The 134,787-nt window shown below is 42.9% G+C and overlaps 6 protein-coding genes across 8 annotated transcripts; 2 read left to right on the top strand and 4 right to left on the bottom strand.

Moving 5' to 3' along the window:
• Window positions 1-8,092: 8,092 nt before the first annotated feature.
• LOC118090131 (olfactory receptor 4S2-like) lies at window positions 8,093-9,016 on the bottom strand. Its single transcript, XM_035125496.3, has one exon. It carries the CDS (start codon window positions 9,014-9,016, stop codon window positions 8,093-8,095), a length of 924 nt encoding a protein of 307 aa, XP_034981387.3.
• A 5,580-nt stretch (window positions 9,017-14,596) lies between these two features.
• Window positions 14,597-15,535, bottom strand: LOC118081850 (olfactory receptor 4S2-like). Its single transcript, XM_035108418.3, has one exon. It carries the CDS (start codon window positions 15,533-15,535, stop codon window positions 14,597-14,599), a length of 939 nt encoding a protein of 312 aa, XP_034964309.3.
• A 6,391-nt stretch (window positions 15,536-21,926) lies between these two features.
• Window positions 21,927-22,868, bottom strand: LOC118081918 (olfactory receptor 4S2-like). Its single transcript, XM_035108548.3, has one exon. It carries the CDS (start codon window positions 22,866-22,868, stop codon window positions 21,927-21,929), a length of 942 nt encoding a protein of 313 aa, XP_034964439.3.
• A 6,734-nt stretch (window positions 22,869-29,602) lies between these two features.
• Window positions 29,603-30,662, bottom strand: LOC118090979 (olfactory receptor 4S2-like). Its single transcript, XM_035127507.3, has one exon. The coding sequence runs from the start codon at window positions 30,557-30,559 to the stop codon at window positions 29,603-29,605; it is 957 nt and encodes a 318-aa protein (XP_034983398.3). The 5' UTR covers window positions 30,560-30,662.
• A 12,609-nt stretch (window positions 30,663-43,271) lies between these two features.
• Window positions 43,272-56,980, top strand: RHOD (ras homolog family member D). The gene is made up of 6 exons (XM_060277631.2): window positions 43,272-44,871; window positions 45,323-45,673; window positions 49,204-49,291; window positions 53,163-53,272; window positions 54,114-54,248; window positions 55,146-56,980. Exons 2-6 carry the CDS (start codon window positions 45,527-45,529, stop codon window positions 55,311-55,313), a joined length of 648 nt encoding a protein of 215 aa, XP_060133614.1. The 5' UTR covers window positions 43,272-44,871; window positions 45,323-45,526; the 3' UTR covers window positions 55,314-56,980.
• Window positions 56,981-64,568: 7,588 nt separating this feature from the next.
• KDM2A (lysine demethylase 2A) lies at window positions 64,569-121,697 on the top strand. 3 transcript variants are annotated; one of them, XM_088663841.1, is made up of 23 exons: window positions 64,589-64,634; window positions 65,503-65,530; window positions 67,310-67,414; window positions 86,594-86,732; window positions 88,780-88,858; window positions 91,555-91,601; window positions 91,929-92,107; window positions 95,173-95,279; window positions 95,800-95,893; window positions 98,456-98,609; window positions 99,086-99,201; window positions 99,951-100,077; window positions 100,564-100,961; window positions 106,505-106,588; window positions 107,095-107,361; window positions 107,645-107,776; window positions 107,868-107,957; window positions 108,271-108,468; window positions 112,927-113,642; window positions 115,879-116,042; window positions 117,081-117,239; window positions 117,434-117,649; window positions 118,784-121,244. In XM_088663841.1, the coding sequence occupies exons 1-23, from the start codon at window positions 64,606-64,608 to the stop codon at window positions 118,963-118,965; spliced, it is 3,810 nt and encodes a 1,269-aa protein (XP_088519967.1). In that variant the 5' UTR covers window positions 64,589-64,605; the 3' UTR covers window positions 118,966-121,244. The 3 variants fall into 3 exon arrangements, with proteins under 3 accessions (XP_034981412.1, XP_088519967.1, XP_088519956.1); XM_035125521.3 differs by lacking the exon at window positions 108,271-108,468 and having other exon boundaries at window positions 64,569-64,688; window positions 118,784-121,697; XM_088663830.1 differs by lacking the exon at window positions 108,271-108,468 and having other exon boundaries at window positions 118,784-121,697.
• Window positions 121,698-134,787: the final 13,090 nt, after the last annotated feature.

The raw sequence follows: 134,787 nt of genomic DNA, 5'->3' as shown, positions 1-134,787 counted from the left end.
CTCATACATCAGCAAAATATGTGTGCTGGTTCTATCTTTTTCAAACTTTCTTGGTGGCATGGTGTAATCCAGCTATTTCCCCAGATCCTGTCTGTCCCTACAGTTGAGTGGATTTGAATCACTTCATTTCAATGGGATAGTCAGGCAAATGCTAAACTGTGCCCTGTTGAAATGAATCACCGAGACTTAAAAGGTTCTTAACTTTGGCTGAATTGCACTCTATTATTATTATTATTATTTTTAAATATTTTTTATTAATTTTACAAACAAAACTAAACAAACTACACAAACATACAATATAACATACAATATAACCCTGTCCCTTCGTCTTCCCTCCACCCACTGGTTCACCTCTGCCACCAGTGAAACCAGTGTGCTTTGAGAATCAAAGGGGTCCATTGTAAGTTGGGTTTGGCCTCCCCCCTCCCTCCTCCCCCCTCTTCCCCCCCCCTGCCACTGAGAGGACAGGAATGGAGGAGCTCTGAGGATTGGTTTCCCCCAACTCATTCATAAGTATACTTAAACAAATACAAACATAACAACAGTAGGGGAGAATTTTAACTCCCCAATCAGGGGCGTAGCCAGGATGAAAATCAGGGGGGCAAGGGGCGGGGAGCAAGGGGCGGGGCCAAGGGCGGGGCCAAGGGGCGGGGGCGGGGCCACATCGGAGCAGCCCGAAATCGGGCTGCTCCGACTCCCTCCTCCCCCTCCGCGATAGGAAGGGACGAGGGGGAGCCAGGATCAGCCCGAAATCGGGCTGCTCCGACTCCCTCCTCCCCCTCCACGATCGGAAGGGACGAGGGGGAGCCAGGATCAGCCCGAAATCGGGCTGCTCCGACTCCCTCCTCCCCCTCCGCGATAGGAAGGGACGAGGGGGAGCCAGGATCAGCCCGAAATCGGGCTGCTCCGACTCCCTCCTCCCCCTCCACGATCGGAAGGGACGAGGGGGAGCCAGGATCAGCCCGAAATCGGGCTGCTCCAACTCCCTCCTCCCCCTCCGTGATAGGAAGGGACGAGGGGGAGCCAGGATCAGCCCGAAATCGGGCTGCTCCGACTCCCTCCTCCCCCTCCGCGATAGGAAGGGACGAGGGGGAGCCAGGATCAGCCCGAAATCGGGCTGCTCCGACTCCCTCCTCCCCCTCCACGATCGGAAGGGACGAGGGGGAGCCAGGATCAGCCCGAAATCGGGCTGCTCCGACTCCCTCCTCCCCCTCCGCGATAGGAAGGGACGAGGGGGAGCCAGGATCAGCCCGAAATCGGGCTGCTCCGACTCCCTCCTCCCCCTCCACGATCGGAAGGGACGAGGGGGAGCCAGGATCAGCCCGAAATCGGGCTGCTCCGATCCCCTCCTCCCCCTCTGCAATCGCTGGGGCAGGTGGAGGGAAAGCCCCAGAGCCGCGCAAAGCGGTTGCCTGGCTTTCCCTCCGCCCGCCCCACAGCCAGCCGGCTAGAAGGGACGTCTCCCTTCTCCCTTGCTGGCTGTGGGGCGGAGGGAGGGAAAGCCAGCCAAACGCTTCGCGCGGCTCTGGTGCTTTCCCGCCGCCCGCCCCACAGCCAGCCAGGGAGAAGGGAGACGGCACCGGGCGGGCAGTGGGGCAGGCTGGCCAGTGGCCCTGCTTCTAGGGGGGGCAATTGCCCCCTCCTGCCCCCCCTGCCTACGCCCATGTCCCCAATTCTTATTGCCTTGACCTTATACTTGTGACTTCCTCGGTGGTCTTCCTCCTGGTTTTCCTTAAACAAAATCTAAAGTTTATGGCGGGTTTCTATTTTAGTTTAGAATCCTTTTCTTATAATATTAACTCAACCCTCCTCCTTTTCCATGCTGCCCTCCCACAGGCCCCCTCCTGCCACAAGAGGAACCTGTGGGGCACAGCATTTCCAAGGTTCCATTATGTCCCCTCCTCACCCCTCTGAGCACTCCCTGCCACTGAGTATCTCAGAGTAAGGAAAGAAGAGTAGGCAGCTTTCTGCCTAGACCTAACTTAACTTACAAAAATTTACATTAACTTAAATTCTTTCCTAAGCCATTCTTAAAATTCCCTCCAGAAAGCACAACTTTTTCCATTCCTTTTTACACTCCATCTCCTCTCCCTAAGTCTTTTTCCCCCAATTGGATCAGCATTTCCGTTAACAGGCCAAAATTTCAAAAACCGTCTTTCAGAAACTAAAATAAAATCTTTTAACTAAAATATGCACCCCACACCCATTCTTTCCCATATCCGTCTCCAGACCCTTGTCCCCCCCCCTGCCCCTGTCTTTCCCATTCCTCCCTAACATCACCCCACATTTCAACCCCTCCAGGATCTTCAAGTCCATTAATCCTCAAATTTCTTTGCTTCTCATTTTCTTGTTCTACTTGATTTTCTTCCTTTTGAAGTCCATACTTTGCTTCATCCCCAACATATTTTTTATAGTCCAAGTCCTCTTTAGGGTTTTCAACTAGTTGTTTCTCCTGACATCCAGATTCCATCTCCACAGTGTCCAAAATCAAATTTTCTTCTAAATCCTGGACTTGGACTTCATCCTCGACTGCTGGTAAATTGGGATGTTGCCGTTCCTTGTAGATATCCTCCCATAATTGTAGGTAGTTTAGCACAGCCTCCTGGAAGGCTCGAGAGTACTTTGTTTTCATACTTCTCCTGACCGCAAACAAGCAGGAAGTGGAGAACAAAGAGGTACTGGAAAATTCCTTCCTCAGACGGTCGACTCCATTTTGGCAGTTCTTTTCCTTTGTCTTTTAACTCAATCACAACTCCATTCTTAGTTCCAATTTTAAATAATTCTACCACATTTTCAGACAATTTTTACTAATTGCAACAGTACAATAAGTCCACCCGGTCTTTTGACAGCTTGACAGCTTTTGACAGCTGTCAAAGCACTCTCCCCCTTAATAATGCTGTACCTCAAGGGGTGCCGGACTCGGGAGTTGAGAGGGTTCAAAAAAGTCTTTCTTTCTCTCGGGTCCACAGTCCCAGATGCCTTTTGTCATTCAGCTTAAGATTATTTAAAGCGCCTCCCAGTTTTCCATTAGGAAGAGACCGACTTCCGTTTCTTTGAAGCCTCTCCTATTTTTCCAATTAACGAATTTAAAGTCCGTGATCACGATTCCACTTACTTTTTGGAAGTTTAAATTTGTCGGAAGAATCTGCCGCTTGCCGGGTCAGGACTCGGAGCTTCACTTCTCGGAGGTAAGATATAGCCCAAAATGGCTCCCGCGGTTCCACCCCGCCGGCTCTCGATCGCTCTATTGAGCTCTCGGGCAGCGGGGGATCCGCAAAAAAAACGGAGCAACCGCTGGGCGCGTGAGTCACCGGGACTCTCTACCCGGTGTTTTTACGGGGAATCCGCTCGCTCTGCGGACTTCCCCCCCCCCTCTGCGAAGCCAGGGACATCGGTGCGCAAGGTCCCTGCGTCCTTCTCTCCGCCGCGACAGACCGGAAGTCTCTATTATTATTTTTAACATGCTTTTGCAGTTTGGTATATTTGATTTTTTTGCACAATATTTACCGTACATGCCATTTGATTGTAATAGAAGTTCAAAGCATTTTACAAAATATAGATCACTGCTGCTCCTTTGCTCTTTAATGGTGCCCCTAATCAGCCATCTCAAACTTGGGGTGGATTTTATACTTCAGGAGCCAAATGACTTCGGCTGACCATGTGACTCATTATATTCCAAGGGTTGCAAGAAGAACCCTGTACATACCGGTATTTGCTTTCTCACACCACCATGTTTCTGTGTACCTAAAACTAATCTATGCGAATGAACTGACAAAATAAAAGATGCCACTTTACTGAGTTTGTATTTATGGTGGGTTTGTGTAACTTTATCCTATATTCCAATAGCAAACTCATTCTTCAAGTGTGGGTCCTTATGAAGCCACCACCTACCATCAAGATGGAGGTACCAGCGGGCTTAGAGGAAACCCAAGATTTTCAGATGCCAAAAAGAGGAGGGAACAGCACAATGAAGACTGGGCATGGTCAGTAGTCATGGAATGCTGACTGATTGTTGTGCAGGGAAAATGAAATCTTGGGGGAAATGGAATGGAGTATCCTGGGAAAAGGAATGGCTGGCTGCACTGGCGGAGGAAAAGGAGTGCAGTGGGAGCGCACCACCTCCAGGACGCGCGCCAGCCCTGCCCCCACCTGCTCTCCGCCCCCTGGTGACGGATCATGAAGCTCCGCCACTGGTTGGCTGGCTGGCGGGCTGGTTGACTGGAATACTGAGCACTCCATACTATTCACTCCAGACTGCAACACTTTGTTGCAGCTCACACTTGTTCTTCACTATTTGATATCTGAGAGAGGCTAGCTAACTTTTGTATGATGTAGTTTGTCATTGTGTCCATTTGAAATACTTTACAGTGATGATGAATCCCACTGAGCTTCCTTGGGCACTTTCTTTTCTTTTTATTTCTTTTCCATTTCTTTCTCTTTTTCTTTTTCTTTTTTGTTAACCCTAAGACCCTGATGTAGGGAAAGATTGAGGGCACTAGGAGAAGCGGACGACAGAGGATGAGATGGTTGGACAGTGTTCTCGAAGCTACGAACATGAGTTTGACCAAACTGCGGGAGGCAGTGGAAGACAGGAGTGCCTGGCGTGCTATGGTCCATGGGGTCACAAAGAGTTGGACACGACTAAACGACTAAACAACAACAACAGGTCTTAGTTATAATATATTCACAGCTCATGATAGTTCATCAATGTAGTTATGAAACTATGAAGAGCTGTGAATATATAACCTATACCAGGACCTCAGGCATAAGATGGCAAAGAAATCTAATGGGAAACAATCCCACTTGCATGCTTTTCTTCCCTCTCAATTATTCTTGATCTTTAAAATATTTTCTGTGAAAAACAGTTCCCCTTTGAAACTGGTGTGGTACTATTATCATTATTGCATTTGCCCTATGGTCCTCTGCCCTGTTGTCTCAAACTCTTAGCAGACCTTGCGGCTTAGTGGACTGAATTGGAATCATCACTTACACTTTCTGGAATTTAAAGGCTTTATTCATGCAGGAACTATTTACAGGATGAGTGGAAATGAGAGGGAGAAAAAAGCAAACAAGTTGAGAGAGAATAATAAACAAAACAGCTCAGCTTTTAGGGGTGGATTTAACTTTGACAGAGAGCTACAAACAAGTGTTGGCTAGATTGCTGCACAAGCCATGCCCTCTGGTGGTTTAAAGTAACACATGCACTAAAGATGAACTCAAGAGAAGGAAATGTACTTGCTTTTCTCTAACACAATCTCTGGATTAGAGAAATTTACAAGGGGATACCAAGGGGAAAGAAACTGTTTTGAGCAGGATGACATGCACACAACACTACATAAATGGGAATGGAAACAGCTTCAAATAAATATTAAAGTCAAGTGTGGATGAAGCAGAGAAACAATTCAAGAGACTAAGGGATTTATTCAATGACTCCCTCTATCTGCTATGCGGACTTCAGATAGAGCGCGGGAGCCTATACACAAGCACCATGGGACCTGGATAGATCAAGTTCAGAGCAGCACATCAGAATTCAAGCACAAACAACAAAACATGGCGACTCAAACACTATTATTTTAAGCCAAGACTACAGCTATGGTAGAGAAGAGCTTCCCTACCCATTCACTTTGGTCGGTAGCTACTATGGTTTATGGGTGCATCAGAAAATTACAGATTCACTTACCCAGGAAATACTTTTGCTGCTTTCACATCTACTTAATTATTTTGCTGTTACAGCCCTGCACACTTCAAAATGAAGCTTATGGTATTTATTTAAACTGCCCGAAATGCCTGTAAGAAGCTTGGTTGTTGTGGGACACCTTAAACCAAGCATCCCCAAACTTCAGCCCTCCAGATGTTTTGGACTACAATTCCCATCTTCCCCAACCACTGGTCCTGTTAGCTAGGGATCATGGAGGTTGTAGGCCAAAACATCTGGAGGGCCGCAGTTTGGGGATGCCTGCCTTAAACAGTGATGCTTTCAAACCAAGGAAGACGAGCCACACTGCCTATGTGAGAACTTCATCTCCTTGCCAAGTCTACATCTCTCATCCTTCTCTTTCTGCTGTCTGTTCCCTTATTTTGGTGGCCATTCGTCTCCTTGCACCAAGTTGTGGCAGAAATATTTAAAATGAATGATGCATAGATGGTTCCAGCACCCTGGGGACCAAACACTCAATTCAGAAACAATATCATCCTGGGAAGCAATGTCCCACAGTTCCTCCAAAGGATATGTGATGATTTTGTGAACCTCTAGCCGAAAATGATGCAAAATCACATTGTTCTCTATATGATAACCGGCTTTTAATTACACCCAAAGGGTTTGCATCCTGAGCACTCTTAGGTTATATATTTTTGTTTCATACTGATAAAAAGTTAAGAAACCTGAACATGGCTGCACATGGAAAGCCATCTTCCAAAAAAGCAGAAATAGCATTGATCAGCCATTTAAGGGGAAGGGAAATCCAGCCTTTCTCTCCCCACCAGGCATTCTCCCAATTAGCTGGTTGTCACAACTACTACTCTTTGAAGAGTAATAGTCTTTGTTTTTATTATATATTCTGTGCTTCTAATATTGTAATTTAATGTTGTGAACCACCCTGAGATCTACAGGTATAAGGTGGTATACAAATTTAATAAATAATAATAATAAACTCAGCAGTTGGATAACTGGGGACCTGACTGAACAGGATGTGTCTGGTATTCAAGTGCAGAGGAGGCACAGGAGCAGATATGATAACTCTGCCCCCAATGTTACCCCCAACCTTCCCTGAGTGCAGGTAGAATATTCCCTGCAATTGGGAACTATGTGTAATAAGTGCTCTCAATTAAAAGCAGATTTAAGTGAGTCCAGCAGACGCTCCAAGTGTCCCTATTTTCCAGGGACAGTCCTGGATTTACAAAAACCATCCCAGTTTCTAATTTGATCCCAGAATGTCCTGTTTTTCCTTAGGATATCTCCATTTTCACCAGAGAAATGTTGAAGGTTATGGAATAGGACATCCCCATGAATTTCTTTTTGCAGCCAGAACTCGGTGGAACTCAGTTCCAGCACCGCTCAGATGGGTGCCATCGCCATTATAAGAGAAGAAGGGAGACATTCATGGTGAATTCAGGACCCTCTTTTTCAGGAAAAATAGCACTGGATATCTCTATTTTCATTGGATAAATGTTGGAGGGTATGAGTCCAGCCCACAGAAAGTTAGAGGAACACAACCTTAACCTGAATAAACCACTGCAGACACACAAATCAGGAATGACTTGAGACAGTGTATGGGACAGCTGGCCAACAAATTCTTAAAGTCATAATAATTCTGCAATGGGGTGGGGGGGACCTCTCTTTAAGTTTCAAGTTAACAAACCTTATGTGCAGGCCCCTGAATGTCAAGTGAAAGCTGGGAGAATCCATCTCCCACTGTTCTACCTCCAATAGGAGACATTAACCTGGCTCCGATAAGCAGGCAAGTCTGCTACTTGTCCGTTGTTTTTGCTCTGTCACTGTCCAATTGGTAGTATTTTTTATTTTGCATAGTTGATTCATAATCCTGCAATTTGATGAAAAGTTCCCAAGTGTTCCTTCAGGGATTGAAGAGCAGCAATTGGGTTTTGCACCATTATCAACATATCATCGGCAAACAAGCTAACTTTATGATCGGCGTTCCTTATTTTCACTCCCTCAACAGAGGCATCTGCACGCAATTATATAGCTACGATCTCTATCGCCAGTGCAAAGAGCAGCAGCGACAGAGGGCATCCTTGGTGGATGACCCTGTTGAGGTTTATTGGATTCTGACACCAGCTTTGCATGTCTTTTCAGATGAAACGGCCACTGTGTTCAATTCCACTTACCATCATATAAGCATGTATATGATTGCAGCCCAATTAGTGGTTCAGCTTTGCCTTGAGAGGTAATTTCTCTGTACCGATTGTTTAATGAGCAAACGCACAAGTAAAAATTACTAAAATAGAACCAACACAGTGGTAGCAGTGTCCAGATTTCAATGTAACCATTAGCCACTTCTGTAAATGCAAGCGGAATATCCCTGCCCCCAATGTTCATATGTAAGAGTCATAAACTTGCATCTCTTGTTATTTCTCACTCCATAAATACTTTTTTGCTCCATAATTTTCTCATAGCATTTTTCACCTCTTCGTTTCTCAGTGTATAAATTAAGGGATTGAGCATAGGGGTGATAATGGTGTAGAATAAGGCCACACTCTTGTCCTGCGAAAATGTGGTGGGAGGCCTCAGGTAGATGAAGATGCAGGGTCCAAAATATAAGATCACAACAGCGATGTGGGAAGCACAGGTGGAAAGGGCTTTGAGGCGCCCTTCGGAAGAATGATTTCTCAGCATAACTAGAATGCTGACGTATGAAACTGCCAAGACAAGAAAGCTGGTCAGAGATATCATGCCACTATTGGCAATGACCATGAGTCCGACAATGTAAGTATTGGTACAGGCCAATTTCAGTAAAGGATGAACATCACAGAAATAGTGGTCAATTTCATTGGGCCCACAGAAGGGCAGCTGTATGGTAAGGAGAGTCTGGACTATTGAATGAAGAAACCCTCCTAGGAATGAGCCTGCCACCATTAAACCACATACATTCTTGCTCATAATAGTTGTGTAGTGGAGGGGTTTGCAGATGGCTATGTACCGGTCATATGCCATTGATGTGAGAAGGAAGATCTCAGTGCCACCAAAGAAATGAATGAAGAATAGTTGTATTATGCAACCAACAAAGGAGATTGTCTTCTTCTCAACAAGGAAATCTGCAATCAGTTTGGGAGCAGTAACAGAGGAGTAGGAGATGTCCACAAAGGAGAGGTAGCTAAGGAAGAAATACATAGGAGAGTTCAGACGGGAGCTGCTTTTGATGGTGACAATGATAAGTAGATTCCCCAACACTATTGCTGTGTAGAAGACCAGGAAGAGCCCAAAACAGGCTTTCTGTATGTTTGGATCCGGGGTCAGTCCCAAGAGGATGAATTCAGACACATTGTTTCTGTTCTCCATGCAGTCGGCAGAGAAGATGATTACAATCCAGAACTAAAATAACCTGCCATCATACAAAATGAAGAATAGCGTTAACTAAAAGTGGTATTTTTATGTAAACCTGAGGAAACTATAGTTGTTTTCATGACAGTTCAGAAATCTTGTGGGATGAACCTTCTTCCATTAATTCTGAACAACTCTGAGAATCCATTGTTGACTGCAGCTTTGCCGCATACTGCAAAGAGCCACACTGTACATGACACTGCACACACCACTTTGAAGGACACCAAGGTTTTTTAAAATGTAAGAGCAGGGGCGGTGGGGCAGTTTTCACTGGGATCACAAAATCCCACTCCATGCAGTGCTATTAGTCTTCGTGAGAAAGTTCCCATTGGCGCCTATCAGAGCTTTTTTCCTAATACTGGTACGGTGGACCCTCTGGATACAAACTTAATTCATTCCGGGGGTCCGTCTGCAACCTGAAAAGTCCATATCCGGAGGTGCCGCTTCTGCACACACATGTGGAGTGATAGAGCGCTTCTGTGCATACACTTGCACAGTGCGTATACACTTCCGGGTTTGCCGCGTTCGCAACCCAAAGTTTACATATCCGGAGGGATACGTAAGTAGAGGTACAACTGTACCAGGATGGATCACAGCTGGGTAGAGAAGGATTAAATTTCAGCAGCCTATGCATTGTGGTCCCAGTGAAAATTGTGGATCGGGGGCAAACATATTATTAAAAAATGTAAATGTCTGATGTGCTTCTGAGTGGTGTTTTTCATCTCACATGCAGTTGGTCCCTAAAATCTCCAGTGTACAATGTGCACTGTACAGTGTACAGTGGAAGGGCTGACTATTTATGGGGAGAATGTGACCAGGGCAACAAACAATCTATCTCAGGTCAGCTCTTTGAATGCATTCCGAGGACTTTGCCTAGAATTAACTGGCATTGGAATCGTATTCTTATAGATAGAAGCTTTGTGCCTTTAATTAAAAGATCTTTCATGACTAGTGTCTGACAAACTTACGCCATCAGAAATGACACTCCACTTCTCAAGTTATGAAACCTGCATTACAAGATCAAATTAAAAGTTATTCTTTGTATCATGGTCTTGTAGTATATAGGAATTCGGGGACATACACATCAGTGAAATTTATCATAGGGACATGTTGTGCACATGGTACGACATCAATACACAATAGGCTGTATCCCACACTTGGTACATCATGTATGACTTTAACTCTCTGCCAGAAAATCCACACCAAACAGCTGGCATGCAGCTGTTTCAAAGACAGGAACCCTACAAAAGGGCGGAGGGGAAATGGATTTAGCATTAATCACATTTGAAGTTTTTGCCCACAACCATCCACAGGCAAAACCCTCCCACCTTTTCCCACAATAGCAAGAGGGCAACACAAAAAAAGCAACATGGCGGCATTCTCACCCCGATGGAATGTCACGGTTTTTCCTAATGGAAGTTCTGTTCCCAAAATCCAACAGGTTCATTGTATTGCAGTGACAAGGAAACTGCCCCTACTGTATCTTTGAAGAAAAGTAACTTTTAGGGTGCAAGCGGTGGGGGTACTCAAGGACATGCAATACCGACAGCTCCCCCAACCAACCAATGTTAAAAGTGTGGCACTTACTGTAACAACTTCATGGTGAGTACTGGTACCTTTTATTCTTTTCTTTTTTTTAAGCATTGGATACAAGCATGCCTAACAAACCTCCAACAGATATTCCTTTACTTTGTCCTATTTTTTTCACCATATTTTGATATCTTAACAGTTTAATTTGCCAATCCTCTATTTTCTGAATTATTTCACTTTTCCAATTTTTGGCAATAAGGAGCCTGGCAGATGCGGTTGCATACATTATTACACATCTATCATTTTCCTTAATGTCTTCACTTAGCGTTCCTAATAAGAAGATTTTGGGATTTTTCTTAAAAGAATATTTCAATATTTTCTTCATTTCTACATAGATTTTCTCCCAAAATTTCTCAATTATTTTACAATGCCACCAAATATGTATGTACGAGCCTACCTCCTCGTGGCACCTCCAACATGAATTGTCACTCCCTTTGTATATTTTCGCCAATTTCGCCGGGGTCAGATGCCACCCAAAATTTATATACTGCTTTTTAACTTGCTTTCTTCAAACCAATTAATGGATACAGTATTTATCTTACAGGGATTTTGTGAGAATACATGAGATGTGGAAATGCTGTCACCCTCCCTTGCCCTAGAATAATAGGGGGAACAAAACATTTTATTTTATTTTATTTTTTGCTTTAATCAGCAATCTACACACTTAAATCAATTATTGCAGCCCTTCATTACCTGGACAGCCTTTCTTGGATGCAATGCAACAGGAAACCAGCTGACGTTTGTACAGGGCCCTATCTTTCTCTGTCTGTCTTTGTCTCTCTGTCTCTCACACATGCACACATTCACACTGTTGTGCTCTAAGAACCTAGAAGCATGTGGCTTTGATCAAGCCCTCTTAGCAAATCACTAAGATGTTTAATAAGCTCCCAGGAGCATTGAGATGCCTTCCAGTGGAAAATGAGTCATTAGAGAAACAACTCTAATGCATAGGGTTTTATTCAACCAAGTTGTACTCAGAGTAGAGCCATTGAAATTAATGGCCCCAAGTTAGTTAGGCCCATTAACTTCAATAGGTCTACTCTGAGCCGCACTAGCACGGGGTACCATTGTTGTTGTTTAGTCGTTTAGTCATGTCCGACTCTTCGTGACCCCATGGACCAGAGCACGCCAGGCACTCCTGTCTTCCACTGCCTCCCGCAGTTTGGTCAAACTCATGTTCATAGCTTCGAGAACACTGTCCAACCATCTCGTCCTCTGTCGTCCCCTTCTCCTTGTGTCCTCCATCTTTCCCAACATCAGGGTCTTTTCCAGGGAGTCTTCTCTCCGCATGAGGTGGCCAAAGTATTGGAGCCTCAGCTTCACGATCTGTCCTTCCAGTGAGCACTCAGGGCTGATTTCCTTCAGAATGGATAGGTTTGATCTTCTCACAATCCATGGGACTCTCAGGAGTCAATTTGTATACCATAGGATACAAATTTCAAGGAGGCATTTCGAGTTCTATTAGCCACAATGGCCATGTGTCCTTCATTGCAGAGAACAGCCCTCCATTTGAAGGCATCTTGTCCTTCAAGGGATGACTGGGTCTTTACCTTCTTTGAACTATAAAGAACCATAAGATGAGAGTGAGGAAGGGGGGTGAAGTTACCTGTCAACAGTTAGTATTGAACATACTGAGCAAATGAAGGAGATCTGTAAAATAAAATAAAAAGTTGGAAGTATAAATGTCTGTATATTTCCAATGTCTTTGAATAAAATGCGGGGGAATAGCAATTTTGGGGGGGAGTCATTTATCAACACTCCTCTTGATTTACCAAGGCAGGATGTAGGTGTACTGCATTCAAGTTAATTGCTAGTAGACACTGTCCTGAAAGATTTTCCCACTATTGGGTGGCACCAGGTAATGCTTCTGTGTAGTGGATTAAATATGCCAAAAAGTGGACTTCAGGTGTTTCACCATTAACCTTGAAGACCTGTCACACACTTTTTTATTGCAAAAATAAATAAATTTAATTTAATGAATGGGGGGGAATATTTCTACAGCATTCAATATTTAAATTGAGGAACCAGATTGAAAACAAGACAACAAATAAAATAACAGCTTCTAAAAATTAAACATTCTTGGCACAACATTAATCAAATATTATATTTTAGTGCTATGCCTATTGTGGATGCGCAGGCAATAAGATTGTTAACAAAAGGAGAAATTATGATTCCTGAATTTAGGAACCAAGTTAAGGGTTTAGTATCAGAAATGCATTGGTTAATGCAAAATGCAAAGCAATATAATCTCAGTACAGTGGTACCTCTACTTACGAATTTAATGCGTTCCGAACGCACATTTGTAAGTCGAAAAAAATTGTAAGTCGAATCCCATAGGAATGCATTGGGAGGAAAAATTCGTAGGTCGAAGCAACCCTATCTAAAAATTCGTAAGTAGAAAAAAATCCTATCTAAACCGCATCCAAGATGGCAGATGGAGCTCCATTCGTAAATAGAAACATTCGTAAGTAGAGTTATTCGTAAGTAGAGGTACCACTGTACACTAAAGATAATATGGGGAGAGGAATCCAGGTCATACTCCAAGTATGAAAACTTTGTACAAAAATGGAAGAAGAAGAAAACTATAATATCAGTTTCAGCAAGAATTAGGGAAAGTCTACTTAATATTTTTTATTGAGGTACAATACACACCCCAAAATAAGCTGCATATATGCTGCTGTGATCCCTTACTTGAAAAGAATGTAAAGGCATAGGCTCTTCCCTGCATACATGGTGAAGTTGAGAGGCGATACACAAACATTAGGAAACATTTTTTTCTAGAATGTAGCAAAATGGCAGGCCACCATATTGAGACAGAACTTTCCCTGGAACCATCAAAGATGGTTAAGACATGGATCTCCCTCACAAAGTCACGATGTCATTTATTCTGGCAGCAGCCAGGCTAGTGGTAACACTAACTGGAAATCAGATGAGTGAGGATCAGTACAGAAATAGACAGATACAATTCGGCATATTGATTTGTTAAACTAAACAACATAAATTAAAGCGACTAGACAAGAAAACACTATAGATGGCTTTTAAGGTCAATGGCAGGAATTTGTTCTATGGACAAAAGATAATCCCAATAAATCCCAAACTCCTGCCACCCATAGAACGCTCTGAAGTCTCTTGTTAGAATAATGAAAATTATAAACTCTTAATTTTGATTAAAAGACTTAGAATATACAGGTATTGGAAAGACTTGTGATAATCATAGAAACTGCCGCTGATTTACAACATAAGCAAAAACGTGCTTCATCATCCTTTATTGTTGTTATTGATGCCATTTTTATGGAACAAAACTTCAGTAAACTGTAGTGAAAAGATTTTAACTTTCAAAACATATTCAGATCAATACAACCCTGTAGAAGTCATTCTCCAAAGCAGGGTGGACAAACTTAAGGGTGGGGAGATTTCCTTTGTTTTTCCTTTTTAAAAATTGATTACATTTCTATCCCACCTTTCCAAAGAGCTCAAAGTGCTATGTGTGATTCTTCCCTCCTCCTGATTCTATTCTCACAACCACCCACGATAGGCTGGCAGACAGTGACCTCCTTGATTCAGTGGGGATTTGAACCCTTGTCTCCCAGGTCCTAGTCCAACACTCTAGGCACTGCACTACAATGGAGCCCAATATCCACAAATGGCTGCTAGATTCAAAGCAGTAGCTCGGCAGGCAGAGCTAATTGGGACGATCTGCATATCTAAGTACAAATTGACATCTGAGTTATCAGCATCTTTAATATCATGATTTGGGAATAAGAGGGAGCCTTTTTGCTGTTGCTATTATTACAAATTTGGGGATCAGAAATTATTGCTGGTCAACTGCAAATCTATGACTCGATTCCAATCTACCTTCTACTTGGCCCTTCCCTAAAGCACAATATCCACTGCTTATTTTAATCATTGCAACTTGCATGGCTTAAATGAAAAAAATATATATAAATGTCACATTCTTCTTCTCCGTCTTGAAATCCCCTTTTGGCTCCACAATTTCTTCATGGCCTTCTTCATCTCCTCATTTCGTAGTGTGTAGATCAATGGGTTGAGCATTGGTGTGACCACAGTATAAAGCACAGCCACACTCTTGTCCTCTGAGAAGTTACTAGAAGGGCGTATGTACATAAAGGTGCAAGGCCCAAAAAATAAAATGACTACCGTGACGTGGGAAGCACAGGTAGATAGAGCCTTGAGACGCCCTTCAGAAGAGCGAGACCTCAAGGAGACCAAGATGGCAATGTATGATGAAACCAAGGTGATAAAGGAGCTCAGAGCAATGACTCCGCTATTAGTTACCACGATGACACCAATAATGTAGGTATCTGTGCAAGCCAATTTTAATAAAGGGTGGACATCACAAAAATAATGATCGATCTCATTGGGTCCACAAAATGGAAGTTGGTTGGTGGCAATTGTCTCCAGCAATGAATGCATGAGTCCTCCAACCCACGAGGCTGCCACCAGCTGCCCACAAATCTGCCTGGTCATAATGGTGGTATAGTGGAGAGGTTTGCAAATTGCAATGTACCGGTCGTACGCCATCACTGTGAGGATGAAGCTCTCAGTGCAGCCAAAGAAATGGACCCCAAAGAGCTGTGTCATGCAGCTAGTGAAGGAAATGGTTTTCTTTTCGTCAAGGAAGCCCACAATCATTTTGGGGGCCGTAACGGAAGAGTAACATATGTCTACGAAAGATAAGTAGCTGAGGAAAAAATACATGGGAGAATTCAAGCGGGAGCTGAGGAAGATAGTGACAATGATGAGAAGATTTCCCAACACAATGACCAAATATAAGAAGAGAAAGAGCACAAAACATATTTTCTCCAGCTGTTCATTTTGGGTGAGGCCAAAGAAGATGAACTCTGTCACATTGTTTATGTTCTGCATCACCTGCAATGAGAAGAGATGAGATTGCTCTGTAAAGTCTGGTGTTAATGAGTAGTTGAAATCCAGAAATATATTGCATGGCAAGCCTGACGTCAACTATAGTGAGAGAGAGAGAGAGAGTATCCCCACTTACACCCAAAACAGCTATTACTAACCCATTTTTTCTGCTGAGATAATCAGTGGCATTCTGTAGGTGATATTCAGAAAAACCTGTCAGTTTGCATTTCTTAGTGCAGAAAGTATGGATCTGTTGTGTAGAGATCTTTCCTATTCTAATTAATTCAAGAGGGTTCTGGAAGCTTCTCTGTGTGAAAGAAACAAGCAGAAGATTCATGGTGTTTGGATCGTTCCTTCAGAGAAGCTGAGTACAGCTGGCTTAAACTGGTTCTGTTACCTATTCTTGGAGGTCATGCTGACTATAAGAGGCCAGAAGGAGTCTGGGTTTCACTCTCTTTTTCTATCTCTTTTCCGTCTGGTGTGGTGTTCATAGTATGCGCTTAGTCTTGAGGTTCAGACTTAAGTTATTGTAAGTTTAAGTTAAGTCTGCTGCAACTGGAATTCTTATGGACAGCGCCAATCCTGAATGTATTGGATTTGTGACCATTATGTTGCCTTCAATAGCAGTAAAGCTAGATGAAATACAATTGCCTCTGGTCTATTTTTTGGGAATCCTGCAACGTGTTTAAGTTGTTACTCTGCTAACTATACATTGGAATCTACTCTGGATCAGTATTGAGTAGAATTCCATGGCAAAGCCTTCTATAAATTATGGTTCTCTTTGTCTTGTAATAGAGGAAATGCTTGAAAAGCTCTCAAATTTATATACAATTCTGCTTAATGGAGTGTCTTCTAACAAAGCTTTTCTTTGAGTAAGCTAAGAAACCTTTCCTGGAAAAAATCATTCTTTAGCACTAAATCAGAGCAAATGTCAATTTGGAGAAAACTCATTTTACGTTTTCTCTGATTCAGCAGTAAACAGCAGATTTTCCTGGGGGCAAACAGCAGAGCAAGCAGAAGTGTGGATGATGTTTTGTACAAGCAAATCAGGATGAGTGCTCAAAAATCCAGGTCTATGTTTAAATTGGATTTGTTGCACTATGGGGACAGAGCACTTTAATCCACTTTAATTATGAAACCTGAATTTCTGGGTATGCATTTGAATCTTTCCTGTAAAATACTGACAGTCTGGAGGCACCCTTAAGAGATTTTATGAAAACCATGGAACCTACTCTTGAGTAAGCACTCCGGCTTGCTGGGTGGGGTGCTTACTCACTTGATCATTTCCAGGGGAAAGTGACAAGGCAAAGGCAAAACCACTCAGTCCTGTAACTGGAAAGCATGGGACAAGCAGAAAACCACTCAGCCCCTTGCTTTCTAGGCATGGGGCAAGCAGAAGTGTGGGCAAGCCCTTAGATTATGGCAGGTCTTTACTGTGCATCCATCATGATTTGTTTTGACACATCATCCCTTTCGTCATTTGTTCATTCCACACTTTTCTCAATGCGTTTACCCATCACTTTCCATACCACAGAAAGCCTGTTGCTTTTTTAAAAGCAGGTTCATTGCACTAGGGCAACAGAAGGTTTAACCCACTTTAATTGCGCAAACCTAAATTTCCTATCTTGTTGTGGGATGCTTCCTGCAAGCTGATGTAAAAATGCATGAAAGGAGTAGAATGAATGACTTAATGGAAAGGCATATAAACACTCCAAAAGCAAATCAGGATGAATGCTCCCTACAAATAAATCAGTATATTTAGGGTTGCCATATTTTGAAGAGCAAAAAAGAGGTCGACGACTCTCATTTTTAATACCGCTACTGTATGGAGGCTACAGAAGCTGTAATATATTGCTGAAGGGGGCAGGAGAAAAGAACAGGAAAACAAGTCTTCAGCCACCAGTTATGTCTATGTCTCATCCAGAAAGTATAGCCAGAGACATTTGGGCAAAATTTTTTTAAAAAATCCACCTGGACAGAAATTTTACTCCTGAAAAAGAGGACATGTCCTGGAAAAAGAGGACACATGGCAACCCTATTAAACCAGTCATATGGAGGTACCCTAAGACATGTGAAACCTCACAGACTTCTCCACTTTCCTGCATTCAAACCCAGAAGTGGCTTCCTAAGCAGAAACGCTCCCCAATATTTTTTCTGTGTTACCTCCCTGAAAAATTTAAAGCAAAGATGTGCAAATTCAACACAACAGTACTCATTAGTTCTCAGATTGATAAGCCAGCAAACAAATATCAGAGGTGAGAAACAATTAAGTATGCTTACCCTGTTGATTTCAATATGAATTCGTTTTATTGCTGCGAGCCTGCACTAGAGCAATGGTGAAGTTCGTGGCATTTACATCATCTACAAGATTAGAGCTTCATTACCACACTTCAATACCACAGGATTCTTGAGTTTAAACATTTGTGTTTTCAACCCGAGAAAGAAAAGCTGTGCCACCTGGCCATGTATGATATTCAGCTTCTTCTTGCACCAAACAGGAAGTTGTAAGAAGGAATTATATTACTGCATCCTACAATCATCTCAAGGATACATACTTGGTTCCAAACACCTGGAGACCAACCACTCCTTTCAGCAACAATTAAGCCCCACCAGCAGTCTTGTCCTGAGAGGCCACCTTATTTCCTCCAAAGGATACATAACTATTAGCTTTGTGGACTTCTTGCCAAAGTTGATGTCATATCACAATTTAACTACTACTTTATCTGCAGCTTTTAATTGTGCCCAAGAGGGATACATCCACAACTTTTTCTGAATTGTTCCAGGATTGTCTATGATTCATAAATGAGGTTAAGAACAATGGCTGGCCCCACTCCAGTTTTGTAGCCACATAGTGGCCAGGGCTGCATCTATTCAGAGCCTTCTTCAAAAAGCAATGATTCTGCCAAACATCTGTTCAAAGAGGACAGAAGAGTGGGGAATATTTTAACCCAAGAGATGACTTTCTAAACATATGATTGGCCCAATCCAGCATCTGCATGCACAGCACTTCGGGGGAGGGGGGAAGAGAATGCTGAAAAAATGCATTCTGCTTTGGATACATACAGGGGCATCTGCTTCTCTTTGCATTTGGCCCCTGGCTAGATTGGAGCGACTATGGACTGCATATTTATAGAATGTCTCCCTCAGCTTCCTGATCTTCTGCTGGAGTAAACTGGAATTACTTTACTAAATACAAGTTTAGGTTACTTGTACTGTATATGTGATCATTAGCAAGGAGCATTCCTCTTCAGGCATCCCAGGTGCATTGTGGGAAGCCAGTCGGACCAACACAGTAGCAGAGCTGCTTTATAGCCAGTTCATCTATTGGTTCATGTAGCTCAGGCATCCCCAAACTTCGGCCTTCCAGATGTTTTGAACTACAATTCCCATCTTCCCCGACCACTGTTCCTGTTAGATAGGGATCATGGGAGTTGTAGGCCAAAACATCTGGAGGGCCACAGTTTGGGGATGCCTGATATAGCTCATTATTCTACACTTTTCTTGTTTTATAGTTGCAAATGTTTTGCTCATTTTTGTAAATGCATATTTTATTGTTATAAACCTGCTCTGGGACCATGGTAAATGCCAGATAAGAAATCTAACAAAATAAATAATATACAGTGGTACCTCAGGTTACGAACTTAATTTGTTCCGGAAGTCCGTTCTTAACCCGAAGTGTTCTTAACCTGAGGCATGCATTCCCTACACAGGCCTCCCGCGGCCCCAGAAGTGGATTGCGTTCGTATCCCAGGGCAAAGTTTGCAACCCGGCACACCTACTTCCAGGTTTGTGGAGTTCGTAAACCAAAGCGTTCATAAGCAGGACTGTTCGTAACCCGAGGTACCACTGTATAACTAATAAGAGGTGTTGAGATAATTCAGTGCACAGAAGCATATGGTTTTTGCTATATACTTTCTTAGATGTTGCTTTAGTTCATAGAAACTCCCCTACAAATTCTATTCTTCTCAGGGCCATCTTTACCCGGGGGCGCTAAATTCTGGGGGGCGCCAAATATATACCTACTGTATACCAGTCCCTCCCGATCGGTGGCAGTGAAAAGGAATGGAGCGAAAGTCCCCGGCTCCCTTCTCCATCACTCTTGTTAGCGTCAAATATTCCCAATGAGTCAGGAAACAAAAGCAGTTTTTTCCGCTGCATCATTGGTGCATGCAGGTGAGCAGCAATTCCTGCCCCCGCCCCTAAGAGAAGCTCAACAACTTTGAGTTCATTCCCCCTAAAAAAAAGGTCAACAACTTTGGCTTCCCCCCCTCCCCCCAAAAAGTTCAATAAAAGTTAATTTGGGGGCAGCTAAACTAAATTTGGGGGCGCTGGGCGGATCTTTGCACCCCGGCAGCACATATGCTAAAGGCGGCCCTGATCCTTCTAAATATACCTAAGCTAAATCCTCTCTCACCATTTATCGCAAAACCACGACCAAGAACAATGCTGACTTTGCTTTACCTAACCTACCTGCCAGAACCAAATACATCTGCTTCTGCTTCTAAACAGAGGTTTTCCAAGACTAAGCTGTTTTATTTATTTTGTAATTGCATGTTTTATTGTTGCAAGTTGCCCTGGGACTTTATGTTAAAGTGTTAAAGGACAGGTTAAAAAGCTCATAAAATAAAGAACGAATAAATATCACCTACACTGACTGGCAGCTGCTCTCCAGGGCAGATTTCGTGGTATGCTGCCTTGTGCAAAGCCATTTGCACCCTCATGGCACAGGGTAAAGCTGAGTTTTAGGAGGTTCCCGCAGTGTCCTAGAGCCCGGTACTTCCTTCCCAAGGCCGGGCAAGGGCTTACCAGGCTTTGAGAAGGCATCTTCCTTGGGTCCCACCTTTTTATAGTAATTTACAGGAATTGTGAGTAATGGGAGATATAGCAGAGGCGTATAACCATATTCACGGTGTGGAGAAAGTTGTTAAGGAAGCTTTTCTCCTTTCATAATACTGGACAGACAAAAGGAACTACTTCTTCATACAGCACATAGTTAAATTCTGGAAATCTCTCACAAGAAGTAATGATGGTCACCAACTTGGATGTCATTAAAAGAGGCTAGGACAGATTCATGGGTGATAAGGCTATTGATGGCTAGTAGCCATGGTGGTTATGTTCTAGCTCAGGCATCCCCAAACTGCGGCCCTCCAGATGTTTTGGCCTACAACTCCCATGATCCCTAGCTAACAGGACCAGTGGTCAGGGATGATGGGAATTGTAGTCCAAAACATCTGGAGGGCCGAAGTTTGGGGATGCCTATTCTAGCTCCTTTGTTTGTTGGAGGTAAAATGCCTCTGAGACATAGCTGCCAAGTTCTCCCTTTTTTAAAGGGAAATTCCATTATGCTGAATAGGCTTCCTTGCGAGAAAAGGGAAAACTTGGCAGCTATGCTCTGAGAGAGTACTGCGGCACTCAGGTTCATCTTACAGGCTTCTGGTTGGTCATGGGCCTCTGGTTGGCCCCTGAGAAATCAGGATGCCGGACTACATGGGCCTCTTCAGCAGGCTTCTTCTTACATTTTGTTCCTAGTTGACATCCCCAAGTTCACCCTGCATACTCTTCCCTGGTTCCTGGAGAAAAGGGCAATTTAGAACAAAACAGTGCCCTTGTTGCAGAGTCCTACCCTCCTTTACACCTTCCCCTCCCCACCACCAACCCAAGCAGCTCCTGAGCAAGCCTTTCCAAGGAAAAGTTCCTTTTATGTTTTTTTTTGGGGGGGGGTTAATTAAAAAAAATTAACTCTCTGCAGAAGACTGTAGTCTGCTAACATAAAAGTCACTTTCCCTCTGCAGATGATGCTTTGGAGGCAATAAAGCCTCTTGTCATTTGAATGCCACACCTCTTTCCATGAAATCATTTAGGTAGGGCTGCCATATGTCCCAGACATTACCGGGATTTCAAAGGTGGAAGTGATGTCTGGGGGGAATTCCCAGAAGGTGGTGGTCTGTCCTGGATCTTCAGTTTTCTTGGTGTTTTCCTTTTAAAAAAAAAAAGTTCAACAACTTTCATGTTTTCCTTTATAAAGCTCAACAATTTTGGTGGTTTCCTTTTTTAAAAAAAACAACTTTTGGGGTGTCCTGGTTTTTACTTTTTGAAATATGGCAGCCCTATTTTTAGGTACTAACGAATGTAATCTTTATTTGTTTATTTTGTTTCATAAAATTTATATACTGATTGATTGTTTTAAAAGACTCAAAGCGGTTCATAATATACTTTATCTTACAGCCTGCTCTGGCATCAGAACTGAGTATAATCATATTTATTTGCATAGAAAAGAAGACTCAGCAAGAACACAAATGTATGAGTCCTTCCTTTACTAAAATATTAAAAAAAATGAAACCATATCAGGAGGGAACCTCAAATCTAATGGCTGAGCCCTGTAAAAGGCATAATCTTACTTCGCACTTTTAAACCGATCACCCCAAAGTACATTTTTCTTGCTCCATAATTTTCTCATGGCATTTTTCACCTCTTCGTTTCTCAGTGTATAAATTAAGGGATTGAGCATAGGGGTGATAATGGTGTAGAACACAGCCACGCCCTTGTCCTCTGAGAATGTGGTGGAAGGCCTCAGGTAGGTGAAGATGCAGGGCACAAAGAATAGAATCACTACCGTGATGTGAGAGCCGCAGGTGGAGAGGGCTTTGAGGCGCCCTTCAGAAGAGCGAGTTCTCAGAGTGACTAGGATAACGATATATGAAACTGTCAGGAGAAGAAAACTCACCAGGGAAACCATGCCACTATTGACAATGACAACGTACGCAACAATATAAGTATCGGTACAGGCCAATTTCAATAGAGGGTGGACGTCGCAAAAATAATGGTCAATTTCGTTGGGCCCACAGAAAGGGAGGTGTAAGGTCAGGAGAGTCTGTACCATCGAATGTGCAAATGCTCCCAGCCATAATGCCCTCATCGTCCAATTGCATACGCTCTTGCTCATAATAGTTGTGTAATGGAGGGGTTTGCAGATAGCTATGTACCGGTCGTACGCCATCACTGTAAGGAGGAAGATTTCAGTGACACCAAAGAAGTGGAACACAAAGAGCTGTGTTATGCAGCCGGCAAAGGAGATGGTTTTCTTCTCAACAAGGAAGTCTGCAATCAGTTTGGGAGCAGTAGCAGATGAGTAGCCAATATCTACAAAGGAGAGGTAACTCAGGAAGAAATACATGGGAGAGTTCAGACGGGAGCTGCTCTTGACGGTGGCAATAATAAGTACATTCCCCACTAATATTGCTGCGTAGAGGACCAGAAAGAGCGCAAAACAGGCTTTTTGCAAGTCCTGATTTGCGGTGAGTCCCAAGAAGATGAATTCAGACACATTGTTCGCCATGCAGTCAGAGGAGACGGTCGATTACAATGCAGAATTAAAAACAACCTGCCATTGTACAAAAATAAGGAACAGTGTCAACAATAAGGGTTATTTTCAAATACCGCAATGAAAAAAACAACACACCCACAAACTAGATGTTAACATCTGAAGTTTCCTGAGGACTCGCATTCTAAAAATATAAAATAAGATACTTCACTCTGTAATTGGCACTCAGCAATTCAAGAAAGGAAATCTAGGAGGTGTGGTAAGTCAGCTGAAGAATGGTTCATTGGGGAAATAGTCCATAACTTGGGATGCAAGTTTTCTAGATTTAATAAAGTTTTACAGTCAGCACAAAACACATTTGTTTTCAGCATCTGTACAGAAATCTTGTGGGCTGATCCTTTATTCATTCACTTGCTTTTCTTATTCCAAGCAGCCCTGTCAACATCAGCATAGAATACTGTCACTCTGAAATCAGCCACTGAGACTGCCATAAACAATCTATTAATGCATGTATTTTTGAATGTCACTAGTGTTTCCTTGTTGCTGTGTGACCTCCCTTAATGCAACTATTGCCAGTGGTATACTAAGGGTAGCCCCTACAGTGATGATGGTTCTCTCTTTTTAAAAAGTTATTTATTCGAAGAAGAGCATACACTTCAACAACATATAAGAAGAAATAAGCAAAGAAAAGCAACAGAACAGAATGAAAACTAGAATCCAACATAGACATGCAGGCAAAGTACAATTTTGGGTCATTTTATTCATATTCCCTGGAAAATAATTATCATTACTGGTGATGGGGAGTTGTAACATTTTAAAAAATATATCTGTTTATTTATAAATATCAGGATATTTTCCTTGAGGCTTTATATTATTCTCACTTAAAGCTTAAAAACCACTAAGCATTTGAAATCCTAGCATATTATACTGTAGGCAGTTGCACATTGCTATCATCTTCAATATATAAAATAATTTTTTGCCATGTAGTTGAAAATGAATCTTGTTTTGTTGGTCCTCTAGTGTACCTTAATTTTTCAGCATTTCCGAAGGACCAGTTTATTTCATTTTTCAGCACTATCTATGGACCAGATTGGACTAGGTCACGAATCCTTATTTAATTCCTTTAAATATGTCCATTTTCTTGCAATAACCCACACGGGAGGTAGCAATAAGAGCAGATTCAATTCTTTGTCAAAAACCATCTTCATTTGACCCATCCCATATCCGCAACAATACTAATGAAGAGATTAGTATCAGTTATTGCTTTGTTATTAAATTAATTCCTATGAAAACACCATCTCCCAAAAAGCTCCCAAAAAGAGGAAATACATGACTTTGGGTTTTTTACACCACCAGCATTTTGCAGACGTACTGGGGTTAATGTATGATAAAATTGCCAGTGTATAGTTTCACCTAAAGAATTTGTTGAGTAGAGTCTTGAATCTTTACTGAGATTGATTTGATAGATACCTTGTTCCTTATTCTTTCCTATTTAATGAGGTCAATATCATAACCCAAATATGTTGCCCAACATTTTTGTGATCCGGTTAGATCACCTGTTAGATCAATAAAAGAACAAATGATCAATGCTTTCCATCCAGTCTAACAGCAATGATCACATGAGATGAGGGGCTTAGTGTTGGGCTGTGGAACATAGGAAGTTGCCTTATACCGAGTCAGATCACTGATCCATATAGCTCTACTGTGACAAATGATGGCTCTCCAAGGTTTCAGACAGGGACCTCTTCCAGCCCTACCTTTAGATGCCAAGGATTGAACCTGGGACCTTCAAAATAGATGCTCAACCATGGAGCTATGTTCCTTAGCGTGTCCATATGCCCTGTTGCCTTTTAGAGGGGATCAACAATGTCAAGTCTGAAATACTGGATCAGCTGTTAGGCAGCAAATGGGGCTCTATATGGACAGCTATTGTCCCAAAGCCTCTTGTTTAAGTCATCAGGGCCAAAGTGATTCCAGTTCAATGCACACTGAATTGGGAATAAGGCCTATTACTGACCCAGCAGAACTTAATTCTGAATAAGCATTGGATTGGGCTGGACAACTGGAGGCAACCAAGCCCAGTCTCATGACCACCTCAACCATGGATGAGGAACCTGTAGCTCTCCAGATATTGTTGGACTCCAACTCCCATCACCCACAGCCACTAGGGACAATAGTTAGGAGTGCTGGGAGTTGTAGTCCAACAACATCTGGAGAGCCACAGTTTCCCTGTCCTTGACCTAATCAAGCCATTCAGCATCTTTGTACAACCTTCTCACCATGGTCAGAAAGGAAAGGACACATTTTTAAATGTGGTTTTGATTATCCTCTTTTTGGCACATATCAAGAACCTGCAGTAGCGGAAACATTAGAGAACTGTGTGAAGTTTTTATCTGCCAATCAGTGACATTGCCAATATGGGCAGAGAGACTCAAAATATCTCTTTTCTTGCAGCTCCTCAGCACCTTAGTTGCCTCTTATTATTGAAAGACCTACACTGGTTTCCAGTACGTTTCCGAGCACAATTCAAAGTGTTAGTGCTGACCTTTAAAGCCCTAAACGGCCTCGGTCCAGTATACCTGAAGGAGCATCTCCACCCCCATCGTTCTGCCCTCGTTGCGAGAAGCCAAGTTGCAGGGAACCAGGCAGAGGGCCTTCTCGGTAGTGGCACCCTGCCTGTGGAACGCCCTCGCACCAGATGTCAAAAAGAAAAATAACTACCAGACTTTTAGAAGACATCTGAAGGCAACCCTGTTTAGGAAAGCTTTTAATGTTTAATAGGTTATTGTATTTTAATATTCTGTTGGAAGCCACCCAGAGCGGCTGGGGAAACCCAGCCAGATGGGTGGGGTATAAATAATAAATTATTATTATTAATCATGATTTGAACCTCTCTTTTTTAAACTTACCCTTGTTGCCCTCACAATTTGCATTTAGTTTACTACTGAACACTCATGCCTGAAATAAAAGACCTGGAATCTTACAAAATGTTAACCATGCGATCATTCCAGTTGCATTAGGATAAAGGAAAAGAACTCACAAACTTTTACCCCTTCCCATGTGTTCTGGACCCATCGTGACTTTGCCAGAGAGGGGGTGTAATGTCACATCAAAATAAAATAGAATTTTTAAAATGGCACTTTGGGGAGTGTTTTAAGAATAAATAAGGAAGTACTGTATGTACCTCGATGCAGCATCAAAGAAAGAAAGAAATGAACCAGCTGGAAATCCCAATCAACATTTTCTTTAGTGCAATAATAATCAGTGATCTGTACGCTTCATTACTGTATCTCGCCATTCTTACCTGGGTGGTCTTGACTGAGGAGTGTCCTTTAAGGGCGCTTCTGGGCTGTCGCTATCTTCAGGTGGGATTCAATCACATACCAGCAAATTCAGGTTATGCAATTAAAGTTCGTACACAACAAACCCAGTCCCCCCCAAATGCAGACTTCTGTGATAAAATGTGCTAGAAAGGATGTGATAATGTTTGCTTGATGCAATGTGATGCAATGTGCTTCATGCACCCCATGATGCAATGTGCTTCATGCACCCCATGAAGAAATCAGCATGATCGTTCCATAGAAGGCCGGTGTTGTGTAACTTTCCTGTAAAATTTGTGCAAACAATAAACTGGTCCTCTGGAAGAGATCCTATTTCACTATCTGCCACCACTGACAAAGTTTCTTTTATAGCTTCTGTTACCAAAGTCCCTGCATCTCTCTACCAAGTTTATCTATTCTTTGCTTCACTGAACTGCTCTGCAATTCCACCAACTGACATCTGTCCAAGTGCTGGTGACTTAGCCCAAATCCCCCTCTTGAGAGCAAAAGACCGGCTGAAGCTATTGACTCGATATATTTATCTCAAATCACTGCTGCTTCTACAAAATCTTTAGGAAGGTTGTCACTCCTCTCCTTTTTCCGAACTGAAATATTTGCATGTGATCATGCTCCGCAATAGCACATCATCGTCATCAATTTAGTTAATAAGCTCTCAAAAGAATATAGACATTTCCCAATAGAAAACAGTTCACAAAGAGGCAATGCAAAACTTTCTTTTAAGATACAGGACAGAAATGTCAATCAAGGTTTTGTTTTTTCTATCAATATCCCTTTTTCATTGAGAAGGGGCGTTTACAGGTTCTCCCTTTAGAAGTTAGAAGAGAAACTCCAGAGTTTGGTTCTCTGGTGCTGCTCTGGTGCTTAAAATCAAAGCAACATGTGACATGATGGAAATTTATAAAATGCTGCATGGCATGGAGAAAGTGGATGAAGAAAGCTTTTCCTCCCTCTCTTCTAACACTAGAACTCTTGCGCAACCAATGAAGCTGAATGTTCGAAAATTCAGCACAGATAAGAGAATGTGCCTGTTTAGACGGTGCAGAGTTAAACTTTGGAACCCACAGGATGCAATGATGGCCATCAGTCTGAATAGCTTCAAAAGAGGATTAGGTAAATTTATGGAGGACGTGACTATCAATGGCTACTAGCCACGATGGCTATGTTCCTGCTCCACAGTCAGAGGCAGTATGCCTTTGAATGCCAATAACTTGGTTTTACTATGTTTTTATATGTACTGTAAGCCACCCAGAGTGGCTGGGAAAATCCAGCCAGATGGGCGGGGTATAAAGAATAAAAGTATTATTATTATTATTAGTGAGCACAGTTCTGTTGCACTTGTGCCCTGCTTGCAGGCTTCCTATATGCATCTGCTTGACCAATGTGACTACTAATTTGGGCTTATAGAACCCACAGCAATACAGGAAGGACGTCATTTCTCTCCAAAACCTGGTAGAGGAGTTGAGTGAGAACACACATTGAATCCTATCTCAAATGTGTGTAGAAGTTTTCCTTCTGGTATTTCAGTACCTAATGGAGTTATCCCCTTACAAATGAACACATTTATAGACAGTACGCCAAAGTAGCAAGTGAAAACCAAGGTATTTATTTATTTATTGGTTCATTCATTCATTCATTCATTCATAGCATTTTTATCCTGCTCTTCAACCAGAAAAGGCTCCCAGAGCAGCTTACAAATGTCAGTGATAAGACAGTCTTGCCCTCAAGTTTACAATCTAAAACACATAACACAAAAGGGATTGGAAGTAGGGGACAAATTCAGGCACTGTTTCTTAATTACAGAGTTCTTGTAAACACCAGTTGGAATGAAAAGAGTTCAAGGAAAGGAACAGCCCAATTGTGTTGGTCTTTCCACAGAATGGCTGGAAAGCCTTGCAATTCTCTCTCTTTTTGTCTTGTAGCCTGATGCAGAGGCTGATTTAGGACACAACCAGTTCTACTGCACTGGGCATCAAGCCCAGGAGGCACCACAGGGCATCACAACTATGACGTAGTGAATTGAGCAGAGTGGATGGCAAGAGGCAGGGGGTACCAAATTTTGGGCTCACATAGGACACTACTGACATTTGAAAGACCAAAGTCCGCCCCTGCCTGGTGGAATTTGCTTAGACAAATAATCCTTTCGAACTTGTGCATATTGATTTTCTATTCCGGTGCCCAAGCAGACCTAGCTGGTGCTCCTGCTCTGATCAATGTAAATTTGCCACTGAGTGTGGCAATAACACTTTGCAGAATGCACCTGGTGCGGGGGAGGGACACCAGAGTTGGTGGAATGAACTGGCACACAGTATGGTGACATTTTGAATGGCTCGCCAAAGCAGATTTTGTTCCTTCCATCACTCCACTAATTTTCTTCTTCATTGTTTCATTGTACAGTGGTGAGAAACCATCAGGACCTCCTTCTTGCTCCCATCCTGCACCTCAATTAGGTTTGGAGAAAAACTGCTATTGGAGGAAATAGGATGCTTTTCCCCCAAACCTAAACGCAGCACAGGGAGACATTTTTATAGGGCTGCTGCTGAGGGAAGAGCTTTTTCAATGGACAGAGAAAGTCACTTGTGCACCATCTACAACCATTCCTGGACAGGGCTAGTCTTGCCAGGTTGGCTCATGAATTGGTAACCTCATGATTAGACTACCCGTGTGCCTGGTTCAGAAGCTGCAACTAGTTCAAAGTGCAGCTACCAAGGTACTGAGTCACATAGTTGTTCACACATTACACCATGTCAGGAGCATTCCTTCCCAAAGTGACAGCGAGGGCTCTGAGGACCAAGGGCAGGCAGAAAGAGACAGAGACTTGTTTTCTTCCCATGTGGAGAGTGAGGCGAGCCCCTCCCGTCCTGGCATGCATGTCATAAATTCCCAAGACAGCGTAAGGCAGGCAGAGGGGCCGGAGCTCTCAGACACATTCTCAGGGGAGGAGGGGCAAACTGGACAAGCTGCCCCTCTGTACTAGGAGGAGGAGGAATAGAGTCCAGGCTTGGTGTCAGGCCAACAGAAGGAGGGGAAACTGATGGAGGATATCCTGTTGGCGAAGAGCCTACCCTTCAGTAGGCTCAACTGACCCATCTAGTGAGGAAGATTGAGCTGTGTGCTCGGACCGAAACTACTGTGTAAATACCAATAAATCAGATTGTTCTAAAACTGCCAGCTTGCCGTCTCTTGGTGTGAGAGGGAGATCGTAAATCCTGACACACGAGAGCTAAAAAATCTGCACCAAACTACTACAAACTCATCCACGCATCCCCTTGCCCCATGCCTAGAAAGCATGGATCCAAGCAGTTTTTTCGCTTGCCCTGTGCTTTCGGGGCATGGGTCCAAGTGGTTTTGCCCCACTGGATTTCTATGCACCTTATTTAACTAAATTAATGACTTAAATAATGCTAAAATTCAAATTTTTCCTTTCTCGCTTGAAGTCACTTTCCTCCTCCATAGTTTTCTCATGGCATTCTTCATCTCCGCATTTCGTAATGTGTAGATCAATGGGTTGAGCATCGGGGTGATCAGGGTGTAAAACACAGCCACCGACTTGTCTTCTGCGAAGTCACTGGAAGGACGTATGTACATAAAAGTGCATGGCCCAAAAAATAAAATGACCACCAAGATGTGGGAAGCGCAGGTAGACAGAGCCTTCTGGCGCCCTTCGGAAGAGCGAGACCTCAAGGAGACCAGGATGACAATGTAGGAGACAAGCAGGATGATGAAGCAGCCCAGGGCAATCATCCCACTATTAGCCACCACGATGACGCCAATAATGTAGGTGTCTGTGCAAGCCAGTTTCAGTAAAGGGTGGACATCACAGAAATAGTGGTCAATTTCATTGGGTCCACAAAAGGTGACCTGAGTGACGGAAAGGGTCTGCACCAATGAATGCATGAGCCCTCCAACCCATGAGGCTGCTATCATCTGCCCACAAACCCGCTTGGTCATAATGGTGGTATAGTGGAGAGGTTTGCAGATTGCGATGTACCGGTCGTACGCCATCACTGTGAGGATGAAGATTTCTGTGCAGCCAAAGAAATGGACCCCAAAGAGCTGCGCTATGCAGCCAATGAAAGAAATGGTTTTCTTTTCATCAAGGAAGTCTATAATCATCTTGGGGGCCGTGACAGAGGAGTAGCAGATGTCTACAAAAGATAAGTAGCTGAGGAAAAAATACATGGGAGAATTCAAGCGGGAGCTGAAGAGGATGGTGACTGTGATCAGGGAGTTTCCCAGCACAATGGCTAAATAGAAGAACAGAAAAACCACAAAGCAAATTTTCTCCAGCTCCTCATTTTGGGTGAGGCCAAAAAAGATAAACTCTGTCACATTGTTTATGTTCTCAGCTGGAGAGTTGAGATCCATATCTAGATCACCTGCAGAAACAAGGAATGAAGATGCTCAGAAACTGGCATATCTTTTTCGGGATTCACCCCTGGTTTTATGACAATCAGAGCCAGGAAGGAAGCCTTGCCATGCAACTCCATATTAAAGGGATGGGGAATTTGTCACCCTCATAGCTGCCAAGTTTTCCCTTTTCTCGCGAGGAAGCCTATTCAGCATAAGGGAAAATCCCTTTAAAAAAGGGATAACTTGGCAGCTATGGTCACCCTCTGTTGGATTCCAACTCCCAACCAGCACGGACATCCCTCAATGGCAGTTTTGCATAAATTTGTTGACTAGGGTTGTTGTTTTTAAAGGAAAGAGGATTTAAATCAGCAGCTCCTTAACAGTTGCTGAGCTCAGGAAGGTATTTCAGCTGATTTTTCACTTTCTGAATAAGCAGCTGATTTAAATCCCCTCTTTTCTTCTCTCTTTTTAAAATTACCCATTAACTAATGTGTCTGTAATAGTCAATTCTGCTCTTTGTTTATTTGCAGATCATACAGTTAGAGCAGAAATCCTCAAATGCAGCCTGCTGCCTTACGTTTACAGTATTCTTTACTAAAGTGAAATAAAGAGGCAATGGGAAAGAAATGGGCTTGTCCACACTGTAGCAAAAAGTGGGTTTGCACCTGCCTGTCTTGCCATTAATACAGGAGGGCCCACATGCCCATCCCAGTGGTGCCCTGGAACTCCCCCCCCCAACCCTTTAAATAGGGGGGGATCAGTCTTAAATGTTTGGGACTTTCCAAGAATAGAAAAACCCTATGTTTAGAGAGAGAAAGGTCTGAGACAACACTGGTGTCTTGTGGATGCCCCTACATTAAGGGGAAGACAGGCAAGTGTAAATCCACATTATGTTCCAGGGTGGGCAAGCCTGAGGAGGAGGAGGGGAGAAAAGAACTGGGACAGAACCAGAGCAAGGCATCCACCACCCAATGACAGCACACATTACCTGGCTTTTTTGGGCTTTCCACAGATTAAAAAAAACCTCTGCATTTAAGGTGGGGAAGATCCAAGGCAACAAATGGGAGGAAGAGGGCATCATGTGCACATACAAAAATTAATGAGGAAACAAAGCAGACAAATAGACATTTTTCTCTAGTGTGAACAAGCCCCTAGAATGCGCTGGTTTTAACCTGGGAAATTTTGCTGTGCTTTTATGCAACTTGGTGGTGCAGCTGGAAAATTTTAGACACTGAACTTAATGGGCTTCATGGAAGGGAGGGGATCCTTTCGCTAGTGACATTTATTACTTCACTTTCAAAGCACACAATTAACATTTTTCTTTCCTCTACCTCCACTATTGTCGTTCCATGCTTTACAGCTGCTTCTACATTCCTGATATATGAGAGAGAGAGAGAGAGAGAGAGAGAGAGAGAGAGAGAGAGAGAGAGAGAGAGAGAGAGAGAGAGAAGCAAAATGTTTGCCCATCTGAAAACAGCAACAAAAAGACTCTGCACACACGTCATTTCACATTTTGAAAACTCAGTTAAATCATAGCACCATCATGACATTGTGCCATTAGGAATAAAGTGACGTTTACTTACTGCTGCAAATCATATAGGACTTCTCCAAACTGGAACAAAGCGTGGTCCCCATCCCAGAGTTCTTCATGACCTTCCCCACTTTAAAGGTTGGCTTTTTCTGATTCAAACTTTCCAAGGATTCAAAAGCCCCACATTAGGTAAAGCTAATCTTATAGCATGTTCCCTTATATTATTAAGACTTGTTTGAATAAATAATAAATCTGTTGTGCATTTGGGAATCTAAGAGATGTTGGAAAGAGAAACTGGGTTGAACAGAAAGATTACCAAACAAAGAGGTCCCTTTTTCTCCCTTTGAATGTCTTAAAACAACAGCCAAAGTTAAGCACTTTTAAGTATCATTGATTATTATGGGGTTATTTAGGAACTTGTCCACATATACATATATACACACACAGCATAAAAAGAGAACGCATACCTTCTGCAACAGGTATATACCTTGCTTGTATTTGCAGCTGTTGATAGCCTTGTGTGGTTCTTTCAAGGTTTCCTTTGGAGTTTCTCACTATCTTGACCTAATGAGTTGAAAGCAAAAAACATCTAGAGGATATGAAGCCTGCTGCAGAGCCATTCACTTTTATGGCACTGGATGGTGAATGGGCAAAAGAAAACAATAATCCTGATATGTAGAATTCTCTCATGCACCTTCATTCAAAAGAGTAGTTCACAGTAAGGAGGACCCTTCTAAACTGAATTCCTTGCCAATTGATAAATTAGCTATTCTGTACCAAAAGGGTGACTGAGCATCTTCGATGATTATATGCAGTCATGAAAAGGCATAATGGTATCTCAACTTCCCTCTTTTGGGTGCTGGGAGGGGTTGCGTGGAGACGTTCCTTAGCCTTCGTGTGACCCTATATCAAATCTACCCACTTTGAATCTTTGGGGAGGTGGAGTGATAGGGCAGAGTGATGCAACTATCCAATTTGCAGAGTATGACGTGAAACACTGAGTCTGAAGCTAACAAGATATCCTAAACCTGGATAATAAGATCCCAGGGGCCATGAGAAGCGCAAGAGGGACACCAGCCAAAAAAGGACTAAACTTTGTGCATCACTTTTCAAAACTATTTGTAGCCGCAGGCTCTGATGCTCTCTTTAACTCCAGGTGCCCAGCCTTGAATGTGCTTGTGCAAAGTTATTCTATCAGTGTCCTTCCCGAAGCCAGGCCACAAAAAAATTCATGCGGTATAGATTCTATGTGCCTAACAGTTGTAAGTCAACTCCACACCATCCAACATTTCTCTGAAGAAAATAGGGATGTCAATAATAATATTAACAATGATCTTATTATTTATACCTTGTTCATCTGACTGGGTTGCCCCAGCCACTGTAAGTGGTTTCCAACATCTATTTTTTTAAAAACCATAATAAAACATTAAACATTAAAAAGTTTTCCTATACAGGGCTGCCTTCAGATGTCTTCTAAAAGTTGTATAATTACTTATGTCCTTGGCTCGGGGGTCACCTAACATAGCCGCCAACATTTCTCTGATAAAAATAGGGACATCCTAAGGAAAAGCAAGACATTCCAGGATCAAATCAGAAACCAGGACAGCTTCTGCAAATCCAGGACTGTCCCTGGAAAACTTAGTAGGAAGAGAAACTGGGGAGATAATGGAGGAGAGGTCTAAGTAGCTATGAAAGCAGGATGGACAAGGTGGCAGGAGGGCTGAGATTCATTTTTTTATTAGAAATTAGAACAGATATGTGGCTTTAATACTAGAAAAGGAGGTGAGGTTTCTCAGGTCCTGCAATTGTCTTCAATACCACCTTGTTTGTGGCATGAGCTTTTGCCAAAGGATCAAAGGGATACAGTTTCCTCTATTGATTCTAATCAATCAGCCGTTGCCATAAGCAAAGCCTAAATTCTTCAGTCAAGGACTAGTAATCTGAAGTTACAACAACCAGGTAAACCTGAAGCTATAAGTGCCCACTCCAGTTTCTTGCCCCAAAACAGAAAGATGGAAATGGAGAGGCGTTAGCCGACGTTTGCCAGCTAACATACTGTAGACCAGGCATCCCCAAACTTGGCCCTCCAGATGTTTTGGGACTACAAGTCCCATCACCCCTGACCACTGGTCCTGTTAGTTAGGGATGGTGGGAATTGTAGTCCCAAAACATCTGGAGGGCCAAGTTTGGGGATGCCTGCTGTAGACCCTCCAAGTATCCTTATTTCCCAGGGACATCCCTGATTTAGAGAAGCTGTCCTGGTTTCTGATTTCATCCCAGAATGCGCCACTTTTTCTTAGGATGTCCCTGTTTTCATTGGAGAAATATTGGAGGGTATGGAGGGTATCTGACCCCGAGCCATCTGGAGGCAATCCTGTATAAGGGAATTTTTTAATGTTTAATGTTTGATCATGTTTTTATATATGTTGGAAGCTGCCCAGAGTGGCTGGGGCAACCCAGGAAGATGTGTAGGGTGTAATAGTAAAATTACCATTATGGAATGGGACATCCCTATTGGAGAAATGTTGGAGGGTATTTTGTTGTTGTTGTCGTTTAGTCGTTTAGTCGTTTAGTCGTTTAGTCGTGTCCGACTCTTCGTGACCCCATGGACCATAGCACGCCAGGCACTCCTGTCTTCCACTGCCTCCCGCAGTTTGGTCAAACTCATGTTCGTAGCTTCGAGAACACTGTCCAACCATCCATCTCATCCTCTGTCGTCCCCTTCTCCTTGTGCCCTCAATCTTTCCCAACATCAGGGTCTTTTCCAGGGATTCTTCTCTTCTCATGATGTGGCCAAAGTATTGGAGCCTCAGCTTCAGGATCTGTCCTTCCAGTGAGCACTCAGGGCTGATTTCCTTAAGAATGGATAGGTTTGATCTTCTTGCAGTCCATGGGACTCTCAAGAGTCTCCTCCAGCACCATAATTCAAAAGCATCAATTCTTCGGCGATCAGCCTTCTTTATGGTTTAGCTCTCACTTCCATACATCACTACTGGGAAAACCATAGCTTTAACTATACGGACCTTTGTAGGCAAGGTGATGTCTCTGCTTTTTAAGATGTTGTCTAGGTTTGTCATTGCTTTTCTCCCAAGAAGCAGGTGTCTTTTAATTTCATGACTGCTGTCACCATCTGCAGTGATCAAGGAGCCCAAGAAAGTAAAATCTCTCACTGCCTCCATTTCTTCCCCTTCTATTTGCCAGGAGGTGATGGGACCAGTGGCCATGATCTTGGGTTTTTTGATGTTGAGCTTCAGACCATATTTTGCACTCTCCTCTTTCACCCTCATTAAAAGGTTCTTTAATTCCTCCTCACTTTCTGCCATCAGGGTTGTGTCATCTGCATACCTGAGGTTGTTGATATTTCTTCCAGCAATCTTAATTCCGGTTTGGGATTCATCTAGTCCAGCCTTTCGCATGATGAATTCTGCATATAAATTAAATAAGCAGGGAGACAATATACAACCTTGTCGTACTCCTTTCCCAATTTTGAACCAATCAGTTGTTCCTTATCCAGTTCTAACTGCAGCTTCTTGTCCCGCATAGAGATTTCTCAGGAGACAGATGAGGTGTTCAGGCACTCCCATTTCTTTAAGAACTTGCCATAGTTTGCTGTGGTTGACACAGTCAAAGGCTTTTGCATAGTCAATGAAGCAGAAGTAGACGTTTTTCTGGAACTCTCTAGCTTTCTCCATAATCCAGCGCATGTTTGCTATTTGGTCTCTGGTTCCTCTGCCCTTTCGAAATCCAGCTTGCACTTCTGGGAGTTCTCGGTCCACATACTGCCTAAGCCTGCCTTGTAGAATTTCAAGCATAACCTTGCTAGCGTGTGAAATGAGCGCAATTGTGCGGTAGTTGGAGCATTCTTTGGCACTGCCCTTCTTTGGAATTGGGATGTAGACTGATCTTCTCCAATCCTCTGGCCATTGCTGAGTTTTCCAAACTTGCTGGCATATTGGGTGTAGCACCTTAACAGCATCATCTTTTAAAATTTTAAATAGTTCAGCTGGAATATCATCACTTCCACTGGCCTTGTTATTAGCAGTGCTTTCTAAGGCCCATTTGACTTCACTCTCCAAGATGTCTGGCTCAAGGTCAGCAACCACACTACCTGGGGTGTACGAGACCTCCATATCTTTCTGGTATAATTCCTCTGTGTATTCTTGCCACCTCTTCTTGATGTCTTCTGCTTCTGTTAGGTCCTTACCACTTTTGTCCTTTATTATGGTAATCTTTGTACGAAATGTTCCTTTCATATCTCCAATTTTCTTGAACAGATCTCTGGTTTTCCCCGTTCTATTGTTTTCCTCTATTTCTTTGCATTGCTCGTTTAAGAAGGCCCTCTTGTCACTCCTTGCTATTTTTTGGGAATCTGCATTCAGTTTCCTGTATCTTTCCCTATCTCCCTTGCATTTTGCTTGCCTCCTCTCCCCCACTATTTGTAAGGCCTCGTTGGACAGCCATTTTGCTTTCTTGCATTTCCTTTTCCTTGGGATGGTTTTCATTGCTGCCTCCTGTATAATGTTACGAGCCTCCATCCATAGTTCTTCAGGCACTCTGTCCACCAAATCTAAATCCTTAAACCTGTTCCTCACTTCCACTGTGTATTCATAAGGGATTTGATTTAGATCAGTGTTTCTCAACCAGTGTGCCTCCAGATGTTTTGGGACTACAACTCCCATCATCCCTAGCTAGCAAGACCAATGGTCAGGAATGATGGGAGTTGTAGTCCCAAAACATCTGGAGGCACACTGGTTGAGAAACACTGATTTAGATTGTATCTTACTGGCCCAGTGGTTTTTCCTACTTTCTTCAGTTTAAGCTGGAATTTTGCTATAAGAAGCTGATGATCTGAGTTACAATCAGCTCCAGGTCTTGTTTTTGCTGACTGTATAGAGCTTCTCCATCTTTGGCTGCAGAGAATATAATCAATCTGATTTCGATGCTGCCCATTTGGTGCTATCCATGTGTAGAGTCGTCTCTTGTGTTGTTGGAAAAGAGTGTTTGTGATGAACAGCTTGTTCTCTTGACAGAACTCTATTAGCCTTTGCCCTGCTTCATTTTGAACTCCAAGGCCAAACTTGCCAGTTGTTCCTTTTATCTCTTGATTCCCTACTTTAGCATTCCAATCCCCTGTAATGAGAAGAACATCCTTCTTTGGTGTCATTTCTAGAAGGTGTTGTAAGTCTTCATAGAATTGGTCAATTTCACTTTCTTCAGCACCGGTAGTTGGTGCATAAACTTGGATTACTGTGATGTTAAAAGGTCTGCCTTGGATTCGTATCGAGATCATTCTGTCATTTTTGAGATTGCATCCAATTACAGCTTTTGCCACTCTTTTGTTGACTATGAGGGCCACTCCATTTCTTCTATGGGATTCTTGCCCACAGTAGTAGATATGATAGTCATCCGAACTGAATTCGCCCATTCCCTTCCATTTTAGTTCACTGATGCCCAGGATGTCAATATTTATTCTTGCCATCTCATTTTTGACCACATCCAGCTTACCCTGGTTCATGGTTCTTACATTCCAGGTTCCTATGCAATATTTTTCTTTACAGCATCGGACTTTCCTTTCGTTTCCAGGCATATCCGCAACTGAGCGACCTTTCGGCTTTGGCCCAGCTGCTTCATCAGCTCTGAATCTACTTGTACTTGTCCTCTGCTCTTCCTCAGTAGCATGTTGGACGCCTTTCGACCTGAGGGGCTCATCTTCCAGCGTCATAACTTTTATATGCCTGTTGTCTTTGTCCATGGAGTTTTCTTGGCAGGGATACTGGAGTGGCTTGCCAGTTCCTTCTCCAGGTGGATCACGTTTAGTCAAAACTCTCCACTATGACCTGTCCATCTTGGGTGGCTCTGCATGGCATAGCTCATAGCTTCTCTGAGTTATTCAACCCTTTGCCACGACAAGGCATTGATCCATGAAGGGGGTTAGAGGGTATGCTAACAGCAATTTCACACTCACACACACACACACACACACTTTTCAGAATGTAATGTCTTGCATTACATTCAGTGTTGGTTTGGTACAGCAATAAGAATGCTGAGAAATGGGAGACTCAGGTTCAAATTCTTGCCAAGGCTGCAGTCCTAACCCCTCTTTTACTTAGGCTGTGTCCAAATTCTCATTTATTCTGTATCCAGTGTTGGTTTGGGAAGCAAACTCTCAACTCTCCACCCTGGCTTTTGTCCTTCTCACTCCCTGTGAGATGCAATTAGTTTTGAATCTTCTCATAAAGAACTTGATCTAAATCTTAACACAACAACCTGGTTGTTATATTCAGTTACATTATCAAAATATTTTGAAATCCACCTTGTTTTCACATTGTTAATAAGCAAGATGCCAGTTAACACTAGCATGACAAAAATAAATTATGAACTCAACTTCACACAAACCAAACCCCACACCTTCCTGTTTCTGCACGATGAAATTCTTCTTTTTCTTTTTAAATTGGGAGGAGGCATTAAAATTCCTCAGGCCCCTTATGAGATCATAGGAGGCATGTTACTTTCGAAGAACACATTCTAATTTTAAATTCAAATTCACACCAGGTTTCAAAATAGACAGTTCCATTTCAGATCAAGTCCATTTTAAAGACATTTCATACACGGATTGTGAGGAATTTTTAAAATCCAAAGGAAAATATTGATCACCAGTTTTCCAAGCGTTTTCTCTGAGTTTTGGGTTTTTTTAAGATGTGAGCAAGTCTTCTTAAATTCCCTATTCTGACAGCTTAATAAAATGAAGAACTCTTGTATATTTTATGAAAAATGTATGTGCATTCATTATTGGGTTGTTCTTGTATTTATTTTTATTATGTATTTTGTGATTTGTGCTCGCTTCGGCAGCAGATATACTAAAATGTATTGTTGTGATTTCATGTTGTGATTTTATAGCGTGAACTGCCCTGAGACCAGTGTGTATAGGGCACAATGCAAATTTTAATAATAATAATAATAATATCCAGGCAGGTACAAGCTGCGGTCTTGTGAGACTGGTGAAATAATTGACAGAGGACAAAGATGTTGGGACAAACCAGAAGAGGGATCCCATGAGTTCCTGAAACCAATCCTAGCATGAGAAGGAAACAGTCCCCTGGTGGCACATGACAAACCTTGTAGCTCTTCTTCCAAAATGTCTGCACTCAAACATGATCCTTGGGAATCACCAGAAGGCCCTCGGCACTGGACCTCAGTGTCTGGGCTGAATGATGGGGGCTGAAAAGTTCAGAGTTGAGAGAGGAAGGGTGAAGAGTGACGCCTTTCTCATTTCCTTCCATGTCTCTATATACTTTCTAAAGCTGTAAGGAGAGCACAGAGATTTCACAAGCACCTGGGGAGGTCATCACTGGCCCAGTTATCCCCACAGGCTTCACACTGGCTACACTAGTCTTAGGGGCTTCAACTTGACTGTTTGCTATGTCTCTATCAGCATAGCTGCCAAGTCTCCCGTTTTTCACGGAAAACCCCCGTATTTAAACCCGTTTCCCGCTGTTATCCCAAATAGAGAAAAATCCCGTAAATCCCCCGGATTTCCTACCTGCCAGGGAGGCTCCTTCTGTGCATGTCTGGACATGTGTAGAAACGACTTCCGGTGCCGCGCCGCTGCTGATCCCGGATTTTTCTTACCGGGATTTGGAGGGTATTTCTATCAGTACTGCAGCAGATAGTCCTTTCCTCCTCAGCCTCGTTCTCCTCAGTTAGAGACCTTTGAATGATGAACTGGAGAGGCTCCCTGAACCATCTCTCTCTACAGAAACCTACCAGGAAATAAATGGCAGAGTTGATGCTGCTGTTGATGCAGGCAAGCATGTAAAAAACACTGGAGAGTTCATAATAAGAGGCTATGTGGTGCACACTGAGGGAAACACTGAAAACAACAAACACAAGAACTGTGAGCAAGATAGTTTTACAGAGGTGTCCTGTCGGACGCTGCAACAGCAAACAAAACCTGACCTTTATGACCAGGGTCAGGCTGGACAGAATCATGATAGGGGTGAAGAAGGTGAGATTGACAAGAGAGATCTTTTGTTGCATTTTGTCACACACTGTTTCGTTACTTAAAGAATAAATGTCCAGCCCAAACAGCAGGATGTCAGCAGACCCCAGCACGGCCGCCACAGCACTAGACAACCACGCAGGGTGGAAGCAGCGGGACCAAAATGGGCACAGCACACAGAGACACCGCTCAACACTGTTAGCAGTGAGGAAATACATGCCACTGCGGAATGAGGACACTTCCATCTTGCTCAATATGGTCATCAGCTCACACCACTGAAAGATGTGGGTGGCAAAATACTGCGCAAAAAAGAAAGATGTGATAAACAGGCACAAAAAGAGAAAGAAAAGGTCACCCACGGCTAAACTGAGGGTGTAAATGAGGAGTGGATTCTTCCTGGTGCCTAGTCGGAGAAACCAAAGGACAATCCCTTTCCCCAGCAGGCCAAGGCGGAGATGAACAGACTGAGGCAATAGATGATGTCATTTGTTAAATTGTGCCCAAAGTATTTGTATCCGATATCACAGCTTTGTGTCTGAATGCTGTGAATAAGCAAATGTGCCTGTGTTGAGTTAGCCATCACAAAGGCTTTGCTGGTTCTCCTTCTCCTTCTCCTTCTCCTTCTCCTTCTCCTTCTCCTTCTCCTTCTCCTTCTCCTTCTCCTTCTCCTTCTCCTTCTCCTTCTCCCTCTTCCTCTTCCTCTTCCTCTTCCTCTTCTTCCCTCCAGCCCCTTTTCACCCGCAAGCACAGAGAAGATGGAGGAGTTTCAGTAAGTAACTCAGGCTGCACTCCCATTGGTGATTTATGCATTGACAGATTTGTGGTATTTATAACCCATCTTTTACCCAAAGCTTGCAGAGTCTGACCAGACTGCGGGAGGCAGTGGAAGACAGGAGTGCCTGGCGTGCTATGGTCCATGGGGTCACGAAGAGTCGGAAACGGCTAAATGACTAAACAACAACAAGTTGCTACTCTTTGCCCCTGAAAATGCTTGTCACAGTCAATGTCTCCTTGGGGAGCAATTAGGGGGTCCAGCAGGAGACCAACATGGGGCCCTGATCCGGAGCACATTCTAGTTTTGAGCCACATTGTTGCTGGAAGTGGCCAGTTTATACACACCTTATTAAAAGTGTATTGATTGCACTGTGTAGTTTGGCTCTTAAATTAAGAGTTAGTTACAGTGTGAGTCTATACCTGTCTACTCAGAATGAAGAGACATTGAGTCTAATGCAGGTTACTTCCATGTAAGTGAGTACAGAATGACAGCCTTTGTTAGTTACTGTTTTTAATTGTTTTATTTGTAATTTTGATATTTCATGCAAACTGCTTATACAGATCAGCGGTGGCAGAGCTACCTGCTCCCGCACCGAGAGCAGCGTACTTCCAGGGGGGGTGGCTGGCGTGTGTCCCAGGGGGCGTGGCTCACTGCCTGCAGGGGCGTGGCACACACTGGGGAGTGAGCAGCAAGCGGCACGTGCCCCAGGGCATGCGCAGCAAGCGCCGAGCGTCCCAGGGGCAGGGGCAGGGGTGGCCCTGATGGCATCCCCCTGGGATGGCACCTGGGGCAGACAGCTCCCCTTGCCCCCGCCTTTGTCCGCCAGTGAGATCAGAATGATTTTAACCAGCACTGGTTTCTTGTGGCTCTGCCATTACATATCTGCAGTGGGGTCCCACCCCCAACATATTACTTTTTAACAACCAGCCTTTGCCTACTTACTCTCTTTCTTCTCAGCGAAGTAATGTGTACAAAAATGCATTTACTGGGGCGAAGTGTGCATAGAAATGCATCTATTCATGAAAATAACATGCAGGAAAGTTTTATATTGCAGGAAATTGCTTTGCAAAATCGAGTGTGTTAGGCAGCAGGAGTGTTGCCTTCAGGAGAGATGTCTGGATCCCCTACAACTGATGACTGCCAGCTGGGTATTTGAAAGCAACATCTGGAAAGCTCCCTACAGAGGAAAAGGGACTATGATACCCCATAGTATACCTACAGCTACGATGAAATCAGTCATGCTCAAGCCTTTGCTGCCATCATGTGGCTCTTTGTTTTATACAGTTTCGAAAAGCTCCTGACAGCAGAGGGACATAGCAAAGGGATGGTATCCACAATATACAAACTACTGCTCCAAAATCCCACAAACCCCCATGATGCAATCAAAGAATGACATAGGCTATTAAATGACATAGGCTATTAAATCAACCTCACCCAATGGACTAGAATGTGGTCTAAACCTCCCTTTAAGTCCATACTAGCCAAAAGAAGGAAACTCACACTGAAGTAAACTGGTCCCAAGCTGCTAAGGGCTTTATTTCATTTTATTTTATTTATTTTAGAAAGGACATACACTTCAATAACATATAAGAAAAAAGGAAGGAAATACAACTGAATTAAAATTAAACATACATACAAAACAAATTTGAGTTGTTACGTTCACAGTCCCTAAAACGAATTATTAGTATTGGGCGTAGGGGTAATAACATTATTTTGCTAAATTTTAATTATTTCATTACATATAAAATGTGAATATTTGAAAATACAGAAACAAAAAATGACTAGCCCTTTCAACATCAGATGGTGTAACTTGTGGGCTTTAGATAACAAGGTACAAAAAGCACAAGGAATTTTATGACCACATGATGGCAGCAACATCCCAGAGAAAGGATCTCTTAAGGATCTTCAGCTCAGTTGGGAGCTAGGAATAAAACTTTTTAGGATTGCGTTGCGTCAATGCGTCGGTGTCTCCAGAGCGCGCAGCCATTCAACTGAATGTTTCATTTGCCACTCTAAGAGCAGCTTAGAATTCTCCCCATTCTGAAGCTGATGAGTAGAGAGGAAATATTGCTCTTGCCGTTCGGTATGGGCGGGACTCATAGTCTTAGTACCAGATAAGTTACACTTAGCTAGTGTGTGAGTCACTGCACATTCTACCTTGGACTTTGGTTGTTCTGATTGTTTTGGGTGACTATAAAGGAACTGTTGGTATGTATCGATTTTATGCTTGGCAAGTTGCAACCAGGAGATACTGTGTTGCTGTTTCAAAGGCTAGAGGCTGCAAGATTGTCCAGGTTCACCATTGTTCCCCTCGATCATATTCCTCCCCTACGAGCTGCATTCCAATTCTGTCCCGCTTAAAGCAAGGGAGGAGGGTGGGCAAAAAAAAAAAACTGGTGGAGGATCAAGGCAAGAGAAGCTCCATCTGCAGGATCTCCTGCAATCTCATAACTTCAAAGGGAAGTGCAACATCTCTCTGCCCCCAATGTGGCGACCCTTCTTGATTCTGTATAATCTGTCCTCCCAGTGAATACATAAGAAAGATGGTTTCTGAAAAGGCAATCCACCCCTGACCATTGGCTGTGATGGAAAAGGTGTGGATAACCTAATCAAAGGGGAGGGAGTTCAAATGTATATCAAGTGGGTGTGCTGTGGTCATGAGTCTATTTTGCCCACCCCTTAAGAGAACCACCCTGTTACTTTAATTCCCCCCCCTGCACTTAACATAGCAAATGAAGGTTTATCTGCCATGGATATGAATGGAGAGGAGCTTCCTCAGCTGCATTTCTGTGCACTTAAGCTGGTGTTCAAGGGTAAGTAAAAATGTATCTCTTGTTGTTCTATTCTTCAAAGAATACCTATGATTTTAAGAATTGCAGCAAGGGCAAAATTTCACCAGACACAACTATTTCCATGCACCTATAAAGCTATAGAAGCCCACACTCACTCAGCAACCCTTATTTCATCGTTGAATTAAGTAATTGTGTTCATAGACAGGTGTCAATTTACAAAGCTTTACCTTTGTAAAGCTTCTTATGGACGGAAAGTAGGGTGCAATCTGACTGATGGCCTTTTCTTTTGAAGTCCTTCCCTCTGAAACCCTGGTGATATTCTGTGCTACTCCCAGTCAGAAGAGCGCAGCTGAAATCAACAGGCTCAAGGAACTGAAGTGCATTGATTTCAGTGGGTCGACTCTGAATATGACATAGTTCGATCACCTTTTGTGACTTTTAAACAGAGCATTATTTTATTCCATTTCTTCATGGGAAGAGGTTTGAGGATCAGAGCCTCTGAGCTTAGAGAGAAAGAGAACACAGCTTGAGAGCAACAAAGAGCACAGGGAGGTGAATAGTTAATGGCCCATTAATTTGAACAAAGAAGTTCATTCATATTCAACTCAAAGTCCGTAGTAGGCAAGGACTGAGCAGGTATAAACCAGAAGCCAATCTTCTCTGGCCACAGTCTTCAGCATACAGAGGAATGAGCTCTTTGGAAATGGACACACCACCATTTCCGTAGACTCCTTCATAGGTCCTGCCTGTGTATTTAGCTGCTGCCCAGCCTGCCAAAGTAAGTTCCCTCCTAGGGAAACAGAAAGCAACCAGATGCTTCCTCAAATTTATAGCAGATAAAAAGATTTATGTGGCATCGAAGCACTGGTGAAAATTTAAGTTTGAATATTCAATTAACTCTGTGCAGGTGGCACATGTCTGTATTCAAATTTGCACATGCACTGTTTGCTGTGTCTGTGTGTCCATAACAGAGTATGCATGCATTTTTACACTGGCATCAGAACAAGGATCAAATGAGATGGTACACAACTACACAAAGTGTGTAAAGGTAAAGGGACCCCTGACCATTAGGTCCTGTCATGACCAGCTCTGGGGTCGCGGCGCTCATCTCGTGTTATTGGCCGAGGGAGCCGGCGTACAGCTTCCAGGTCATGTGGCCAGCATGACAAAGCCGCTTCTGGCGAACCAGAGCAGTGCACGGAAATGTCATTTACTTTCCCGCTTGGAGTGGTATGTACCTATTTATCTACTTGCACTTTTGACGTGCTTTCAAACTGCTAGGTTGGCAGGAGCTGGGACTGAGCAACGGGAGCTCTCCCCGTTGCGGGGATTTGAACTGCCGACCTTCTGATCGGCAAGCCCTAGTGTGTGCTTTTATCTATATCACTTCTGTTCCTCTGTGGATTTTGTTGAGTATACCATTGTGTGCTACACCTGTGCGCATGTGTAGTCCTGAATGTATGTAAGATATGGGCATGAGCAGGATTTAACAGTGTTTAATCGATACATGGCTGATGCCCCCATCTTCCTTGCTTTGTGAACTGTTTGAAAAGCACTTTGCCGATATGTGAATTTCCCTATCTTCCATTCTATTCGTCATCACCACGAGGGTGGATGCTTCGGGCAAAGTGTCTCTGTTTACAATCTCCACCCTCTGCCAACCAATCCTTTCACATTCCAGCCACACCTGCTGTTCCACATTTACCCTTGGCCACTCTCTCCCACTGACCTTGTGCTGTGAGCCTCAATTTTTAAATCTACGGCAAAGAAAAGAGTCAACCTGCAGATCTATACAACTGTCGGAGAAAAGAAGTTATCTCATCTGCCGTTTCCTTGGATCATTGCAAAAGATATCCCTTTGTAGGGCCCTGTGGGGCTGGTAGAGATGCAAAGAGGCTTAGAGACTCCAGACCAGTTAGGTGCCAACCGGGAGACTCCAGGAATCCCTGAGATCAAAGTTGTTGTAGTAGGAGATGGAGGCTGCGGAAAGACATCGCTGCTCATGGTCTTTGCAAAAGGAGACTTCCCCAAGGTAAGCCCTTTTCTGTCCACGGGATTGCTACCACCCATAATCTGCTTACGATCTGCCATACTACATCCTGTCCAAGGCAAACTGTCCATGCATTCTGTCCAACCTTCAAAGTGGGTTTGGGTTGTTGACTGCCCTGAGGTAATTGTTCTGGGAACCTCTAGCATAGGGATGGCGGGGAAACCTTTTTCAACTCAAGGTTTACATTCCATTCTAGGTAACCTTCCAGGGGCCATATGTAAGGGTGGTTATCAGGGTCAGGTCAGCAACGACTCACAATATGTCTTTATTCTTTATTCAAGTCTTTATTCAAAGAAACAAAAATGGCTCAGCCCTAGTAAGCACAGCTACCCTTCCCAGTAAGTCTTGCCCCAATGAGGCAGTTGCAAGGACTAAAGGTCCCTGCCTTACCACCGCTCTTTAAGGCTCCTCCTCCCCAGGTTCCTTCCCAAGCTCTCTGAAGCTCATTCATCTTGTCTCTCATTGCTCCACCCTCTTCATGCCTCTGTGGGTTCTAGAAGTCCAGGGGGGAAGAGAGCTGAACACAGCAGGAGGGGGAGCCCCCCTGGCTTCTTCAACAGCCTGCCTCCACTCTGCTTCTTGGCCCACCCTCCTCTCCAGCCTCCACTTCTGCCTCTGCACTGCTCTCTGCCACAGCCTCTTCCTGCTCACTAAAGCCTGTTACCACTTCAGCTTCTGGCATCTCCTCCTTCCAGGCTGCTCCCTCTTCTCCCTCTGACCACTAATCGTCATCCCAACACCAATTCCCTTGCTCTGAGCCTTCTTCCTTTGGGAATTCCCTTGGGGGTTCCCCAGCTGGAGCCTCCCACCACTTCTCTGCATCCAACCAGTCCATGACACCACATGACAGAAATGGGCAGGGCCAGAGGCAATTGTGGGTGGAGCAATTCATGTAAATACTAGCTTTGTGCAGGAGGCTACACTCGCCCATCCCTCTCTGTCAACCACCCAGGCAAGGAAAAGGCACCATCAGAGCTTAAGGACATATTTCAGTCTGGCAAAACTACCCAAGGAGGGTGCAAAGAGGGACTGGTGACAAGGTGGGGTCTGTGGAAAGGGTATGTTTAATTAATTAAATGTATTAGTTTTATACATTTATGTATGGCCTAGGGAGAATCCTATGGGGCAGATAGAGAGGCTGGGGGTGTCAACTTTGGACTCAGGCCTGAGTTTCCCCAACCCTGGTCTAACATGGTGAATTCTTTTTTTTTCTTTTTTTTAAATAATTTTTATTGAATTTTACATAGAGAGAAAAAGAACAAAAAAGAAAAGAAAAAGAAAAATTAAAAAAGAGATACCAAAAATACAGAAAAGAAAAATAACAATATTATCACATAGAATCATAGAAGAGTTGGAAGAGACCACGAGGGCCATCCAGTCCAACCCCCTGCCAAGCATCTTATCTCTTCAAGCTTCTTCGCTTCCCCTTCTTACAGTCCTTATTAATAATTAACTCTTACCATTTCCAAATCTTAGCTAAACTTCATAAAATTACGTCTTATCTCCCATTTCATAACCTTATTCTTAAATAATTCTTATTCATTTTATATAGAAGAATGAAGGAAAAATGAAAAAAAGACCAAAATAAAAATAAAGAGACATAATCATATTTTTCCAATTTCTAATCTAATCATTTCGGACTTCCTCATTTCCCTTTCTTGAGCTCCTTATTAATCACTAATTATTGCAGTTTCCAAATCTAGTATTACATTCTTTCTTCCAATTTACAACTTCTTTTTAACCGTTTACCCTTCATACTTCTCTTTACCTTTATTACCCAATATTCTTTACCCTTTTACCCAAAAATATTCATATTTAATTTTCAAAATCTTTTTTCCCCCTTTTTATTCCCACCCTCGAAACTGGATCTACCCCCTTTCCTTGGAATCGATGTCTCCAGAGATTTCAGCCAGCTCCTTAATGCTTTCCGAGTTCAAACCGTGTTTTATCCACCTATAAAAAATCACCCCAATTCCTTCTCACCCCACTCCTGCTCTATCCCAGTCTAAATTTTGCTCAATCCTCCCCCCCTGCTGTATTCCCAACATTTTATCTTCGATCTCATTCTCTTTCTGCCCCCCACCTGCTTCCTTCTCCCCCTCTCTCACTGGGGTAACAACCTTTTCTAACATGGTGAATTCTACCAGGCAAGTGAGCTTCTTGTTTCTACAAGGCAAGCAAGCTTCTCTCACCATCTCCTTGGAGTCGTGGGTAATGGGACCCTTGGTACTTCTCAGGAACTAGTTCAGTAGGGAAAACTCAAGCTGTGACTAAGAGTACTACTGGTCAGTGTCACCAGACTTCCTTTCACACACAAAAAAACCCTCATTTATTTAGTTGCCAACACTGTTGCTATACAAAACAAGAATTTGTCTGTGCATTTTCCAGTGGTGCCCACTAGGGGTGGTTGGGTGGGAGGCAGGAGGCAAGGGCGTACCCACCACGGGGCAAGTTAGGGCAGCTGCCCTACTCTAGAAGCAGGGCTGGTGGGCAGAGGCGGAGCACAGCCCGGCGGAGCGCGAGTTCGCCATTCCCGCCGCGCCGCACCCTCCCTCCAGTTCCCCGGCGCGCCCTCAGGCAAGGCCAAGCGCGGCAGGGAACCAGGGAGCGCGGCGCGGTGGGAGGGAACACCGAACTCACGCTCCTCTGGGCTGGGCTCCGCCTCCGCCCACCAGCCCTGCTTCTAGGGAGGGGCACAGCCCGGCGGAGCGCGAGTTCGCCGTTCCCGCCCACTTTGTGGCCCCTCCCCTTCCGTGCCTTGGCCCCTCCCCTTGCCCCCCCCTAGTTTTGATCCTGGGTACGCCCATGGCAGGAGGACCAAAAATAGGTGGAGCCAGAATCAAGGACAGGGAGACCCGAGTGATTCAAGTTCTGCCCCATCCTCCTCTTTGCTGAATTGCACCAGAGCAACCCTGAGGCTGAGGAGGAGGAATCTAATAACCAGATCCACCCCGATGGCTGTTTGTAAGCACAAAGGCAGACAAGTGGGAACTGGCTGAGAGAGCAGACTGAGGGTGGTGGGTCAGTGCAGTCTCCTCTGGTGTTTTCAAAAGGTAAGCCCACCTGGCAGCAAACACAGCACAGGGATCAGTAGCAGATGGTGGCGTGGGATGGGATAGGATGGCTGTGCTCACCTGACCACCAGACTTTTCATGCTGCTTACTGGGAAGTAGAAAGGAAGGGGTGGTGCAGGGGTGAGGCCAGTATGGTGCAAACACAGAAGCAGAGCCAATCTCGTGCTCCTGCCAGCGCATTTGCACAGCGCCAACCTCACCCCTGCACCTCCCAGTGACCAGCAACAATGTGGCTGGCCAGAGGTCAGGTGAATGGCAGTGCCCCACCAGGCCATCTGCTCCTGACATTGAGCAAAGGCTCATTTGAGCAAAATGTTGAGGGAAGAAATGCACGATAGTATCTTGAAGAACAAATGTTGGAATGGAGATAGAATACAAAATGGTCCTTTCTCACAGACAAGGCAAAAACATCTCTTTCTCACCTTCCTCTTCTTCTAGGTTTACATCCCAACAGTATTTGAGAAATATTCAGCCCCCTTCCGCATCAACGACAAGCAAGTGAACATCAGTCTCTGGGATACAGCAGGTATGTGCGTCAGGGTAGCTGAAGAAGAGTGTTACGGACAGTCACATTGGAAGGTGACATATTATCAGGTCATCTTATGCTGGGAATGGGTGTGCTGTCAAGTCATAGAGGCATCATCAACCAGAAGAAAGCTAGGTGTGACACAGATTTCTGCATATTCATTGTGGCCTGGTTGGAAAGTAGGGTTGCACTTTCATAACGACAATTGATTACGCTATGTCAACTATACAATTATATCAAAATGTGCTTTCCCTTTTACAATAGTACATTTCTTACCATGGGCTAACCGGGGGGCGGGGGGGGGGGCCTTAGGGCATAAGCCCTGACCCAGACTTGGGAGCATACCAAGGAGCCAAGCAAGCTTTATGAAGCACTTGTGTCAACAGCCCAAGCCATTTGGCTGTTCCAATGATTGGCCAGGGCTTTAATAGGAGCGCCAGTCACAGCAGCCGGAAAATCCCCGCTTTCAGTGTACTGTACCGGTATTCGCATTCTTTTAAATGATCATACGCTACATTTTCTGTGTTGCTGATGAGACTCCTTTTGGTTGTGTGAAGCGATACATACATCAAACAAACTAAACGTAAATTAAACTTGAGTGGGGTGTTACAGATGCTATAAGCTCCCTGACAGAGATTTTTGTTCAAAGAGGCAGTATCAATAGATTGTTAAAATGCTTGGGTGGAACTTCCTTCCCTAAAATGTCACACAGGTAGTATATATTACTCACTTAGGTGGAAAGAGCCTCATGCCCCCCAAGCTGCATCGGGAAAATAAGGATGAAAACTCAGGTTAAAGAACACAGTATGTGGAATATTTCTTCAAAATAAATTCTCCATTTTTTAATGTAGAGTAGAAAACAGAACAGAAGTTGAACTTAAACATGTAAATAAAACATATCTTAATATTTGGAGGGCTTATTTATTTACTTACTTCCAAAAGTCCATATTTTCATGGTACAGCTTCCTGGAAACCTTATTGAGCATTTCCCTGATTTGTTGCAGGGAGGTTAGATGACATTGGCCTTCGTTCCGCCATTGTCTCCCGAGGTAGATGGATGCCAACCAGTTCTGATTCATTTGTAGGGAGGTTAAATGACATTGTATCAAAGCAGGTGTCAACCCCCCCTCCCCCCCCTTCCAGTGCATTTTCTGATCACTTCTCTTCTCGCAAAAATGTAATTCTTTTGGGGAACTTGGTTTCTTGAGCAAGAGCTCCCAATCAGCAGTAACTGCACAACCTGAATGTGCCGGTATATGACTGGATCCTAGTACAGTGGTACCTTGGTTTACGAACTTAATCCGTTCCAGAAGTCCTTTTTAAACCATTCTTAAACTGAGGTGCACTTTCCCTAATGAGGCCTCCCGCCGCCGGTGCCCTTCCACCGTTCGGCTTCATTCTTAGACTGAGGTTAAAGTTCACAAACCAGGACACTACTTACGGTTTTGCGGAGTTTGTAAACCGAATCGTGAACAGGACTGTTCTTAAACTGAAGTACCACTGCATGTGACTAAATCCCCCCCAAACTATAAGGGTGTGGAAATGTTTCCTTCCAGTAGGTGGCAGCCCAACCAAATTTGCACAAACAATACCTTTACAGTACTGTTAATTGAAAGCACATTTCCCACCCCACCCCTCAAAAAATTCTAGGCATTGATTGTAGTTGGTTTGGAGCTGCTGGAAATTGTAGTTCTGCAAGCAGTAAACTACAGTGGCTGAAATCCCTTGAGAGAAAGAATGTGCTTTGGCTGTGCTTTAAAAGTATAGTGCGTACACAGCCCCAATATGAGGAAGAGAACTTTCCTGTGGAAACTGGAAATCTGTTTTGTTAGAAGAGTTATTTTAAAATTTCTGAATTTCAGTTTCCAGAGTAGCCAAGCAGGGCCCTGGTGGTGCTTAAGTAGGTTATCTGAGACAGGTTTCTGAGGGAAGACAAATGGGAAAGCCTCCCTCCCTCCCTCCACTCCCTGCCCTCAGGCACGTGTTCTTATTATGAAGGTATCCTTTAAGTGATAAGCATGATAAGATTAACAAGATAGAATGCAATGCAGCAATATTCCCCTAAGGAACTGCAAGTGGTGGCATTTTTGGCTTGCTTAAGTATAAATTAATCAGATGTTAATGGCTCAAACATTCCATTTAAAACTTCATTTTCAGTAGGAACCTGTTTCCATGCTAACCGTGCAATCTTGCAGTGTTGTTGTTTAGTCGTTTAGTAGTGTCTGACTCTTCGTGACCCCATGGACCAGAGCACGCCAGGCACTCCTGTCTTCCACTGCCTCCCGCAGTTTGGTCAAACTCATGTTGGTAGCTTCGAGAACACTGTCCAACCATCTCGTCCTCTGTGGTCCCCTTCTCCTTGTGCCCTCAATCTTTCCCAGCATCAGGGTCTTTTCCAGCGGAGTCTTCTCTTCTCATGAGGTGGCCAAAGTACTGGAGCCTCAGCTTCAGAATCTTGCAGTAGAAAGGCTGAATTGAAATCCTCTGATTAAAAAAGGTCTAGCCTGATGGATTTGTAGAAGCCAGTTGGCCCATAACCTGTTAGACTCAGGTCCAACCATCTGTTGTTGATACTACACCACACTTTGACTAGTTTGATCAGCAGAGTATGCGCATCTCCAGCAGATACTTCCAGCACAACATGCAGAGTCTTCCTGCTTTCCAGCAGCCCACCATTTCCAGAGTTCCCAGTTAAAGCAACTCCTTTCTCACTCAGTTCAGTTCAAATTGTTGTTGTTGTTGTTGTTTAGTCGTTTAGTCGTGTCCGACTCTTCATGACCCCATGGACCAGAGCACGCCAGGCACTTCTGTCTTCCACTGCCTCCCGCAGCTTGGTCAAACTCATGTTCGTAGCTTCGAGAACACTGTCCAACCATCTCATCCTCTGTCGTCCCCTTCTCCTACGGTAGTGCCCTCAATCTTTCTCAACATCAGGGTCTTTTTTCCAGGGAGTCTTCTCTTCTCATGAGGTGGCCAAAGTATTGGAGCCTCAGCTTCAGGATCTGTCCTTCCAGTGAGCCCTCAGGGCTGATTTCCTTCGGAATGGATAGGTTTGATCTTCTTGCAGTCCATGGGACTCTCAAGAGTCTCCTCCAGTACCATAATTAAAAAGCATCAATTCTTCAGCGATCAGCCTTCTTTATGGTCCAGCTCTCACTTCCATATCTCACTACTGGGAAAACCATAGCTTTAACTATATAATAGTACCGTATATAACTATACTTTGAACTATATAAGTTCAAAGTATAAAGTATTTATTGTCTCAAGGCACAAGACAAGCATAAACATGCTTAGCTACGTTAACTGATGCTGGTACATCATGAACTAATCTACTATAAAATACAATTATTCTGGTCTTAGAAATAAACATTTCAAAGATACAAATTTACAGAGAGATCCACTAGCACTTTGCCATGCTAGCTCACCATGCTATAGCATGTAACCTTCAGTTTCGCAACATTTATACTTCGCACTAAGCAGTGAACACCTCACACCGCTAGCAAAAGCAGCCTTGGCTTTATACCACCAACACCATCCCACTCCACATACACACATTTCTTAGAGAAAGGGACGGTGGGTGAGCTGTGCTTTAGGCATTTATACTTGGACTGTTTCTAACCACCTGGCTCTTTCTCCAAGCAGAACCCAGTCATAGAGGATGTGCAGATCAGAGCACTGCCCAAGCATTTAGTGCGATTTCACCCACCCCACCCCCCAAATTACACCAACATAGCTGTTAATATTTTGGACAGTGAAATGCAACATGGAAGGGGGATATTTATTAAAAGCATTTGTCCTCGGCAAGGAGCATTTGCATATTATGCTATAAAGGTGAAAGCAATGCGTCCAACTTTGTCTCCACTTCACCTAGGGCAGGACGACTATGACAGGCTCCGCCCCCTCTCCTATAATGGGGCTCATGCAGTTATCATGTGCTACGATGTCACCAGCCCTGCCAGCTTCAACAACATCCTCACAAAGGTAAAAAGGCCATGCAGTACCTAAGCCAAGGCTATCTATGAACTCAGTAAGAATAGCTGCCTCTGGAGTCTATGGAATAGGTGATATAAGAATAATGTGATATTGCAGATGGATATACTGTAGTAGATATAATCTGCAGATTTGTACCCAACATTGCTCAGGAATTCTAAGATACCTTTAAAAAATCAGGGTCGTCTTCAAAATGGCATCCAGTTGTACCCTAGCATAGATTAAAACAGGCATCCCCAAACTGCGGCCCTCCATATGTTTTGGCCTACAACTCCCATGATCCCTAGCAAACAGGACCAGTGGTCGGGGAAGATGGGAATTGTAGTCCAAAACATCTGGAGGGCCGAAGTTTGGGGATGCCTGGATTAAAACCAGCTTGATCACAGAAAACGTGCAAAATTTTGTTTAAATGTCTTAAGAGGTGTCCAAATGCATAGCAAGCAAACAAATTTCTCGTGTGTGCGTGTGCTATAATCAAATTGGTATGCCAAGTTGGCATGCACACACAAACATTACCAGAGACAGCAACTACAGCATTCCTGAAACATTGAAAGAGGGGAAGTAGTAAATAGGAAATGCAGCATTTAGCAGATGGCCTGTGGGTGCCTTCTTTAAGGAAACAACTCATTTTCATTAATATAGTGAACAAACTAAACATTTTAGGTTGTGGTTCTTCAGAAATACCTCTATTTCTTTCTCTGCTCCTTTATATATCAGGATCCAGTCCCTCAACACCATGTTATTCTCTCTCTCTCTCTCTCTCTCTCTCTCTCTCTCTCTCTCTCTCTCTCTCTGTGTGTGTGTGTGTGTGTGTGTGTGTGTCCCCTTTTAGTGGTACCCTGAAGTGAACCATTTCTGCAGAGGGATTCCACTTCTGCTTGTTGGATGCAAGACAGACCTAAGAAAGGACAAGGTTCTGCTAAGGAGGCTGCATCAGGACCAAATAGAGCCCATCACATACCGGGAGGTAATACAATCAGCAGATTGCTCCTGTGCACCAGCCTCAGATGGGCAGGAGTCAGCACCAACAGACTTCCACACTAAACAAAATGAATCCCACAGACATATCTCTGGGACACAACAGACATGTTGTTGTTTTTACTTCTGCCCAAGCTGTCCCTGCTTGGTAGAATTTCAGCCATTGAAATAAATCTATTACCCAGGATGCTGTTTTTATTCCCATCAGTCTCAGTTGTAAATAATTCAGGCTGTTTCAAAGAATGGAAGAAGGATATTTCTAAAGTTATCTGGCAGGGGGGAAAGCCAAGAATCAAACATAAAATTATGACAGATAAAAAAAGAAAGAGGAGGGTTTGCCCTACCAGACCTGCAAATTTATGATGAGGCAGTCTGTTTGTGTTGGTTAAAAGAATGGATTACTGTACATTGGATAATACATGCATCCTGGACTTAGAAGGTTATGATTTAAAATTTGGCTGGCATGCATGTCTTTGGTATGGGAAGGCAAAAATTTATGAAGGTTTTATGAACCATATTATTAAGAAGAATCTGTATAGAGTTTGGGAGAAACAAAAATATCTGCTGGAAAGGAAAACACCTTTATAGGTATCTCTTATTGAGGCTATTACTATTAAGAGAGTTAATATGGATAGGTGTTTATTGAGTAGCAGCAGCCTCACCATTGAGATGGTCCAATCCAGGCACCAGCTTTTGTCTTGCCATGAAAGGGCAGAAAATTTCTTACTCTGGGATTCAGTGTGGATTTTCTGTTTCAGGAAGCAAAATGTCATGGACTACCCCTTATTTTCTTTTTGGTAGGGTCTTTACTCTCCTCCTTTTCCCTAACAAGATCTATGGCATTCTCTTCTTCTTCTCTGTTCCCCCTCCACACACACCTTTACAGGGGGAGAATATGGCCCGGAATCTCCATGCAGTTGCCTACCTTGAGTGCTCAGCCCGTTTCCATGAGAACATCATCGACATATTCACAGAGGCTTCCAGAGCAGCCTTGAGTACCATGAAGAAGAAGAAGCGCAGGCGCAAACCCAAAAGGACTTGCCTGCTTTCCTGATAGCCAGAGTAGATCAACATGTAAGCAGATGGATGGAACCAACAGTGGAGGCTTGGTGGGGTGTTCGGCAACTGCCCAGCACCTCACACTTTAGGGAGCTCCCCAGTCTTGTACAAAATCCTGCTTGCCTCCTTTATGGTCAGTCATTCCCAGCAGGATTAGCACTGATTTCAGTTGAACATAAACTTGGGAGAGGCTGGAATTACAGTGGATTGATTGAGGACTTTGCTTCCAAGGAGGCTCAAAACAGTTCATTTCATTAAACAGGGTACTAGAGAATTGACTTTTAAATAATCAATCATTATACCATTATTTATCAGTGAACTGACTCTCACCAAACCACCATATGTTCCTCCCACGATGATGTTACATAATAATCATTTTTAAATGTTTAGTTTTTGGGGGTTTCCGCAACATAACAATTTGTTTATGACTTGTATCTGTGTAGTTACAATGTGGTGTTAGATAATGTATTGTTGCACACCAGCTAGTCACCGTCCATTTATATTCAAGAACACCTCACTCAAGGGCCCTCTTCCAGAAAACATGAATCCCAACTTCTGACACCAGTGCTGCACACCACCCCAATCTCTGAGCTGTGCAAAATTCTAGGGGTTCCAGGTACTTTGTCCAGGGTCCATGTTTCATTTTGGGAATGAGGCACATCAGAGACTGTGGAGTCTTTATGATATATAGTTTATTTATACATTTATACCTGAGCCTGGACCATAAATAAGGCTGATCGCCGAAGAATTGATGCTTTTGAATTATGGTGCTGGAGGAGACTCTTGAGAGTCCCATGGACTGCAAGAAGATCAAACCTATCCATTCTTAAGGAAATCAGCCCTGAGTGCTCCCTGGAAGGACAGATCGTGAAGCTGAGGCTCCAATACTTTGGCCACCTCATGAGAAGACAAGCATCCTTGGGAAAGACCCTGATGTTGGGAAAGATTGAGGGCACTAGGAGAAGGGGACGACAGAGGACGAGATAGTTGGACAGTGTTCTCGAAGCTACGAACATGAGTTTGACCAAACTGCAGGAGGCAGTGGAAGACAGGAGTGCCTGGCGTGCTATGGTCCATGGGGTCACGAAGAGTCGGACACGACTAAACGACTAAACAACACAAACAACAACCTGAGCCTATGATGAAGGGGTTCACAGCATTAACACTCCAAGAGTGTATTGCTTCTCCCATAGCTGCAGCCTTGAATCCAAACAAACATCAGACATCATGCCCTGCCTGCTACTTCACTTCTCCTGGTCACATAACTCCAAACACTGCTAGTCTAAGCTCTGGCTTTATCTGTTGGGGGAAAGGTCCCACTCATTTGCCATCTCACACCGAGCACCTTTGATCTTTTGTCATATTAATGGCTCATCACCCATCCCACCACCTCAGCACAGGAGAATAGCCTGGCTTAATTAGCTCTGGACACTTGCTGATTCTGGGAGAACTTAATACATACGGGTCTGGCATCTAGTTTTAACACCCTAAGCTTAAATTAAATTCTAACAGCTACTAGACCCAGGAATTTAGGGATGTCTAGCACCCATAAACTCATAATATTCTCCACTCCAGTTGTATTAAAAATTGACCACAATGAATGTATTATGAGACAATTGTACTTCCATTGCAGTTTCATGTAAAGAATCAAGTGAAATTTTATGCCTGACTTGCTTTCATTCCTTTAAGGGGCCCCAAATGATTTCTTGCCCAGCCCCCCCCCCCCAAAAAAAACCTTAGGGGCACCAGAATGTACCAGCTTAAAATCAATCCTCCAAGATCAAATGACTCAATATCTTCTTGCTTTTAGCAGCTGGTCATCAATTGCATAGGCTTAAGTGGAGAAGATTAGTAGATGGTCTTAGCTTCTGGACCTAAATGTCATGAGAACCAGGTAAAGACCTCCCTCCACATACTGTATTCCATTTATGTTTATACCAGCCAAATGCAGCCTACCAGCCACGCAATAAGCCTCCTGTTTTTTCTGTCTGCTTGCATTAGATTGCAGATGGAGGAGTTGTCAAGTGCCTGGCATGCTGCAGTACACAGGTAGCAAGCAGGCTGCAACCAGCTTCTTTAGGACAGGTTTACACCAAACCTTAAAAGAACATTCTCCCACCTTCTAAATTTGTTGTCCACTATATCCACCCAAGTGCTTATGTCCTCCTTGTTGTTGCTTGTCAACACTGTCATTTCCAGAAAATTATATTTCCTGAGAAGCTGCAGTAGAGGTCGTTAATTTCACACATTTTTTTTCATCCTTTGTGGGACCTGATTTTGCCTTTAGTTCACTTAGGATCAGACAGAGTAGTAGTTGGCGACAACTACAGGCACCTGGCCACAATGAGTGATATTATTCCAAGCCACCCAAAGAACAGGTTTTCTCTGCTACTTATAAGGTTTCATTAGATATTGACCAGAAAGAGTCTCTGTTCGGGGTTACTGTTTTTTAAAGTCACTGCTTTTTGTTTTTTAAATTGTTTTTATTTGATTTTACATATATAAATTTATAACAAAACCAAATACAGAGCCATATAAAGAGATTTCTCTGAATCTCAAGACTTCCCCCCATCCCCTCCATGGGTTCTAATGTCAACGTTTTCAAATGCATACCATGTCATAGTTTATATTTTATTTCTTTCCATTTGTCCATAGTGTTTGTAACATGGGACACGGGCATAGCTGTCAACTTTCGGAATTGAAAATAAGGGATCAGCAGCAGCCTCACCTGTCCCGGGGACAATATCTAACAATCCAGGATAGCAGTGGGAAACGGCGCTGGAATAAATAATTTCCAGCAAAAAAAGGGAAGGCTGACAGCTGTGGCTTGGAATAAGGGAGTTTCCTGCCAAAAAAAGGGGGGGGAGGGTTGACAGCTATGGACACGGATGGCACTGTGGCCTAAACCACTGAACCTCTTGGGCTTGCTGATCAGAAGGTTGGCGGTTCAAATCCCTGCGACGGGGTAAGCTCCCGTTGCTCTGTCCTAGCTCCTGTCAACCTAGCAGTTCGAAGGCATGCCAGTGCAAGTAGATAAATAGGTACCGCTGCAGCAGGAAGGTAAACGGTGTTTCCATGAGCTCTGGCACTCGTCACGGTCCTCCGTGTGCCAGTAGCGGTTTAGTCATGCTGGCCACATGACCCAGAAAACTATCTGTGGACAGATTCTGGCTCCCTTGGCCTGAAAGTGAGATGAGCACCGCAACCACAGCCTTTGACTGGATTTAACTGTCCAGGGGTCCTTTACCTTTACCTAGTATTTGTAACATTATAGTGAAATTAAAATACTGCTAATGTTTTCATCTGCTTACAGTGGTCTCCTAAGTAGATTATTATTTTTTCCCATTCTTTCTTGACTTTAATTTATGGCAGGAAAGAGCACAGGTGGCACACTCACTTAAACTGGGCAAAAGTAGCGCTGGCCACAGCCCCCACCCAACAGTCTGGGAGTATACAATACAGGAGCACATTCAAACCAAATGTGGTCATTCAATGGGAATGCTGTGCAACTCCATCTGCGGCATGTGTAACCTTGCACTGATTTCCCTGTTGGCCAACAGCACCTCACCACGCTCAGACATTAGTTTCCACAGCATGTCTAGAATGACACAGAAAAGAAAAAGAAGTGTGCATGCACACGAAAGCTCATACCAATGACAAACTTAGTTGGTCTCTAAGGTGCTAGTGGAAGGAATTTTTTTGGTTGTTGTTTCGACAGAAAAGAGAGTGAGGCCTGAGTATCACCTGCATATTATTGATAGCACCCCACACCAAATCCCCAGTTTCATGTAGATGTTAAATAGTATAGAAAAAATCTGTGGGGGTTCCATAAACCAAGGGATCAAACAGGTGTCCCCCAAAACCACCTTCTGGGACCTGCCTACCTAGGTAGAATTGCAGCCATCACAAAACAGTGCATCCAAGCCCCATCCTGTCCAAACAGCACAGGAGTCATCAATTAGTCCCATGGATTATAATAGTGTGCCTGTAAAAGACTTCTGGGGAAAGATTTATAATGAACTTCAGAGAGTGTTGAAAAACACATTTATTAAAAAAACCAGAAGCCTTTTTACTTGGACTAATAGGGGAAGAAATTCCCAAAAAGGATGTTAATTTATTTTTGTATGCCACGACAGCAGCGAGAATTTTAATGGCACAATATTGGAAGAAACCATAATTACCAACTATAGAAGAATGGCAGTCAAATGATGGACTTTATGGAACTTGCTGAGCTGACGGGAAGACTCTGAGACCAGAAAGAAGAGTCGGTGGAAGAAGATTTTAAAAAATTAAAGTATATTTAGGGAAATATTGTGATATATAAGCATGGACTTCTGTGGAAGACATTTATTTTAGGCTTAGGGATATAAATAGATGATAGGAGAGATATAAAGATGATTGTAAGGTGAAGTTTTTTGATAGAATTGAAATATTATTAAGGTGGAAAATATTTAAGGCGATGAGTATGAAACTGCTATTGAGGATTGGAAAGGGAAATCAGATAGGGGGGACTTTGGGAAGTCCCAAGAACAATGGTTTGAGAAGTTAAGGAAAATGCAAATGGTTTTATGTTTTTGTTATTGTTTTGTATTTGTTTTTTAAAATGTCGTGTTGTTCTTTTTTGTGTGCAAATTATTATAAAAGTTATTTCCTTAAAAATAGCGTGCCTGGAACTGCTATCTTAAATATATATTTTCTTAGGCTGCAATTATTTCTAATTGACAGAGAGCAGAATAGAATCATCCACAAACCACATGGAAAGTGCTTCCATTCATGCAGAAGGAGATACAGTATATCCCTCCATTTCTGGGATTCACTTCCAGGTTCCTGGCATTGCCCGTGTGTGTGTGTGGTTGTGTGCAAATAGAGCACATGTAAATGGAGAGTTGCCTGAAGATGTGTTTCAAGGTAAAAAAAGGGGGGGCATCAGTGAGTGGAACGAATTCCACAAGCAGGAAGCCACCACAGAGGAAGCCCTATGCCACATCACCATGTACCAAGCCATGCACATTTATGGGACTGCGAGATGTGGCTCCCGTGCATTCACATGCACAAATACCGTACATAGGCACATTTTATACAGACACACACAATGAGTAATACTACTACTACTACTAATAATAATAATAATAATAATAATAATTTATTATTTATACCCCACGGCTCCCAACTGAATATTAAAAACACAATAAAACATCAAACATTAAAAACTTCCCTAAACAAGACTGCCTCCAGATGTCTTCTAAAAGTCAGATAGTTGTTTATTTCCTTGACATCTGATGGGAGTGCGTTCCACAGGGCGGACGCCACCACGGAGAGGGCACCTCTGTCTGGTTCCCTGTAACCTCAAAGTGAGGGAACTGCCAGAAGGCTCTTGAAGCTGGACCTCAGTGTCCGGGATGAACGATGCGGGTGGAAATGCAGGTGAAGACGCTCCTTCGTACTTGGCTGAGGCCGTTTAGGGCTTTAAAGGTCAGCACCAGCACTTTGCAACTCCGAATGGTTTTAGGTGTTGTGGAGGAGAAAGAGGATGAGGAATTTTAAGGGTGTGCTTACTCGCTAGTTCTCAGCCTGGACAACTCCGAGGGGCCAAGGAGCTAGGAGCAAGAAGGTATGAGAAGGAGAATAGCTTAGATCAGTGGTCCTCAACCCCCGGGCCCCCGGTACCGGTCCGTGGATCAATTGGTACTGGGCCGCCCAAGGAACATTTAAATACAATTAAATTAAAATTATTAAATCAAAACAATCTAAATAAAATATAACCAATCAACGTCCCCCCTCAGCGGGCCGCGGTAAAATGATCAAACATTGACTGGTCCGCGGCGATAAAAAGGTTGGGGAGCACTGGCTTAGATGAGTGCTAAGGGGGAGGCAAAAAGAGCAGAAGCCAGCCATGCTCCCCAGATTCTGGGTGCAGCCTCTCCCAGCAGTGCCAGACTGAGGGCATTGCGTGCAGTTCCCCTGCACAGGGCACTGAGCTGAGGGAGTACAAAACTGAGAAGATCCATAACAGAGAAGTTCTCTATCACCATATTACAAATGATTACCGAAGTCCGCTCCTGCTTTCAGCCAGTGCTTCATGGAATTTCTGGCCCTCTCTTCCTCTTCCCCCAAAAAGTTTTGCTCCAAACACAACTCAAGCCTCCTGTAAAAAAGGGCATCTTTTCTGCTATTGTTCTTTACAGTACTTGTTAACACATAGCTGGGGGAGGAACTCCACTCCACTTTTGTCTGACGCTGAATAGCTCACCCTTTGTCAGGGTAATGACCCCGCCATCACCTGTCTTTGTTCTTTGATAGCACCTCTCTCAGCCAATCTCCTGAGGAAACTGGCTTGACTTAATCTTTTAGGCCTTGCTAAATCCATTGACCAAACCCCACATTTACTAATGCCATAAATTATGGGGAGGACCTGGCACCCAGGAATTTTAGGGGGATGCTTGTCCCCTGTAAACCCATAACACTATGTTTGTGCATGTGCACAATGTCCTTTGTTTCTGGGTAAACTGACCTAGTCAGCCCCACATGCCTGTGGAATAAAGCAGAGAATTTTTTTAATGAAACAGCACTACAGCTTGGGAAGGTCCAGAGCTCAGTAGCTGAGATTCTATGTAGCTTGCAGAAGGTCCCCATTTCATTCACCTGCATCTCCAGGTGGGGCTGGAAGAGATCTCTGTTTGAAACCCTGGAGAGTCACTGCTAGTCAGTGTAAACAATACTGAGCTGGATGGCCCAGTGTACAAGATAGGCGGTCTTAAAACCCAGCATTATTTACTATTTTTAAAAAGAGCAAAACCTAAGCACTATAGATGCAATATGTTAACTTGAAGCAACATCCGTCTAAAACACTGCCAGATAGGCTTAAAATAAAAAGGCAGAGGTATTGGAGACAAAATGGGAAACAGAAAGATGGGTCAGGTTTTTACATAACCTGTCAGACTGGAGAACCAAGGAGTGCCTCCTTAAAGCTCATTTGGCTGTAGCCACACCTAAGAGCTGAATTCGCCTTTGAAAGTCAAGCAGTGGCAAAGAAATGTAGAATCTGAAAACAAAAACGACCAAAATCTGTTTAAGGGAATCTTAAAAATTAGTACATTGATTGCAGTATAAACTTTATTAAAATAAAAAATAAAGTTAACCTCTTCTCTATCTCCAGTTTCTTACAAGTTTCACTGAACCCAAGATACTAAAGAGATAAGGCAAAAGCAAAAATCGCTTTATACTAATCTGGCAATTGTTTCACAGAATACGAACTGTAAGGAGAGTCAAATTAAACATTTGTGTGATGTTAAGAGCCCTTCTCATGTTGTAAACAAAATCTGCCCTTATTCTACACAAAGAAGAGGGCACTGTTGAGATCTGTCCCTTTAATTTCCTTATTTGTGAATTGCATAGACAACTAAATGTCCTTAGACATACATTCCAGGTTAATTTTAAACAATTTTGATATATGATCAACCTAAACAATGTTTCAACGAACGAGGACCCTCGTTTTCTAAATGGGCATGAGATTTGATTGATTATATCACAGTCCTAAACGCATTGGTTGGTTTCGATTGAAAGTTTCTTCTGTTGCGGTTGGGAGGGAGGTGTTAATTCTATATTACCGCAGGCATCGCCTGTCAATTCATTCAATTCAACCAGATTGAAACCCCGAGCCATCATGTGCTTCACAAAAGTCTACGGATTGCGATCAAAATCGGGATACACTACTAAACAATAAAGCGTATCATAGTTTAAGTAGGGTGCAATCTGCACACGCCTAAAAGTTTTTTAAAAAATCTTTTACTCCAGAGCAAGTTCCACCAGGACGTCTTCTTCCTAGATACACATAGGATGAGGTTTCCTCCGTACAAAATAGGTCGTCATAATTTGCTATTTTACCGAACTCTATTATTGTATAAACTAATGTATACTCAGTCTTCTTCAAAATTTAGATCCACGCCCCTGTGCTTTTCAACATATTTTACGTTTCGTAAATGTAATCTAATCAAACTAACGAAAGCCTGATTTAATCCAAACTGAACAGCCCCTCCCCTGACTTCTGCGGGGGGGGGAGCCCTCCAAAAGATTAGGTTAACTCCACACCTTTGAGGAAATTTATCTCAACATTAACTGACGCTGAAGTAATTATATACTGACAATAGCCAGCCGCCAGGATGCATTTGGTTTTTGATATTTAGTTGACAGTGTGCATGGCCCTTTGATTCAGTTTTTTAAGGGGCTTTCCGCGCGGTTTCTGGAAAATAAGAGGACTGTATCCCTTTTCTGCCCCACTTTACTTTTTAAAACCACCGCAGCGTGACGCCGAAAAAGAATATTCTCAAAGCAGGTTATGTTAGATGCAACAGAGTGAGCTCGGAGGAAGGCGGGGAAGGGTTTTTTTTTACTATGCTATCCTAAACATCCCTACACGTGGTCAGCCCAACTGAACTGCTGCGAGATTCGTTTAAAAACTTCAGCCTCAGCAAACAGGGCAGGTCTCCAAACCAGATACCCATTTTATTTTTTTTAAGTCGCTCACTCCCTTCCTTGCCCGAAACAGAGGCATAAGCATAAACATAGCCTCTGGCACTTGTGGGCTTGGTGGGTGGGGATGCCGCTTCCAGAAAAGATACCGTAAGAGGACATTGCACTCCCCGGAAAAAAAGAGAGAAAAGATAAAGCAAATATTCTTACAGCCGAATTGCTATTTGTTCTCTCTGCAGCCGACACAAAGACAAAGCCTTGAGACTTTTGATGCCCGCCGTTACCTGCAGAGCCACTCTGAGAAGGGCATGTCCCCCCAAAAGCCTCATATCGCTAAATGGGCCTAGAACTGGGAACACCCTTTGTCCCCTTTAAAACAAAACTGAGTGCGGAGGCCTCTTTATCTAGACACTTTTAAGAAATGCGGCCCTTAAACTTCTTACTCTGGATTAGTTCCATTGACATCAATAGCCCTAATCCAGTCTGACGGGACCGCTGCCTGCAGTCGCTAACGCCGAGCAGGCAGCTGCCGTTACTGCGCACGCGCCAGAAACTATATTAGTACGTATTTCCATAGGCAAAGCTACAGAAAACTACAGTTTTACGTAAGGCTCCGGTCAAGTCAGAAGCAGAAGGGTGACTAAAAAAAACACCACACAAAGGCGCATGCGTTTCCGTTGCCTGACTCTAGGCCAAAAAGAGGTAGTCTGTGCTCTCGCGCTTGCGCAGTTAGGCTGCTCTCGTTTCTAGGTGGGGAAAATTACGCCTGCGCATCGTAAGCCCCTGCCCGTAGGGAGGGGGGTCAGCGAGAGAAGGATATGCCGCGCAGGCGCACTATGGCGGCCTTGTATGTGTGTATGTGAGAGTCTGACGGGTTCAAAATGGCGGCGGCTGCTTCTATGTGAGGAGAAGAGTCTGGGGGTTGTGGGGAGGGAATGAGTGGCGGTGTCGGACGGGCGCCGGTGGGTTGGGGGCCCCAGGTGCGCGGTGCTGGCTCGCAGCTCCTTGGCCCCAAGAGGCGGCGCGGCGGTGCTGGCTGGCCCAGCGCCTTGAGAGGCTGCGGTCGCGTCCCAGGGGGGTGTTAGGGCTTCGGCTCGGGTTCGAGTTCGAGTTCGGGGAATGCGCGAGAAGCTTCGCGTGGGGCCGGCGTTGCTGAGCCCGGGTGGAGCGGGGGGGGGGCTGGGCTGGGCTGGGTGGGGGCATTTGAGGTGAGCTGAGTGGGCTGAGCTGAGGGGTGTGTGGATGCCCTAGAAAGGCAAGTTGTGGGACTGGGAAAGCTAGACGTGTAGGTGAGACTGGTTTGGATTTGGGGCACAGGGGTCCAGGAGCTGCAGCCCGAGAACAGCGACTGAGAGCTGATTTGTTTCATGACTGGATGGAGGTGGGGGAGACTTTCTGTAAAGGGCAGGAGCTGGAGAGAGAGTTGCTTTCCCTCCTGAAGAGTTATGGTTCTGGGTTCCCAACTTGGAGGGTAGGGTAAAGAGAGACTGTAGTTCTCAGGGCAACCCCCTCCCGCCCAAGGCTGAGAGGAACTGAGCGCCCTCCAAAGCCCACCTGATGACGCCCCCTTTCCCCCAACAGTGGGATCGGGGTCCCTTCTTTCTGAGGGGCTTATAGACCATTTTGGATGCTAACGTTCTCCAGCCTTCAGGGTCGAAGAGTAATGCACTTGGGAATTTAACTGACTTTCCGGCTTTTCTTTTCTCCTGCCCTAGGAAGGGGCAAAGGAAAACCAGAGACCTGGTAAGATATAGTGATATTTTTCTTATTTAGCTTTGCAAACAGTCCTATGCTGTATCTCGTTCTTTCCCTTTTGCCCTGTGGGAGTCAGGCTGCCTCATTGCGTTTATGTCACTACAAACAATGAGTGATATTCTAGTGCTTAAAATGCAGACAAAGTTTCGGCTGGCTCTGATTTGTGTCCCTCTCCTGCTGGAATGGAGTTGAGCTGGCATGTGGGGTGCTGATCCTCTTCCTTTTACTGACTTTGGGACTTTTGAGGCTGTTTGGAAAGAGAGAGGCACACACAAGGCTGATTTGGAATAGGAGGTGGCAAGTAGGAGCTTCTGAGTTTCTCTTACTTACCCCACCCAAAACCCTCATGCTGCTGTTTACAGGAAGCCCGCAACTTATGCGCATTTAACTTGTGCACATTCAGCTTTATGCTTGTGGCAAAATAAATAAATAAAAATTAAAAGGGGGCAGGGTTCCAGGAAATTGACTTTGGCAGTCCCACATGCCATTGAACTCCGTATGTTTTGACTATACTGTACTGATTTTGGCTTTAGGCACAATTCCCAGAATGTAACCCCTTGTAAGTTGCAGGCTTACTGTACTTGAAAATGTAAACAGAGACCATTTAGGCAATTTTGTATTGGCTTTAAATCGAGTTATGTTGTGGTCTGTATCCTATACTACAGGTACTTGTTTAACCCATGCAAATGTTAAGCGGGTGCTGAAATGACTGTTTTCTGGTGATTGACTGCTGACCCAGTCTTGTAATGTGTCTACCACCAAAACAGTACCACCATAACTTATATACACCATATTGGGGTATGCTCAGAATCTATATCATTTCTTTTCTTTGCTTGATGCATAAAGTACCTTTACACAGGCTGCTCCAGAATTAAATGTTCCATTCAGTAACTTCTCCCTAAGTGAGCAATAAAATAGTTGTGACACACATGTCCTGAGATACAGTGGTAGTAAAGGTGTGAATGGACTACAGCACATATGATGGCTTGCTGTCATATATTGTGCCTACACTAACCAATTAAAACATTATGCTGTTGAACTTAAAATTCTGCTGCATTTGGTGTCTGGCTGCATTTGATCAGACTAGGTCTAGGTTATGCCATGATCATTAGCACAATTCTGCCTCTATAATGGTAGGTACTGTAACTCTTACAGTATACAAATGAACAAAGGCTTGCATACTTTTGTCTTCTCCACATAGAGCCAAACTGCAGTTTCAACAAATGCTGAGTTGTGGGGTGTGGGGTTGTGGGGTACACTAATATAGTAAACTGAGCCCTCTGTATTGATTCCATTGTGTTTAATCATGGTATCTCTATTGTTTTGAAATGCTTCCTGGGAAAATTCCTATAGGTATTTGCTGACCAAACTGAGCATGTTTGTTCTTTAACTGACTTTCTAATTCATTTAAAAAGCAGACACCACATAGAATACTTTGTCGCCACCTAGCATATATATTTACTTGGGTACAGTACTTGACAAAACTATGAAAGTATTGCTTGATGTTAAAATGTGGATACTATGAGACTGATTCCATTGTGGAATGGCCTTATCACCACTTGGGATTTTTTTTTAATTGACCCTAGTTTTAAAAAATGGCCATGGCGTAATCAGGTCCTAAAAATTAAGTCATCCTGTTACTTCATAGTCATTGTTAATTTTCCATTCTTGATTCATGACATTTCATATTGTTGATAAAAACCAAGACAATAAAGAGTTAAAGTGGAATTTCTCATCTGTTCTCCTTCCTTATTCTGGTATCTTTAGGAGGAAGAAGAGGAAGACAGCAGTTCTGATATCTCATTCTCGCTCTCATCAGAAGAGTCTGAGATGGAACCTGAAGAAGAGCGGATCCGTTATAGCAAAAGGCTGGTCAGTAGAGTACTCTTATTCACAGTGTTTCTACCCATAACTTTTTAGATCCACTCTAACTAAAAGGAAAAAAATGCAAATAATTGCCCAGTAGTGTTAATGGGCTCATCAATTTCAAAGTTTGTGATTTAGTAGCTACTTCAAGCTAGTCATAAATTTTAAAATTGTGCTTCCAGAGGAAGAGGAGTGTAGTAAGGCTACTAAAAGTTGCATACAGATGAATACAGCAAAGGCTGAGGTGATGATGGTTAGCAAAGGTGGAGGTGGCTGAGCAAGAATGTGGACACACATGGTTGGCCTCCATTGTGCTTTCAGTTTTGCAGTCTTGGATTATCACAGGTGTACTATCTTGAATTTGACACTGTGTCCAGAAACTCAGGTTGTGGTGGTGTTAGAGTGCTTTAATTGACTACATCTGGTGAGAAAGCTTGGGTATTTTGTCCAGTATGAACCTGGTGAGTTGTTCATGTTTGTACCCTTAAGGCTAGTTCACCATAACATATTTTGTGGCGCTTACCTTGAGGATGAGTCAGAAGCTTCTCAAATGGTATACTGTGCTGCAGTTCATTTCCTGAGAAGAGTAGGTTTTATAGAGCATAGTATACCTAATGCTTCAGTGCTTGTTACTGCAGAATCTATTAGTGTCCAACATACCATATGAGGGGTTTTGTGGGATCAGTTTGTTATGACAGCCTGATGATATGAACAAAGTGTTTGAAGCAGTGGATCCAAACAGGGCTGGTTTCTAAAGTGCTACTGAAGTGCAGACGGTCACCTGATCAGCAGGAGTTCAAAGCAGGGCCCTTCACAAAGCCCTTGCAAAGAGCTCTGTGTTGTGCTTTGAAGTACTGAGAACCAGCTGACCAGCAGTGCTCCAGAAGCAATTGGGAAGGATTACTGGCAGGTGGACATTCTCACCCGCCTGTCAGATTTGGACTGTGGGGGTGGAGGTAAGGATCTGGCCTGTCAGCTGGATCCAGTCCCCCACCCCTGGAGTAATGCGTAGTTATGTGATATGGTGCTGCCCGGCTGCTTGAAGCAGGTGGTGGCATGGTCTTTCCTGAAAAATCTAGCCTTGGATCCAATGGTATGTGGCAACTTGGGCCCAATTGCAAAATACCCTATTTCAGAGGAAGGTGCTTTAAATACAGGCGTTTCTGTGTGAAATATATTTAACCTTACTAGTCTGGGTTCCAACCTGGCTTAGGGACTGAGTTGGCCTTAATTGCACTGATGGGTGACCTTTATAAGGTGAGGGAAAGGAGGGTTGCAACCCAGTTAATCTTTCTTGATCTCAGCAGCTTTTGATATTAAGCTTAGTAGCCTTCTGGATCAGCTCTTTGGTTTGGGAGTTGACGTATTGTTCAGCATACCTGCCCAGCTTGATTCTAGAGTAGTACTGGGTGACTGTGTCTGTCCCCTAGCAGTTATGCTCTTGGATACCACTGTGCAGTATCCTCAATGCTATTTAACATCTAAGTAAAGCCATTGGGATTTAGAGCACAATGTCTTCATTGTTATTGTTATTATTATTATTATTATCACTATCATTATTATCATTAATTATTAGATTTATATACTACCCTTTATCAAAAGGTCCCAGGGCAGTGTACAACAGTACAAACTATTTTATGGAGCATAAGATTGAAAACATAAAACAAAGCATAGTTATAGGCAGCATAATAATAAAATAATAATAATAATAGTCCCTCCGTCCCCACAACTTTAACAGGCCATAGATTATTTAATGGCCAAAGGCCTGGGTAAAGACGAATGTTTTCAGCTGGCACCTAAATGCATTTAGTGATAAACACCACGTGAACCGTTCTGGGGAGACCATTCATTCCACAGATGGAGAGCCACCAAAGAAAAGGCCAGTTCTCATGTTGTCATCCTCCAAACCTCTCGTGGAGAGGGGCATAGAGAAGGGCTCTGAGTCCAGAGTACAGAGTCCAGATCAATTCGTATGGGGAAAGGTGGTCCTTAAGATACACACAACAACCGATTTAGGCATGTCCAAATGATGCGTGATTGTACACAGAACCTGGAAGTAGCCCCCAAATGTCATAAAGATGACATGAAAAGGGGCAGGGTGGAACAGATTTACACATTCCACTGATGTATGCAGGGGTCTGGAATGTAACCCCCGTGCAAAACAAGGATTGCCTGTATTGCAGTCCTGAGCTGTGTAAGGCTCATGACAATTGACTCTCCTTCTCTCTTACATCTGAATCTGGTGGCAAGTTCTGAGCTGATATCTAAATGCAGTTGTGTGCTGAATGGACGCCCGTAGACCTTGACTGAATCCTGACAAGGTTATGGGATGTTTCCCTCCCTTTGAAGATTTGTAGTCTGGGGGTACTCATTGATTCATCCTTGTCACAAGAATCCTCATTGGCTAAGAGTGCATTCTACCAGCTTTGGTAAGCCAGATAAGGACGTCCCTGTTAGGGGTTATAGGTCCACATTGGTCCATGCATGCATTGGTAACCTCAAGACTTGGTTATTGTAATGCACTCTATGTAGGGTTGCACCATACCAAACTCTACATAATCTGTTACTTCAAGAACACGGGATGACTGTCCCCATGCAGTATAAATAGGAAGAAAGAAGTGTAAATGGAGAATAATTGACTTGGAAGTGTTTGGCTGAAACCAACGTATCATAGTTATTATTGAAATTACAGAACTGGAATTTGACCTAATTACTTCCAAGAGATATTCAAAGACACTCTTAGTTTACTGATGTGTAACATATTTAAGTCTGTCTTGGTTGTTTAAGCTTACAAATGTAATCAAGCATTTTGTTTCTTGGCATCTTTCATTGTTTGTGTATAGGAAAGTTGTATTACCTTCAACACCCATGTTTGTCGAAACAAAATTTAAAAAATTCCTTCCAGCAAACTTAGTTGGTCTCTAAGGTGCTGCTGGAAGGAATTTTTTTATTTTGTTTCAACTACATCAGACCAACATGGCTACCTACCTGTAACTAGACCCATGTTTGTGATTATGATATTATGTGTGTGGTGGTGGGAAGCTATATGTGCTCAGTCTTTATGGGTTTGTAAAGGCTGGAGGAGTGGAATTAAGAGATGGAAGTGTTAATTGTACAAGTGGTGGGAGGTGGAGTTCATATTAGGAAAGAAGAATTGAGAATAAGATCTGGTAGCAAACATTTCTTTTAAAAGTAAGAGTGGAAGGGATGGCTGTACAGTGGTTTTGAAACATTCTAACTTCAGGGAATCCTTTTTATATTGGTTTGTCTGCTGTGGTACCCTGAGCAATGCCACAAAGCATATGCATGGCAAAGGACTCCTGAATATGTTTAGTGCGCTCTGAATATGTTTAGTGTGCTCAGCTTAGTTCACTTGAGATACTGGTTTCTCCTGTTAGCCCTAGTGGTCAAACCACACCAATTGTACTCTGGAATTAATTTAACATTGCCACATAAACTTGCACCATGGCATTAAAGAAGTACATTGATAGTACTGGGCAAGCTATTCTTTTGGTGAGTGTTGTCCTTTGGTAATCCAGTTGTCCTTCAGTAAGAATTCTTAGCATGTATCTAAGGAACTACAAGATTTCATAGGATTGCATTTGAAAACCATTCAAGAAAGTATTGTGGTAAAATAAGGAAAAGGAAATTAAGTTGCCCTGAACCTTCAGGATAGAAAGCAAATTAAAATATATTGATCGTATCTGTCAAAATACTGTAGAACGATTGATGGGATTAGATTTTATACTTGTTGTTGACTAGTTTTCCATATAACTTTCAGGAAGGGTTTATTTCAGCATTCAGTTGTGCCTGAAACTAAAAACTGTGTGTGCATTAGGAATATTGGCAAGTGGTTAGCCAGCAAAGATAAAATCGTTGTAATGGACATAGTCAAACTATTGTAAAGTTGAGGTTCATTTGTTGGGGTCTTTGTAATTGTAGCTAGTTGATGGTTTCAAATATGTAGATAAATTTTGAGTTTCTGCAAAATTGGACTCTCGTTTTTAATACCTGCTTTCAAATAGAAAAGTATGTACCTAGTTAGCTACATACAATAATGTTGTATCTAGCTCTTCAGATAATACAGTGGTACCTTGTGTTACGCACCGCCCCCCTTACAAATGCTGCGGGTTAGGCGCTCTGCTAACTCGGAAGTAGATGCCCCTTGTTGTGACCTTTGCCCCAGGATGTGAGTGGAAGTCGTGTTGTGGGCGCCGCGGCAGCAGCAGGAGGTGCCATTAGAGAAAGCGTGCCTCATGTTATGAGCGGTTTCCTGTTACAAATGGACCTCCAGAACAGATTAAGTACGTAACCCGAGGTACTACTGTAGAAGAAAGAAACCTATAATCCAACTTTGGTTTGCTCAACATGTTTGGCCTTGGAGCCAATTTTGTTTTGAGTATGTGAAATTGGTTTTTATATGGAATGGATTATAGTATTCTTACTAAATGCCTTTACTTTATTTTCTGGTCAGGTGTCCATGCCTTCCCACCAACCTTATGATTCTTCTTCCCCTGCCCCCATCCCCCAAAAGCTCTTGCTTTTTATCCCTCCAAACCAGGTTAAGGATATCTTTGTCCCATGGACCATATCTGACACAACACAGGCCCTACCAGTGAGGCCATTTCCCACAAACAACACCCATTTGCCATTGAGTGTGGCATCAGGTATGGGACAGGTAGAAATGCAGTTGGACTAGCATAGCTGATGTCTGCAGAAAGCAGCTTTGGCAGGTCAGCGCTCAATGCATGGGAAGCACTGCACAAAACACTTTGCAAGCTTTGTGCTCGATGGTTCCCAAGTGCTTGCCAACCAGCTGGCTGTTGGGTGTTTGGGAAGCACTATGTGGGGGACAGGTCGGAGGACAACCCACCTATCAATCACCTGGTGTCATAATGGTTGTCCTGTTGACATGTCAAAGTTGGCCCATAAGGCTCTAGCTTGCTGGGCCAAAAAGGTTCCCCTCCCCTACTCCAAACTCTCTGAAGTGCTGCCAAAAAGATTCTCTTGAATCTTTGGGACTGCAAAAGTATAACATTATATATGTGCTTTTTATTGGACCAACATGGTTGGTTATATATGTTTCACCTGAAAAAGGGTACCATAATTACAACTTTCAAACTGGCCAGTTTGATTGGAATTGTAGACTAAGAGACAAAATTGTGCAAGTACAGTGAAAGAAAGAAAGATAAAGAATGTATTTAATTTTTCCAACAATATATGCATAAGAGATATAAATGAAGTTACTAGAATGCAGTAATAATGGACACAACCATATAAAGTGATGTCTGAATTTCAACTTCATGTGACCAGCAATAATACTGAAGGCCAGACGCATTTCAGTCCAAAAGGGGTCTTTCATAATGGTCAATAAATGTACTAATTTCATTGTTTTCACCAGAAAGAAATCATGTGGCTGATGTATATAAAAAGCTGACCTACCTCATTTTTTGCTCTAATTAGAACATGATTATATTGATTTCTGGCTTTCTGTATAGGTTAACATGGAAGGTGGTATATTTCTAGTGCTCAATCATATATATTTCTGGGGCTTTCAACAGGCTCTATAGTTGGCAAATGTCAGCCATCCAGTCCATCTGGCAATTCCTCCTCCCCCCCCTTTAAAAAAACTTCATACCCAATTTTGTACCCAAGTCATACTTTTGAGGTTGGGTTTTATGTTTCCTTTTCTTTGGATCTTCTTTACTGGGAATGCACACACACACACACACACACACACACACACACACACACACACACACTACAGTTGTCAGAGTTCTGAGCTTACTGAGATGAGAAATAGTGAATACATGTTTGGGATAATAGGCAGACATCTTGAAGAATTGGTTTTGAGACCCAACTGCCAGTCAAGTTTAAAAGTACTGAGCTAAATGGAGCTATGGCCTTTCCATTACACACAATAGATTTTTGTGTGGAATAGAAGAAGCAAGGGACTGCATTGTCTTGTATTTCTTTTACATTTCGACTCGATAACTGAATTGGAAATTCTCTTTCACCAGTGAAGTGAATGTATTCATTTTTAATTACTGATACAGTCTCTTATTAATCATTGGTGGATCTTGCAGAGCTTCCTAGGTCATGAGTACTGGTCTTACATGATTTTAACTTTGAGCATAGGCATTTCCATCTGAAAGATTCAGCTGCCCTGATTGAGGACACACACACCTTTTTTTCTTCTGTTGGTGTAAATGTAGCTACCGGTAATTTAGTTTGCATTCACATACTGTATTGGTGTCCTTCATTTCTTTGGGCATCTTTTAATTGTCTGTGCTGGCCAGGCCTAGGGCTATGCCAGGTTACTATTACTGATACTCCCCTGCATTATCCTATTTGAAGAACTTCAGTCTGGTGCTTGATTTGGGGATATTTTAAAAATATATTTTAAACATTCAAAAACAATGTAAAAACATTTAAGAATATTTAGAATATCTAAAAACATTTAAATGCAATTGCATATCCTCACAGTTATTTCATGGTTGCCATTGTGAGCATTTCTTAGCCATCAAATGCTTGGGTGAACAGGAATGTTTTTAAATATCTCCTGAAAATCAGTAATAAGGGAGATAAGCACACCACACCAAGAAGGTAATTCCACAGGCAGGGAACCACCACAGATAAGCCCCCGTCATGGGTCAGCACCAACTGGGAAGCAGCCAAAGGTGGCATCACCAACTATGCTATCGGACCTACTATAGCCTACTGTAACATGTTCTGTGTAGGGCGGACTCAGAAAAGTCTAAAAATTATCTGTAACTGGTGCAAAATTGTCTGCTAAGAGTGTTAACAGTACAAACTGCACAGAATAGATAACAGCAATTTTGCAACAACTTCATTGGCTCTCTGGTCCAGGTTAAAATTCTGCTATTGATGTTTAAAGCCCTAAATATCATTCTAGGACCTAGGTATAGCCCTTATGTTCCAGTACGCAAATGATTTAATAAACCCGTCTCCATTAATGTTGCCAGGTATAAAAGGGAAGACACCTTCAGAGGTTATAAATGTAAGAGGCTATAAATATTTGGACTCCTCATCTGTGTTAGATTTTAATTCTGATTCATTGAATCAGTCTCGTTTTCCAAAGTCAAACTTTGTCAGAATAGGGAAGTGTCTACCAGGAAAATCCAATGGACCTACCACTTAAATTGTAACAATTTCACTATCTTCATAGGGCCAGCTCCTTAAAAATCGACCCTTTCCCTCCATCCTGGAAAATATTGTATAAAGGAAATGGACCTCAACATCCAATGTTAATTGTTTATATCCCACTTTTCTGAAAGCCAGAAATCAATATATAGTAATCTTGTTCTAATTAGAGCATAAAAGACTAAAACAAGTAAATTGGGCAGTAAAAGCATATCAGGTGTAATTCTCAAAGCATCAGGGCATTTTGCTTTAAAAGCTTTCTAAAATAAAAATGTTTACAGAATGCAGGTAAAAACAGTGGGAGCCAACTGGCTCTCTCAAGGAGGTCGTTCCAGAATTTTGGCACCACTACAGAGAAGGCTCTGCCTCTTGTGCCTGCCTCTGTTGTCCCATGATAATGGGACAGAGCAAAGATTAACCTATAAATTAATCTTATAATTCAAGCAGATTGTATCGTAGAAGAGAGTTCTTGAAGTAGCCTGGTCTTGGGCAACTTAGAACTTTAAAAATTATTATGTGCAAGTATGGGGAGACAACTCTCTAACTGAAATAAACCTCATTGGGAGTTGCACAATAGAATTACTGGGATCCCATTTCTAAAATGCGACCATTTCTAAAATATTACTCTTTTATCTCATTGGGATGTCACTTCTTGACATCTCTTGCAAAAATAAATATCTGGATGGGCCTTGAAGGCAAGAAATGGTTCCTTCGGTTCCCAGTAGAGAATCCTGAAGGAACCAGGGTGACAAATCACATTTTAAATTAAACATCGAGATTTTAGTGTATTACTCTGTTGAAGTTCACATCATGCATAATGTGGCACCCTATTAGATCCCTTGACAAGTTTGAAAAAGTTTCTCTCCCAGCTGTTAGCTTGTGAGATATAATACTGTTGCTATTCAGTGATGTGGGGTAGAAAATTACCCTAACTGCCTAGTTCAAAATTTTCTGGAAAGCCCTAATCACTGCTGTAAAAAGAAAGATGTGTCTTTAGATTTTAGAATAAAAAACTACTAATGCAGAATATTTTCTGTTCAGTAACACAACCAATGAACAGAACTCCACTCTTAGGACACTCCTGCTGGAGGTAGAGGAAATGTGATTTTTGCTTCATGCTCCCTGAAAAGGTGGTGCTGTGGTCTAAACCACAGAGCCTAGGGCTTGCCAATCGGAAGGTTGGCAGTTCGAATCCCCATGACGGGGCGAGCTCCCGTTGTTCGGTCCCAGCTCCTGCCCACCTAGCAGTTCAAAAGCACATCAAGTGCAAGTAGATAAATAGGCAGGAAGGTAAACGGCATTTCCGTGCACTGCTCTTGTTCGCCAGAAGTGGCTTAGACATGCTGGCCACATGACCCGGAAGCTGTCTGCGGACAAATGCCGGCTCCCTCGGCCTATAGAGCAAGATGAGCATGCAACCCCAGAGTCGTCCGTGACTGGACCTAACGGTCAGGGGTACCTTTGCCTTTTTACCCTGAAAAGTTTGGTTGAAGGAACCTCAAACAACAGTGGTGGTGCAACAATCTGAAGAGGAAAGGGGGATTAGTTTAAGTCACCCTCTCTCCTCCAGCAGAAGCCTCTCCTGAATCTCAGTCTCTTTCACAAATGGGACACTCTGGATGCAACCCATTGACTTTATATCAGCTGAGGAGTGCTAGTTTCACTTGCCTGAAGCTTTTAGTATTGAAACAATAGAATTTTTGTGTTTGAACAAAAATTATTTGCTAGCATCAAATACAAAATATAAGAGAAACCACCTAAAGGTTTCTTTTCCATAAAGTTTTTCTCAAACAGCTGGTCAAAGTGGTGGAGACTTTTCAAGAGTTTCAAGTCCTAAAGTCTTCCTTTGTTCTTTCAGTTAATCGGTGGGTAAACTATAATCTGAGATTAAATGAGGAGTTGAATATTTGCATTTATTAATCAATTAAAGGCATAATCCAAACTGACAGCCACCTGGAGGGGCTTAATAAAGCAACATTACCTACCACTGGTGCATTTCAATGCCTGTTGCACACACCAGCCATGGCAGAAGGTGAGAACAAGGCAAATCACTGGGCCAGCATGGAACTGGTGCAGCAGTTGGATCTGGTGTCAGCAGAATGGCTGACTTGGTAGGCTCATTTTGGAGCTTTCTGCTGGCTTCTGTTGATGGGAATCCCATCAGCAGCAGTTCTGTCTGCCTACAAAGACAGGAACTTCCCATCATCAAAGTGATGCTGGCAGCACTTTGCAGGCAAAGGCTGGCAGGGCTTGGTAGAGGGACACCCACCCAATTCCCTTTCCTCCAGTCCAGTGCAAATGGGGTTTGGATTGTGCCCTAAAGTTTGTGGCACTAGAAAATATCTAGTCTGCTTGCTGAATGGCATCTTTTATACTCAGGGTTCGTAATTAGTAGGGTGCCAGACGCATTTTGCACCTAAAGATTCTCCATTTGCGATCACCTCCAAAAGTCTGGGTGTCATTTTTTGCACCTGGCTGGCACTCAAAGATTACTGAAATGTATGTGCTTTGAAGCCTCAAAGTACATGTTAAGGATAGACAATAAAGGAGTTAAGGAGTTTAATAATAAAGAGTAGAGTGTGTTGAAAACTGAAGTTTGGTCCAAATATTTTTATTGTAAAAACCAAATAAACATGTCTTAACAATTTCTGCTAAAAATGTGATATTAACGATGTGTCACTTATGTGAATTGCATATTATACAAGAATTGCATATTAGTTCACGCTTATCAAAATAATAACTAAAAAGGGTTACACACACACACACACACACACACACACACACACACACACACAGTGGTTGCTGAACATCTCCAGGCACGCCTGGAAGAAGCGGACCATTTGGATCCCTTCCAGTCAGGATTCAGGCCTCATCATGGGACTGAAACTCCCTTGGTTGCACTGGTTGATGATCTCTAGCAGGCTAGGGACAAAGGTGAGAGCTGTTTCCTAGTTCTGCGGGATCTCTCAGCGGCTTTTGACACCATCGATCATAACATCCTTCTGGACCGCCTAGAGGGGTTGGGAGCTGGGGGCTTGCAGCCTCCGGTGTCGCTGTTCTCTCTTAGCCCCTCTTTCAATTCGTTAGTCCGTTCTTTATCTTTTTCTACCAGTTGTTTCCTCTTCACTCAATTGTCCCCGCCCTATTCCACCTCACGCCGCTCCATCTTGTTTCAGGTATCGTTTCTGTCCTTTAGGATTTGGGTTTAAAACTCCATTTTCACTGGTCTCTGCCTTAAAGTATGCAAAGTTCCCTTTTCAAGATCCCACCGCGCTTTCTTTGTTGGTTTCTTTCAAAGGATTGCTTTTATGCGAGTCATTCCTCTCTTACTCTTTCCCCCTCCTCCTCCGCTCAAACCGCGATGAGGATATCTCTTTTGCAGGGTCTCTTTCAATAGTCCTTCTTAATATTGAACCTTTTAGCACTAAGTGTTTATTTCATTTACACAGGATACGACTTTCTTGTCTTTCCCACGTTCTCCCGCTTGTGATTGAGTCTCTTTAATTTTTCCGGTACCACGTCGTTTTCTCTTTGTTATTTTTTTACTCAAGTACTCCCTCCATTAGTTTTTTTTTTATCAGGTTTCTTTATATAGTCCCAGTTTTTATCTAATGTCCTTATTTAAAAGTACCGGATTTATTTTCTGGGGTTGGATATTTTTTTAAAAAAAGTTTTACCGCTCTCACGCCGTTCCAGGCTCTGGGGCTTCTTGCTGGGAGGCGTTTTCTTCCAAGTGCGTCTAGGTCCCTCTGCTCTCTTGCCTTCGGCTGGAGAATGCTGAGAGTCCTGTCCAACGCCGCTGGAAACTTTCAGTTGTGGGTCACCCCCACAACTTTTCTTGGGGTTGCGCAGCCCTCGCTACCCCCAAATAGCCTCTCCAGCAATCGCTCACACTGCGGAGCTCGCGCGGAGCGCTGCCGTTTCGGTGGTGGTCAAACCCGGAAGTCCCTGAGATGCTTTTTAACATCTATATGCAGCCATTGGGAGAGATCATCAGGGGGTTTGGGCTGGGTGTTCATCAGTATGTGGATGATACCCAGGTCTACCTCTCTTTCAAATCAGAACCGGTGAAGGTCCTGTATGAGTGTCTGGAGGCGGTTGGAGGTTGGATGGCAGCTAACAGATTGAGGTTGAATCCTGACAAGACAGAAGTACTGTTTGTGGGGGACAGGAGGCGGGCAGGTGTGGAGGACTCCCTGGTCCTGAATGGCGTAACTGTGCCCCTGAAGGACCAGGTGCGCAGCCTGGGAGTCATTTTGGACTCACAGCTGTCCATGGAGGCACAGGTTAATTCTGTATCCAGGGCAGCTGTTTATCAGCTCCATCTGGTACGCAGGCTGAGATCCTACCTGCCCGCGGACTGTCTCGCCAGAGTGGTGCATGCTCTAGTTATCTCTCGCTTGGACTACTGCAATGCGCTCTATGTGGGGCTTCCTTTGAAGGTGACCCGGAAACTACAGTTAATCCAGAATGCGGCAGCTAGACTGGTGACTGGGAGGAACCGCCGAGACCACATAACACCGGTCTTGAAAGACCTGCATTGGCTCCCAGTACGTTTCCGAGCACAATTCAAAGTGTTGGTGCTGACCTTTAAAGCCCTAAACGGCCTTGGTCCAGTATACCTGAAGGAGCGTCTCCACCTCCATCGCTCTGCCCAGACACTGAGGTTCAGTGCCGAGGGCCTTCTGGCGGTTCCCTTGCTGCGAGAAGCCAAGTTACAGGGAACCAGACAGAGGGCCTTCTCGATAGTGGCACCTGCCCTGTGGAACGCCCTCCCACCAGATGTCAAAAAGAAAAATAACTACCAGACTTTTAGAGGACATCTGAAGGCACCCCTGTTTAGGGAGGCTTTTAATGTTTAATTGATTATTTTCTTTTTCTTTCGGAAGCCGCCCAGAGTGGCTGGGGAAACCCAGCCAGATGGGCGGGGTATAAATAATAAATTATTATTATTATTATTATTATTATTATTATTATTACTAGACATTCTGTTTTGGCGCCCACAACTTAGGTCCCAGAAGCCATTTGGCTCCTAGCTTTTCTATCCCAGTTTATACTGCCACAAAAAAGCTCAAATTGCTAGGCACAAGAATTGCAGAAATAGGAGTTCAGATACAGAATCTAGGAGTCTGGAAGCATAGACACTCTGAGTGCTTATGTGTGTATTCCTGTTTACTTTTAATTTGGGGAAATTTCTCGAAGGACGAAACCAGATGAAATCCAATGCGTCCCCTGCCTTTCGGACCTTCTTGTAAGACTTTCTCAGGTGTGATGCTGAAAGTAGATCTTAGTTAAAGGTCTGTTGTTTACATCCAGTTATGTTTCTACAGCAACAAGCATGCACCCACATAGCAAAAAAGGAAATGTTCTCTATCCAGGGATTCTTTGAATCTCTAAGGAATCTGCAAGATCTTGACAAAAACAAGATGACTTCAAAATTCTTGATTAAAAGCTTGGGCTTAAAGGAGACAAAAACCATACTAATGTAATACAATACAGTACATTTGTGGGCTTTCTGGAAGCAGAACACAATTGAAAACTTTACTGATGTTATCTTAACTTAAAGATTTGGGGGAGGAAGGTTCAGTAGAAAATGGAGTGAACAGAAAAGTGCTGAGGAATGCTGTTTGAATCATCCAAGCAGAGTTCTGAACTCTTCATGTGTGCTAGGCAGTATGATGTGGTATCCACGACAAAGATTTGTACTTCCATAAATAGGTAAAGAGTATGTTATTTACCTTGACCAATGCCAGGACACTGTTCTGGTCTCACTTACAGAGGACTTCATACATTGGTCACTTTGCAAAATCAAATGTCTCATGTCAGCTAAAAAAGCCAATGCAATTCTGGGCTGCATCAATAGGAGTATAGCATCTAGATCAAGGGAAGTAATAGTACCACTGTATTCTGCTCTGGTCAGACCTCACCTGGAGTACTGTGTCCAGTTCTGGGCACCACAGTTCAAGAAGGATACTGACAAGCTGGAACGTGTCCAGAAGAGGGCAACCAAAATGATCAAAGGCCTGGAAACGATGCCTTATGAGGAACGGCTTAGGGAGCTGGGTATGTTTAGCCTGGAGAAGAGAAGGTTAAGGGGTGATATGATAGCCATGTTCAAATATATAAAAGGATGTCATAAAGAGGAGGGAGAAAGATTGTTTTCTGCTGCTCCAGAGAAGTGGACACGGAGCAATGGATTCAAAATACAAGAAAGAAGATTCCACCTAAACATTAGGAAGAACTTCCTGACAATAAGAGCTGTTTGGCAGTCGAATTTGCTATCAAGGAGTGTGGTGGAGTCTCCTTCTTTGGAGGTCTTTAAGCAGAGGCTTGACAGCCATATGTGAAAGATGCTTTGATGGTGTTTCCTGCTTGGCAGGGGGTTGGACTGGATGGCCCTTGTGGTCTCTTCCAACTCTATGATTCTATGATTCTTATTTGAAACCATTAAACTTAACAGGGGGAAATGTCATGGGTTTTGATTTCCCTTTTAAGATGGCACTGTCAATTCCATGCTATTCTGGTGCACTTGATAGTTTTTGGAATGAACAATTTTGTTAGCAGAAGCATTCATTTTTCCGGTCATGCTGTCTGTCTTGAAGCCCTAGACAGTATTCAAGCTTAGTTAATTACTGGTGGTTATTGTGTACTAAACAGGTCTGCTCAATTAGTCACCTGTTATTTTATCTAGGTGTGAAAGCTGGCAGCTCAGATGATAGTCTGACCCAGGAATATGGCATGAATCCTAATTAATCTGTATCAGACCTCATCAGGAACAGGTCTTGAATGCAGAAATGACATGCAGGTGTTTCTTAAAGTTAAGACAAGCAGTGGAAATGATTGGTAATCTTTCAGTTAACTTCTCTTAGGAAAACTGCTTCCTTACTAGTGTCTTAACATCGGCGTGTAATTTCTAGCTTTAGGTTGCGTGTGCCATATTACTCTCTACAGTATGTCAAGAGTAACATAGGTATAGAACATGGATATATTTGTGCGTGTGCGCACACACGCACAAACACACACAGATTCTATGTTATTTTTCTTGGTAATCCTGACATAGGGTCTGAAGTAACGGAAGCATGTGTGAGGGGTCATTTGGGTTATGGTAGTATGTACAGCTCTTACAGATATGTTGTTTCTACTGCTATGCATTGCAGGGGGTTGGACTAGAGGAGCCTGGGGTCTCTTCCAGCTCTACAGTTCTAGATTCTATGCATACAGATATCTATTTATGCAACAGGGCTTCCTCTCCTTTCCCTGCATGCTCTCAAAAATTGCTCTGGAGGCTCCTCCTACCCTCTGGAGCAGATTTTGAGGTTGCACGGGGGATTGCCTAAGCAAAATTGTGAAAGCAAGATTATGCTAACAGGACAGCAGCATCGGATGTGAACCTGAGGTCTTTTCACTTCATCCTATACTTTAAGAGCACCTTGCTTGTTTGGTTCTCAAGAAGGCAGAAAAGTTGTAAAAGCATTTTGATCATGTCTGTCGATATTCTGACTGTCCCACTTTGTGTATATACAAAGCACTGTAGAAGGTGAAGCATTTGATGGCATACCAAGAGGTTTGCAGGCAAACAAGTATATCCTTTGTCTCATTTAGTATGGAGAATCCATAAATAGGATAAACTTGAAATTAAGTGTGTAGTGTAGTTTGTCAGCTTTTCGCGATGGGCCTCTTGTGCTCTTAATAGCAGAAAACTGGGAGATGAAGCTTTGCCCACCACTGCATCTCAATGCCACAATAAGCTAAGCCGATGCTATCAGTGACAGCTTGCAACACAGGAGACAGGCAATACTGGGACCTGTACCTGTAGTCTCTTTTTAAAATTAAACTGTTAATATTTCTACAGTTCACAAGTCAGTTTTTAAATGGCCATGTCATTTCCTATGTAGCTTCTAAGCAAGGGAGTGACTGCTTATTTGGCTTCGTTTCCACATTGTTTGCTTTGTTAAAATTACTGCATGTATGCGAAACCAATAAATGTCTGATTATGCAAAACAATATAACAATTTGCAAAAGATCTTTTGCATCCAATCTTGTATTTAGTGGGTTTTTTGGAGCAATTTTTTTCTGGCTGAATAATAGTCATTCACCACAGTGACTTGCAGAGACCTGAAGCTGGATGGGCTGGTCAGCTCTGAGTTGCTAACCTTCCATTTCCATCTCTTTCAAAATAGCCTAGCAAGTTTATAATTGAACTGATGATGCAACAGAGAAGTTAGTCAGTTTTCCCCTGCAGGAGAAATTTAGCTCAGCAGTATACTAGATAGACACAGTTAATTCTGTCAAAAATAGAATAAGCTGACCAATTCTGTTCTGGGCCAGAATTGCTAGATACTTCAGTACTGTACATGGTTCAGTCTTAGCATCTTCAAATATGTCTGAGTGTTCGAAACTCCCATTGTTCTAGGTGCATTTTGCAACAGGGAATCATTAATGGTGAACAGTTTCTGAGCTCTGGGTGCAGTACTGTGCCTAAGATTTCAGATTAAAACTGCAGAGTGGAAGGAAAGGAAGACCCTTTTCTGCCTCCCCACTTCTAGCTACTCTCTGAAGACTGGAGAAGAGACCCTCTTAAGAATATTAGGGGGGTGGGCAGGGGAAGGACTAGACCATGTGAAGAATGAACATAATATTTTAGCTGCAGTTCATTCATTTTCAGCTTGTATTCTTGTTATAAAAAAGCACGCCTAGACATTCCATTTTTGCACCCATAACCTAGCATTAGCTCCTAGCTTTCATATCTCAGTTTCTAGCACTGGTCTGTGTAGATTTTCAAACTGGAATGACTTCCCCATCCTGTAAGAAAGTAGAGTGTATCCCACTCATGTGTGACTGTGCTTACGCAGGCCATAAATAAATAAATAAATAAATAAATAAATAAATAAATAAGACCTGCCCTTGCTTGGGACTACTGCCCGGAAGTCACTTGGGGCTGCCTTCCAGCGACGACCAGTGCGGGGCTAGAGATGTAAAATTTCCGGAAATTTTGAAGCTCGGGAAAAACCCCAGGTTTTTTCCGGAAAAAACTGAAATTTCCGGAAAAATTGAAAATAATGCTACATTAGCACTTCTTTTTTCTTTTTCAGATTGAAAGTCATTCTGTTACTTTAGAAACATAAAATACAACTATGGACAATTTTAATGGGCATAAAATTATCACGACTAGCATATTAAAAATAAAGTGTATCCAAAAAATATTAAAAATAAAGTGTATCCAAACAGGAACTGAAATTTAACTTGTCATTCATCACTGTTTGCTATGCAGCATGCTTACTCCACCTCCCATGTTTTGCCCATGAGAGCTTATGTATTTCCTCACACTGATGTGTGTGGTCTGTTAACCACTTTAGTTATACTATATGGTTAAATTAGTTTATTTCACTTTTTAAAGACCGTTTTACAGCATTTAATGTTTAAAATATTTTCATTTCTTTTTTTCTTTCATAACACTTCTCTGATTGCCACGACAGCACATTTCAAGCCCTTTTTGTTGCTCTATATTTTCTTCCAGTGCTTTGATGCCTAGTGAAGAGGAACAGAACCAATGCATACCACACACATGCAAAAACAAAACTAAAACCTTTTTCTTTTCTGGTGACAACAGCACCTCCTAAAGGAAGAAATGTATCTTGTTCTTGCATTGGAGAGTTCAGTTTGTAACCTAGGACTTGCTTGTCCTCACAGAAATTAGAATAATCTGATACCATACCTCTGCTGCTCCACTGCATGTCTGCACTCCATCTAGACCATCACAGCAACTTTTGCTTGTTATGCACAAAAGTAGCTTCACCCTCTTTATCTCTTGCCATGTGAAATTACATTACTAATCCTGGTTTTATTTATTTAAATAGATCCATGCTCAAACTAATGGGAAAATGTAGTCATCCTGGGCAACTGGTTATTTGCACACTTGCACACATCCAGTTGCCCAGGATGGCTACATTTTTCCATTAGTTTGGACTTTAGAATCTAAGAAATATTAGTCTTTTGGTTAATATCAAATATGTTGAGCTTTTATGGTTTCACGGGAAACTAGGTGACTGCAATGTGAAATACAGTGGTACCTTGAGTTACAAACGCTTCAGGTTACAAACGCTTCAGGTTACAGACTCCGTACGTCGAGTTGAGAACTTTGCCCCAGGATGAGAACGGAAATCATGTGCCAGCAGCACAGCAGCAGCAAAGTGCCCCATTAGCAAAAGCGCGCCTCTAGTTAAGAACAGTTTCAGGTTAAGAACGGACCTCCAGAACAAATTAAGTTCGTAACTAGAGGTACCACTTTTAGCCATTGTGGATTAATGTAGCCACGGGGGTCCAGTAGCAACATAATACTGTACTGAGCAAATGCTTTTGCAGCCCAACTTGAAAGAAAGAAAGAAGGAAACATACCTATATGGACAAGGCTGACATAGTAAAGTACAATATCTGTCTAGCACTGCTGGAAGGAAGGTACAGTGGTGCCTCGCTTAACAAACGCCCTGCTTAACGAAATTTCCGCTTAACGAAAGGATTTTTCGAGCGGAGGTTGCTTCGCTAGACGAATGCGTTTTCGTCTAGCGAATCGCGGTTTCCCATAGGAATGCATTGAAATTCAATTAATGCGTTCCTATGGGCAAAAAACAATTCGAAAAGAATTCAATGCATTCCTATGGGACTCGCTAGACGAATTTTTTCGTTATAAGAAAAGACCCGTGGAACGAATTAAATTCGTCTAGCGAGGCACCACTGTAGTGCCTACGGCAGTGTTTCAGCAGGAGTATGGCTTAGGCTGGGTATACAGTATCAGGAAGAGGAGCTATGACTTGACTTAATTAGTCACTTGCTTTTAAAAAAATATTATAGCAGTTGAGTCCAGACTGGGTATTTGCAGGAAATAAACGGCTTCAGTTGAAGTGTTTGTACCTTCACACAAATGAGGGCCTCTTCAGGAAACCCTCATCCAAAAATTGCTCAAATTATTTCCCTGTCTCAAATCTTCCTAAGACAATAGACTTGGGGTGGAGAAGCTGTGGCATTCCAGATTTTGTTGAACTCAACTTCCATCAGTCCCTGCCAGCATAACCAAGGATCAGGGATGATGGGAGTTGTAGTCCATCATAACCTAATGATCCATAGGTTTCTCATCCCTGCAACAGACTGACTTCATCGCAAACATGGGCATTTCTGGATTATAGTTAATTTCTCATTTTACTACATTCTCTGCTCTGAGCTTGATTTGGTACACTTAGCTAATGATGTGCTTCCAGAAATGCAGTTGGTTAATACAGGGTGAGTCCTTTAAAAGAAGCCCTGTAGATACAGAGTACACATGTTCCACGGGGCCTCTTTTAAAAGGCTCACCTGTACATCTTAGGGGACCACCAGATTCTGGTAGTGTTTGCAGAATTTAAGGGAAATATAGAAAGAATCCAATTTCTTTGGAACTATCAAAAATCTATAGATATGAGCAGGAAGTATAATACCAGGATGTTACCATCTTGTGTTGCCATTAGCCCCCATCATGCTTTCCTCGAAGGGGCATTGTGTGAATAACAGGGCTGTGCCCCCTTTCCTCTGGGCCCACCCTGATGACACATGGCTTTTTTTTTACCCTACCCTCTCTGTCCACACATTAGCATGGCCATCTGAGGCAGGGAACACTTTGTATGTAGACTTCCCATTTCACTTCCCATTAATATGTAGATAGTGGTACTGCAGAGAGCCATGCATCAGGGTGGAACTTGAGACATAGCCATTGGCTCACTCTAGTAGTGGGAAAGGGCTATCATTCAGCATCAATATGAAGTCACAGGGAAAGAGCATTCAGATAAGTAATTGCATGTTTGTTAAAACTGATGTAATTGTGAACAGGATCTCTTTATGGAAGATTGTATTGGTTTAATCACCTATGCTCAAGAAGAACATGCAAGCACATGTTGTGCATGTACATTGCATATCTCTGGAAACTTGCTGCTATCTAGCTGTTGGGTTCAAGACAATGGCTCCTCCAATTCTCACCTGTCACTGTTTCCACAGCGTGGTGCTATGAGACGACGTTATGAGGATGATGGCATCTCAGATGATGAAATTGAGGGGAAACGAACATTTGACCTCGAAGAGAAACTTACCACCAACAAATTTAATGCCGATTTTGTGGTCTTCATGGAAGGCAAAGGTAAGCATCATGCCAAGCTACCTTTCTAATATTCAGATGGCTGTGAGCTCTTTTTTCTATTGCAGTAATAAGCAACAAGTATGTTTTGACTCTCTAGATGTGCTTAAGCACCATGTGTATTGGAACTCCAGCTTCCTATTTTGGAAGAACCAAATTGATGTGCATCATGATTGCATAGAGTATTTGAAAATAAGTTGTTCTACCTCTCATGTTTCACACTAAAGCATGGCAATATGGTAAGGTGGACTTCCTTTAGGCTTGTGTTATCTTGTTTTTAAGCATAACTCCATGGCCTGCTTATCATGAAGAACAATTACAAAAACGCATTTTAAGAACTTTTATTGTAGATGCATTTCATTATTTGAAATATAAGAGTGCCTTGTGAAATAAATCACAATTTTTAGGGTTTCAGCAAGGAAACGAGAGTCACAGTCATGCCAGCCACAGGCAAAAGTCCTATTTTTTTATATAGTCAAGATTATATTGTAAAAAGACAGTGCACTTTAAGAAACATTTATTGTGGTCACTTATTCTCACAGTAACCAGAAATATAGGTACTTCTGAAACACACTATCCATACTAAATGGTGATCCTGATTATTATGTGATATTAATAAGGCGGCTTGGGAAAAATGTGCTAGCTATTTATCATCTAAACAAAAAGCTATAGATAAAGTTCGGATTCTGGGAGCAGGAAGCTGGTGGTCTCCTAGAGGTCTGTCAGTAGTATACCTTGTGATCCTTATTGACATTGTGCCCACCAGTGCAGTGTAGGGTACAGGTGTTATTCTCACAAGGAACTGTGGCCAACCAAAGGTAATGTTACCATTTTTCATGCATCTTTCTGTGACGGACCCATTATGATCCTTTCCAATATTGGGCTTAGTTATGGGACCTCTATCAGCCAGACATCAAAATGGGGCCACCCACAGACAAGACAGTTCTGCATACAAGGTGGATTCCCCTGGGGTTGAGGAACATTTGATTCATGTGAGTGTTTTAAACTTTTTGTGTTTAGTAGGTTACCTGTGAATGGGCTGCATAGTGAATACCGCTGTTGTGAATGTAGAAGGGAAGGATGGCATATAGAAGGAAAAGCTGTTTAGAACTAGAAATGTCCCTTTCTGAACTCAAGAGGACTTAACTCTGGGAAAATTCATTGCCACCTAATTTTGCGTTTTTACTACTTGTGCATCTCCTTTGTTGTCCTTTCTTGAGGCACCTGCTGGACGATGTTCTCCTTGAAAAATAGCATCAGCTATCACTTAATGACTTGCATTACAGTACTGTGGGAAATTCTGTATGAAAATGCTTTTTAAAAATAAATTGGTCAGTTCCTCAGCTGTAGATAGAAACTAAGATTTGGAATAGTTCTGAATCTGCTCCTTGGAAGTGCACCACATTGGGATGCAGCTGATTGAAATGTCTTTAAGTGAATGAGCAAGGGAATAGAGAAGGGTTGGAATACTGTTTTGCCTTTCAGCTCTGAAGTAGCAGTTGGCTGAAATCCTTGCAAAAGACCATCTGAAAGCTAGAGTGAATAATTTTGGGCGGAGAATCAACATAAAGGTTTTTGTGTCAATCTCAGCCCTTTGATTAACCAGTATTATATATGTATGCTTGAATCTGAATACTCAGAGATATCTGCCAAATTAAGGGTCTTGTGGTTGCAAATGGAAAAATCTATTGCTCTGGGCAGTGTCACTAGCGTCCTTTATATTTTGTCTCCCTTTTTTAAATACAGTGGTACCTCGACTTACGAAGGCAATCTGTTCCGCCGCGCTCTCCGGAAGTCGAAAACTTCAGAAGTCGAAGCGCCCATTTTGCGCATGCGCAAAGCGCGATTTTGCGCTTTGCGCATGTGCAGACCCCGTGCGCCGCTTCTGCGCATGAGCAGAACGCACGCACAGCGAAAATACTTCCGGGTTAGTGGGCTTCAGAAGTCGAAACCTTCGGAAGTCGAGGTACCACTGTACAGCTTTTTCCTGGTACCTTCTTGTCAGCTGCTAGCCTCTCTTAACGAATGTTGTCTTCTCTCCTCCTGACAGACTTCAATGTGGAATATATTCAGCGTGGTGGCTTAAGAGATCCCTTGATCTTCAAAAATTGTGATGGACTTGGAATAAAGTGAGTGTTGGTGCAAAGTGTTTGCCATTAGTTAAGTTGTTCACTGATGCTAGTAAAGTAACCCTGATCAGGACTGGCAAAATGATGAGGTGTAATGGGACAATTGCCTCAGGCAGTGGGCAAAAGGGATAGCTAACTGGCATCTCACAGGTCCCTTATTTGATTAATTACTGGCTTGGGCAGCCAGCTGCCAACCCAGCATGGCTCTTTACCACCCGTTCTGCCACATCTTCCCTGCCTTGCCTTGCTCTGAGAAAGTATGAAGGTGTGAGGCCTTCTGGGTGTTGTGGCCAGAAGAATGCCTGATACCTGCAGCAGCTGGTGGCAGTGGCTGTTTTAAAAATTGGGGAGAAATGTAAAGTTGCTTGTAACTTTAGAACAAAAATTAAAACCTAAGTTTAAAACAGTCTTTCTAGATGACAACACAAACTGAGCTCAAGCAGTCTTCTGGTAATCTTGCTCAAGGCCTCACTCTGAAAAGCCCCCCCCCCAAAAAAACAGCTCTTCTTCTGAACAAGATAGGAAGGGGGTGGAGAAACTGCTGGCACTGCAAATGCAGCAGCAAAGAAAAATAAAATTTAAAAATGTATGAGAAGGCAGGGAGGAGGAAAGTGAGAGGGAAGAAGCCGGCATGACCAGCACTGCAAAAAGCAGTGGGGTACCAGCCTACCTCAGAACAGTCCCTTGTGTCAGGCTTGACCTCAGTGTGCAGCAAATTTCTCAGTATGTCCTCTATATAGCTGTACAGAAGCTTCTAATTCAAACACAGGATTCCATCCCAGCCAGTGAATCTCAGAAGCTGCAGTCGGATTGTATCCAGTCCTGTTTGTTGGCATTTTCATCCTTGTTTAAGCCCCACCACAGTAATAATCTTCTGACTCACTGAAAGATAGTGCAGCAGGGTCCTTGACTCGCAGCAATGTGTAGTGAGTCTTCTGAAGTTGTACCTTCCATAAGGACTTAAGCCAGAGGTTTTCAACCTTTTTCGGTCCACGGCTCCCTTGACCAGCTACATTCTTTCTGTTGCACCCCTGTAGGGCACAGGAACCCTTGCCTGCTGAGCTGACAGCCTTTCACCCTTTTTTGAACACCCTCCCTTGTGTAATGTTCCCTCAGCCTTCTCTCCCGTCTGCTTGGTAGTTATAGGGGCTGCTGCTGCTGCTGCTGCCGCCGCTGCCTCTACTCTCTGAGCTGCCCCTCTCCACTTCCCCAGAGAGAAGTGGCTCCTCACACTGCCCCACAGGGGCCTGGGAAGCACCCCCTGGCCAGCCCCAGAGGCACCATTTGCCTGAGGAGCCTGTAGCCAGGGCTGCTGCAGCAAACAGCTGTGCAAGCCTTTGGGAGGCAGAGACGCGAGGAGGGAAGGAAAGAAGGACAGAAGCCAGTGTTGCCTGCAGCACCGCTGACTATCATTCAAGGCACCCCAGGGTGCCACAGCACACTGGTTGAAAACCATTGACTTAAGCTGTGGGCCCAAGTGTTCCCTCTTGCTGCTTTAATCATGGGACAGATTACAGCCATAGTTTGTTCTGCTTTCAAATAACATTCATTCATTCATTAGATTTATATCCTACTTCTCAGCTAGAGTCCTCAAAGTGGCTAACAGCATTTCTAAAACACAACAGATACCAAGAACCACAAGCACCTTCCTTGCTTCATTTTCCTCCCAAGATAATCTAGCACAAGTAATTGGTACAAACGTGCCAGCCTGCCTTGCATTGACGCTGGCATGGCTGCAGCAATTTTCCATCTGCAAAGGTATAATTACATATATACACACACTGCTGTCCAATACAAAATATTACTGCTACTTACTACAGTGGCTAACTACAAGGAGTTAAAACAATAAAATGCACATAATAGTGTGGGGAAAGTGCAGATAAAACACTGAGTAAAGATGGCAGAAAAATAAACTCTCAGTTTAAAAGCCTGGGGAAAATTAAAAGTTCTGGTGTCTGAACAACAGCAAAATACTCAGGCAACCAGGCAAACCTACTTGGTGAGAATTCCACAGCTTGGGTGCCACAACTGAGAAGGTCCTCTCAGATACCACTCGCCTTACCTCTGTTTCGGAGAGCCAGACAGCAGTTCTTGGGCAGGGTTATGTGAAGGTATGTGTATCTAGGGAACTAACCCATGTGGGGCTTTAAAGGTATGTTCTAGTACTCTAGTACTCGAAATTCTGCTTGGATATGGACCAATAACCAGTAAAGATGTTTAATCACCTGTGAGAGATGTCCCACCAACTGTTCCCAGTCAAAGGTCCAGCTCTTGTGTAGTGCATTCCAGTAGTCTAATCTTTGGTTGCTAGCCAATGGACAGATTGAGACCAGGCTATCAGGGAGAGGCTGCAGCTGGCACACTTGTTCCAGTTTAGGGAAGTACCGAAACAGCTGCACCTATAGTTGGAGAAAAGAAGCCCTAGAACTGGCTAAGACTGTGTTAGGCAGTAAGTATGGCACACTCTCCCATCTGTCTGCTTGAGAATTATTGCCCTTTAGAAAGTGAGCCACACTTGCAGTGACAGCAAGCAAAGATGGGGGCACGGGATTTGTATGTTTCCACATTTACTCTTTGGAGGCTGAAGCAAACCCATGAAATTTTTGTCGTTCGTGTCTGAAGTGCCCAGGATACAATTGCATGGTGAAAGGACAATAGTGTGATTATTGCATTTATTTATTTTTTTCATTTTGCAGGATGCCAGATCCAGACTTCAGTGTGAATGATGTACGACTCTACGTAGGTAATTATGCACTCCTGGTTTTTTTTAATAGCTCAGAGTATTGGCTGTATGTAACATATGAACAATCTGAAATCTGACATGGAATTTGGTTTTAGTTACACAGAATTTTTTTGTTTTTAAAAAAACCTGGCTTTGTGGGGAAATAGCTGAAACTTCTTCAAGGCACCCCCCCCCCCTAAAAAATAATAATCAGGGGGCTTTGAGTGGATAACCTATACCCTGTCCTCCCATGCATTCTTTAATCTTTTTTCTATACTCTGGTGTCCCTCCAATCTTTCCTACTACAATTTCTAGTCCAAGTAGCCATGTATTTCTGTGTCCTGATAGGGAGCCGAAGGATGGTAGACGTCATGGATGTAAACACACAAAGGGATATTGAGATGACCATGGCACAGTGGGCACGCTATTATGAAACTCGAGAGGAGGAGCGAGAGAAGCTGTATAATGTCATCAGCCTGGAATTCAGCCACACACGGCTCGAGAACCTGGTGCAGAGGCCAAATACAGTAAGCAGAGACCCTTGCCCTGCCAACATCACCCTGCTTTTTCCATTTCAGTTGAATAGACATGGGGCTTCATAAATTTTAATCTGAATTGTTTGAAGAAGGGAATTATTTCACATTCATTTGGGTAAATTCCACTGTAGTATGAATCATCTACGTGGCAGCGCAAGTTAACTTTAAGGATGATACTTTATAGTAGTGTGAATTTTGTGAGAAGAATTCAAGTAGTACTCGCTAATTTCTAGCCAAGCCTTAATTACTTGAATCTTGTCCCTTAATTAGCTCAGTAGCAAAGTTCTGTATACATTGACTAATGTAGTTCTGCGTAGTCATAGTCATTTTGAACATTTCAAAGCTGCATGCTCTCAGTGCACAGGTTCTTGCAAGGGCTTATACATTTAAATACAAATCAGTGTTTAGCAGTATCTCAGCTAGCTGCCCTAATTGAGTACAAATGTTGCTGGTTTTGTGATGTAAAGAAGGGAGAGCAAACCAAGCTCCTTGAGTAAGTCATAGTTATGCAGTTAGCAAATGTATCTAGGGAAATGTGATGCAAATGGCTTATTATTATTTTTAGAATGGTATGGATACTTACAAACATGTAAACATCAAGGGCAGCTGGAGCAGAACTTTTCATTCCTGAATAACTACTTAGGTGCAAGACTATTCACCATGATTCCATTTTCTAGTCATGGTTGTAGTCTAGACTTTGTAATAAACTTCCATAGGAAAGTTATTGCTGATGGCATTTGTAACTTGGGTGACATAGAATACACTGCTTGGAATGAAACATTGGGTAGACATCATACAAAATTGGGAATAAATCTGCAGCAACCGTTTTACAAAATGGCCACAAGCAGCAGCACTCCATCATGCAAAGATGCATTTACCACACCTCTGACCCATTTAGTCACCCCAACTCGGCTAGCTTTAATAAGCCAAGATGGACAAGGAGCTAATGAGCATGTGGTCAACACATCACTGCAGGTATCCTGCCCACATTTACTAGACCTGATACCAAAAGACTGGGCTGGACAGTACATTGGACACCCCAGTAGACACTGTCAGAATAACAGCATCTAAATTGCTACGGAGTCAAGTGACTTTATCCTCAAAGTGTTCAGCCATCCAGTTATAGCTAGACACCATGTACTCCAGAAGTGTACTCTCTGTTCAGAAGTAAGTAGCCTCCAGACCACATGGAACAACTCTGCCAGTCAGTTCCTCAAGGATACAATGGAGGCAGTGGAGTAGGATGTATTTGCTGCCCTCACTGCCTCATGGTAAACCAGTTAGGAGCCCAAACCAATTAGGAACCCTCCTGAGCAAGATTTATGTCACTTAAGCTCCAGTCCTTGCCCAGTCCATTTCATCATCCCCAGCTCCTTAGTATATCAAGGAGCAAAACAGACTCCATAGCACCAGAGAGGGCACTCAAGAGTAATTGTGTCAATGACTGTACGAGTCTGTTTCCTAGTGAAACTAGGACATAAACAGGATCACATGCTTTATCCACTGGAAAAACCCCAAAGCAGGAATTCAACAGATTCCATTAGTATCAGGGGGCAGACCACCCTAACTGGTCCCCCACCCTTGCAGGGGAGAATCATTGCTGCAAGTCCAAACCTCACCAGGATGTGGTCTGACAATGACATGCCCCACCCCCTTTTCCAGACTGCCCCGCTCTCAACATGAAGCAAAGACTAAAGGGTATGTCCTTCTCTGTGCATTGCACCGATGATCATTTGAGACAGGCCCATGGTTACCATGAAGACCGTGCACTCCCAAGCAAGACCTGAGGCATCCTCAGCATGAATGTTGAAGTCACCCAAAACCACAGTTCTGGGTTCCTCCAACATCACACCCAAGACACCATTGGCCAGCTCAGCTATGGAGGCTGATGAGCAGCATCCCTAGCCTTTGTCTTTGGCCCAACACCAGATTCCAGGCCCTCCATTCCCACTCCAAGAAAGAAGGCTTTCCCAGTAGTGGTAGATGAATTCCTGTGGACTACAATAACAGCTCCCCATCCACTCCTGTCTGGGCTGATGTTGCCCCAATTACCCAGGTGGGCAAAGCTGAGTCAAATCTGGCCCACCCAGATGTTGGTGATCCATCACTGGTCAGCCTGTTCCTCCACAATAAGATTATGAATTAGCATGATGTATCCTCCCCTCCAGGAGAGTGTCCACTATAACATAGGAACATAGAAAGTTGCCTTATACAGAGTCAGACTTTTGGTCTGTCATGCTTGGTTTTTTTTACACTGACTGGCAACAGTTCTCCAGGGTTTGAGAGAGTGAACCTGCCATACCTGCCAGATATAGAATTTGGCACCTTCTGTATGCCAAGCAGATGCTCTACCACTGAGCTACACTCCTCCAATTGTCATCTTGTAGAGAACCCTCATTTGGAGATGTTGGCATATAATTTGTGTCGGCCCAACACTTATTTTGAGATGCACAATCCTAATCCTTTATTCTTGCTCCCCCCCCCCCCACTATTGGCATTGTAATATAATAAAACTAATGTACATAGAACTTGTGAAGAACTGAGACATCTCAAAACATGTAGCTTGACAAATTTTATGGATGTAGGTGCCATAATTCATGAAAGATTGCTGGAGGATGGCTGGCAGCCACTTTGGGAAATGGCTTTCACAGACTTATGTTGACCTGCGCATGATGTCTACTCAATTTTCTTCATTCCAAACTGTCATCTTGGTTATCCAACTGGAAATTTCTGTCAGTAACAACTTTGCTATGGAAAGCTATTACAGAATCAGGGCCATGATTGCATAATTAATTGAGACATTAATAAGCTGAGTACTCATTTCATATCTGATACTTCAGGAATGCAAAATATATGGAGATCATAGTGCAATACTGTATTTGTAGCTAGAGAGTATGTGGTAAGTGTTACTGATAATGTACCTCAAAGTAAGTATAGCATTTTATATTCAGCTCATTAAGTTATTTTGCCTGCCATTGGGAATTATGTTCTGTAGCAATGATGCCTCCTAGTAATACTGTTGTCTAAACTTTGCTCTAATACCTGTATGGTTTCAGGTGGATTTGATTGATTGGGTTGATAATATGTGGCCAAGGCATCTGAAGGAAAGTCAGACAGAATCAACAAATGCCATTCTGGATATGCAGTATCCCAAGGTGCAGAAGTAAGTTGTTGTGTGTAACCACCTATCTACTAGGGCAAGATTTCAGAATGAGGTCTCTGCTAAAGCTGCATCTCCTTAATATAATTCCCAAACTCTGTTTTCAGTCATCCAAGCCAGAAACCTAAAGGTTGTTTTCCCTAACACAACAGTGATACAGAACAGCCTTGCACACTATATTGTAGAAAGGTTATCTTTATTTGATTGAAAATATCAGGAATTGCAAGAATAAAGTAGAGATGGTTCCTGTTACAACATTGTTGGGATGTAGTTCCCTGTTGCCCCTGTTCTGATGCAATAGTAGCTGTGCCCCATGGTGGTCATTTAGATCAACAGCAATTGGCATGGGGGTCAGCATCCTGAATGTGTAAATTCTGGGTGATTAGTGCTTTGATTCAAAGTGCCACTCACCCATAAAATACTGTCAGCAAGCACTCTAATACCAAGCATTTATTTCATCTGCATAGAAATGCAAGATTGATTGGACTTGAGTTGCAGTTTCATATTGCTGATTTCATTTCAGGTACTGTCTGATGAGTGTCAAGGGCTGCTATACAGACTTCCATGTAGACTTCGGTGGCACTTCAGTGTGGTATCACATCCACAGAGGGGGGAAGGTATTGTGACAATCCCAGCAAGTTGCTCTGTTTTGTGTGGGAGATTGTGCAGAAGGATATATATTTTAAATGCTTAACTGAGTAGAATTGGAATTCCATTTCTCATTTGCCTGCTGAGGTATCCCCAAACACTGGACCCTGTGAATCTTGGAAGTTGTGTCTGCTTTGTTCAGAAATCCTTGTCTGGCTTCTGACTAAAAAAGAAGAAGAAGAAGGGCAGGGAGGGTGAAGGAGACATGGGAAAGGTTCTGTTGTGCTTCTAGAACACTTGCCCACTGCGGAGCTGCTGTATCATTAATTGCTTCGCTTTCTTGAACCACCCAGGGAGCCACATGCAGCTCATTAGCTTGTGTTTGGTCACTGTGCTTTAGAATCAGGACAACTAAGCTTATTGTATTGTTGAATAGGATTCCCAGGTGGATACAGTGTGTAACTAACGGAATATGAGCAAATTGAAAAGGAGATGTAAGAGTGATTAGTGAAACAGATGTACAGTATATTAAATCATTTGCGTTGCTAAACAAACTTGAAGACATTATACTGGAAAAGCGGGATATACATACTTTGAATCAAATTATATCCAATGTTTTTATATAAAAAAATAACATTGAAAATATAAGAGCTCACTGTATCCACTAGTATGCTTTAAAATTCGGGAGGTTGTGCCCAACTAAATCAGTGCATGCACATATCAATTTCTGTGTAGGCAACTGAACTTCCCCTCCCTTTCATCTCCTTTTGTACCCTCCAGTCTGCTCTAGGGGTTTCCAAACCCTTAGAGCAAATTTAGGGATCTTGAAGGGGAAGGAGAGCTTGCAAGATTCCTATTCCATATACCAGTAGTCTTTTCTTCTTATTTCCCTTCCATTAGTGGTTGCAGGCCTTTCATCCAACCTGGTCTGAGGAATTAATTAACGTGTGTGTGCATGGACACACACACACAGTATTACAAGCTGTTTGTGAAAACATTCAAAAGCTGTGAACATTTAAACACAAAGTTCTAGACAATCCATGTTACGGCCCTTTTCTCCCCCTAGTCAGAAATATAATTTTTGGCACCTCTGCTTCTTTGTAGACAACAGGTACTTGTTTCTCTAACTTCACCAGTTTAGAGAAGTATTCCTTGGTTTTTGTTGCAAATAAGGCATAGAGACAAATTATCAGTAGCTCTCTCACAAACTGAGGCATTGCTGAGGATTACACATAAGGATTACTTTTAGAAACAACAAAGTGGTTTAGGGACCTTATATTTCATATTATGTGCTGTGTACTTGAGTGGTTAGTGTTTGTGACCATAGAACTTCCTACTTTTAAAAGAAATTTGTAGAAAACTACAACACTGAGCTCTCCAATAATTCTAATTCTATTAGTGTGACTACTAAATAATCCTCATTCATTTTATATAAACAAACCTTTGCTTTGGTGGAAATAAGTATGAAAGGCAGGTAATTTGTTAGAACTCTTGAATGCTGAAGTATAAATTGTCTCTGTAGGCATGAAAATAAACTACTTGATTCTGAATTTTAATTGCAACTTACTATTCTATTCATTTAATACTCAAAGCATAGTGCGGTTACTACTACAAAATGCAAGCCATAAAGATTCACCAACTCACAGCCTTCATTATGATTTGGGGTTTTTAACTTTCTGATTTGTGCACTGCCTGCTCTTGGCACATCTTATTGCTGCAGTGACTCTCATTTTTCTGAGCAGTGTTGGCTGTGCACTGTTTGTACAATTGAAGTTTCATTCTAGTTCGTGTGTTAATACTAACCACTCAATCCAGGCATACTATACTACACATGAAAAGCAATCCCCACATAATGCAAAATATTGAGGCTGCCTCTTACGGTAATGTATACTGCTGGCCATTAAACAGTTAGCATTTGCAGCAAGGAAGACACATATAGAAAATAAACAATGTGTTCTGCGCTGTAGAGTGGAGATGTAGGAGGAGGTTAGTCTGTGGTACATACATGACAGATAGTGCTGAAAGATTTTGCCAAAAATCTAACCTCAAAGATCCACTACTTGGAGGAAGAGTGCTGAAAAATTAGGGAGGGGAGGTTTTTAGGTAGAGTAATCAGCATGCAACAAGGCACAGATGAAAGGTAGGATGAAACAACTCTGGGACAAGTAGTTTAATATATCTCTTCAGTTATTTTTGTCCATGTTGCTCCAGCAACATTTGCTGCAGTCTCAAGGAGTGACCCATTCTTTCCCCCATCTCCAACCCGCTGCCAATAACTGAACTTAAAATTAAGGATCCATGGTTAGTCTCCACTGCATGTTTGGATACACGCCAGATAGTGCTGAATTTCCCCCATCACAATTGATGTATTTATCATGGTAAGCACCAGTGTACCTTAGCTACAGAGTAAAGCGTGAAGTGCTTTTATTTGGGAAGGTGGGCTTTGTTGGCCAATTGTTGCATGGTTTATATAGCACTGTTCTTGAGTTTCTTTTAAGTCTGGCTCATATAACAAAGCAACAAATGGATCTCAGCAAACAGTAGGTTTTCAGAAGAGAAGGTTTGTTAAATCTATCTTTTTCCACTTGTAGGTCTTTTGGTTAATTCCACCCACTCCCCAGAACCTGGAGTTGTATGAAAACTGGCTGCTGTCGGGAAAACAAGGGGATATCTTTCTTGGTGACAGGGTGTCAAATTGCCAGCGTATTGAGCTCAAACAAGGCTATACCTTTGTCATACCCTCAGGTAGGGTAATGTGAGCAGAGCTTCAACTAATTTTCTGTTGCCAAAAATAATTGTGTCCATTGAAGCATTAGAAGAGTTATTTCTTGCAGTTTGTTTGTAAGCCATGTGGTCTTGAGCTTTAACTATTGTTGCTCCTTAGACCCAATGAGGCTGTCAGCTACATGGGCAAATCTTATGTATGGGAGAGCACTTGAGAAGAATAAATACCAGTAGATCAGAGACCCCCAAAACAGTATTCCCTTTTCCAAGTCAATTGGAATCGATTCCTTTTTGATCCTGCCTTTGAAAATAAGATGGCACGCATTGCTGAAAAGGAGGAAGACTTGCAGCTTTTAGTAGCAGGAGCTGAGATTAAGAGCAGGCCTGTTTTTCAGAAATCACAACTCTTAGGATACTACAGAAATCAGCTTTAGTAGCACAAGGTTCTCCACTATGCAACATCAGTAAATCTTAACCTATGGGCTCTTTGCTATCAGGTTGGATCCATGCAGTGTACACGCCTATGGACACCCTGGTCTTTGGGGGTAACTTTCTGCACAGCTTCAACATCCCTATGCAGCTGCGGATCTACAGCATTGAAGACCGCACACGGGTAAGCAGTTTCCAAAAGTTTTCAAACCTGAATAACATAGGAATTTCAGTAGCAATACTACTAGCTCCCCACATAATTTTCTTTGCTCGCTGGTAAATGAAATAGGCAATTTTTATCTCTGGGGAGCAAATGCAGTTATGCAGTATTTTTTTTCCTCTGCTGTGAAAACTGGCAGTTTATTTGTTGGTTGTATCACCCATGCAATAGGCTGTAAAATTCCACGATATTCCACCTTTTCTGTTTCTGGCATTTGAGTGCCCCACAGTTGGTCTCTGGTGTTTGAGTCCAATCCTCACTCACCAAATCAGCAGGTTTCTACAGCTGCTTTTGCCACTGTTCATTGCCGTGCATCTATTGAATATCAGGCTATGATGCTTGCAAGATCAGTCCACAGAGCTGTAGTAAGCCTTGTAGCCAGCAGCAGTTTGGACAATCAGGAGAGAATGTATTTCTCTGTTAGGCATCTGAGGAAGCCGAAGCAATCTGTGTCAGATGATAGAGAGGCAACATAAACAGATAACTTAATTGAAGGTTGGCAACTTTGAGAAATTGATTAGCTTTCTGGTAGGAATGGGGGTGCTTCACTCAGCAGTAAATAATAAATTAACTGATGAACTTCATTACTGAGAGGGGAGAAGTTGTCTTTTTATTTCCCTAAAAGGGAGTGAATGGTAATGGTATGGTTTACAAGGGTGTGCAACTGGTAGCATTTTCTAGACTCAGCCTTCTCACTTCTTACACATTGACAGGTTCCAAATAAATTTCGCTATCCCTTTTATTATGAAATGTGCTGGTACGTACTAGAACGCTATGTCTTCTGCATCACCAACCGTTCCCACCTAACCAAGGACTTTCAGAAGGAGTCACTCAGCATGGGTAAGAGTTATTTCCCTGTTATTTGGCTTTCATTCTTCTGTGAATTTTTAAAAACACTTTGCCTCCATGTTAAACTTTCATCTGGGTTGACATTAGAATAAGAAGAATCACTTGTTTGGATGCCTTCTGACTTCAGCAAAAGTATCTGCTTAATTGAGCCTTTTCTCCAAGATTTGTGGGATATGCCAGAATACAGATTACATAGTTCTACAGTTTGCCGTGGTTTGTGTTCCCCATTGATAGCCAAGTGGCAAATGGGTCACAGCTGCTGTGTGCCGTATTTTCCCAAATTTGGCTGTTACACTTGCACGCTCACTCTTGTCAAGAGTGTTTGTGTCCACAACAGCTAGAGAGCTGTACTCCATTTTCCCCAGGCCGTTGTGGTGGCTGAGTGAATAATACAAATACTGAAACACGTTAATTCCATCTGAAGCTGTTCCACAGGCCGATCTGCTCAATTATCACTGTTCTGCCCTTTACATACAGATATGGAGTTATGCGGCTTGGAGTCAGGCACTGTGGAGGAAGATGATGCAGCAGCAGAAAAGGATTCACAGCGCCCTGTCACTAGGCGTTCAGTCCTCACTAGCCCTGTAGCCAATGGTGCTAATCTAGACTATGAAGAACTAAATAAAGGCTGCCGGAGTTTGCCAGGTCTCAAGAGAACTCTCTCCATGGACTCAGAGTCCAGTCGAGGCTCTCACAATGGCCAAGCCTGGGACACTCATAGCAACAGCCCTCTTAAGAGCAACAAGGTGCATCTGACCCAATTTGAGCTTGAAGGTCTGCGTTGTCTTGTAGACAAGCTGGAGTCTTTACCCCTACACAAGAAGTGTGTGCCCACAGGCATAGAGGATGAGGACGCCCTTATTGCAGATGTTAAGGTATGTTGTGAAGTCAAGAGTTAGCTCATTTTTGTGTGTAGCACTTTTTTTTTCAGCACCTGTGACCGACTGACGTTTGTTTACATGGGCCATGTGCAAGCCTAAGTGATTCCTTGCTATGGGCAGTTTCTCTATTAGAGTTGATCAGCTGCTTATGCATCTGTTAATATTGTAAAGTTATCTAGCATGGCTCTGTGGGTGTGTTGGGCTCTGCCACCTCCGTAGTGTGTGAGCACAGTTGTCAACTGGATTACATTTTTTGCTAGTGCTTCACTTCTAGTCCTGGGCCATACGAAGTTGTTTCATGCCATTAGAAGTTGAAAAAAGGCTTGCTCTCCCAATCTTTATCCATATGAAACACTGTGCATGTTGATTAACAGTGTAATTATATGGCCTCTTGTCACTTTCTCTGTGTGAATCCCTGAATGGTAATGAGGTGCTTTGAAAATGGCTCAGGAAAGCTCTCTTGAAACTTGGCCCTCTTGTTATGGCTTCTTTGGCTATGATTTATTCCTGACTTTGTTTGTTTCCGTGGTACCAGAAAGGTGTACATACACCTAGCACACTTGCATAAACATCTCACTAAATCAAAATTTCCAAAAATATGCACAAAAGAACTTGACAGATGAAGTGGCAGTAATCGCTGTCTGTCCAATGGTTTGTTTATTTTTCAAGAAAGCAGAAGGCAAACCGTGTATCCACAGCTTCGTTGTTTTTTAATAAGTAGCTTCTTCCTTTGGTCTGCTTACACACACTTCTTTCTCCTTGCACTTCTCTATCAGGTGTGGTGGCATTTAGGAAAAGATGGGCTTACCTGGCCAAATGGGCTAGCAAAACAGCTTTTTCAGACTCGAAAGGCAGCAGGATTGAATGCTGTTCTCATTATTGGAGACTTCCTGGAAGAAATATATAAGGCTAAAAATGGTAGAACCATGAGCTGCTCACCTCCCTGGAGGGGATAAAAGCTGTCACTTATTCACCTTTCGTTTCACTATAGTACATGCAATGTTGTCTGACCTGTCTGTAGAAAAAGGGTGATTAACCCCAGGGTTTCCAATGAAAAGGGGGCACTCAAACTTGACTGGGGTCATAAAAAGCCTAGTACAGATAGCTTGTGTGCTCACATGGCAGCACTGTTTCACTTCTTGTCATTTTGCTTCAGCTTGCTTTGTTATATAAGCCCATCCACCTGTTTCAAAATGCCACCTGAAGTATGAAAATTGAGACCTGACTGTAAAAAAAAATGCTTTCTTGATCTTGTGCATTTATGACAATTCTGTAGCATGCTAAAACAATGTCTAGACTAGAGCAAGAAAAGTGTTGAACATTTTTATTGGCAATACTATGTACAGGCATTTCACTTGTCCATAGCTTCTATAGGATGTCCCCTTGAATTCAGTCAGTTACTGATACTTATGACACTTGGGGCCATTTCATACACTACCCTTTGTAGGTAAGATACCCTTTGTACTTGAGTACTTAATTCCATAGTATAAATACATGCAAATATCATCACATATAAGCAGTGCACACATGTATAAATGTCAGATCTTGCCAGCAAAATACACAGGAGTTGGAGTCTGATTCTTAATGTAGATGCACTTGGACACCATTTTATAGATTTTATAGATTCACAGAATCATAAAATTGTAGAGCGGGAAGGGACCCTGAGGGCATCTAGTCCAACCCCCTGCAATGCAGGAATCTCAGCTAGATCATATATAACAGATGGCCATCCAACTTCTGCTTAAAAACCTCTAAGAAAGGAGAGCCTACCACCTCTCATGGGAGACTGTTCCACAGCTATTCCTGTCATACATTTCATTTATGTAGGCTCTGGGATCTGCTCCAAACTGGCCTAACGGATAAAATGGAGGGAAAAGGATGATAAAAGGCATATCAAAGGATATACGTATATTTCATATTGGCATGGTGCAAGGTGATGTACCATTTGGCAGCTGTGATACACAGAAGATTGCAGCTGCGAATGTGAGCAATTTTAATGTCTGAGACTGGCACTTTTAAGACTCAGAGAGCTTGTAACCTAGTGATATTTGCTGTACCATTTGTGGTAGAAGCTTTACAAATGCTTTACATCTATCTAGCTTAACTACTTTTATTTTAGCCTTCTAATGTGTAGGCAGAGGTTATAACCAAATAGTACTCAACTAGTCAGTTATGCTAGTTCACCCAGTAATACCTGTTTGACTGGTCTAGCATCTGCTTATCATTGCTAGTTGACATCTCAAGTTCGCTAACGCATTGAATTCTGAAACCTACAAAATGTTGATTTGTGTGTGTGTGTGTGTGTGTGTGTGTGTGTGTGTGTGAGAGAGAGAGAGAGAGAGAGAGAGAGAGAGAGAGAGAGAGAGAGAGAGAGAGAGATCTTGCAGCATTGAAGAGGGTAATTCAGACGTCTTAAATAGAATGTTGTGGATTCTAGGTTGGAGGAGGCTGTCTTAAGATTTCAAATAGATTGAACAGGGGTTGATATGTTGCAACAAAGTATCTATTTCCACCTCTCTGACGATGAACGGCATGGACACCTTGGGCATGTGCCTTCTTCGGAGTTAAAACGTCATTATGGGTGTTGAGAGGGCGTCGTCGTTAAGCGGCAGTTGTTTCTGAGGGCATAGCGAGGTAGGGGGATACTGGAAAACGGGGTCGTAGCTGCAGCGCGCTGGGCGGGTGAAAAGCTTTCTGTCCTGTTCTCTATAAAGTCTGCCCCAGCCAGCCCTCCCCTCGGGTGCTGGCCCCGGATTCTCCAATTGCAGTAGTAGTGGGGGCGGGGGGGAGAGGCTGCCTCGGCTGCCGTCTCGACCAATCAGCAAGCAGCCAGCGGCTTGGCCCGGCCCCCTCCCAACTCTGCAGCAGAACGGCTTTGCCGTCCTGTTTCTCGCTTGGTTTTCTCGGTCTCCTTTCTCTTCTGCCATCTTCCGTTGCAAAGCATTGCTGGGAACTGCATGTGGGTGACGCAGCAGCATTGTTTGCGGGCGCAGGAAGCTTCCGCTGAAGGGTTCTGGAAGGAACATGCTGCTGGCGCCGGGCAGCCGCTGGTGCTGGCGGAGTTGGGATCGCGCTTCCTGAGCCGCTCGTGTGAAGGAGGAGGATTGTGCTGGAGTTAAAATTACATAGTGGGGGGAGGATCGAAACCGAAGCCCTGCAACTTGGCAGAATAGAAAACAAAGGGACTCGGAAACTTCCTCCGAGCCTCTCGGCACCTTCCGTGGAACGAAGCACGCAAGGTCAGGCAGACACGAACGGGGGGGGGGTGTTCAGCAGGGTTCCGCTGGCGGGTGGGGGAAGGGAGAGAGCTGCTTCCAACATCCATGCAGGATAGGATCACCCGGGACTCCCCTTCCACGGTTCCTCTCTGCATTTGTTTGAATGGTTCTTTCTATGGGAGGAGTTCGTAAGCTTGGAATGCAGGGACTCCCTTATATCGGTTGTTACAGGTTCGGAGCCCGCGTCTTCCTTTCCCAAGTTGGTTTGCATTCTTTGAGTGTTTGGGAACGGCACGTTTTCTACTTCAGATCAGTGATAGACTTCTTCTTATTCTTGGGGCGGGGTGGGGGCTACTCTTTCCTAACATCCGCGTGAGTCGGTGAAGCTGGGTGTTCCCACCCCCGGAGTTTGCACGTCTGTGCAGCCACCCCTAAAGTGCCCCAGGCTGATGCATATAGTGCGTTTCCCCCTCTGCCCCGTGAAGCATGTGTCTTCATGCCCTCAAATGCCGACCTTTCCTCATAAGTAGACGCTGTACGGGAAAGGGTGGGGCTTGGGGACTGCACATTCTGCTGGGTTAGCCGAACAGCCACTTCCTTACACCCACAACCTTCTCTTGAAGGGTGGAGAAGCAGCTGTAAAGCAGAGTGGATAAAAACTGATGGTGCTTCTTTTTAAAATAAACCGGATTTAAGTTGGTTTTTTTTTTTTGAAAAATCCAATTACTAAACAAACATTTAAACTGCAGTCCCACATCCATTTACTTGAGAGTTGACCCCATTGCATTTTGTGGACTTTCAGTAGGTAGTTATATTAGTATCTATCCTGAGTCAAACACATTGAATTGCTTTCTCTCTCCCCCCCCCTTTACTTAAATTAAGGTGCTGTTCTATGTTATAGAATGATCCAGTTTTAAAAAAGTGATATCTTAAGTCAGGCATTAATAAACATTCTGGCTGATAAATTACTAGCCCTTGATTATGGAAAGCTCTGGACATTTAATCTTAAATGATTTTGCTTGGTGTTCTTACATGCTGGTAGAGAACCAAACATTCTTTATCAAAAAGTGCATTTCTTTAAGCAGATACAGTTTGCAGCAGAAAAAGCATGTATGCTGCATGACCAGGTATTTTGGACTGTGTTCCCTGGTTAATAAGAAGACTTGCTCTATTTAGTCGTAGACAGATGTTTTAATTGTTTGTAGCAACCAGTTAACATTGCTTATTTAGGAACCATTTATTGGACAGTTGGAAACTTCATTGTAAATTGTCGTTGTGAATTGCACGCCTTTCTTGGTGACTTTAAATTAATCTGTCCTACTGGAAAGCAACTTCCCTGTATAGGCAGCTTCAGATGGGAATATGAATCCCCTTGCTCTGTTAGTGCCAGGGAGAGTGAGCCCAGCCCATGCAGTGTTCTTTGCCTCTTGGCAGCTAGAGACACTGCACTCCCTGCACACGGGGATGCCAGCAATGTAACCATAGTAACCTCAAGTAAATAAAGCACATCTGAAATGGCAGTCAAGAGTGGGTGGGTAAGGTGGACAACAGAATCAGGAACAAGGCTAAAAGAGCCAGGCGGGAGGAAATCCTGTCTCAGGATGGCAACCACTTTTGCTAGAACCTGGTCATTGGTTGGTGGCATAGAAATGATCTAGCCCATGTGTGAGATAGAAAACAGTATGGTTGAAAATACTGTGTTTCTGTGCTGTTTTGAGAAGTATAACTTATGGGATAAACATGGGCATATTGGTTGGGTGGAGGGCTTTGCTACATTGTGGAAGAGACCACACTTAACCCAGACCTTAATTTCTGATCATGCTTCATCATTTTATTTTCCCTAACACAATGACTTTAATTACAGGTAGGTAGCTGTGTTGGTCTGACGTAGTCGAAACAAAATGAAAAAATCCCTTCCAGCAGCACCTTAGAGACCAACTAAGTTTGTCATTTGTATGAGATTTCGTGTGCATGCACACTTCTTCAGATACACACTGTGTATGCACACGAAAGCTCATACCAATGACAAACTTAGTTGGTCTCTAAGGTGCTGCTGGACGGAATGTTTTTATTTTGTTTCGACAATGACTTTTACGTGTGTGAGTCATGAGGCAGGGGGGCTCTGGTCAAATCTAATCTCTGTCAGGTATCCTTAGGCAAACCACATCTCTTGACCCTCATCAGTAACATGGGAACAAGAACACTGATCTGCCTTCAAGAATTGTTGTTAGGATTACTAAGAAAATGTACTGAATTATTCTGAAATACCATATAAATATAAAAACTGATTTTTATTTTATTTTCTTAACCCTGCTATAGCTGCTGCTGGAGGAGTACGCAAACAGCGATCCTAAACTGGCACTTACTGGAATTCCTATTGTCCAGTGGCCAAAGAGGGATAAGGTAAATAATGGATCCATGACTTAACTCAAATAGCTTGGAGACTTGGTGGAGGGAACAGGAGTTATGTGCTGGAAAGTGTTGTCAGTTGACAAGAATAGCCTCATAATTTAAACCAAAGAACCAAGAAAAGAACCTTACACCAGTATAGGAATAAGGGTAGTGGCAGAGTAGGTCTGGGCACAAATCGCAGATATTAAAATGAAGTGCAGTATAAATATGAGGATAAAGAAACCAGGAGGATCATGATCATGGCTTCACTTTCTAGGAGATGTGATTGCCCAAATCCAGAATTGGTTAATGATAAAACACAAGTCCATTATTTAAACACTGTGCCTCTGAGATCAAAGTCCTAATTCTTTCCATGCATAATCTCTTCTGTTCCAAATTCCTGACTTTAAACTTCATGCATCTGTCATCTGGATCTCTTCTGACAGATTATTGTTTCCTTGGTTGATTATATGAGCCTCCTAATTTCTTGCTGTCTTTTCCCCTCCCACCAATGACAGCTCAAGCTTCAGGCTCGGCCAAAGTTAAGATTACCTACCATCCCTATCACCAAGCCACACACCATGAAACCCGCGCCACGGCCAGCAACTGTGAGACCTACAGTCTCTCCTATAGTGTCTGGTGCCCGCAGAAGGCGGGTACGATGTCGTAAATGCAAGGCCTGCTTGCAAGGTGAATGTGGCATGTGCCACTACTGCAGGGATATGAAGAAGTTTGGGGGGCCTGGTCGTATGAAGCAGTCCTGTGTACTACGGCAGTGCTTGGCGGTGAGTCCTGTGGTATATTGGGTGGGGAAATTGCTTATCTCTGTGGAAGGTTCTAAAAGTAGGGAATGAAACCTGTCGTATTTCTCAAAAGGCAAAAGAGCAACTAATGAGGTTGATTGAAAAGCCTTGGGAACAAATGTGGTTGGCATTTGGAAAGTAGTTAATGTCCTTCAGTGCAGTGCATAGAGGCAAATGGGGTTGGGGAAGTGGGATAACCATCCCCTGAATCTTAGAAGCAAGCCTGTGGTATAACTTCCTGTTTCACTGTTCGTTTGCTTTGTAGCCCAGACTGCCTCACTCTGTTACATGTGTACTTTGTGGGGAGGTAGATAAGAATGAGGATTCGCAGGACTTTGAGAAGAAGCTAATGGAGTGCTGCATCTGCAATGAGATTGTTCACCCAGGTTGTCTACAGGTAAGAAGGTCTACTTGACTCATCTCAATACAGGAGTGTCAGGAACAAATGCATTGCTGGAAATCACCTTTGTGTATTTTTTCCTCTGCAGATGGATGGGGAAGGGCTACTGAATGATGAATTGCCCAACTGCTGGGAGTGTCCGAAGTGCTACAAGGGAGATGAGTCGGAGAAAGGCCAGGTAAGAAATGGATTTTCAAACATTGGCGCATGTGTTGCATGCTACTCTTGGGTATTGAAGAGGCACACTGTTTGCACCTAACCTGTACCTAAGGCATTGGGGTGAGGAGGTTCTTTGGGTATCCTGGGTGTTTATCCTCATGCACTTTGGGAAGGCTTAGCAGGAGCCACACGAGTGTGAGGTGAGCACTAGGTGAGCCTCTTCTGTTGAGTAAAAGAGTTCCACCTGGAAATGAGCACTGGTGACACCATACCATGTTACATGATGGAGCCACTTTACAGCTTTTCCACCGCCACCTTCATGGCATCTGCAGAGAGCTCATCAGCACATGAACTGTGACATCCTGCTGGAGAAACAGTTCCTGGAAGGGCAGCAAAATCAACTTCCATCAACCAAGCAGTGGACTTGTTATCAATGGCAGAAACTGACAAGACTGCCCTGGGAGAAATACAATTGCAAGATCCTGCGTAGAGTTGTGCCTGCTCCCCCAGCAAAGAGCATCCCAGTGAAGGCAAGCAGGGGTGGGGGAAAGGGACTAGTAATCTCTTATTACCATCACAGGAGTTATTACGATCTGGCATTCTGTTAGAATAGTGCCCTGCAGCACTTCATTCCAGCCTTGGGGAACTTGGACCATGGCAGTCAGGGGCATGTTTCTCCTACATGTTTTGTGATGGAGATCTGCTTTTAAATAAGCCATAGCTTAGCAGAGTGAAGAAATTGGCTGAACCCTTCCCTTAACATCTGTTTGAAAATTGAATCTAACAGCACATTCTTGAATTGGCAAATTAAGATGCTGATACAAATAAATACTGCATGGTTCAAGTCTAGTATAACAATTGACTCGTTCCTCACATCAGCTACTTATCTTCAAAGTTGGGTGCATGTGTGCAGCTAGTGTTCCCACTTGTATTCTGCAGCTTGGTGACATTTTATTAGAACCACATAACCCTTCAGCTTTCACTAAGTGACAAAGTCCAATTTCTTCAACCTTAATGTAACTAACATGAGGGCAGTTGGGAACAGAGTTCATACTATAGCCAAATGAATGGATTCAGATGGTATGGGCCCAGCATGTCCTTTAAGGAAGTGATCTGGGAAGAGAGATGGTACTTCCAGTAACTTCACTTGCAGGTGCTCTGGAATGCCAATAGGATTTTCTGGGCCCAGTACACTCATTGTATGTAGGTTGCCTACCCATAGGTTTGCCTACCCATAAGCTGACAAACTGCTACCTATATACGTACTTTAAGTAATTGTAGAATTGCAAGCTTTCATGCAGTATATTGCTACCCACCATATTTTTCGCTCCATAAGACGCACCTAGTTTTTAGAGCAGGAAAACAAGAAAAAATACTCTGAATCACAGCCTCCTAGGGAGGAGAGCAATCCCCGCAGAGGCTTGGGAGAGAAGCTGCGCACCCACTAGCCATATGGTTGGCGGGGCGCAGCTTCCACCCTAAGCCTCTGCAGGGATCACTCTCCTCCCGCAGAGGCTTGGGAGGCTTTCCTTCTCCCCACTTTTTTCTCCCCCTTCCCAAGCAGCACAAGCCCCTTTTCCAGCTGCCTCCTCTCCATCCCATTTGCCCAAACTCCTCAGGTGACGTCTGCAGTTTCTCCTCTTCGCTGCCGCCTCTCCTTTGCCCTCTACCATGACTCTCCACTTGCGGCAACCTACCACCTCTCCCTTCACCCTGCTTCTCGGTCCCCCTCCTCTCCGCCCTCTTCCTCCCCTCTCTTGGCAGCTGCCTCTTCTCACCATCCTCCAGCCAACATCTCCGGAGCCATCAGGGGAAAAGAGAGGCCGTCAGCAAAGCCTCTCTCAAAGAGAGCAGCCCGGGAAGCGTGAGGCAACATCGCATAGCCTGCCCGCCGCTCCCAAACCTTCCTGTGGCTTCAGGGGAAAGGGGAGGCTGACAGCAAGCCACAAGGGCGCGGCAACGGTGCGCGACACACTCAGGCGATTCGGCTCCAGGGACCACACATTCGCTCCATAAGATGCACAGACATTCCCTTACTTTTTAGGAGGGAAGAAATGCATCTTACGGAGTGAAAAATACGGCAATTATTTTCTAGACTAAACATTTTGTTTAACTACTAGCCATGCATAGTTTCTACTGAGAGTTCCCATTAAGTTCAATGGGACTTACTCCCCGATAAATGGCTAAAGGTTTATAGCCTAGTTAGGTAAAGAAGAGAAAGGAGGCTCTCCCCACACACCATTCTTTTTAATGGACCCTAATTAAATCATCCAAAAATATACTCAGGTCACCTCTCTACTTTGCTAGCTCCATTATTGAAAATGGTTGTGTGTGTTTTTACTGGTAGGAAGCGAGGAAAATTTAGTAAAATGGATTATTACCGTATTTTTCCATGTATACGTCAATTTTATTCTATTTTTTGGCTAATTGTTTTAAGTCAAAAACTGGGGGTCGTCTTATACATAGATGGTGAATGGGCTCTGGTGGGGTGGCCTGGGGTCAGGATTGGGCTCTGGTGCAAGTGGCCTGGGCTCAGGCCCAATTTCTTAATTATGTGTTCAAGAAAATAGGGGTTGTTTTATACATGGAGGTGTCCTACACTGTATTGGCCCAAATATAAGCCGCATCCTAATATAAGCTGCACCTTTAAAATTCAAGGGGGCAAAACAAAAAAAGGACAATACCCGAATATAAGCCACTCTCTTAAAATTCCACAGGCATTCACACCCATTCCATTTTATCATATGTCTGTTTGAACAGCGATATTGTAAAAGCCCATTTTTGTAAGGTCATGAATTTATGCCGCACTTTAACTTTTCACGGTCGAAATTTGGAAACAAAAGAGCAGCTTATATTCAGGCCAATATGGTACATGGAAAAATACGGTACTAACAAAGGGCCAAAGACAGCCTTTAACTTCCTAACCACAGCATGGTAACCTTGTTGCAATAATCTGTTCCTTCAAAAACACTACATTGTTCTTTTTTTTTTTACTGATACAGAAAACAAAGTAGTTCTTCTGTCATTTTGGTTTTAGGAGACCAGTGGGGGGAGGAACTCTGTCATGATTAAGACTGGTGTCCTATTTTTATTTGCCTGGGAGTGAACCCCATTGAACTCAATGGAGTTTACTTTTGAGTCATTTTCGTAGAATTGTACAGTAATATGGCTACCTTGACATATTGCTTTCAGAAAACTTTGCTTAGAGACAGTAGGTACCATACATAGAGCATACTTCCTTCAAGGACTTGAGACTCCCTGGGGATGATGATCATTTCCATTCATGTCAATGCAGGTTCCCATTGGCTTTCAACAATTATTTTAGGAATTCAGCTTAACTATAAATGCCAGAAAATCTGTCTTCATATGTAGTGACAAGAATGTGTTTGCATTACATCTGTAGACCCTGATGTCAATAGATTGTGTGCAGCTGCTGTATTTTATGTAAATTTTGCTTCAAAGGGAAAAGGATAAGCCTGAGGTTTACAAAGGGATACAACTTGGAAAGAGCCGCAATTTTAATAATACTGTACATTAAGCATTTCTTTCAGACATCTTCTGCAGTGGTAGAGTAACATTGTCTTTGATTTGTATCACTGTAAACTTTGTTTCCTGTCCCTCTGCTGTAGCTACCGTGTTTCTCCAAAAATAAGACACCGTCTTATATTTATTTTCCCTCAAAAAAACACATGGTGGCTTATTTTCAGGGGATGCCTTTTTTTTTTAAGTATGGTACAGTTTAACCTACAAGGTTAAACTGCCTGTCACTATGGCTTATTTTCGGGGTATGGCATATTTTCAGGGTATGGCTTATTTTCGGAGAAACACGGTAAGCCATAAGCTAAAGTACAACAATGGTATCATCCTAAAGAGTTTTCTTAAGAGAAAAGTGGCATGTGGGTTAGCCCAGTTTGTGTTCTTCCTTGGCTTCTGCAAGTTCATTTATCTACAGGAGTAGTGAAAATTTACAATTCTTTTATCTGATCTTTTAACATACCAACTAGATCAGGCATATGATCCATATGTTTTTGAACATCCATCAACCCCAGTCAGCGTGGCCAGTGGTCAAGGATGCTGGGAACTGTAGTCAAACACCAGCAGGACACTGTGCTGACTAGACAAAGGGGAATTAATGGATGGCATTCAACTAAGTTTTACTCAGAATAGACTTTGTGAAATTAATGAACCTAACTTACGTCATGTTCATTAATTTCAAAGTTAGGTTCGTTAATTTCACAAAGTCTATTCGGAATAAAACTTAGCTGAATTATTCTCCATCCCAATGTTTCTAACCTAAAATCTCTGAGGTAGGAAATTTAGTAAAGCCGTTGCCACTACTATTTTAGAAGAGCTTATTTACGTTAGGACTATAAAAGTGTTTATTAACTAAGAAAATGAAGACATGCTAAATTTATTTTAAAGTTTTGTCTTGCTTTCCTTTAAATCAACCCCATAAATATTTTTATCAGCCCTAAAGATAAAGAAGCACCGTTCATTTTTTGTTTGTTTTGTTTTGTTTTTAAGCTTGCCTTTGCTCCAATAAAGCTGGATACACTGTTCTCTTTGTATCATTTTTTGGAGATGAGATTGAGAGCAGGGCTGCCCATGTTCATCTCAGTAGTGGGTGTGGGGAAGCTGGCTTCTGGGTGACGTATACTTAAGCGACCCAAGCTGCTTGGAGCTTTATAGTCCAGAACAAGCATTTCACATTATGCCCAGAAGCAAATGGAGAGCAAGCACAGTTTTAAATGCTGGTGTCCTGCACTTTAATAGAGTTGGCTATTGGAAAAATAACGACAGCGAAGAATGTAAATTTCACTTCCTTCACTGACACCAGTGAGAAAGTAAAATAGCTTATAATAATGAGCATCACCCACCCTGATGCATTTTACTTTTAAATGGAATGCATTCTACCATATAAATTTCAAAATCTAACTCCCTCCTGTTTTGGTCTTTAAAATGGTAACTTGTTGCCACTCACTTTTTAGAAGCGGAAAATGGATGATGGCGATGATGACACAGTCCAAGCCAAAGTTCTGCGTCCTTTGCGAAGCTGTGAGGAACCTTTGACTCCACCACCACCACATTCGCCTACCCCAATGCTGCAGCTAATACATGACCCTGTGTCACCACGAAGCATAGTGACACGGTCCTCTCCGGGGGCCGGTCCTAGTGACCATCACGGGCCTAGCCGGGATGAACGCTTTAAGAGACGCCAGCTACTTCGGCTGCAAGGCACAGAGCGCACAGTGGTGCGGGAAAAAGAAAACAACCCTAGTGGCAAGAAAGAGCTTTCAGAAGTAGAAAAGGCCAAGCTCCATGGATCCTTTCTTACAGTCACATTACAAAGACCTACCAAAGACATGCATGGCACTTCCATTGTGCCCAAGCTGCAGGCAATCACTGCCTCCTCCACTAATCTGCGGCACTCTCCTCGTGTGGTCATGCGCCAAAGTTCAGCCAGAGCACCTCAGCGGGGTGGAGATGAAGAAGGAGCTGAGGATGAAGAGGAGGAGGAAAGTGCAGAGGAGGAAGAGGACAGTGCAGAGGAGAGTGGGACAGCCAGACTGAATGGTCAAGGAGGCAGGGCTCCAGATAGTGAGGAAATCTGGATGCAAAAAGAGGTGTGGATGTCTGTCTTCCGTTATCTCACTCGCAGGGAGCTTTGTGAATGTATGCGTGTATGCAAAACCTGGTACAAATGGTAAGTGACTGCAGAACTGGATCCACCTCCTATTTTAATAGTAGTTCTCTCTTTTTCAGAATGTTTTTTATTAAACCCCTAAGCCTGTTGGGTCCAATTCTGTGTGCTGGACTACATCTTGCAAATTTATATATAAAATGCAAATGTAAAAGGGGCAATTTGGGCAGAAGGCAGAAAGCAACTGTATTTAATAATACAGTGCATAAACTTGTGGAATTCATGTCACAGGGTGTAGTGTTAGTTGCAAGCTCAGGTGCCTTTTAAAGAGGATTAGACAAGGCTGTTGGTGGATTGTAACAATTACTAAAAATTGAATCTCCACCTTCAGCACCAGTATAATGTCTAAGTCTTGCTTTTGAGTTCCCATGCCTAGTTACTGCTGAAAACAAAATGGCGTAGAGAGATCTTGATCTCATCTAGTGCAGCCATTCTTGGATAATTATCCTACTAGTCTTTCATCATTTGGGTATCATCTGACCAAACTCCATGTGTTGCTGCATTCTGGTAAAGCTGTGTGTAACCAATAGGAATTAAAATGATGGCCTAGGGCTATTAAATCCTAAGAACTTGCTTAAGCAACTCTATGCACCTGAGTTGCTAGTTCTGTACTTATTCTATATAACCATTGGACCTAGATTAGAAGTAAAATCCTCAGATTGAGGATACTTTCTCCCTATGTGTCTTAAGAAGCCCATCTCTGAAAAAGGGAGAGAGACTAGTTCAACTCCCAGCTTCAGTTTCCCTAAATGCTGCCATCTTTAAGGAGGACCTGTCTTCAAGCATGAGCCGAAAACCTCAGATTCCTTGCCTCTCCAACCCCCCAAAACTTTCTAAGATGAAGATTGATTCAAAGGCTAAAAGTCAGAAAAATTAAGCATGCCCAATTCAAAAAATTCCGCAATGGAGAGCTAGAGCAGATAAGATATAGCTATTCTCAGTCAGCCAATATACAGTACACAAATGTTACTGGTGTAGTATCCCACCTTAGCCAATTAATTGTATTAGAAAAGACATGTTACAATGAACACAGAATCAAAGCTGAAAGCTTTAAGGATATTCTGCTGATAGGCCAGAGGCATCCTAAAATGTCATATCTGGATATAACTTAATGTAGGAGGAGTATTCCAGCCCTCAGGGGTAAGCAAGAGCCCTCCTACTATGAGGAGTAGATATTTAAATCAGTAGTTGAGCCCCTCAGATTTCAAGGTATGAAGTGATGTTGCCACCCTGGGATCATATGGGAGGAAGGGTGAGGTATAAATGTAATAAATAGGATAGCATCTCAGGTGTTTCAGAATTAGAAGCTTAAGACTCCAAGGAGAATACATGGGCATTGCTCACCCCTACAGCAAGACAGTCTTACCCGATGTGTATTCCGACCAGCAGTGTGAGAGTCTAGAGAAACATAAATATCAGAAAGACATTACTTTATTCATTCATCAACAACTTCTCAAAAGCACACATTTTTAAATAGGTGATGATGTAGAGTCCCTTAATACAAATTCTTGGTCACAAAGGAATGCACTGATTTTTGTCTTGGATCAATTAGAAAATATTGTAAGTTTTTTATTACTGTATCAACAAAAAAATTCTTTTCCACTCCTGATTTTCGTTTTCGGCTGTGAATAATGAATTAGTTTAAAGTGTCTTACAAGTTTTCTCATTTCCCAAATAAGATTTTGCGGGTTGCCCTCTACCTTGAATATGTTTACACAGAGGAGATCTAGGATCATGATGTTAGGAAGGTGAACATATATCCATCCTGCTACCTTAATTCCGATTTTCTTTGGTAGATATATAATGTGTAGTTTTCTAGCGGTTAAAGTGTGCTTTAGTACTATAATGTTTCATAGATGGAAAAGAATAGTCTTAAAGGTGTGTCTAGCAGTAGCCTTCATAGTCAGTTACTTTAGCTATTTTTTCAGTGATCTTCAAGAGCCATATTTATATTATCCCTGTGGAAAGAATAAATTTAAGTGTCTCAAAGGAAAGACAATATTGTACCAGATACACCTGTTGAAGGGCTGAGGGGAGTTGACAAAGTCCAAGAGAAGAGAATTTGGGTTACCTACTCATCACAGACTAGGAGGGCTTTTTCTCTTCTCCTCGGTTTCAAAAGACATAAGTACTACTGCTCAGTAAAAGACTCTGCCACAAATAATTGGTCAGAAACCAAGAGGTATAAAGAGTTTGTGGAAAGGAGTATTTCTAGTCTAACACAGTGTGTCTCAATTAGGTGTGGTGACAGGAGATTGTGGACGAAGATTGACTTAAGCAGGTACAAGTCCATCACACCCCTGGCACTGGGTGGCATAATCAGGAGGCAGCCAGTTAGCCTTGACCTCAGCTGGACCAATATTTCCAGAAAACAGCTCACCTGGCTCATCAACAGACTACCAGGTTTGTGTTTTAGGCAGCTGGGTGGGTGCATCTTCACTATTTGCGTCAGTTTCAACATTATTGAGTTAAACTGAACATTCCACTATACAGGTCAACTTTGTGGTGCCTGTGAGTGCAGTGGAACCCTTGAGGTTTCCCCCTGGCACCCACTACCTGAACCCCAGCTTATTGGTAATGAGAGTGATTACATTTCCCCCCCTTGAAAAGTGCATAAAGCTGAAAGACGGAAGATGGCAGAGTGACTCCCACTTCAACTTCCAGCTCTGTGTGCTTTTCAATGCACAGATTAGTTCTATTGAAACAGACTTTTATGCAGGTTCTTTGGAAAAGCAAATAGTACATGCTTATACTCTCCTAGGTCCACTTGCCAGCAGTGGATATAGTTACCCACATACTTGCTGCACACAGGAGAAACCACAATGCCCTCTCAGCTAACCTGTGCAGGTCAGCTGAGGAAGGGGGTTATCACTCCTCTCAGTTCATCAATTGATTGATATGATGACTGAGGTGGGAACAATTTGCATCCTCATAGGAGCAATGGGCTCCACCCCCCACCCACCCCCCATCGCTGTGTCTACTCTTTAAATTTCTTTTTCCTGCTGCCAGCAGAATCAGTAAAACAGAGCTTTCCAAACTGTGTCGCAACACGTTAGTGTGTTGGTGTGTCGTGCGAATGCTCCCTGCGCTTCTCCAGCGGCAGGAAAGGGGTTAGTTTAACCTCAGGTTTGCTAGTAAGACTGAATTAGTGTGTCACGAAATGATGCCTGTCTAAAAAGTGTGTCCCCAGCATGAAAAGTTTGGAAAGCTCTGCAGTGGAGCCTTGACAAGCCTCAAAAATTGGCTTGGGGGCCAAATATATCTCCTAAACTGCGGGTGGGGAAGTCACTCCTACTTAACCTGAAATGAGGGCTCAAAATAGATCATTAGTTTTGTTTTATTCTCTGATGGATTGGGGTAGTGCCATGCTATTAACTGCATGAAACATAACTGTTCTGAAGTAGAAGGCACTAATATTTTCCATCTTTTGCTGTGCTACAGGCCTCAAAGACCTCATCTTGGCAGGCTGCTCCTGGTCAGCAGTGTCTGCTCTCAGTACCTCCACCTGCCCCCTTCTCAGGACACTTGATCTTCGGTGGGCAGTAGGAATCAAGGACCCTCAGATTCGGGACTTGCTCACACCTCCATCAGATAAACCCAGTATGTTTTGACTTCTGGATATACTAGGATGTTGTGCTTGCTAGTGAGGTGGGGAAGGGAGAAAGCTGACAAGAGTTGGATGCAATGCAGGTCTTAAAAGGGAAAACTTCTGACCAGAGGGTGTAATTTCTACTTGCATGCTCTAGAGAAACAAGAGGCTGTGCCTTCCAACTTACTTGCATATCTTCCTACAGGCCAAGACAATCGCAGCAAACTCCGTAACATGATAGACTTCCGGTTGGCTGGGCTGGACATAACTGATGCCACACTCCGGCTCATCATTCGCCACATGCCTCTGCTCTCACGACTTGATCTTAGTCACTGTAATCACCTTACGGACCAGTCAGCCAACCTATTAACAGCTGTGGGGTCTTCCACGCGAAACTCGCTCACTGAAATCAACATGGCAGGTTTGTGCATCTTTGATCGTTTCCCCCAACATACTAAGGGCTGTGGACCATGTAAAATGGGTGGGGAACCTCTGATCAGCAGCAGTTCAGCTGTGAAGCAGGTAAAGATGTGGCTGCCAGGGTGCGCTCCCAATTGTGCATTTGCAAGGGAAAGTGGGCTTTGACTCGACCACCCCTCTGGAAGCCCTGTGCAGTGATCCAGCAGGCAGCTGTCTGTCTGTTGCATCACTGCTTGCAAAGCTCTTGGTGCAGAGGTTCCTCACCCCACCCAACAGCCAGCTGGCTATTGGGCACAGCTGCACGAGGGATTTTGACAGGTGGGCAATTCCACCCACCTTACAAATTTACCCCTATTGTAAAGGCTGTATGTCCTCTTGCCTCACTGAGGTTTCTCTTTTGCTGGAAGAAAGAGAAAACATATCTAAATTTATACAAGAAGTTTTTGCTCCAGACCAGAGGGATAAATGAAGGATTTAGTCCCAGCAGCCTCACGATGAGGCGAGTGTTATTTCCCTTTTTTACAGGCCTACCCTGCCCCACAGCCCTCATTGTTTGTGGGGTTAACAAAATAGTAATCTGAGCCTGCACTTAATCTTCAAGTATTCAGATATGGATATACTGCAATACTGTCTTTAAAAGTATTTGTAGTGACATATTTGAAGTTTGTATCCCTATGTAGCAGAAACACACACCACCTCCATGGGCAATACAGGTTGACAGATCATGCCAGATGGAAAATGAGCCTTAAGGGAAATAATCATGTTTCAGCTTTTCTGTCTCCCTCTAGCATCAGAAACTGCTACTAAGGGTCTAATAGTTCACTGTTGCCTGATTCACAAAGAGTGGCTGCCTATGTGTGTCTTGACAATACAAAAGTCAAACTTGTTCATATTAAGATGTCAGAAGTTGCCAGTCTTATCAGCTTGAGGTGTGTTGGTATTCAAACAAGCAAGTGCTCTGAAGTCAGAGTTTGAATAGAAGAATCACACTTGCAAACCAGAAGAATCATTTGTGTAATGTAAGAGTCTTGACACTTAGTATTTTCTGAGTATTTATACCAGTGGTTTTGTTCTCTGAACACCTTTGTGGCACTAGGCATTATGCAAATAATGACACTTGTCATCCTCTCCACAGGCTGCAATAAGCTCACAGACCAGTCCCTGCTGTACCTGCGGCGCATCTCTAACGTAACCCTGATAGACCTGCGTGGTTGCAAGCAGATCACCCGCAAGGCCTGTGAGCACTTCATCTCAGACCTGTCAATCAACAGCCTCTATTGCCTGTCTGATGAAAAGCTGATCCAGAAAATCAGCTAGAGATTCGCCACACACAGACTGAAGAGAAGGAAAGATCCCAGACAAACCCCTCTTGGAGAGCAGACCCTTTCCTCCCCTCCCCCGTTTCCCCCACATCCACAGGCAGGGAAGATACCTGTCTGACTGTGACTGCAATGTCCCTCCTCTCCTTGGGACTTCTGCAGACCAGAAAATCTCACCAGGCATTTGAGGAAGTGGCGAGATTGCTGGATGGGTGCTCTTGTGGGGTGCTTGCTCATCAGCTACATGCTCTAACTTGATGTTTTGTAGCAGCATTTTCAAGGGGGAACGTGCCCCTTTCCTTTCTTCTCAACCCTTCCCCCTCTACCATTATATCCCACAAAAAACAACTATACTTACCCATCAGATTCTGGGGGGAGGATCAGACCTGGATGGTGTAGAACAGGTGCATTTTTTTGCTCCCTGTTTCCCTGCTGTCTTGGTATGCAATTTCTTAATATGTCATTGGGCTTGGGAGTCACTTCTCCTGCCTGCCACACTCTGCTAAGCTTCCTTTCCTTGCCCTTCAGCAGCTGAATGGGCAGCAACTGCTCTGGGCTGATTACGCAGAGCAGTAGTGTAATGTCTACAGCAGCAGTGCCTCTTGTCTGGTAAGGGACTCTCCATGTGCCCCCAGGTCAACCTGCAGGCACCTTCCAACATGAGACTAGAGCGGGGGTGACTAAGTGTTCATACGGAGGGAACCATGTTCTTGCCGTCAACTTTTCCAAGAAGGAGAGTTAAGCGAGCACGTTCATCCTCTGAAAAGATGGCGGTATTTGTAGAGGGAAAGCTGCAACAGAGCTTGGAGGCTTGGGAGGCACCTAGTGGGATTTCTTACACCAGCGGAAGTGGTCTCTGTCCCATAGTCTGTGGAAACGAGCATTCTTGGGAGATGCTGGCCGATGAAGAAATGCCTCCATCTTGAGGTGCATAGCTGTTGGCTCTTGAGTTGGGAGACGGGTCAATTCCCCATTAGCTGCCTCTCTTTCTTTGCAATGAATGGCCGGTCCAAAGAACTTCTCTCTTGGGCAGCAGAGAGCTTTTTGCACTTTAGAAAGAAAGGTAATATTTTGGAACCCTATTTTATTTCCCCCTGCCCGAGTGACTGGACACTCCTTCCAGCTGTCTGAGCTTGTCAGGGTTTGAATGCACACTTTGCACTCTGCTCTCTTTCCCCATAGCGATAGCACAAATTAGACTGCCCTTCACCCCGCCTCCCCCTCTGAGCCTCGCATGGCAAAAAAGAGCTCTCCAGTGTCTGCGCAGCAAGGGAAAGGAGGAATCTGGAGGAAAGCCCAATGCACCCTCGCTGCTTCTGAAGCAATAAGGGAGGGGGAGGAATCCACCCCATAGCTCTCTAAATTGCCCAGCCCAATTGCATTGAATGCTGCGGCACCTGAGCCTCAGGGAAGAGCAGCTTCCCCTGCACTGATGGGGGTGGGGGATGAATATCTAGATCTACTGAATTCCAGAGGTTCCCCCTCACTTCCACATGAGGAGCAGGCTTCTTTGCCGAGAGGACAATGCTAGTGTGATGAGTTCCAGAGTGCCTCAGTACACAGGAGCTTTGCTGCAAATTGAATTTTTCTACAAAAAAAAAAAAACGCCCACTGATCTTCTTCTAGAAGTGGAAACCTTCTGCCTTGTTGTGTTGGCTCCTGTGGAAAAAAAATATTGTAGAATCAATCTCTTGCTTTTGTTTTCTTTCAAAAGAGGAAGGTGAGAATAGCCATAAATAGGAGGTTCAAGTGTATCAGCCCAGATAACTCCCACGGAGATCTCTAGGCTCTGGATATTTTGTGTTTTGTTTTGTTTTTCCAAAGTGGGAGCACCTTCACAACTCTCCATATGCATTGGTCAGCCGGAGAAGTGCTGAAATGCAGCAAGTTGGCATGTCGGGAGCATTAGTCTGGGAAGAATCTCGTCCTGCGGCAAGAGGGATAAAACAAGTAGCAGACTGATCGGGTGGGGTATTGGCTTCGCTGTCCTGCAGCCTTCTCAAATGTGGCCCTCAAATGACTGTGGCTTAAACTTCAAAGCAAATTGTGAAACTTCAATGCCTAAACTGGCCCCCACCTCAAGAGGGCAAGTGATGACATAAAGGAAAGAGAAATTATATATGAAATCACTTAGTGATTTAAAACAAAAACACGCTCCCTAAATAAATCTCCCTAAAGAAAGTCACTATTGTCTAAAAGGGTTTGGTTGTTCTTTTGTGTTCTTTTGTTTGTTTTTTTGGAAGAAATTGTAAATATATATTTTTTGTTGCTAACTTAGAGTCAATCTCCAATGTTGTGCTTTAAAATTAAATGTAAACATTAAGGGTAAAAGAAACCAAGTCTTGCGCTCTCTCGGTTGACATGTTTAGGGTTGGGGGATATTTGGGGCTAAAGGGAGGGGAGCTAGTTGGGATTTTTTCATTTTCTAATCATTTGCCAATAATGGTTTTAGAGAATCTTTCCTCAAACATATTACCACAGGAATGAGAGACAAGTGAAAGGGGGAAGAGAAGATACCAGCCTCTGAAGGGAGACCTTGTTTCATGGGGTGGATTTTGGAATAAAAATTTCAAGAAAAAACATGCGGGTCTGCATATTGATTGCAATGTGAGCTCAAATCCAAGGGCAACTCCAGTCTGAATGAGAGAACCCAGTGGGTAATTTATCCTCCCTATATATAGGGACTTGTGTATCCCATGCTATTAAAATTTTGTACTCAGGCAATCGAAATTCTGTGTCCAGAAAAACTGAATTCTCTTAACTTACATCAGTTACACAACCTTGTTCATTTTGCATAGCTTTGTGGGTTTAAAAAAAAGAAATAATTATGCCAACTTAGCTAGAGATGGGAGATGGACATTGAACTAAACTAGGTACTTGAAGCCCTATTCTCAGCCCTTAGAAATACAGCTTTAAGATTTTAGCAAGCATTACCCCTACATTTTCCAGCATACCTTAAAAGTCATGAGGACCAGGAACTTTTCTTTAAAAATGATGCTAAATTCTGCATTGTCTACCATTTTCTGCACGCCAAGAGTATTGTACCATATAAAAAGCCCTGCTTATATCAAATAGAGGAGTGTTTCCAGGAACACCACACAATTCTAGGTCAAAGGACCCATTACTATAGTTGATGCCTGTAAGCTTGCTTGGTCTTAGATGGAACATTGTAATGACATTTTGGGCTGAAAGCTCATTGGTCATTTGTAAAAGATAGTGATATTGTAACACATAATTTTCTTACCTGTTTTGTATGCAAGGTACAGGTGTATCAAGGGTATTTAAGTTGGCTGTAGATCTCAGGGCTGTTGTGAGGGACTTCCCCCCCCCCCCAAAAAAATCAGACATTTATTTTTAACAGGCTATAGCATCTATATCTGGCCTTATACTTTCTTAATATTACTAAATATATTGGTACTCTTCAAACTATATGAATATCCACGATGAGAGGTGGTGGAGTCTCCTTCCTTGGAGGTTTTTAAGCAGGTTGGATGGCCATCTGTCATGGATGCTTTAGCTGAGATTCCTGCATTGCAGGGGGTTGGACAAGATGACCCTTGGGTCCCTTCCAACTCCCAAGATTCTATGATAAAATCTGAACTATTTATCCAGTTCCTTCTGGCTCACATGCTACAACCTGTTGGTATATATGTAACTTCAGGGCACTGTGGCCAAAACTGATTGCTGGACTCCCATTTTCGAAACATGTTGGAAAAATTGGAAAAGGCTCGGAGAAATGAGTAGATACCTAGAGAGAGAGAGAAAGATCTCTAGTTATAAGCTGCCCTGGGAACACTGTAGTGTTGAGGATGCAGGATAAAGCTGTCAAAAACAAGTTTTCATTCTATGTATTGGCTTCTCATAGAAGCAAGTGCTAATCTAGCAGAAGTGTATGACAGCTGCTAGTTGAAAACAAATCAGGTAAATCTAGTTTATGAAGACAAAAAGTTGATAATAGCAAGGAGAACTCGTTGGTGCCCTTTACTGAATAGCCTTTGGGGCACTTGCTCAAGATGCCCTGACTTGAACACGTGACTGAGAATGCAGGAAATGGAGCATAAAATATGCTGGCCTATAAGGAAAGCAAAGATCATGTGAGCTCATACTCTCAAATCCGCAAAAGAGTGTTAAACATGTCACTTCCTTAGTGTATGTACAGTATATGAAAGCCAACTAAAGAGTTTTTGTAAGAAATAGAATTAACCAAGTGTCTTCTGCAGGTTGGTTTGCAAGCTTCTCTTAAGAAATGAGGTATACTTTGTGTGCATTCTGTCAAAAGCTAATACTGATGGTATATCCTTTATAACTGAAACCGAATGAAATGTTAGAAGGTGGAAGCAAACATCAAAGACTGCAGCTGTCATGCAGTGATGCATTTGGACTGTCTTGAGCAGCCCAAGGTTTAATCCCTGGCATCTCCCAATTAAAAGGATCTCTAGAAGTAAGACGTCTGTGTGTGGCCCAGCAGATCCACCACCAGCTCTGGCATAAATTGACCAGTTTTCCAACTCCATATATGGCAGTATTTTATATGCACCAGCTTCTTTGCTACTTTGAAAACACTGTCTCTCATTGGTTGCACAACTGTCAGATAATAGAGCACAAATAGCTGAGATTAATAGCAAATTAATTTTCTTTGATTTTTTAATATATACTTCTGTTAATATTGATTTCTCTCTTTTTAGCATAATTTAAGCTGTGCTTTCTATTGTCCCAACTCCCCCCACCCCAACCACCACCCTTCAAAAGCAAATATTGGTGTATGTTGCCACCGTTTAACTTAAAGACTCAAATTTGGCCAATGTTTGTGGCTACAAATTGCTTCCTCCCTCTTGGAAGAACAGTACCATCTGCTGAGCTTAATTTGTAATCTCCATATTTGGGGCCTTTAAACATCTCCCAGTAGTCCAATTTGTTAAATTCATACCACCCTCTTCCTCATTCATGGATTGATTAAAACCAGAAAATTGCTACTTGAGCCAATGACAGCTTTTGGAGCTCTGATACTCTGCAGACGATTTCTTTGTGTATATCCACAAACCATGAGGTGGGCAAAATATTTTTGATGTAGATTAATTGATGTTTGGGGTCCCCGTATCACAAGAGAAGGATATGCACTCTGTACATCTTAATCTGTGTGCTTGGTTTGGAAGAAGTTGAGTGTTCTCTCAGGAAGTTTTTCAGGAAAGATCAGATCGTAAGATTCACACTTAAATGCCCACAAGGTTCTAGATTTTGAATTTTGAAGCATCCTGATGTAAAATACAGAAGGCTCCTGCACCCTCGCTCATGGATATGTTTTGGTGTATCTGCAAAATAGCAATGTATTTTAGAAACCAACATGAGTGCACTCTTTCATACAAGCAATTCTACACATGTATAGACAACATGTAAGTAAACTCATTCAGTGCAAGAGGTGAACAACTTTGCAAACGCTGGCACAACCAGGTCACTGGGGGATGAAAAATAAATCCAAATACCAGGGAGCTGTACTTGGCCATATGTGTCTACATATTTATTTGCAAATGTGCATCTCCCCTTCAAATATTCATGCTGTTCACCATGTAGTTATTGGTACCAGTTGGCCAGTATTTTACTGGCCTAATCAGTAAAGCCATGATGTCAAAAGTTGGCCACCCTGTGTGGGCACGCCAGGAACATCTTACCTGGGTCAGGTGTAGAATGATATTGAGGTTCTATATTAAAACAATGTTATTTGCTCTATTTATTTTGTTATTTATTTATCTATTTACTTACTAGTCATTTGTTAGCTTTGTTTTGTTCTCCCACCGAAGTACCCTAAGATGCCCGAATCAAGCCAGTGAGGGGAAATTACTAAGTCTACAATCCTCTATCTGGGAGCAAATTCAATGGGACTTACCCTGTGTGTGCATGACAAATAGCTTGGAATCTAAGTTACTAGATAGTATGGACATGCGCCATCCGTTAGATTTCTTTCCACATAGATTTACTACTCAAACTTGAACCTTGTTGTAGGTAGCTGAGCGAGAATACAGTATTTTAGTTGCTCAAACTGTAGAGTGAGTTGGTACAAGGCTTTACAGGCAGAGAGAGGATTGTTGCATAATTTTACATTTAAAAATGCCCTAAGATGTAACATACACAACATGAGAAAGCTTGAAGTATGTGGGATGGTGTTTGGTTTTGTAGTGGGAAAAATTAAATAGTGGGAAAAGCAGGTTAGAGCTTGAAATGGGCTTTCTGGAGTAGGTTTGTAGTATTAGTAGAGGTAAAGGTACCCCTGACCGTTAGGTCCAGTCGTAGACAACTCTGGGGTTGCACGCTCATCTCGCTCTATAGGCCGAGGGAGCCGGTGTTTGTCCGCAGACAGTTTCCAGGTCATGTGGCCAGCATGCCTAAGCTGCTTCTGGCAAACCAGAACAGTGCACGGAAATGCTGTTTACCTTCCCGCCAGAGCGGTACATGCTTTTGAACTGCTAGGTGGGCAGGAGCTGGAACCTAACAACGGGAACTCACCCCGTTGCGGGGATTTGAACTGCCAACCTTCCAATCAGCAAGCCCTAGGCTCTGTGGTTTAGACCACAGCAACACCCATGTCCCTTTGTAGTATTAGTATTGTCTCTTATTTCTCCATAGGGTTGTCAGCTTTGAGTCCCCATTTCTGCAAGAACCATGTTTCAGATGAGGTTTGACCCAATATTACTTCTCTAATTGTTACAATTCCTGCCAACCTAGCAGTTCAAAAGCACCCCCAAAAGTGCAAGTAGATAAATAGGTACCACTCTGTCAGGAAGGTAAACAGTGTATCCATGCGCTGCTCTGGATTCGCCAGAAGCGCCTTAGGCATGCTGGCCACATGACCCAGAAGCTGTACGCTGGCTCCCTCGGCCAATAAAGCAAGATGAGCACCACAACCCCAGAGTTGTCTTGGACTGGACTTAACTGTCTGGCAGGGTGGATAAAAATCAATGATTTTAAAAAAAATATATCAAAAAAATCGGATTTTTTATTATTTAAATCGATTTTTTTTATTTAAATTGGATTTTTTAAAATAAAATGCTTTTTGAGGAAAATATATTACCATCCAAAGGTTATTCCATCATGAAATAAAGATTAGTTTTTTAATTATGTAGAATAAGGTTGTATATGTTTAATTGGGGGGGGGGGTAAATAAATTCCATTAATCCATTCACAATGTCATGCTCTTCCAGAGGTTTTTGTACAATTATTGGACAGTTTCTCTGCCTACAAGATATTATCACAGGTGCTTGGTTTACTTTTGCAGTTCTCAAAACTGAATTTGACTCAACAGAGATCAGATGCCTCTTCTTCACAGCAAAAATGTTGTAACATGAACAGAGTTGAGAAAAAGACCTTAATCCTATTGTTCTACAAACCTATGAATACAGAAACAACCCCTTGAGTGCTAAGTTTGAAGAAGTTCAGTGAATAGAATAGAAACAATATTTTTCTGATTGTTTGGAGTGGACAGTATTTAGGTTTTTCATGTGTAGGCTGGGCTGACAGTATAAGTTTCTTAATATATATATATATATTGTTTTCGTTTAGCCAAATTAGTTAACAAACATGGATGTTTGTTTAAGCAAATAACATCTACTTGCATATTAAAGTTATACCAGCAAGAATTAGTCTTTATGTAGAAAACTATGATTTAAATCAAGCCTTACTGACTAGTGATTTAAATTGTGATTTAAATCATGATTTAAATCAGTTTGATTTAAATCAAATCCACCCTGCTGTCTGGGATCCTTTACCTTTTTTTTAATTGTTACAATGCAGAGAAAGACACTTGAAAGAATTTGGAAACCCTTCAGCAAAGGCTGTTTTTTGTTGTTCTAAGCTCATACATCAAGCAGATTAAAGTTCTAATGTGCACTGGAGGCCTGCATATCCCTGCTGCCATTAAATAATAAAAAAAGAATTTATAGTTCTACCTAGATCCAGAGGGATGATTAATGATACCGCATCTATTAAAGCATCCAGGACAAGAGAATTTTAGGAGGATGTCATTGGGACTTGGTCACAATCCCATGACCCTCCTTATAAAATTCAGTCTCTGATTCCTGACCTAGAGCCCGCTGTGAATTTCTTTTCTGTCTACATTGTTGCTCCCCTTCCTAAAGGACTGTTCTGTTCAGTGAGCTGTAAAAGTTGTTTAATTTTGCTTATTGTCCTGCTGTCTTTCCTCATCCCTTAACCTCCTACAACTTTGCCTTGACTTCTGCTTGCCCTGCCTGTTGATGTCATTAACAGAGGTACTCTGAAGACAGGGCGGACCCTCTGCCTGCCATTGGCTTAGCTGCTGTGATGTCACAAGAAGGCCTCTGGCCTACGTATAGTAGAGTCACAGGACACATTAGAACCTGAACACCAAAGTCTTCCATTATTACTTTGTTCCTGTCGTTGAATTCATCTGTAATTACACTGCGGGTTTTGAATGGCGCTTTGTTGGTAAAGATTAATCTGTTATGTGCATGCGCAGAAACACACACATGGAGAGTCTGGTAAAAGGCTCGAAAACCAGTCATATACCCGACTCACCATGGATGGCATGAGCCAAACTTACAGCTCCTGATATAGACTGCTATTTTGTCTTTTAAGAAATTAAATATGAGTTATTACTAGTGGGCTTCATCTAATAATCTGCAAAACACTTCTGCTTGTGACTAACTTGTAGAATTTGGCTGACAAATCTGGATTTTGACTTGCACATTTTGACTTGAGTGTCGGAGACAGGATTGAATTTTGCTGTTTTACTCTGTTGTTGGCTTCCAACTTGACATATGGAAATGGTCACGAAATCTTGGGCATTCGTATTATGTTGATGACTCACAAGTTCAACTGAAGCTAAGCAGCAATTTTCCAACCTGAACCCAATATTCTTTATTGGAACTAAGCCTGAAATCCTGAACCAGCTTGGTTCTAATTTTTAATAAGCTGTTTCAAAAGATCTCTATTCTGTGTTTTCTCCATTCCTAGCCCTCCTATGTGGTGTTACATTGTATTAATAAACCACCTAATTCAAGTGATATTGAATAGCTATTCCAGGAGGTTCCAGAGGGTTGTTTTTTCATCCACAATGCTGCTTTTCAGACGTGGAAGCTACACTCACCAAATGTTTTCCCTGCCAAGTAAGGTCATAGTGATCCCATTAATAAAAGCTGAGTGGAATGTGTCAAGCCATGCAAACATCCTCAAGCAGAAGGGGACAGAAGGCTTTAAGCTCTCTTCTCTCAAAGAGGTACCTGGTGTTCAACAAGCAGCTGTGTGACTGGGGAGATGGGTTCTTGATCCAGAGAAGGGTAGCTAGCCCTTTTCCAGAACAAGTCAGAATGGCAGCTTCAGAAATAACCCAATCAAGTTAGATCTTAGTTCTATCTTCCACTGATTTCTTAGTCAAGCTTATATTCTGCCCCACAGAGCTGAATTAAAGTAACAGTGCACATGTTGTCTACAGGGCCAAAGAACTGAACCCAAGAGAGGTTGCAGCTTTAAAAGTTGCCCAGTCTTTTCCTTGCCAAGGAACGATGTTCAAAACCAAAACAATTGTTATTTCATTTTTTTAAAAAAAAATTAGCACCCTATCTACATCACCTTTGCTTCAGACTTGTTTCTTCTTTTGTCAATAGTATATAAAATGCTTCAAAGATTTATCAGATTTTATCTGATGCTCGTAATGAATTTTGCCTCTACAGCTCTGAAGATCCAAAGTATTTTGTATCTAACAGTAAGGTAATAGCTTTAACAGTGTAGACCGGAATTGAGGGGAAGTTGCTACATGATTACAGTACTGTATAGGGCCTCTCCCCTACTCAGAGCCCTTCTATTTCTGCCCGACAGGTAATATTCCTTTCCGGTTCAGGATACTTTAAACCAGGCATGGCCAAACCTGGCCCTCCAGCTGTTAAGGGACTACAACTCCCATCATCCCTAGCTAACAGGACCAGTGGTCAGGGATGATGGGAATTGTAGTCCCAAAACAGCTGGAGGCCCAAGTTTGGCCATGCCTGCTTTAAACATACAGCAAGGGGATACATACAGCAGGATAGAAATTTCATTCTCTGCCTTCCACTGTCGCTTGGTTAGTTCATAACCTCTGGTTCAGAGATTTTCTAGCAAGACTTCTCAAGAAGCTGCTCAGAAGCTTCCTCCATGAGATCAGTACCAACAGACAAATTTACCTGAAAGTGAAAAGGCCGTAGAGCTCAGTAGGTGATACAGCACATGCTGTGCCAGCAAGAGTCCCAAGTTCAGTCCTTGGCCCTTCTCCAAAAGCAGGCATGGGGAACTGTTGGCCCTCCAGATGTTGCTGAACTACAATGCCCATCAACCCTGACCATTGGCCAGCTCACTGGGGCTGATGGAATTTGTAGTGCAGCAACATCTGGAGGACCAAAAGTTCCTTGCTGCTGTCCTGAAAATATCAGGCAGTGGGTGATCGGGGAAGACCCTCTTGCAAAGAGCTGGTGCTAGTCAGTGTAGTAGATTGTGCTATGTGGCTGGAGAGTCTGACTTGGTAGAAAGCAGATTCCTATCTTCTAAAATGCAGATTGCCCATCGCTCCCAACTCCCCTACCCCTACCCCAAAGCTAAATTTGGGAGAAGTGGCACCGTCTAAACCAAAAGGGTCTCGCTAGTGCTCAGCATGTGTGTTTGTGTGCACCCTATAATATCCTCTACAACACACAGGGTTTCCATGATGACCTGGCTGAATTCTACAGTAGTCTTTTGATATGGAAAGTCAAGGCAGAAAGTTTGAAAACCACTGTCCTGGTTATGCAGGGCCTAATAAGGAAATGTGTGTTGGCTTCCCCTGGAGCCCTACAGTACTTACATCACTTTAAACATATTATTTCCTGGCCACATATATGGCATTTTGCCGGCTTCTCCTCCGCAGGAAAAATTGGTCTCCTGCCCCAGGGTGGAGAGCGGTTTATGTTGTATGGCGGTGGCTGATCTCACTTGGGCGAGGATGATCAACAATAGTTGCTCTCCCTCCTCCTGGTCCTAGGTGAATGAACCGGTGTGAACAATCTGGAATTACAGTGGAACCTCGGTTTATGAACACCTCGGTTTATGAATTTTCGGTTTATGAACGCCGCGGACCCATCTGGAACGGATTAATTCATTTTCCATTACTTTCAATGGGAAAGTTTGCTTCAGTTTATGAACGCTTCAGTTTATGAACAGACTTCCGGAACCAATTACACCCATGCTTCAGTTTATGAACGCTTCAGTTTAAGTACTCCGCGGACCCGTCTGGAACGGATTAATCCACTTTCCATTACTTTCAATGGGAAAGTTTGCTTCAGTTTATGAACGCTTACTCCGCGGACCGTCTGGAACGGATTAATTCACTTTCCATTACTTTCAATGGGAAAGTTTGCTTCAGTTTATGAACGCTTCAGTTTATGAACAGACTTCCGGAACCAATTGTGTTCATAAACCGAGGTACCACTGTATAGTGAATTCTGCTCTGGAGTAGGAGTGGGTAGACTTGGTTAACTTTGTGGCCCCTTTCTGTCACTTAGTTTGTGCATATATGGGTGTAGGATCAGAAGCCTAACTACATTAGGACTAAACAAAACAAAACAAAAAAATTCCTTCCAGTAGCACCTTAGAGACCAACTAAGTTTGTCATTGGTATGAGCTTTCGTGTGCATGCACACTTCTACATTAGGACTGCCATATTTCAAACAGTGAAAATCCGGACAGAAAAGTTGTTGAGCTTTTGTTGCTGTTTGGCCAAAGTTGTTGAGCTTTTTGGGCTGCCACCAAACACCCGGATTTTCCTGGACATTTACCCAATTTCTGCCTGACCACTGCTGCCGACTGCAGTATTATGTATATCTCCAGGAAAATCCGGATATATGGCAACTCTAAACTTCATTAAACTTTTCTTGTTGTATTCAGATAAAATGTTCGTTGAAGCAATGTTATTTTTAGGTTTTCCTGCTAGAGCAACAGATATTTACTATACTGTGTAGTGCCCTGCTGATGAAAAACAGAGCTGCAAGAGCAAAGGTAGACGAGAGTAATAATTCCAAGGACTGGAATGTACCGGTAAATGCCTCACAGAATCCTTCTTGGAAACGTACTCTGGAATTATCCACGCTAAATCTCCCAAATGTGTGTGCTGCTCTGATCTCAAAGTCTGAAAGGCTCAAACATAGGCCTCTATTTTATTTATTTTCAGTATTATTGATATAAATAAAAGCAGGGAAAATATATGCACTTGAAAGATGTGAAGCAGTAGGTTGCAGTGGAGTCCTGTGGTACCTTTCAGGTGAATTTATTACTGCAGGAGTTTTTATAAGCCAGCAAACAAGCTTGCATCTGCTGAAAGGGTAAGGTCTGGCTTGCCAAAAGTAATGCTGCCATTCATGAAGTACTGTGCAATCCTGTGCATGTTTACTTGAAAGTATATCCCACTGTTTCTCATGTAAATGAGTGCTCAGAATTGCTGTTTTACACTTTTAAGGCATCTTAGAATACTCTTTTGACTTTGAAATTGAACAGTGTTTTAAAATGAAATCCTCTTGCAATGTGTATCTTATGGTGGGGGAGTTAGAAAACAGTTCAGAACTCTTTAAGATGACTTTAAGGACACCGCCAGAACTGCAGCTTTCAAAGCTAGATTCAGGTAGGTAGCCGTGTTGGTCTGACGCAGTCGAAATATATTTTTTAAAAAATAAAGAAATTGTCCAGTAGCACCTTAGAGACCAACCAAGTTTGTTCTTGGTATAAGCTTTCATGTGCATGCACACAAAAGCTTATACCAAGAACAAACTTAGTTGGTCTCTAAGGTGCTACTGGACAATTTTTTTATTTTTTTATATATTTCGAACTTTCAAAGCATTATATATTATATACAAAAGCATTATATATTATATACAAAACAAGGTGCTGACGGTTTGTATCACCTTTCCTGAAAACAAAATGACCACATCTGATTATATTGACAAGTGTTTCTCCCTTACTATAAGGATTTTTAAAACTGCTCTTTAAAGGAAAAATAGTGACTTAAAATCACAAAGAATAACCCAGCCTTGCTCCAAGAAGCTTCTGCAGCTGTTTAGGTAGAGATCTTTGTATGCAGGTGTACACTGGGTTTGAATCTCATTCCATTCAAAGTACAAGCAATGATGAGACAAACAAATAGGAAAGATGATTTCATAGGACAGAGTTACGGGTTCATTCTGTGGTAGAGGTTCTTTTCCTTTTTTGGGATCACAGACCCCTTCAAGAATCTGATGAAAGCTATGCACATAAATACACACAAAGTTTTGCATACAATTTATGTATGCATTGGGAAAATCTTGTGTGTATGTGTGTGCCTGGTTTATGGCTCCTCTGAAGCCCATTCTTGGATCTCGGTTTAATAAACCATCATTTTATGGCCAAAAACTGGGACTGCAACACCGGATTCACAAGAACCTTCCTGGAGAGACTTGATTAGTTGACATAGAACAATGCATCACTATTCACATTCTCTTGATGAAAATAGTAACACCAGACAAATAGGGCTTCTATAGATTGTAATTTTTATATTGTTATAGAGTATAGGAAAAATGAAAGGGGATTTTTTTTTAAAAAAAGAAGAAGCTCTTATAGTATTTACTTCCAATATGCATATTATTTTTTGTAGATATTAGAATTCAGATGCTAAGGTCTCTAGGGATCTTCTTAGCTAGAATTGAGGTTAGCCAGTTCTTTTGCAGCAGCACAGCACCTAAGTTGATTAGTAGCTAAAGGGGCCGTGATTCTTCTTAATACAGAGCCATTGTGACATCAGAGCAGATCAGCCAATGACACTGAGAAGGAGGCAACCTTTGAGGGGAGTAGCAGAGAGAAAGGTGGGGGGAGCACAATTAGAAGAAGATCCAGCAACTCTCTGGCTCAGTACAAAAGTTAAAAGACTGGTGGTTTTTTTGAGCCTTGTGATGAGAGGGTCTTTTTTATGCTTGAGTGCAGAATGCTGGGAACAAAGACACATTTATAGACCTCAGTGAGAGGAAAGCCTTGTTACTAGGCCCTCTGGTTAAAAAAAATGAGAAGATTGTATGCTTGAATGCTTACTGAGAGAGAGGTAGAGCATAACAAACAATAAATACTTGTGCAAAGGAAAATTGCCCTCAACCATTAACCTCACAGGTGATGGTATGGGAGTTATTTGGGTGCAGAAGCTTTGATGATGATGGTGGTGGTGGTGGTGGTGGTGGTGGTGGTGGTGGTGATGGTGTTGATAATGATGATGGCTTTCCAAAAAAAAAACCAATTTATTCCAAAAGGAGGGAGAAAGATGTTTTTGGTTTTTTAAAAAACACCAGTTGCATGCATGTGAAGTTAAGATTGGAGCCTAGCAGTTTGGCCGGTTCAAAATTTCAGAAGCAGATGTACAAAACTGTACCATTAGCTCCATAAGTGTACAGAATTCTGCAATAGAAGACATCCACTATATTCTATGGCACCATGGAGAATGGGCAATGAGGACCTTGCTGACTTTTCAAAGTTCAGGGTGCTGAGAGTTGTTAGGAGACACCCCCCCCCCCGAGAGATACAATTCTCTGCACCCTTAACTAACTACAGACTAGTTCCCAGGATTCTTTGCAGAAAGCCATGACTGTTATAGTGGTATAAGAGTGCTTTAAATGTATTGTGTTTTGGCAGACACCGTAACAAAATAATATGGAAGAAGCTAAGAGACACTCAAGACATATCCCATGACAGATGGCCTATCATGGTGCTGCTATAAGATCTAGTTCCCCAAAAGCTTAGAAAGTATCACTGTCTAAAACCTTTTACACAAAAGCTGCAGGAGGCAGGGATCCACTACAGATTGGGGTTCCCAATCAAACTGGTTCTCATGAGAGTTGTGACGTCATTAATCGCAAGGAATCACTCCAAAGCTATAGAGTTGCTGGAAACGCTGTATCTGGACCTCCCTGCAGAAATAACTATGGATGACCCCCAGGAAACAGGAAATTAGGAATTAGAAGAACCCAGATGCTGTATGGGAAGAAGTGTCGGAAACTGGCATTCCAGGAGAATGGTTCCATATATACCCCAGCATTTATTCCTGGTCAATCCGTGTTCACACTTATCAAGGTTTCACTGACCACCTGTGGAAATCTACACCACCTACACACCATTTCTGCTAAAAGTCTCTGCTTTTTTTAAAAAAAAAAATAGTAATGGTGCTTTGCCACCGTAGCTTCCCCTTCAGAGTGAGTGCATTAATAAGAAGGGCACATGTTTCAGTTGACTAGACATGTGCCTTGTCTCTCTCCTTGTAGGCACTCAGCTATGCAAAGCTGAAAAACAAAACAAAAAGGTAGCTAGAGAGGTAGGGTTGTTTAAGGAAATAACATTGCAACCTGTGTGCCTCAAACTAATAAACGGCACTTCAGTGTGGAAATGGTATTAATCACAACAAGGAAAACAGTTCATATAGAAGAACTGGATGAACCACTTTCTGGAGATGTCTGCCTAACAGCAGGATTTAATGGCTGTGAGGAAACCCTATAATAGGTGTGCAGGGAGAGGGAGGCAGGACAAGGTGGGCCTGGTTTACTCAGGCATCTCCATCAACTGACTTCTGTACATTTGGCTGGCTACTGACCAGGTGAATTAACTCCATGGAAAATAACTGCATTTAAGGATATGAACATTCTCATGTGTAAGTGTATGGCGGCCCATTTCCACCCAGCCGTCAAGTCTGTTGCTTGCTTTTGCAGTCACGGTGATGAACCTCACGTATTGCTCAACCCCTAGTCACGTCCGGCAAACTGAAACCACATATTTTGAATAAAGTCAA

This window comes from Zootoca vivipara, chromosome 1 (genome assembly GCF_965207765.1).
Source record: "Zootoca vivipara chromosome 1, rZooViv2.hap1.1, whole genome shotgun sequence".
NCBI classification, from domain to species: Eukaryota; Metazoa; Chordata; class Lepidosauria; order Squamata; family Lacertidae; genus Zootoca; species Zootoca vivipara.
The sequence above is the reverse complement of the archived record's forward strand: the minus strand, read 5'-3'. Positions and strand labels throughout refer to the sequence as shown.

Bases quoted from the DNA above. Each gene is read 5' to 3' on its own strand.
- LOC118090131 (XM_035125496.3), bottom strand. From the start codon at position 9,016: ATGGAGAACAGAAACAATGTGTCTGAATTCATCCTCTTGGGACTGACC.
- LOC118081850 (XM_035108418.3), bottom strand. From the start codon at position 15,535: ATGCAGAACATAAACAATGTGACAGAGTTCATCTTCTTTGGCCTCACC.
- LOC118081918 (XM_035108548.3), bottom strand. From the start codon at position 22,868: ATGGCGAACAATGTGTCTGAATTCATCTTCTTGGGACTCACCGCAAAT.
- LOC118090979 (XM_035127507.3), bottom strand. From the start codon at position 30,559: ATGGATCTCAACTCTCCAGCTGAGAACATAAACAATGTGACAGAGTTT.
- RHOD (XM_060277631.2), top strand. From the start codon at position 45,527: ATGCAAAGAGGCTTAGAGACTCCAGACCAGTTAGGTGCCAACCGGGAG. The intron at 45,674-49,203 runs GTAAGCCCTTTT...CTCTTCTTCTAG, and splicing joins CAAAAGGAGACTTCCCCAAG to GTTTACATCCCAACAGTATT. The intron at 49,292-53,162 runs GTATGTGCGTCA...CACTTCACCTAG, and splicing joins CAGTCTCTGGGATACAGCAG to GGCAGGACGACTATGACAGG.
- KDM2A (XM_088663841.1), top strand. From the start codon at position 64,606: ATGCCGCGCAGGCGCACTATGGCGGCCTT. The intron at 107,362-107,644 runs GTGAGTCCTGTG...TTTGCTTTGTAG, and splicing joins TACTACGGCAGTGCTTGGCG to CCCAGACTGCCTCACTCTGT. The intron at 116,043-117,080 runs GTTTGTGTTTTA...GCTGTGCTACAG, and splicing joins GCTCATCAACAGACTACCAG to GCCTCAAAGACCTCATCTTG.